General features: G+C 51.0%; 3 protein-coding genes across 3 annotated transcripts; 1 reads left to right on the forward strand and 2 right to left on the reverse strand.

The window, feature by feature from the left end:
• Window positions 1-9441: 9441 nt before the first annotated feature.
• On the reverse strand, window positions 9442-15575 carry YIPF6 (Yip1 domain family member 6). The gene is made up of 7 exons (XM_021548349.2): window positions 15511-15575; window positions 14106-14234; window positions 13493-13571; window positions 13101-13143; window positions 12293-12418; window positions 12033-12190; window positions 9442-11394 (listed from the first exon to the last, which is right to left on the reverse strand). Exons 1-7 carry the CDS (start codon window positions 15547-15549, stop codon window positions 11276-11278), a joined length of 693 nt encoding a protein of 230 aa, XP_021404024.1. The 5' UTR covers window positions 15550-15575; the 3' UTR covers window positions 9442-11275.
• Window positions 15576-15929: 354 nt separating this feature from the next.
• OPHN1 (oligophrenin 1) lies at window positions 15930-65496 on the forward strand. The gene is made up of 24 exons (XM_021548405.3): window positions 15930-16134; window positions 30268-30363; window positions 34540-34601; window positions 36008-36079; window positions 42336-42437; window positions 43295-43405; window positions 44027-44131; window positions 45100-45229; window positions 46510-46610; window positions 48169-48260; window positions 48372-48450; window positions 49080-49113; window positions 50418-50480; window positions 51462-51536; window positions 53151-53235; window positions 53563-53621; window positions 54484-54589; window positions 55310-55469; window positions 58981-59128; window positions 60093-60389; window positions 61004-61169; window positions 62094-62144; window positions 62958-63008; window positions 63161-65496. The coding sequence occupies exons 1-23, from the start codon at window positions 15981-15983 to the stop codon at window positions 62998-63000; spliced, it is 2391 nt and encodes a 796-aa protein (XP_021404080.1). The 5' UTR covers window positions 15930-15980; the 3' UTR covers window positions 63001-63008; window positions 63161-65496.
• Window positions 65497-69064: 3568 nt separating this feature from the next.
• On the reverse strand, window positions 69065-108551 carry AR (androgen receptor). The gene is made up of 8 exons (XM_021548423.2): window positions 107609-108551; window positions 90372-90523; window positions 83426-83542; window positions 79063-79350; window positions 76886-77030; window positions 75557-75687; window positions 75213-75370; window positions 69065-74943 (listed from the first exon to the last, which is right to left on the reverse strand). The coding sequence occupies exons 1-8, from the start codon at window positions 108514-108516 to the stop codon at window positions 74788-74790; spliced, it is 2055 nt and encodes a 684-aa protein (XP_021404098.1). The 5' UTR covers window positions 108517-108551; the 3' UTR covers window positions 69065-74787.
• Between the last annotated feature and the right edge of the window lie 32878 nt (window positions 108552-141429).

A 141429-nucleotide genomic window follows, 5' to 3' on the forward strand; every position in this document is an offset into this window, starting at 1 on the left:
CACCGCTCCCAGCCTTGGCACCAGCTGCAGCTCCTCACCCTGTCCCCTGCACTGCTGCTGGTACTGGGCCAGTGCAGGGGGGCTGGGGACAGCAAGGCAGCACAAGCTTCCTACAGCAATCCCTCTTCTCCTCCCTTAAAAACCCAGGGGAAGACACTCTCACCTTGATGGCATGTTGCCCACCAGGGTCATCTCTCCTAGCAAGGATTTTCCCCACGGGATTTAAAAGCCCAACACTGCTGCCCACTCTCTGTAACTCACTCACCACTACCTCAAGAGCTGCAGCTTTTACCCCAAGGGCTTGCAAATAGTCCCCTGCAGGGATGAAGGCAGCTGGGGCACTGCTGGGGCACTGCCAGACATCCCCATTCAGCTCACTTGGCACGGCTGTCCTGGGGCTGAGGCTGCCAGGGGACCACCACCATGGCCAGGACACGGAAGGGCACTGCCAGGGCAGGGTCCTGTGAAAGCTCTGCCATGGTCCTTCTGGGAGTGCAAGGAGACTCTTCAATGATTCTACAGGCTCTGGGAGATCTGGGCCTGGGCTGAGGCTGAAGGCAGCTCTCACAGGAGGGACTGTCCCTTCAGAGAGGCAGGCACTGCCAGGCTTGGTGGCACTGGGCTCCTCTTCCCATCAGAGGCCTACCCTTCAGCACCGTGCATTGTTCTGGAGCAGGACTGGCCCTGCTGCTTCAGCCATAACCCTGCCAGGACCCAGAGAATAGCTCCTGCTGGCTCCAGTGGCATCAGGTCCTTCTCCCACTTCCTCCAATAGCCAAAAAAGCCAAGCTAGCACAAATAGAAGCAGGCTGTCTCCTTCCCAGGCCTGGGAGACAAACCACAGCGGTTTCTGCATACTTGTGTAGCTTCTTCCTACCCAGTCATCCCAAAAGCATTCCAGTAATGCTACATCTTGGATCCTTCCTCAGCATGCCAGGACACTATCCTCGGCAGGAATAGCTCCTGGGGTCTGGATCCATGGGGAAGTGGCAGGAGCTATGCACACCAAATGGGTATTTCTGCTGAGTGGCACAGCGACACAGACCCCATTGCTGCATTTGGCTCTTCTCAAAATTCCTAATGTACCCACTCTGCAGACAAGCTTGCAGGGCAAGCAAAAGCAATATCCATTCATTCTATAAATAAATACGTGTGTGTGCAAGTGTGTGTGTCACTATCCTCCTCAGACACACATGAGAACCCATTTTAAAATTCAATTCATTTTAAGAAGCTGTTTCTAAGGAAAATGTCACCCTGTAGACATTCACTAAGAGCTTCCCACTGCTGCCCACAGTGCCTGGAGCCGGCAGGGACACCAGGATGTCACCACTCAGCCCCAGCACCGCCACACACATCCCGCCTTCCCTGAAAGTCACGGGACAGGGCCGGTATTTTGGAGGACAGGTACAGCCTCTTCCCACAACAGATCATTCCCTGAAAGGAGGCTGCCGAGTGGCCGGGGCCGGAGCTATTTCTGTGTGCCGATGAGCTATTGCTGTCCGGCTGTTGCCCAGGATCAGTGACAGCTCCGGCTGGTGGCGGTCCGGCCGTGTCCCCGCAGCCACAGAGGCACCGCTGGCACCGCTGGCACCGCTGGCAGCGCGGGCAGGGAGCGGGGCTCCCCCGGGCCGGTGGCACACGGGGATTTTCCACTTTCCGCCGTGCTCAGGCATTTCCCGAGGCTGGGAAGGGCGCAGCTCCCGCCGAGCTGGCGTTTCACCATTAGCATAGCGGGAACAGGGACCCTTTTCTTCTCCCGACGCCGGACGCGGGGCGGGTGCTGGCGGTGCTGGGCTGTGACACCACGGGGGCGGCGAGAACGTGGAAACTGCAGCCCCCGGGAGCAGCAGCGGGAGGAAGAGAAGGCAAGGACACGGCCGAACCCCCTGTGCCCCCGAGCGAGCTCTGCCAGGCTGTGCCCGGGAAGGGCCAGCACACAGGACCCCACGGAACCCCACAGCAACCCCGGGCTGCGGCTCCACTGTGGAGCCCCCCCTGCTCAGAGCTCGGTGCCCAGCTCCAGCCCGAGAGGCCAAATGTCTCTGCTCCACCAAGGAGGCACCACCCCGACCAGCTGAGAGATGCCCAAGGGCAGCAGAAGACACTCCCCAGCTACCCGCAGCCCATGCCACCAGTGAGCCCCCTGCCCACTTGCCACCACTGCTTCTCCATTAAAAAGTTCCTCATATAAAATAATCCCGATGTGCTCCGGTCTCCAGTGGCTCACGGGTGGGATGTGCCGGGCGTGGACACGCTGGGAGGGTTCAGGACACACGGGGCATTGCCAGACAAGCCACAGGCTGCACCGGAGCTCCAGCCCTGAGGGAAAGCTTCTCTCCGGGATGGACAATTAGGCAATTACTTAATCGCCACGTGCAGCTCCTGCGGCAGAAGGAAGCGCTCGGGTGAGCAGGGCTGTCCCCCAGAGAGCCTCCCGGGGCCAAAGGCATCGATGCCCCCATCCCACAGGGGTGGAGCAGCCAGCCAGCCCCATGGCATCCCTCAGAATGCCCCTTCCCCAGGGCTGAGGCAGCACAGTGGGATGTCCCCTCTCCCAGCACTGGTGGCCCTTGTGTCCTGCTGAAGTGTCACCTCCAAAGCCAGTGACACTTTTGCTTAGCCCAGATGTGCACTGGACTCCCAGAGACAAGCCAAGGGCCTGTGGCCTCAGCCAGGGCTGCAGGAAGCTCCCGGCATCCCTGTCCCCAGAGGGGTCCTGGCACAGACAGGTCTGTATTTCCCCACACAGGATGCTCCAGTTTGCAAACACCAGCGAGAGAATTCACAAACACCGACTGATTTAGCACACACACAAAACCAAACAAACTTTACAGCTGACTAATCCTCACAGACTGGCAAAACCTCCCCAGTTTCACTGAAAAAACCAGTCCATGATAGCTTTGGGGAATTTCTGCTGCACCAGCTGGGGGGTGCTCCTGCCCCAGTTCCCAGAGCCAGAAAGATTGGGGAGCTCAACAGGGGCCTGGGGCTTCGCTCAGCATGGGGTTATTTAAATGCACTTAAAAGAGCATAACTGAAATGGTGACATTTTTGAGATACTGTAGACAAGATCTGCAAATTACAAATAGGTACAAGTGATACAGAAGGAAGCATTTTTTGAGAGCCATATTCCCATTCAATTTTAACCCCATTTGTATTCAAGCACCCAAGATTTAGACTGGGGGTGTCTACAGAGACTCCCAAGCAGGACAGAATTCCAGCAAAACCCTGCTGCTACTGCTCTCTAGTTCTCTTCAAGATGCCTTTGTGCAAACAAGAACTATAAATCAGGCTGCATTTTTGAGTACAAAAGGGGACGTAAGCAAAATGCTCAGCAGGCAGTTTTTCCTACCCCTGGGAATAGCACTGAGCTGCTGGAGCCTGGCTGGGACATTAATCCTGGGACATTAATCCCCTGCCCACAAGGCAGGCACCAGAGCAGCCCAAGGAATTGCAGCAGCTCTTATTATTAGCTGGAGCAGGGAGGCTCCCGTGGTGAAACACCCGAGTGTGGCACGGGCTGGGCTGGCAGCACGTGTGTGTACTCACACTCACACTCACACTCAGTCCTGGTACTGCCACTGACAGCACACTCAGCAGCTAAAACACAACCACAGGTGACAGGGACGCCTCCTCCTCTGGCTGGCACGATGAAATTCCATTTAATAAACTGCATCTGAGCTACTTGGGTATTTTTGCACATAGTTCTGGTGACAGCTGCTGTCTGGGGAGGATCCCAGCCCTAATTCTGGCCAAGGGTTGGGATTAAGTCCCAGGACAGAGGAATCTTGTCAGGTGCAGTGCTGGCTCTCTGTGAGGGCAGGTGTCTGCAAGCTGAATGCCCAGCATGAATTCACATCTCCTCTCACTCGTGGAGGGTTGGGCCATTCATGTACCAACTTTCCCACACCCAAATCCAGAGGTAAAACATGTCCAGTGTAGGTTCTTGGGCAGAACTGGGGACATGGCATCAGGGCTGGGACAGAGGATGGGGGACTCGACAGCTCCTGGGTGTCAAGAATTAAATCCTCTGATAGCTCCAAGCATGCAGCCCCAGAGCAGGTGGGAGCATGGAGGTGACAGGACTCAGGGGTTTTTGCACCACCAGTGCAGAATTTGTCACACTCCAGCACTCTGGGGTCTCTGGAGGATTGCCACCACGACCCACTGTGGATCTACCACAGTGCAGAGAACAGTGGTAGGAGAGCCTCCCCAGTTGTCCTCAGGAGCCTGGGGTTGCTGTCAAGCCCCAGCAGAGCCAGGCTGGTCTTGTGGGCACTCTGACAGCAGAGCACTGCAAAGCTCAGGGGGCTGGCAGGGACACAGGCTCCTTCCTGTCAGGAGCATTAGAGCAGGATTTACAGCAAACAGCACTGGGCACATCTTCCCTTGACACCTGGTCAGCCAAAACCACTGCCCAAGGATGTGCTTTCCTTCAGGCATGGACAAGGAGAGGCATTCCATGCTCAGGGACATCAAGTGCCCATCCCGTGCCCATCCCGTGCTCCCGGGCACCACACCCCAGGATATTTCCAGGCTGGACAGGAGCCACGTGCCACTGCCAGCCTTCTTTGGGGACGCCAGGAAAGGCTCTGAGGCAGCTTCAGAAAACCCTTTATGCCAACCCCCCCACACACAAAGCCTCATTATGTGACAGTGAATTCCTTCCACCCCCCTGTGGCCGCGGGGGCTGCCAGGCTGGTCCTGGAGAGGGATCCTGCTCCCAGCCCCGTGTTTTCCCACCCCAAAGGGAGCCAAGAGGTAGAAGAGGCTTTTTGGGGACAGGTCCTGGCTGCAGAGTAGGCTGTCCCCACACCCTGTGCTGGGCTGTCTCGGGCTTCTGTTCCTGCTGCTGGGAAGGATTCCAAAGCCCTGAGAAAGAAGAGGCAGCAGCCCCAGCCCAGACCTCAGCCCCGTGGGTTTTGCAAAGGGAGGGCTGAGTTATGGGGAGAGGAAGGATTTAAATCAGTGCCCAGGATAAATAATTGCATGTTCTGTTTATGATCCTGAGACAGTGACACAAAACACCAGAAAAAGACTTGAAAAGAACCAGAAAACACAATCCTGGTGAATTCCAGCAGTTCTTGCAGAGCTCTGAAATTCACCCTTTGCCTTTCTCCTGCAGATATCAATGAGCTTATCAGGCTCCTGCCTTGCAGCAGCAGCTGTGGGAAGCACGAGAACAGAGGTAGGGATGGGGAAGGAGAACAGCCATGGGGACAAGGCTGCTCCAATGGCTCCACTGGCCCCCACAGCTACTCTGCTCCAGGGCTCTGGAGCCTGGAGCTCTCTGCAGCCCAAATAACCAGGACCAGATGTCTTGAGGGCCACTAGGCTCACATGAGTTTCTTGTAAGCACATGGACTCAAAAGGGTTCAGAGATGTCATTGGGACCTGACAGAGAAACAGGAGCACAAGGAGCACAGACACTGCAGTGAGGGAGCCCAGGCAGGAGCCTGTGGGCCCACAGGCATGGGAGGAGCTGAGAGAAAAGCCCCCAGTGCCCAGAACAAACATAGAGGAAAACAGCCAGAGCCAATTCCCCTGGCTAGGGAGGCTTCTCCTCCCTGCAGGGCTTTGGGGGAACACATTCTGCCCTCATCCCCTGACACACTCCCTGCTCTGCTTGGCCACCACCCCAGGATGAACAGAAATCCAGTTCCTATTTGGGTAGAAACCCCTCAGGGTAGTAAGACTAATTGTTAAAGGATGCAAAGGCAACTTAACACACTGGATTTTAACTGCACATCACCCAGCCTAATGCACGAGTTTAGAGGAAAAGAGAAGACAAAGCATCTGTGTCTGCCAGAGCATCCCAACCTCAGGACCAGCTGGGCACCTCTAGGGAGCAGGGAATGGGGCACAGGGAACAGGCACTCAGAGTCACCATGTGGAACACTTACCAAGTGTCTTCACTTCCCCAGGAGACACAGAGAAGACATTAACCTCATCTTCCTTGCAATCCAGGGTGTTGTGGGCTCTCCTTAGGTCTGCCCTGAGCAGCCCCACCTGCTCTGTTTTGTTGTGCCTGAGCACGTGCCCAGGCTTTGTCCGTGAATGTTCATCAAAGGCCAAAACTTCACTGCTGCTGAAAAATTTATTGTGGCCTGCAGCATCCCCACTGTGCCCTGCAGGTCCCTGCAGGGGGCTGATAAATCCTGATCGGTGCCTCCTGGTTCTCCTGGGAAAAGATCCCCAGAGGGACAGCAAGGATTTGTCATGGATCAGCTCATAAACAGGCTCATGCTCAGGACTGCACTTGCTGCTCCTTGGACAGAGGAAGCCATAGACACCTTCATCATCTTCAGCTGATGAGGGAGAGCCTGGGCTCAGGGGCTCATCCTGCCGGCCTGGAGACGCTGGTGGCTTTGCTTGGTGCTCAGCACTCCTTGGCTCCATCGTCCCTGGATGGAGCCCTCACTGCCACTGGCAAAGCTGGCAATGCAAAACCAAAACTCAGTAGCAAGAACCACACAGGAGACTGCATTTATTTTGCTTTTCCTCATTTTCCTTTCCATTCTATTTGATTAGAAAGGGGTGTTATGGCCCTCATTCTAGAAACCTCCATGCTCTCCTCACCAGAACATGCAGACCCACAGTTGGAGCTCGAAACAAAGAGCTGGGTTTGTATTCTTCATTTCTCTCTTAAAATACCACTCCTCCTATACTTCCAGAGGAGGGTGTGCTTCCCATCATGGCCTTTTCACTGTTGGCAAGGCAGCACTGGGGGAAGAGTGAGGATGTGGAGGGGCTCGTTGGGATGGATTTCAGGCTGCCTGAGGTGTGTTTCAGGCTTCTGGGAAGAGCTGGGGCCACGACTTCTGCGCAGGCAGGGGAAGTTTGACTGAGGCAGGGAATCACTCCACCTCTTCCCACCTGGGCATAGCTGGGAAGAACAGAGTTCCCAGGTGGCAGGACCCTGCCTGCCCGCTGTCCCCAGGGCTCTGATGATGCTCCCTTGTTTTCATCAGCAGCACGAGCAGCTGCTGCTCAGACACAGAGGGCTCAGAGCACAGCTATGATGAGGTGCCAGGCACAGGGAAGCCATGGCACTCCAGAAAACTTTCCCTGTTCCCTTCCCTGAGACGTGGGCAGAGAGGACAAGGTTCAGGTAACTGGGTAGAAACTGGGTAACTGGGGCAGAAACACCAAACCTGCCCTTCCCACATCAGGAAGTGCATTATTGGTTTTTATTCCAACTAGGATTCTGAATAAATAGAGCAAATCTACACTTTCCTCTCCCAGAGCCCTGAGCCCCCCAGCACAGGCATTGCCCCCTGACAAGGTGAGAGCAGAGCAATGCAGTGACCCTTGTCTCTGTCCCAGCAGCTGCCCCTGTGCTGGGCTGTCACATCTGCCCTCGGTGATGCTCCCCCAACATCTCCACTGAGGAACCCTCCATGCTGGACACAGCCTGTCCCATCCCACCTGCCACTGCCCTCGCATTCAGTACCTGCAGTGTGGAGATTCAGCAGCCTCCGGCCTGACTTCCAGCTCCTGCAGCCATGTCACACACTTGCCCTGCCAGGAAAGCCAAAGGTCAGGAATCAGGTTCAGTCCCAGCTGTCAACAGCTGCACTCTATGGGTTACTTCCTGATTTTACTGGCAAAGTCCATCCTTCCACTAGCACCTGCCCCATTTGTTTGCCCTAGGCTACAATTCAGCGTGCAGAATATTTGCCTTAAAAGATTTACTTAGGGGAGAAAGATGCTAAATTCGAGCTTTAGCTGAACAAAGTGTAACTACAAAGCCCAGAGCTGAACTTGGGGACACCTCTTTAGAGCGGAACAGGTACATTTCCAGGTCTGGTAAATTGTATTTAAAAGAAACAACAAACAAACAAACAAACAAACAAAACCAACCCCTTGTTGAATGAAAGTGACTTCTTGCCCATCACTGAGCAGGCAGAAACCCCGCAGCAGGGCCAGGTGAGGCAGCACCCGGCTGAGGCTGGCTGCTCACAGGTCACCTCCCCGAGCTGCCTGCGGGACGAGCAGCCCGGCCCCGCTCCCCGGAGCTGCCCGGGATGATGGAAACCACGCAGAGGGGACAACCAAGCCGCACAAGGCTGCCGGGGACAGCGCGGTCCTGCCGCCCTCTGGTGACCGCTGGCCCACGGTGGCCGTCCCCAGCCCCGCAGCCCATGCTCGGCACAGGGGCAGGGTGTCCCTGCTGCCACCAGCTCCTGGCCAGGGTCGTGCCATGGATGTCCTCATTGCCAGCGAGAGCATGGACAAAGCCCTGGCCACTGCCTCAAATCCCGCCGTGGCTCGGGGATGGGTTTAATTGCCGTTGGTTCATTAATGCCATTCACCCTTCCCAGCAGGTTTTGCTCCCCCCTCGCCCCCGGTGGTCCCTGGCCAGCACCGCTGAGGCACACACAGGTCCCCTGGGTGGCTCCTGAGACCTCCTGGCCCTGAAGCCACTGGAACCCCGATTTTGGGGTACACCAGCACCACTGCTCCTTTCCTGAGCAGCCTGTGAGCACCAGCAGGATCCCAGCCTGGCCAGGGCGATGTCCCTGCTCAGCCTCAGGGGCTCTGGCATGCGTGGCACACGTGTCCTGCTCTCCGTGTGTGGCATGGGGACACGAGGACAGAACTGGGGAGCTTCCCCCCTCCTGCCCCAGCCAGGCCAGGGGAGCTCCTGGCACTGCAGGAGCCACAGGTACACAGAGCTTCCACCCACACCTCACATTGCCCACGAGACTTTCAGCCTGTTTCATTTTTCAAGTTAAAACAAATAAATTATTTTCCTTTTTATTGGTATTAAATAGATCAAAATTAAACATATATAACAACTTCTGCTGATCAACATTATTAAAAAAATCCTACTAGGAAAGAAAGCCTGGTTTGTGCATTGGAAATCAGCCATTAGTCTGCAGAGCAGTTCAAACACTCCATTATAGGCAACACAGCTGCTTCTCCTTGTCGCCCATCCCCAGCAGCTTTAAACAAGAAGGAAAAGCCTTTCCCCTTGGAAAGCACCACAGTTCTTACCACAGACATTTCCAGCACAAATTAAACCTCTCTGCTGTGGTGACAGGGATCACTCCCCTGCAGGGCCCGTGGGAGGGATGTGCTGCACACCTGGCAGGATGGGATAAGGGACATTCAGGGAGCACTCAGCACCCAAGGGTGACACCAGCACTTTAAAGGACGATCAAGCAGTTGCATTAATTCCAGCATCTGCAAGTATTAAACAAGCTCGAGGCATTTTGTTTCCCTGAACCAAAATGGTTTGGTTGTGTTGAATGTGCCCATGTGGTTCTGTCACACCAGGGGCTCTGCAGGACCCACAGGGGTGAGTGAGGAACAAACCCCAGTTTGGGCTTTTTGACTTTCTGAAGTCATGTAAAAAAAATTTGAAAATATTACTGGATCAATTAAATGCCACTCCAATTATCCTTCAGATAAAAGAGCAGCTCAAGTCACAAGACCCAGAGAGAATCAAGGATTTATTTGAAAGTGTGGTTAAATTCTTGTAGGACAGGAAGATTTGGCTCAAAGAATCCCATCATAGCCATCAACAGCATGACCATCCATTTCCCTTGAATACTTCTTTTCAGCTTCAAAAAGCTGAACTAACATTTAATTGAATGAAAAACTGCAGACTTAAAAGAAAAAACAAATTCCATACCAGCAATAATTTAATGGAAGCTTAAAAATTCCCTTTTCCATGGTTCTCATGTCTGTGAACCACCATCCAGCCCCCTGGTGCCATAGCCAGGCCCTGCCACACACAGCAGCTCATTATCCACAAATGCAAAAATGCACTTTTAATCTGAAATTCAGCAATTTCCATCCCAACTCCCACCCAGCGCCAGTGTCTACAGCACAGACTATTCTTGCACATGTAACTAGAAATTAGGTATATTCACACCTCAGCAGAACCCACAGACCTCAGTTTTGATCTGTCTGCACAAATGTAGGAAAAAAGACATTTTACAGCAGCTTTTTAACCCCAGACATTTCATGGATTAATGACTGAGAACAACAGACAACAGGAATCGTTTCTGTAGTTTCCAAAAGCAAGTCCCAGCTCCCAATGTCTGTGCCAAAATACACCTGACTCTTGCATATCTGTACCCAGGAGAGGTACACAATGAACCTGCAGTGACTGGTGGAGCCCCCTCCCTTTTATTAAAGTATTAAGCAAAATTAAAACCCCACAAAACAACCCACAGAACAAGTGTCTGACATCTCATGGGAAGTACAAGGGAACAACATGTACATTTGCACACATTTCTTTGCTGTCCCCATGAACAACCAAAGGAACAGTCACACAGAGGCAGGTGAGAGCAGAATTCACATCCTGCTTCAGAGCAACCAACACTTCTAGTACCATTTACTTCTTTTCCTTCAAGCTGTTTTAACACTTTGGGGCCCAAGCCCTGGTATTTTTTCAGACCCAAACAGCCTGTGCAGCAAAACCTCAACTTTCTGCATAGAACCCATTGTTTTTTCATACATACACATTCATGCTACTTTCCAAGGAATTTTCACCTCCCAAACGCAGAGTGAGAGCCCAGTCTTTGCTACAAAGCAGTCTCAGCATTTCTGCAGGACTCTGAGCTTTGTTCCCTCTGGTCACAGGTCTGTAACTTGCAGTGAGTCCCAAGTCCCCTCACGGAGGCAGTGATGAAGGCACCAAGCTGGAACCTTTTTCCTGCCACACGAAGGGATGGACACACACAGCACATGGATATGGGCAAAAGCAACTCCCTGCCACCAGCTCCAATGCCCAGCTGAGTTTTGACTGAACTCTCCTTTCCTGGGAAAGCCCCAGTCCCATGATGCCCTGGGTGCGCATCCCACCAGTCCAGAATGGAATGACAAGGAGTCAGACACATCTCTTTCCTCTCCAGACATCATTGCAGTGAAGTTCTATGGTTTGATAAGGCATTTTTATCTTCAGTGAGGATCCAAGCACGGGCAGGAAATCTGCCAAGTCGTGCAAAAACTTCATGTCCCAGCAGCTTGAAAATCCAGGATTTCCCATTCTCTCCTCAGATGGAACAATCCCTGTCCCAGTGAGCACTGTTTATTTAACACCAGTACAGAACAGAGCTAAATAAACCCCTCAGCAGCTGGATCTCGGTATCTTTCACAAAGAGGGACACACAAATGAGCACTTTTTGCAGCTCTCTGGCTTTATCCCACAACCTGCCTTTTTACAATATCCCTATATATAAATTAGAAAGAGATAAAGCCAAGGATTCACTGCAGCGTCCATGAGAAAGTCCATCTGTGTAGCAGTCCCTCGGGATGGTGCTCACTGGGGGGTGAAGGTCAGGATCATCCAGCTGATGACGAAGTAGAAGAGGAAGATGGGGTACACGACGAGGGCCTTGCGGTTGGGGGGCTGGCTGTCCGCCAGGAACGCCGTGGATGCTGCAGAGACACAAAACTTGTGAAGCAGGAACCCTCACAGCCCCCTCACAGTGAGGATCTGCACTGCAGCTGTGTTGAAAATAAAACTACTGCTCAAACCAATGGGCTGTAATCACCAAACTTCCTCTATCATACAGAATGACAAATCACAGAATCATGGAATCACAGCATGGTTTGGCTTGGAAGGGATATTCCACCTCCTGCCACAGGCAGGAACACCTTCCACTAGCCCAGGTTGCTCCAAGCCCCAACCAGCCTGGCCATATATACTGATTATCACTGTACAATGAAAGCCAGACTGACAGATAAAGAGCAGGAGAAATCATGCAAATGTATCTCTATAAAATTGGCATTTTTAATAGTATTTGTAACTTAATCATAGAATAAACCACCAAACAGTTTCACAGAGTTTAATACTAAATCACTATCCTGCTGCCCAAGGCAATTTGCATATGACCATGGAAATCACCAGGAGCAGAGACAGAGGCTGAACCTCTGCCAGCTCAAGGACTGGAAGAACTATTTCTACAGCCCTTCAGCAGCCCAGGGCCACCCTAGACTAGAGCACCCCTAGGTTCTGCCTCGGGGAATGCACAGGGATGCAGCTCCCCAAGCACAGGCACACGTCAGGGACTCACCCAAGGTGGACCAGGCGAACATGGCCCCCACCACGATGAGGCGGATGATGAAGCTGATGGTGCCCGCGCCCGCCAGCAGCACCAGCCTGCACACCAGCATGGCCACGGTCAGCGGCATCACGCAGTACCCCAGCACACACAGGCTCTGGAAGAAGGAGCTGCACAGGGAGACAGCAACAGGGAAACAGCAGTCAGGCCAGGCAGGGCAGAGCTCAGTGCACAGGAGTGAGTGAGCCTCCATGGAACACACCCGCACTCACATGGTGCCTCCCAGGAGCTTCGAGTTGAGCGTGATGACAACGGCCCCAAACCAGATGATGACAAAGACCTCGGCAAACTGGGGCCCTCCGTCATCCTTGCTGTCTGCAGAGCCACCCTGCAGCATCCTGGAGTGGGGAACAGGGAGAAACAGCTGCAGTGGGGAACAGGCAGATGGAGGCATCAGCACTGGTGGAGTTTTCCCAGACCGAAGTAGGTGCCAGAGCAGGAGCCCCAACACTGATCCCCAGTTATGCTGCAGGCCCATAGTTCTTCACCCATTTTATATTTTCATTATATCCTCAGTTTTGCACAGGTAATGAAAATGGTTGTGGCTCAACTGAGGTGATTTCATTTTCCCTGTTTTGAGGGCTGTGAAAGCACTCAGAAGGAAATCAAGCCATGGACAACAGGCTGAGATGGAAATTAAAGTACCAAAGTTTTGGTACCTCTCAAAGCAGCAGAGTAGTGTGTGATTGAACAAACCAGCCTCAGAGAAACCCTGGAATAATTACGGGATGCAGGCACCACAGCTGAACCAGGACACCTAAGACACCTTCAGTAAAACCATTCCTGGGCCAAGGGACTGGGAAGAGTTCATCCTTAAGTGTAGGGACGGAAGGTGCTAGTGGGCTTGAAGTGTCACAAACACATTTTATCAGAGAACCCAACCAAGAGAACCCCAAAATCGGGGTTCCATCAGAGAGGGATGAGATGAAATTGATCTTAACACATTAATTAGTAATTTTTAACGTTTCATTTCCCTCATGCACTGGGCTACAAAACTCCAAATTGCCTTGGAATACTCACAGAGCCAGGGAGACACACAGCACCAATGGGCCCCAGAGATCCCCTGCAGGGAGAGGGAAAACACATCACAAAAGTCACAGAACCATCTCAGTTCCCCTCTCCTGGCAGTGACAGAGCCCCTTTCCCAACTCTCAAGGTGCCATTTGCCACATCTCACTGCTTTACAATTGCCTTATTCAGCATCTTACACCACAATTTTTAATAAAATTCATTCAAGACCCAGCAGCTGCTACAGCTCCCAGTCCCACCCATCCTGGCCCACACCACCCTGCCATAGAGCCCTGGGGACAGCCCAGCTGTCAGCTCTGCTGCTCAGGATGTTCAGCCCTCCTGAATCCCCATCCCCTGGATCCTGCCTCTCCCCTGGAGGTCAGCAAGGCCCCAGCACGTACAGTCCCTGAGGAGGGCACTGCTCTTCCTGGGATACATGACATGGACAAACTTCTTCCCAACAGCCTTCAGGTCCCTCATCTGAAACAAACACAAAACACTTTCATTTATCCCCTCACAAGAATTACAGCTCCCAGCTAAAGCAAAGAGACAGAAGGAACACGGATGGCAAATCAGAAGAGGATCCAACCCAACAAGCTCTGTAGCACCTTCTGCAACAAACAATGACTGCTTTTCCTACATTCCTTAACAACCACAGCATACCATCCTTTTCTTTAACAACCACAATACTGTATCTTTTAATAACACCAGAATATAACCAACAACTGTTTGCTCCTCTAGGAAAAGAGAATAAATGAAAAATACCTTCAGTCAGTAGTTTCTCACAAGCTCCCACTGAGGCTTCTGCCCTCACATTGATTTCAGGATCACAGAGAAACTTTGAGCCACAATTCAGACACTTTTTGACCCGTTTTGTTTAACATGATGAGTTCTAAATCAATCCCCGCTGAAGCACAGGTTGAGCAGAGCTGTGCAAAAACACAGGTTTTGCACAACAGCTGCCAAAACCACCAGAAAACCTGAGTTTTACCCCAGCCACAGGCTCAGACTCACAATTGTGTCCTTGACTGGCTCATCCAGTGTGGAGTAATCCTCATCAGGAGAATGAGATCCCACAGGGACAGTGATCTCCCCTTCCACTGGAATATCCTGGGATATCGACACATCTGCCAGACCTGGGAACTGAATGGGTACAAAGCTTTAGGAACAAACACAAACATGCTCGTGTGCACTTCAGATGGGCTGGGGCTGGACAGAGCTGCTGAGGATTCAGGGATACAACGGATAAATGTTCTGCAGCAGGGCCAGGCTGTGCTGCCCGATGTCAGCAGGTGTGTGTGAGCCTGTCCCCTGCCACCCCCAGAACCCACCCTCTGCGCTCTGCTCCGCCAGCACTAACTGGAATAAGTAAAAAAACGTGTTTTAAGGGAGGTGGTGCTTGAGGGCTGCACAGCCACACCACCCGCATTTAAAATTCACATTAACATTTAACATTAACAGCCCCGGGGAGCTGCAGGGACACCCCCAGGCACACGGCGAGGCTGCACAGATACCAGGTTTTCCTCGAGGAAAGCTCCCGGGTGCCCGGAGGCGAAGGCAAAGGCACAGCCCGACCGGTTCTACGGCAAACACTGCCAGGCGGGGCACGGCGGGCACGGTGGGAGGCTCCCCAGCAGGGTAGTCTGAGGACCTGCCAGTACCCCACACTTGATTTCTTTTCCCCAACATTCATTTTTTCTCTCCCCTTCACAGCAGCATTTCACAACATCCCATGATTGCCACCACAGCAGTAAGTTTTATTTTCAAATCAAAAAACTCCATCCACGTACGCCAAGTTCCTGTATACAACAATCATGGTGCTGGTTTGGCTAAGCAGTGGTGGCAGCTGGTTGCCCATAAGGGCTGTGCCATCACATCTTCCCCATTCTTTCATTTCTGAAAGTGCCATCTCTGTGCACCACCACAAAGGAGTCCACCTGGGACAGCCCATAGCTGGAGTCCCAAATTGGGGAAAGTAGCGATGCAAATCAGAGTCTACATTCCTTTGCTTTTCTTTTTGTCGCCTACATCCTACTCTCTGAGGTCAGGCAAGTGCAGTCTCTTTCTGTTAGGAAATCCTCAGGAATTGTTGTAGTTTTGCGCAGGATGATGTGGTCAATGCAGTGAGTGTGCTGGCCCTGGATCAGGCTCTGCAGTGGTGTCACTGTCACGCCCCAGGGCCCCTCTGCCCCCTGCCCTGTGCCCGGCCTTGTCCCCTTTCCTGTCACCTTCCTCACCCTGTCCTCGGCCCCCTTCGGACGAGCCGCCGCCCGCCCAGGCCTCCAGACCCCGCTGGACACCTGCCGGACTGCCCGGCCCTGCCCAGGGAGAGAGGGAGGCCCGCCCGCAGGCCGGCCTCCCCTCGGCTGTGTCTGTGGTTTATGGTTCTGGCTCCCGCGGCTGCCCCGGCCGCACTCACCAGGCTCCCGCCGGCCCCGCTCCCCTCCGCCGCCGCCATCTTGCCCGCCCGGCCGACGTGGCCGCGCCGTCACCGCCGCGCGCCGCGCGTCACGCGCCGCCGCGTCCATGGCAACGCGCGCGGCGCCGCCCCGCCGGCAGGGGGCGCGCTGGCAGCGCCCGGAGCGCGGCGGGCGGAGCGGGGCGCGCGTCCCGCACCGCGCGGGGCGGCCGGGCCGGGCCGGGCCGGGCCGGGCCGGGCCGGGCCGGGCCGAGCTGGGGGCGGCTCATCCCGGACTACACCTCCCGGCGGCAGCGGCGCGGCCGGAAGCGCGGCGGGCGGGCTGGCGGGGGTCGCTCGGGCGGGGAGCGGCGGGCGGGGCCGGGCGGGCGGGGCGGGCCCGCGGGATGCCGGCGGCGCGGGGCGCCCGGGGCGGCGGCGGCGGCGGCGGCGGCAGCGCTCCGTAGGCGCAGCGCGGCCGAGCCGCGGCCATGGGGCACCCGCCGCTGGAGTTCAGCGACTGCTACCTGGACAGCCCCGACTTCCGAGAGCGCCTCAAGTGCTACGAGCAGGAGCTGGAGCGCACCAACAAGTTCATCAAGGAGGTGATCAAGGACGGCAACGCGCTCATCGCCGCCATCCGCGGTGAGCGGGCCGGGGCGGGGGTCCGGGCAGGGCTCCCCGCGGTGTGTCCCGTTCCCTGGGCATCGCCCCGCGCCGGAGCCGCTCGGGGCCCGCATCCCGCAGCGCTCCGGGCAGGGCTGGCGTTCCCCGGGCGGCGCCCGCCACCCCCGGCTTGTCCCTGTCCCTGTCCCTGTCCCTGTCCCTGTCCCTGTCCCTGCGGTGCCACCCCCGGGGCCGCCCGCTGCTGTCCGCGGATCCCCGTCCCGCTGGGTTGACACCGGCGGCGGGACCGGCCGAGCCTTCCCAGCATCGATCGGCTCGTCTGGGGCCGGTGCCCCCCGCTCGGGGAAGGCGCTCCGTTATTCGGCATCCCCCGAGCCGCGGGGAGCGGGGCGGGTTCATCCGCGGTCCTCCCGTCACCCTGGGGCAGCACCGTGAGCGTGAGAGCGGCCCCGCAGCGCCCTGCTGGGAGTCCTTTTGTTGTCGGTGTTCTGTCATTCTTCAAATCACGGTGAGCGTTTTTCCCAATGAAACGTCGATTTCAGTGTTGACTTTGCGGGTGTCGCCGGCTGAGAAGTGCTGACAGATCACCAGAGCACCTGGGCCAGGTTGTGTCACCTGAAACCACCAAGTCCCACGTGTTTGACAGTGACCTTCTGACTGCTTAGATTTGTCTTCCCTCCCCACCTTTGTGGATACACCTCCATACACACCTTCCCTGTGTCATCTCCCATCCCTTCCTGGACTCTATGATCCTAAAGGTCTTTTCCAATCCAGATGATTCCATGATTCTCTGCTGCTGTCGATGCAGAAGAATCCAGGCCCAGGCCAGCAGAGCATCCATGGGGGCAGTGGAGGGACACAGACAATCCACACTGGTCACACACGGTTTTCCTGCCAGCTGGTTGGTTTCAGTTGGTGTTAATAGGTTTAGCTGCTGCCCTTTTGTTCAGAATAATTCAGAGCTTCCTTGTTATCGAGGCCGTGGCTGGAATAGCCCATGTTTGCCCATCTGGAAGCAGCAGAGACAAAAGCTGGTGTGACTGAAACTGCCAATGTCACAGGGCTGTGAGACCTAACGTGCCTACAAAAACCCACATCTCTGCACAGGCCAGGGCCAAAAAAAAAAAAAAACAAAAAAAACCAAACCAACAAAATGGAAATCAGAGGGATTAAAACAAACCCGCTTGCTAATGGAAATGCTTTTCTTCATCACTTTGTTCAAAACCATTTCCCTTTTCAGTGTTTGTAGTGCACAGGGATGTGATGGATTTTGCTGGGTCAGCAGACCCGGCCCAGGGAGACTGGCCAGGGAGGAAGGGCAGAAGCAGAAGAAAGCAGAGCACACCCAGACAACACTGAGAACCCCCAGGGCTGAGGATTTTTTGCCTGAAATGCTGTGGGGTGTTTTTGTATCTGATCCAGCGGGCTGCCAGGGAGGTGCTGGGGCTAGTCCTGCCTGAGCTTCCATCAGCTTCCTCTGTTTAGTTAACAGATAACTTAAAAACATAGATATATCTCTGAATCCTATCCATGTGGAGCTGTGAGTGGGAATCAGGGGCACTCACTGGCCATGGCCTCACCATGGGCAGCTGGCAGATCCCAATGTCCACTCGGACAGCCACACCTGGCAGTCCCTCTGTGCCCCTTGACAGGGTGGGATGGAGGTGCCCTCAGCTGCTGGGATGCAAAAGTGGTGGTGGTCCCATCAGGAGGGTGAGATCCAATGAGGATAGAGGGTGAAGTACCTGAAGGGGCTCACAAGAAAGGTGGAGACATTGGACGAGGGATGGAGTAACAGGATAATGGGAAATGGCTTCAAACTGAAAGAGAGCAGAGTTAGGTGGGATAATGTGGAGGAATTCTTCCCTGTGAGGGTGGTGAGGCCCTGGCAGAGAGTGCCCAGAGCAGCTGTGGCTGCCTCATCCCTGGGAGTGTTCAAGGCCAGGTTACCTGAATGAGGAGGGTGCTTTAGGGGGCTTTAAACTCCTTTAGCCTTTCATGGATTAAGGGAAACTAGTTCCATTCCCTCCACCCAACTATGTCACCAGCTGGAACAAATAAAATTCCAGGGGTGAAGCTCTTCCAGGGGCCTGCAGCCCACCATATCCTGGGGAGGGTCCTCCTGCAGCCACAGCCCTAGCAGTGCAGCCTTTGAGTGTGGCACTTTCTCTTGTGGACTGACACCCCCCAACAGCTGAGTAGCCACAGCTACGTGGGACACCACAAGGGGACAAAGTATTCGGAACTGCCAAGTGGGGAATTAAACTGACTAAAGCAGAGAATAATATTTCATTCATTTGTAACAGTCTTGGGTATGAAAGCCAATAATAGAAAATAATACTTTGAGTCGAAAATGGAAATTATTTTTGTTGTGAAGTTGACTGTGTCCCTTATTTCTCATGCCAGCAGTATGGAGAATCACTGGCAGTGCCAAGTGACCGTGCTGGTCCCACACATTCTAGTGGCAGTGCTGAGACCACCGTGGCCTGTCCCTGGTCAGGCAGGGAGAAGGACTGGGAGGTGTCTGTCCCTTCATGCCCATCCCCTTGGGCTGGCCAGGATCAGGATCTGATGTGGGCACTGGGGATTCAGCTCCAACAGCAGCTCAGCCATGCCCAGAGCTCGCCATGGCCAGCACTGGTGTGACAGAGGAGCCTTGCTCAGGGCACATGCTCTGGGCCACTGGGCTGTCAGAAGTTGTGACTCCATGGCATCACTGTGGCTGTAAGAATGGCTGCTTTACTGCAGTTTCTTTCTGTACTTCAGTGTGGGTTTCTTTAATCTCTCCTGCTCGCTATGCTTTGCTGTGTATATGATAATGCAAAATCACCTATTTCCCCTGGTCTTTGATCTTCTCTCCCAATTAAATATCAAATGGAGTTGGAGAAATGTCAGAGGGAGGCTTTTCTCATTAGTACCTGTGAGTGCTGTGATGGTGAAAATTGTGCTTTGAAGCTCAAAGAGCTGTGAGTTCCCATGCAAATGTTGTGTTTGTGGTTTGCACTTGATTTCTGTCCAGCATGGAGCTCTGCAGAGTGCCTGGGACTCTGCTGGCAGTTCCCAGCCTCCCCAGGTACTGCGAGCACTTCATCCTGAGGGATGATGTGACAAAGGAATGTGTAAGGACTGTGTGAGCTTTTCTCCATGAATGGGGTTCCTTGGACATCCAGGAAAGGTCCCACCATCATCATCACCATCATCCCCCACTCAGGTCCCGCAGCACTGTGTGTGGGAATTGGTGTGTCTCCTCAGGGAACTCTTGTGTCCCCCAGCCTGGCAGACCTGTTCTGGACAGGTTTCTTTGCTGTCGTTGGATGTGGTGCCTGGGGGTTTAATGCTGTGGTGTGTGGGAAGAAGTGTGGCATTGGAACAGGTTATTTTAATGGGATTGAAGCCACCCAGAGTGGCCTGTCTGCCCAGTTCCCCAGAACCCCATGTCCTGGTTCATGGGAGGGCTGTGGGGACAATGGAGTCTGTTCCTGCAGTATGTTACACCCAGATTCTGGGGACTGTGTCCAAACAACTCTAAAGCTCCTGTAGAAAATGTGGAAGAAGAAAAAGTCTATCCCACACCAGGAGAGGCTGCAGGTCTCTAGAAAGGATGAGCTTTGCTGGGAGGCAAAGCTCCAGTGACAATGTCCTGTCCCACAAAGACAGCTTAGCCATGAGACAGTATGGAGTAGAGGGAGAATGACCTGCTGGAAAATACATCTCTCTTCTCAGATCTCTTGTACTTGTTGGCTCCTTGCTGGTCTTCCCCATCCTTGCTGTGGATGTCAGCCAGTAAGGGCACCAGTTACTGCTGGTAGCTTGTAGAATTGTCTCCTGACTTCTCAGCTCTGTCTCAAAAGACATCACAGGCATAGCCAGAGCCCCGCTCTCCCTGGGAGCATCTGTGCCCTGCAGGCATCCTCAGCACAGCTGGGCACAGGGGTCTCTGCAGCAACAGCTGCTGATGAAGCAGCTCCCGCTCCTGGGCTTTGAGCTCTGAGCACAGGACTAGGGCCCCAGTTGGTGCAAATCTAAACCAGACATGCTTTAACCAGACATTAAAACACAATAGCAGAAAAAAAACCAAAAGCCAGCTCACTCCCAGCGCCAGAGCCGTATCCTCAGTGCAGGCAGGAGAGAGAGGGGCCGGCACAGGATCTACCAGATCCAGCTGCAAGGCAGATCCCACCCCCTGCTCTGGGGCTCAGGGATGTGTTTTCTGGCTTTTGATGCCCCTGGAGCAGCTCTCTGGCTGGGCAGTTGTCGCTGTTGGATTTGCTTTGCTGGTGGCTGAGGTGCCAGGCTGGGCAGAGGAGGGTTTGGCCGTGCCATGATGTCCCCAGGCCTGGCTCCTTGTCCCTTGCTCCCTCCCTGCTGAGGTCCTGAGCTCCCCAGCCTCCCCCCTGGGAGCCACAGGCTCCTGCTGGTTACAGCTGCTCCATCCATGCCCAGGTGTGCCCAGGCCTTGGTTTGTTTTAGGAAGCCCAGGGCAGGAATGTGGGCAGGGGTGGCTGGAACAGCAGGAAGCCAGCCCTGTCCCTGCCAGCTCAGGGACTGGTGGGAGGGCTCTGGACCAGCCTTGGCACAGCTTAAACAAACCAGTGAGCAATATTCTGTGATGGCTTTTTCCAGCTCAGATATGCTTCCCGAGGACTCGCCTGCATACAGCAGCACAAGGGGCCAGGAGAAGAGGCAAAATCGTTTTCATGTGTTTAAGGATATTTTTTCTTGTGCTGCACATGAGGCATTCAGGGAGCTTTTCATCCATCTTCTACTGTGTTTTCTGGCTCCTTCCCTGGGAGGATGTGGGTGTTATCCATGTTCTGTGTGTCTCACAGCCCACGGCTCACAGCAGCACTGCTGCTGACCTAAGAGTTTCCTCTTGAGTCACTGTATGAAGACTCAGCTTTTCTGGCTTTTTACTTGAGGTACTGTTGGAATATTTTATTCTCAATGCTGTTGGTGGCACACTGGAAACTACAGATGTGGCATCCCATGCTTGCCCCCAGACTTTTCTGTCCTGCTGGGTGCCAGCCTGGCTCTGTGGAGTGACAGTGCTGTGCTCGCTCTGTTCTGCTGCAGCGTGCAGCCTGACACCTGTGGCACATCCTGGCCATACTGCATCCTCCTGCCCACACAGCGTGGCTCTGGCACTGATCCCTGGCTGCCCAGCCATGGATCTGGGCTGCAGGGAGGGCCTGCAGTGCCAGGTCAGGCCATTCTCCAGGGCCAAAGGGGCAGGTGCTGCTGTGGGGGCTGCGTGGCACTGCCTGGCAGGAACACAGAGGTTTGGAGAACTGTGGGTTCATAGAAAAAAACTCTGGTGAACAATCAGCACTATTTACAGGTATTGAGCACCAAAATGCAGCAGCTTTGGAACTGCTGGAGAAGTTCAGGAGGCAGCAGTTATTTTTTCTTACTCAGCATTAAATGAATCTTCAAACACATAAAGCTTCTGTCTGAGGATCTGACACGTGTGAATGAGAAAGCTTCTGGAACCCTGTTGTTTCTGTTCTGGGGATGGTGCATTGTCCACACTGGCCTGTGTTGTGTCTCTTAGCCTCTTCAGTGCCACTGGCTGAGCTGCTGCACTGGGAGCAGTGATCCCAGGCCGTGCTGGCTGCTTTCTCCTGGGGAACATTCAAACATGGGCCCTGTGTCTTTTCTTGTCACTGAATTCTCTGTGCAGGTGAACGTGGGGTCATGAGTTGTTCAAATGATGATAAGAGCAGCAGAATGGCCTGAGATAAAGTCTATAAATATAAATACAGCCCAGAAGTCAGTTGCTCTGTCAGTCTGATCTCACTCCTTTTTAGCCTTTTCCTCCAGCCAAGTCTGATTTTGAAGATCCTGGGGATGTTTAAAACAGGAATAGATTTATTTATGTTACTGAACCTTGTAGCTGTGAGAATGGAGAACAAGGGACACAATCTGTTCCTGTTCCACCACAGGATGAACTGGAGACTTGCAGAGCATCGGGGACCCTTTGATGTGGAAGCACAGACCCCAGGTCCTTGCAGAGGTGCCCAGAGGTGGGATATCTCTTGGCAAAGCCCCCTGAGTGTGCTCTGCAGTCAGGCTGCCCCAGTGCCAGGCAGGTTGACGGTGCCAAGGAGTCTGCCAGTGTGCCATGTCCACAGTGGCATCATCTCCCAGCCTGGATCCGGAGGGATGCACGTTCCTCCCCGCACCAAGGCAATTCAGATCGCTGGAGAGCGATCCCTCCCTGGCGTGCTGTGTGACTCAGCTGGCCCCTGCCCAGCCCTTATCGAAGGCAAAAACTCAGAAATCATCGGTGCTCCCTGGCCCGTCGGAGCCTGCCCTGCCTGGGAAGGGCGGCTGCAGGGAGACGCGTGTGAGGGCTCTGCAGATCATGAGACGTCTCCGTGGGGATTGCTCGTGCTCTGCCCGGATAAGAGTCCGTTGTTTTCGTGTTTGTTTTCCCTGTGTCCGTCCTGCCTGTGCAGCGGGATCTTGGAGCACACCCTCTCCTGCCGCTCACGCCAGAGCACCGTGCCAGGAGCCTGCTCGGCTGCTCCCAGAGGCCTGCAGCACTGCAGGCATTTCTGCAGCTCTGCCCTCGCTCTCCTGATGCCCCTGGGAAAGCTGCCCCTCCCTGACAGCTCCCTCCTCCCAAGGGAGGGCAAAATACATTTGTTTTCCATGGCTCAGCTCTGTGTATTTTTCTTTTTCAAAGAGCCTGTCCTTCATTCCCCAGCCCGAGGACCTGTCCCCAGGCTGATATTCCGAAGGTGGTGACTGCCTTCTGTGGGACAGTGATGCAGACAGGTGTATACATAGGTGCAGCAGCCAGAGCCACCTGCCAGCCTCACCCTGCTTCCAGCCCCAAAGTATCACCCGGCTGCCACAGCCACAGCTCACCGGGTGCTGCCATCCCCAGGGATCACCTGGCAGCACCATCACCAGGACTCACCTGGCCATCCCTGCTGCAGGGGCAGGCATCCAGCACCTCTGTGCTGGGAGTTCTCAGGAAAGCAGCTGAGTGCTGCTGCCCTCGGAGCCTCCCGTGCGGGGTTTGGGAGCTGCTGGCTGCCCAGCCCAGGAGCTGCCCACCACTTCCAGCAGCAGCACGGTGCCCACAGGGCTGGGCACTGTCCCCCAGCTATGGCTGTCCCTCCTATGCTCGGGTTCATTGCACTCCAGAGCAGTGCTGAGCAATTCCCTGCTGTGCTGCCAGTCGGATTGGGACACCAGCTGCTCTGAAATTCCTGCAGGTGTGGCAGCACCAGCCCCATGGTTGGGCTTGATCTGTGGTGAACCAAAGAACTGTGATGGCGTTTCATCCTTTGTGACTCTTCTCTGCCTCTGCGACCCCAGGAGCATTTGTTTAAAAAACAGTTGCATTATTTCTTACTGCGCATTTCACCATTTTTGCTGATTTCTAAGGCAGCTCATCTTTTCTTAACTTCCATTTCAGTTGGCCACGTGTTCTGGGCTGGCTGCCCTGTGTCTCTTTCCAGTTTTGTTGAAGCAACTCCTCCAGCTTTGCAGGGCTGCAAGGTTGATTTGAAAGGCCAGCAAAATGGCAAAGGGGAAAAAAACTAATCTCTGAGAAGTTCAGGCTTCCAAAGTGCAGTTTTACCCATGGCTCATCCTGAGGAGCTCTAAGGGAAATGCTGATGCCAGCATGAATTTTGCTGCTGTGGGGAGAGCAGGGGTGTCCTGGCTGAGCTGGGCCAGGCAGGAGGCTGTGCTGCAGCATCCTGTGCTACCCTTGTCTTGCAGAAGCAAAAATCATTTAAAAAAATTAATCCAACACACTGTCCATTATAAAAATATTAAACATACAGTCTGGAGTGCTGCTTGCTAGGAAATCAGTGCAAGCCAGTGAGTGTCACTGGGAGAATGGTGTGCTCCATGTCCTTGCTTTGAAGTGTGGCTCTGCTGCACGATTCTCTTCCTGAGCAATGGATCTGTCACTGTGGAGGTCTTGGGAAGAAGATGCTGGATAACTTAATCCAAGGGAGGGTGAGAATGCATCCTTCTCCCAGAAGCTGTATCCCACATCACTCACTCCCAGTTTCCTCCAAAACAGACCAATATACCCCAAAACTTTGTTGTTCTTCCAGTGTTGCTTGGTTGCTTTGTTTCAGTTGGGGTTTTGCGCTGATATGTTGCCAAACTTCCAAGCTGTTGATGAGGAGACCCATGATCTCCTTGTGCTCCAGGCACCCAGGAAAGAGCCCCTCTGTGTGTTTAATGCCTTGAGCTTCAGGGTGCAGCCTCGTAACCTTTGCCAGCTCATCTGGAGCACGGCAGGTTTGGCAGAGCCGGATTCCTTCAGGCAATGAGGGAGATTAAGCAGGTGTGAGAATTATATGATGAGTGTAAACCCTTGCTGTCTGGTCCTTGGGTATTTAATTTAATAGTAAATAAGAAAATAAGCCTGTCAAGCTCGTTTGGGCACTTCCCACGAGGCTGGCTGGGCAAGGAGAAGAATTAATGAGAATAAAAGATTGAAGTTTAGGACAGAAAACAGAAACTGTGGAGGATGGGGGGAGAGTGGGAGGGGGATGTGTGAGTGGAAGTGATGGTCCAGAGGGCAGATAACCAGCTTGCAGAGCAAGAAGTCACTGGTTGGGGAGAGTTACTGAGAAATGTCTTTTTACTGGGAGCACAGCCCTCCTGCCTGGAGCCTGGGCTGGACTGGCTGTGAAAGAGAAGCAGCAGCTTATGAACAGCTCAGTCAATGAAGGGCTGATTAGGAGAGGTAAATGTGTGACAGTGTGAGACATCCAGTAAATTCCTTCACAGGAGATTTGTAAAGCACAGCTAAATATAGCAAGCTATTTTTAGCAGTTCATGCTAGCCACTTACTCCTGGCAAGTGGAAAACCCGTGTCAGTGTGGGAAAAATGGCCTTTGTCCAATGTGTCAGGATTTCTGAGTCCCCACAGAGCCTTCAGGGGCACTTGCGGACGGCTCGCCCTGGGTCAATGCCAGGCACTGCCTGTCCTGGGCTCTGTAATTCCCTCCTGGTGAGCATCTCTCCTCTGTGCAGCACCAACAGGGCTGCATTCCTTGCAGGATCCTGTGTGGATTTGGGACTACCTAGAAGGCTAACTGGAAGGTTACATTTTTATCCTCATCTGAGAAAATTAATATGTTTCTGTGTTTGAGGATCTGTAGAGTATCTGGGAGTGTTCCATGAGTCAGGGCTCGTTACTCCTGACCCTGATGGCACATCTGGGCTCATCAGAGGGAGCTCATGGCTTTCCAGGCTGAGGTATTTTTGTGGGACAGAGACTGGGGACTTCATGCAGGTAGTACACACAGTGTAAAAACAACACCTTGGAGCACAGTCTGGCCCCTTGGCCACTTACTTTGTGTGCTGGCTCCTAAAACTCTGCTGCAAGGACGGAAAATTCCCAGGAAGCAGTGGGTGGGGTACTGTGTCCAGAACCTCCTCCTCAGGGTGGTGATGGTGATCAGCTCCATGTCCTTAGTGATGCAACTCCATGGGGAATTCTTTGGCCGGAGTTGGTAACAATGGGGACATTATTTTCCCCCTAGGAATCACGGCTCTCTCTCTGCATGCTGGGAAAAGTGGAATTTCTCATGCTGAATGTTGTGCACAGCTCTCCATCAGGGAGGAGAAAATCATCCATAGGGACCATTGGTAGGAAGTGTAGGTGTGTCCTCAGCTGCTGTGGGTCAGGGTCTTGCAACGTTTTCCCGACAAAAGTGGATTTCCAGGGTTAAGATCCCAACCTGACAATCTCTGTCTTAAAATGCCTTGTTTAAGGGTAGAATGAACTTTTGTTGTCTTTTGTTTGCTTATTTGAAAGGAAAGTGTGTGGCCAGCTTTGATAGTTCTGTTTTCAATCTGGAGAAGAAGAAAGCAAAATGCAAAGATGGAGCTCCTGCTTAGCTTTGCTCTGGTTATTTGCATTGCCACAATCAAACCTGGGCCTTGTTTTCCCTGTTGATTCCTTATGGGTTTTATTCATGGGTTGCTGAAGCTGTGACTGAGTTGCTCTGGCACTGCAATCTGTGGGTCGGGCGGATGCAGAACCTCAGGAATTGCTTTTCCCCCATGGAAATCTCTGCTGGCTGCACTTCCCCGAGCTGCCCATGCGTAGATGCAGACAGGGAGACCAGTGAAAATCACTTCCCACCTTCCGTGGTGGGCTGGGACATCCTGTCCCTTCCCAGGAACAGGGCAGGGATGCTGCAGCCCCATCACTGCTCAGCTATTCATGCCTTCAGCTGGATCAGATTAAACTCAGGGTTGGCTTTGCACTGAAAGTGTCACTGGCCAATGATTGCAAAGATGATGAGGTCGAGGGGCGGTATTTTTATTTTGTTTTTTCCTTTTTAATTTGCTCCCTGGGAGCAGCGTGTGATGGGGATTAGCCAAAGGGCTGCTGAACCCACTGCTTGCTCTGCCCCTTAGCTTCTGGAGGAGCAGCAATTCCCACCTGGCTGTTTCCTAGGAAGAAGCAGGGTGGTGCTGTGTATACCAGCTGCTGCAGAGCCAATGAATGTCATGTAAACAAGGCCTGTTTGGGTGTGGATAACGGGGCTGAGGGTGCTGGCAGCCTGACTCTGGCCAGTGTGATGTGTACCTTCCACACCTACTCTCCTGCACAGCTGGGGATGTTCTGTTGGTTTTCAAAGTGTTTATTTCTAAAAATCAGGCTGCTTTTTGTACCTGTGTAACACCCAATGTCCCATTGTGTCCCCTGTGGTGTTAAATGAGGCAGCCCAGGCAGGGCCCTCCTGTCCTGGCTCAGAGATCCTGCTGGTCCCCATAGCTGTCACTGCTTGGTTGTCACAGCCACTTCTATTTCCATGTGCTCAGGGGCACCGTTTCCTCTCTTGGGAACAGAGGACCATTGCAGTCACACAGACTGTGACCTCTGGGTTGCAATTAGTGAAGCTAATTAAGGATATGCACCTGTGACACCTGGAGCATTGCAGACCCTCAGGCAGCACCTCTGTGCCCCATTCTCTGGCTGTGTCTGCTCACCCTGTTCCCCCATGGTTCTCTTCTGTGGTGATGGTTTCCTTCTGGTTTAAATTCTAAGCACTGGAGGAAAAAGCAGCATCACAGCCTGGTTTGAGTTTTGTCAGAGACCTGTGGCTTTTGCAGCGGTAGCAGCACTTTTATGTTTGTGGTTTTTGGTTACCTGTGGTTGCTGTCAAAGGTTAAAATAAGAATCATAGGTCCTCACTGAGCAAGCTGTGAGGCACATCCTTCCAGAGCTGCTGGTTCTGAAGGTGTGTTTATCTACACATAAAACCAGCCCTGAGTTCCCTGTGTGCCTCCTGAGGCTGGCACGACTGGCACTGGTGCTCCCCACTCCTGCCCTGCAGCCTGGCTGGGGCAGCTCTGGGCAGGGATGGAGCTTCATTTTGACTGCTAAATTATTGTAACCACAAATGGTGAAATTTGGCATTGCTTCCTGATGCTGGAAGGGAGAGGAGCCCTTCAGGACTCCTCATCAAATTCATTTTGGTGTGTTTCCATGGAAACAGGCTGAGCAGGCAGGGTCCTTGGGGTGGTGCTGAGCCTTGGTGTGCTGTTCGCAGGGATATTCCAGCTTGGAGCATGACACTATTCCTTGATCCTTGGGTCCTGGTTCTGGGGGAGCAGGACAGGCCCTGCAGCTGCCTCTCCCTCCTGCCAGGCTCTGGGGGTGCAGAGCAGCAGCCTTTGGCAACGGAGTGTTTGTATGGGGGGAAAACATTTCCGACAGTTAAAACAAGGGAGAATACAGACTTATCTCTCCCAGCGTGGGATGGAGCCTCATTTTTCCACAGCACATCTTTTCCTGCTGGCTCCTTCCTGTGGTCAAGCCTCTTTCCTGTGGCCATGGCTTATCCCTTTCTCCCCAGCCCCCCTGCCCTGCCTGATGGGGTGTCCCTGTCACACCCAGGGCTGTGGCAGCACCGCAGCAGCAGCAGCAGTGATGCTGTCCTGTGCATGCACACAGGAGCTCTGTCAGGAGCTGATGTTCAGCCAAGGCTCGCTCTGTGTGGGAGTCGAGCTGTGTTGGTCTGGAGAAGCCTGGTTTCCATCAAGAGCTCCTCCAGAGCCCGCCAAGCACGTGTGGTGCAGGCTCTCACTCCCCTCCCTCTCTCCCTCCTTCTCCCCTGGGCTGACTGGGACACATGGCACACAGAGACCCTCTGTCCCTGCCAGGTACCACCCATGGGACCTGCGTATGCTGCTGTGCTCCCAGCTCACGGGTACACTGGAGCTGTGGTGCCTTGTCACCTGCCCCCAGCCAGCTCCCATGGTGGGGACAGACAGACAGACGGAGAGAGGATGCTGGCTAGGGGTGCTGCTGCTTTCAGAGGGGCTCAAGGACTGGGCTGGGAGAGGTGTTTGCAGGGAGGGATTGAAAATCACCTGCGACCAGCAGCAGGGGAGGGGCTGGAGGGGGCCACAGCAGCGTCAGGGACGGTGATGGTGACGAGGATTTGCAGGGGAGGAACAAAGATTCCCCTGAGCGAGGGCTGAATGAGCCTCCGGCCTGGCCTGAGCGAGCACTGGGGGACTGAGGGGGAATTATTTGCCGAGGTTTTCCATCAAGTCAATGACATCTGTGTGAGAGTTCACCCATTTACGTGCTCCAGCCCCTGGCAGCTGGGGCTAAATAGCGACATTCAGGCCTGAATCTGCCCATTCAGGAGCAAAGGTTTGACCCATCGGAGGGAGCTGCTGAACGAGGCTTTTCAGGGAGGAGCAGGGACTGCACTCTGAGCCTGCAGTGGGACCCAGCAGTGCCCCCACGCCTGCCTGCCCAGAGACCTCAGGGAGGGTCAGGAGCTCCTGACCTGGGGACAGGAAAAACAGGGTAGTACGAGGACCTGCCAGTACCCCACACTTGATTTTTTTTCCCCAACATTCAATTTTTCTCTCCCTTCACAGCAGCGTTTCAGAGCATCCCATGATTGCCACCACAGCAGTAAGTTTTATTTTCAAATCAAAAAACTCCATCCACGTACGCCAAGTTCCCGTATACAACAATCATGGTGCTGGTTTGGCTAAGCAGTGGTGGCAGCTGGTTGCCCATAAGGGCTGTGCCATCACATCTTCCCCACTCATTCACTTCTGAAAGTGCCGTCTCTGTGCACCACCACAAAGGAGTCCACCTGGGACAGCCCATAGCTGGAGTCCCAAACTGGGGAAAGTAGCAATGCAAATCAGAGTCTACATTCCTTTGCTTTTCTTTTTGTCGCCTACATCCTACTCTCTGAGGTCAGGCAAGTGCAGCCTCCTTCTGTTTGTATCTCAGGAATTGTTGTAGTTTTGTGCAGGTCAATGCAGTGAGTGTGCTGGCCCTGCTGGCCCTGGATCAGGCTCTGCAGTGGTGTCACTGTCATGTCCCAGGGCCTCTCTGCCAATGCCAGCAGACGGCATCCAGACACGTCCTGCAGCCACACAGGGTGCAAAGACACAAAGCATCCTTTGGGCCAGAAACGTCTCTGGAAGGTCCAAAAATAATTTGGACTGAGCCACAGGAAACATCAGGCAATTTCTTTGCTTCCAGCCCAGATTGTTCCCCACCAGCGGGAGCAGCAGGTCCCAGGGCCATCTGTGGGTGCCCAGGCAAGCCCAGCTGAGCCCCTGGCTCAGCTGTGTGCTCTGTGACACTGTCCTTCCCTCAGGGCCTGTCTGTGCCCATGACCCCACACAGGGACAGTTATTTTTAGTCCTGCCTTTTCCCTCACATTTATTTTCTGACTCTACAGATTTTTCTCCCATATTATGAAACAATTCCTGTGAACAGTGGCCAGCCTGTCTGACAGCCCCTGAGCTCCAAGGAGCTGTGCTGGTGCACACAGAGCCCTGAGTATCTCCTGAATGTTTTCCTGCAGGGAAGTGTGTCAGTGTCCCTTCCTGTCTGTGGCTGGACACAAGGCCATCGATCAGTTGTACTGTGTGGTGCATCCATTAGTGCTGTAGAAGCTTTTTCAGAGAGAGAAAAAACCCAAATCCTGTACTTTCTGCAGCTTCTGAGGGTTATTATTGCTGCAGCATTTTCTGCAGCACTGAAATTCCCATTGCCTATGGATTTTCGTAACTACATTACTATGGTCTTTTTCCATTCAGGATAAATTCCTAGGACATGCAGCCTCTGTAGAATAATTGCAGAAACCCACAACTGATTGCTCTGTCCTTTTCCAGGATATTCCTCAGCAGTGCAGAAGTTCTCCCAGACTCTGCAGTCCTTCCAGTTCGACTTCATTGGTGACACACTAACGGATGATGAGATCAATATTGGTGAGTTCTCTGCTTTTTGAAGCTGACTTCACTTCCAGTAATTGGAAAAGTCTCCCTCTCTAGGAATTAGCCTGCCTGATGGTTTTTAAGCAGCCTCAGGAGCCAGGTTCCAGGCAGCTCTTCCACAGCTTATTTTATGAAGTTGAACAGTCACGGGTCAAGTTTCACATTCCCAATTCAGCGGATAATTTGCAGAGGTTTTCCATGGCTCTGGGCCTGCTCCATGCTGCCAGGTGCTGGGGAGGAGGCAGCGTGGTGACCTCCCAGCCAGCCCCTCTTCCCAGAGCTGCAGTGGAGCCCAGCTCTGGGTGCTGCTCCCAGAGCTGCCTTCGCTGTGCTGGAAAGATTGGATACTAGGAAAAAAATTTCACTGAAAGAATAATAAAGTACTGGAATTGTCTTCCCAGGGAGGTGGTAGAATCACCATCTCTGGATGTGTTTAAAAAAAGCCTGGACATGGCACTTGGTGCTATAGTCTAGTTGAGGTGTTAGGGCATAGGTTGGACTTAATGATCTTAGAGGTCTCTTCCAACCTCATTATTCTGTGATTCTGTGGTTCTGTGAAAGGCCTTGCAGGAACAAACTGCCCCACGCTGCCCTGCAAAGGCACAGACTGCAAACTGCTGGGAAAAAGTGTTGCTGGATGTGTCTCAAATGGAAAACAATGGCCATCTGTGCCCTGGGCAGCCTTGCAGGGCTGCTCCCTGCACATCTGCTTGGGGATTAGTGATCCTGGAGCCGTGTTACATCCCTGCCCTCCCCCAGCACAGCTCTGGGAGTCACTCAGCATCCACAGCCCAGGAGGGCTTAATTCCCCAAACCCTGCACATTTCACATGAATCACATGAATCTGCTCTTGGCTTAGCGAGGTGAGTGGACCCTGTGGGGGTGACAGGGGACTGCAAGAGGGACGACAGGGCATCCTTAGCCCTCGAGGTTCTGACCTGCCCCATCAGACAAAACACTTGAGCCACGTGCCTGGGCTGAGGAGCTGCCCATAGGCTCACAGGGCATGCTCCAGGCAGGAGCACAGGGCATTCATGGGCTGGGACACAAGGCATGGGATCTTTTCCAAGCTGTTCCCGAGGGCTGCACATAGGGGGAAAAAAGAAAACCAGCTTTTGTCAGGCAGCTGTTGGAGAGTGGCAGCAGTGTGACATTGCTGGTGTCAGGTCTCAGCCACTGTCAGAAGGGGAAGGAAGTAGAGCCTGTTCCTTGGGCTGTTGTATTTAAAGCCACGTGAAGCAGACTGCAGGCTGCCCCTCCAAAGCTTGCTTCCTTTATGGAAAGTCTCTGGGTGAAACCCTCTGGAAATGAGCCAGCCTCCAAATCTAATGGCAGCAGAGGTGCTGAGCTTCCAGACACACGTGGGTCAGGGAGGGGAGAACTCTGCCATGTAAATGCCCCTCCTGGGAGCTGAGGAGTCTGAGGCAAACAGCCATGCAAGGAAAGGAGTGTCCCTCCTCTTGGCTGGAAGAAACAAAGCTCCAACAACCAAGAAAGGCTGCTGGGAATGACAGAGATTGAATAAAGGGAGTGTGGGATGAAGGAGAGCAAGAGAGCAGATGTAAAACCCGTCGTGGGGAAAGGAGTGTGTTTCCCTTCAGTTTTGCTGGGGAGTATTTGTTTTGCTTTTTGAAGAAGAGGTCCCCAGCTTCCCTGTGAAGAAGCCTGGGTTGTGTTCCTCCTCCCACCCAGGCCCTGGTGTGCCTGAAGGGGTTGAGGCTTCCTTATTCCTGACACAGCAGTGGGGCGTTGACATCTCCGTAGCAGCTTCCATCTGCCAGGGTGCCAGGGATCTGCGTGGGAGTGCAGAGCTCATTTGATGTGCAGGATATGGGAGTGAAGCAGAACACTTACAGGCACTTCTTATGCGCTGCAAGAGAACGTGTTTGGGTTGTAAATAGAGCTTAAGTCACACTGCTCTCTCGTTGTGTGGGCACAGAGCAGCCTGGCACCCGAGCGGGTGGCAGCGGGGACACTGCAGGTGGCAGTCAGGACACTGGGTGGATGTTGTCTGTCGTGAGCAGCACTTTCCCCTGGGGAGGTGAAGGTCATGGATGCACCCGTGTTACCCCACAGCTGCAGCCCCTCCTGTGCTCCCTCCTGCAGCTCCTCCACTGTCACCTCACGGGACCCAAATCAGCAGCTCCTGCAGAGATGAAGGGGCAGTGAAATGGGGTGGCATTCTCTCCCAGGCATGGGAACCTGGAATCCTCTGGCTGTAAGGACCTTCCTGGAATGCTTCTGGCTGCCCAGCAGAGTCGCTCTGGCATTTCCAGGTGTCAGTTCCCAGGTGTGGCTGGGCAGGCTGTGACTGCTGGTGGCCCTGCATGGGCTGGCAAACTCTGACCCAGGCCAGTAGCACAGATCCGAGATCCCCAGGCACTGCTGGGCTGGCAGCAGGATGTGAGCCTTGTGTGTGGTGCAGGGTCAAACTCAGTTCTGTGACTGGAGCCTGGAAACATGTTCCTGGGCTCTTCCTGTAGAGCAAAGGGAAAAAACTAGGGAACATTTTATGCACTGACATATTCCCTGTAAGCTTGGGACTGGATTCTTTCTCCCTGTGATAATTCTTTTCCTGGCTCAGGCCCCTGGTGTCCATGTACTCCATCATCCTGGGGAGCCACAGTGACAGCCACGTGTGGCTCTGGGTGTGAGCACCATGGGCAGTAGGGCCATGGCATTGCTGGGTGCTGGAGCCCTCACTGGAGGAGAGCTCAGAAGCCCCTGACTCATCAGGAAGGTCTGTTGTGCCACTGCCAGCTGAGGGCTCATGTCACGAGGCTGCAGTTGTTCCCTTCTGTGTGTCTCAGCAGCTGCAGAATGAATCCTTACACTGGATTTTAGGACAGGTACCTCTCCCAAGGTACTGCTGTGTATGAGGGGAGAGGACTCTCTGCTTGCACAGGGAGCACAAGAGCTCCCTGTCTCTGACCTGTAGGACAAGCTAATCCTGTGCCTGCACTGCTGTACACCTGCTGTGCCTCCTCGTGTGCAGCCCTGCTCTGTCCAGCCCAGCAGCCTGAACTGCAGAGTTCTGGGGTCTGACAGAGCCACTCTGGGATGTTTCACCAGGGCAAGAGGGAGCCTGAGACCCACCAGAGCTGTCCCATGCTGTGCTGAGCAGGCTGGAGCTGTGGGAAGCTTTCCCAGGTAACTCCCAGGTAGTTCCCAGGCACACTGGGGTGATCAGGTTGTTCCCCCAGGCATCCAGCACACAGCCACGCTACCTGCATGGGCAGGTGTTTGCCCAGCCTTGCCTTGCAGCCCAGAGGGATGGGAGTTTGGCTTGGCACTGTCAATGCTCTGCTGCTGAGAGTTTTCCTCCCCTGGGACAAACTCAGCCCCTTCCCAAGTTCTCCTTCAATGGGCAGAGAGAGGAGCTGTATGTTCCCCCTTGGTGTGGGGTCAGCTGCTCCCACCTAGTCTTTTATTTCCCCAGGCTAAATTATTCTTAGTTCAGTTTGTTAAAGGAAAGGTTTTGTGCTATTTGTGTTGTAGCTGGACTCCAACTGCTTATCAATGAAATCTTTATGTTTCACATATTTTGGGGAGTGGTGTCGGTGTCTGTGACCATGTCTACACCTGCTGCCTTTCCTCCTGCACTGGACTTTGTGCCTCCTGGTGCTGCGTGTGATCTTTGTCATTCCAGGCCGTTTTCATTTGACCCACTTGTCCTGGTCCTGGCAAACACCTGCAGCTTTTCCTGGGACAGAGGTGCCAGGCCCATCCCCTTGCTGCTGGCAGCTGTCTAGGCAGGCCAGGCACCCCTGTCCTGCCCAAAGTGGCAGGGCCTGGGGATGGCAGCTCCCCTTCCCCCTCTCTGGCCTTTCCCTGCATTTGCTCCTTCTCTGCCACCTGTATTGCCATCTCTATAACACAATTCCTGATAAAAGCTAATTAACATCCCCTTACTTTCCCAGGGCCTTCACTCCTTCATTGCCTGGGTAGGAGATCCTCCTCTCCCTTGCATAAGTAAATACCCCTTAAGGCCAGCCTGCACCTGGCGTTGCCTCATGCAGTTTCTGCCAAAAGGAGCCAACTCTTCTCTGTTTTTTGTCAGCCTTTAGACAGCCATGCTGGGGGTGCAGCCTCACTGGGGTGTCCTGACACGTGTCACATGCTCCAGTGCCACATCCCAGCTCCACTGACCAGCCTCTTCTTTACTTACAGCCGAGTCCTTCAAGGAGTTTGCAGAGCTGCTGCATGAAGTGGAGCTGGAGAGGTCCATGATGGTAAGGAGAAGGGAACTGGGCTCTGTCATTCCTGACATGGTTAAATGCCAAATCACAGCCACAGCACCATGTGCCTCGGTGTGAGGCTTCTCAGCAGAGGGAAGCTGGGAGCACCAGGAATGTGCTCTGCACTCATCTGCTCCATGGTCCCATGGCCGTGGGCCCTGAGCATGGGGCAGGCACAGCAATAGGTGTGGGGGGCTGTGACTCTCCCAGGCACAGAGCCCCAAGCCCTGCAGCTGGAAGGGCTGCTCACCAGCTGCTTCTGTGGTGAAACCGAGGGTTAAAGAATAAGAAGTGTTTTCACACAGTTTTTGCTGGGGGCAGGAAGGCAGAGCCCATCTGTGCTGCCCCAGCTCCTGCAGTACAATGCACTGCCATCAGCTTCCTGCTGCCATGTGCCCTCAGCTCTCCAGGGCTCCTCCAGAGCCAGTGCTGGCTTTCCATTTCACTCCTAATTCCAGGAAAAACATGAAGGTTAGGCTCAGTGGAGAGCTTGCAGCATGCCAGGAATGTGCTGCTTGGCTCTGCCTTCCCCTGCCTCGTGCAGCAGCAGAGGCTCCTGCCAGGCTGGGCCAGAGGGTCCATGGGCAGGCAAGGAACAGCAGGAAACCAGGAAAGCACTGAGATACTTCTTTATTATGAATTACATCCCAGGTATAGTAGCTCCTTTGGCAGTGGGGGAGCAGTGGAAGGTGTTGTTTTAGGAGTTATGGCACTGTCCAATTTTCAAAGTTGGGGTTTTTTGCCCTCTACTTGTAGGACCAGTTCTGTTTTACAGCAGCTCCCTCAGGAGGTTTTCCACTCACCGTGTTCATCAGCCCTAAATTCCCTGAGGGGCTGTGCTGTGTGGTGTCCTGTCCCCTTCTCTTCCCCTCTCCCTTCTCTGGAGCATGGGGCAGAGCCTGTCAGGGAAGTGGGGATGGGAGGAGGCAGCAGGTTGGTCCCAGGGCCAGGCTGGAGCTGCTGATACAAGCTGGGATGAGCTTTCCTGTGGATTCATGGTAAAGGTGTGCAGAGCACCATCCAGGAAAGCATCTCTCAGACATGAGAAGGAGTGGAAGAGACACAGGCAGGCTTTCCCTTTTCCCTAGCTGTTCCTGACACAGATTACCTTCTGGCTGAATCTCGAGACATGGGAAGTCCATCCTTTATTTGAGAGCAGCCTTGTTAGATGGGGATGGGGGGACTCCCTGTCACCCACAGGATGTGGTTGGGGTTTATTGTGTGTCACCCATGGGGAAGAGCAGGTACAGATGGTTTAAGTGAATTCACCTACAGACAGAGAAGTTTCCAGTCAAAACCATTAAAATCACAAGTTCTTGGCTTCTAGCCCTTTTCAGCCTCTGTTTAAGAGAAAATTGATCAGCATCCTGCAATTAAAATGTTTTTTTTTTGCACTGTAGGTGCAGAATGCAAGTGATTTGCTGATCAAACCTTTGGAAAACTTCCGGAAGGAGCAGATAGGGTTCACCAAGGTAAGGCTTCTTTGTTTTCAGTGTAAACAGATTTGTTTTCTGTTAGTGTGTTAGAATTCAGATTTTTCTCCTGTTGTTTTTAACAAGCTGACAGTTGCTCTACTTCATTCTGACTTCAGGCACTCAGAAACTCCCTGTTCAATGCTGGCTTTCAGCTGCTGGCATGAGGGTTCGTGCTGTGACTTTTAGTCTGAATTTTCAATCTTAAGAGTCTCCAAAATCTTTTCCTGAATTCTTTGGGTTCTCTTCTGGCCTGATTTCAGCACTGCCACTGCTCTGAGCAAGGAGTGCTTGTTCCAACCAGGAGATCCTCCTTGCTGCTTTATCTCCTCTCCCCTTTGTTCAGAGAATAAAACACTTTCTGCAGAGAAGTGTGTGGTGGAGTGGGAGGGAGGAAGGGAAGGAGGGAAAGCAGGAGAAGCCAGCAGGCAGAACCTGATTATAGTCATAGGGCTTTTGTTATGAAATATTTACATAAAGCGTCTAATGAGTCTTTCAGATGGACCAAACTTTTAAAGAAACAAGCTATAAAAAGCAAATTCTGCACATGTGGAGCACAAAAGATCATTTTTCCCTTGTCTACTATCAAGAAGTCCAGGTTCCATGTTACTCAGCAGCAGCTTAAAATGGGGCTGGCTCTGACCCAGCTCTGAAATGGAGATGTTTTGGAGAACACTTGAGGCTTGGATTCAGCCCAGCCCATCTGGAGGCTTTGACGTTTAATAAATACAGAGTTTGAGAAGAGATACTCGATGGCCCTCCTGCCCTTTGCCATGCCCTGAGGGCTGGTGTGTGGAACCCTCTGAGGAGCTGCAGCCACGAGCATGGCACAGGTGCTGCCCACAGCCCCTGCTCTCAGCCCTTCAGGCTGTTTTAGTCCCAGAGAGCCCTTAAGGTGTGTAAGGGCCACTTTGCACACAGCCCAGAGCACACACAGCGTGCTGTGCCCCGAGAGCTGAGCTGCCTGTACCCACAGGCTGTGTGCCCGTGCCCTGCTCCCTTCCTTGACGGGCAGGCACGGGTCTCAGCAGGGCTGGTGCCACAGCCCCAGCACTGGCATGGATTCACCTGGCAGCCTGCAGCCCTTCCACAGTCCCTGTGGATGAGCAGGGCGCTCCAGGGTGGTGACAGTGGCAGGACACAGCTCAGAGCAGCTGGAGAGGTGGCAGAGGGCAGGGGGTTGTTGCAGGTGGCTCAGCCATTGTAGTTTGGTTTGGGATTTTGTTTCTCATGAGGAACATGAGCTGCAAAGGTGCCAGGGCACTGTGGTGGTCAGAGAGCTGTGCTGTGGCTCAGCACAAGTGCTCCATGCAGGAGCTCACAAGGCAGCACCTTGCAGGGCTGCACAGGGAGGTAGCACTGTCCCCAGTGCCACCCCAAAACCTTGAGAGGGTGTGAGTTTGGGAGTGAGCCCCAGCCACCCCACACTGACAGGGCTGCACAGGGAGGTACCACTGTCCCCAGTGCCACCCCACAGTGACAGGGCTGCACAGGGAGGTACCACTGTCCCCAGTGCCACCCCACAGTGACAGGGCTGCACAGGGAGGTACCACTGTCCCCAGTGCCACCCCAAAACCTTGAGAGGGTGTGAGTTTGGGAGTGAGCCCCAGCCACTCCAGCCCCTTGTCCTCAGCTCAGATGCTTCCCTCACAGGAGCCTATGCCACCCTGCTGGTGGGCTGCACCCTCAGGTGTCACCTCGGGCACAGAGCCTTCCTTCCTTCACCTGCCAGCTTCCAGAGCATCTCGGGGCATCCCCAGCCGGCAGCAGGAGGTGTGAAGTACAAATAGGGCTCCTCACAGCAGTGCTCTGTCAGTGTGGGTTCCTCCCATCTGCCCCATGGACCCTTTCTGGTCTGCAGCAGGGCAGAGGCCAGCCTGGGGAACAGCCTGGAGACATGACACAGGGAATTTGTGCCCTCTGCTTGGTTTCCGTATTTTGGCAGCGTCGCCTTCTGTGAGATGTTTTCTGTTCCCTGTGCGAGCTGCCAGAGCCAAATAGGAAGAGCCCTGAATCGGGGCTTTGTGATGCCTCTAGCTGGAGCACAGCCAGTCTGACCAGCACATCTGAGTGTGCATTCAGCCCTTCTCCCGGGGGGAATGGAGTCTCCTGGGGAGGGTGTTCTGCCACCCGGGCAGCCCTGGCTGTCACTGGGACCACTCCAGCCACCCCCTCCCCGTGGGGTCACTGCTCTTCCTGTCACTTGCTCTCAGGGTGAGTGGCTCGCCACTGTTATCACAGATAAAAGGGAGGATCTGGGACCCCCTGAGCTGACCCATTTCCCAGCTCTGGCACCATGGCAGGGGGTGGGTGTGGATAGGAGCTGGTGCATATGGAGGCCCCATCCCTCCCTCCCCACGCTGTGGGGCTGGGACCCTTTGGGAAGAAGCTGGCCACACTTACTGAGCTGAGCAGGATTTGAATAGAAAAGTTTAATTCCAGTTTCACTTGGAAGGAGACAGCTTTTTAAAAAAAAACCACAAAGCCAACCAAAAAAATCAGAGGGAAAAGCTTGTTGGGATGTAGTGTAAGGGCAAAAGGAGTGCTGAATAGCTGCAGTGTTTGTAAAAATTTTTTCCATAGGAGATAACATATTCCTAAATGGTTTTAGTTAATTCTGTTATTAATTTCAATAATTATAATTTTAAAAGAAAGGGAGGTTAATAACTTCTACTTGCTTTCACCTCTGGGGGAGCAGGGCCTAAGGATCTTTTGAGAGAAAGCAGTGGGCAAGGAAAAACGCCAGGATGAACTGAATGTGCTTTAATAGAACTGCTTTTTCTACACCCCTTGACATTTTAGAAATCTGTTTTTGAATTAACTGCTGATGCCTCATAAAAATGAGCTATGATGATCCTGCATCCACTGCTCTTGCACCCAGAGCCCTCAAGTGTGCATGGAGGTGGGGGCTCCCAGCAGGAAAAGTGTGTTTAATTCCTTGTGGAGAGGAGAAGTGGCCCGTGAGCTGGGCTTCTCACTTGCCACTCACTCCACCTCCCCGAAAATGGGAATTTCAGAGGATCCTAGTGAGCTCCCAGCACGGGGTGTTTGCAGAGCACCCTCCTGCCCAGTGGGATCTGCTCGGCTGCTCCCAGTCAGCAATAAGTGGAAAGTGGGCGGTGGCTCTTGGACTTGGCAAACCTTAATGGAAATGTGGTGCTGCCCTTTGCTGAATATTCATGAGGAGCTAATTCATGCTCATGTTTCCAGATTGTGCTTCAGTCTGGGTGATTTTTTTGTGGGTTTTATTTTTTTTGTCTTGGCTTGCTGTGGTCAGCAGCCAACTCAGAAGGATTTGTAGGTCATCCTTCTGCTGTTCAGTTATATGCTAATTAGCCAGAGTGGGAATGATTGGCAAACTCCCTCTTAGTGGCCCAAAATGCCACACTGCACTGTGGTCCTGTCACACGTGGGTCCATCATTCCCAGTCCCTTCAGTCCCCAGAAAGAGCTCAGTGCTCCCTGCCCCCAGTGCAGCCGTGTGCCCTGCCTGCCTGGGGTGCTGGCAGAGGAGGGGGCACTCCCCAAAGCAGTTACTGTCTGGCTTCACAGCTCCTGCTGCAGGAGCTCCACTGCTCTCCCAGGCTCTTCCTTTCTCTTCACCAGTCTTTCCTTGAGCAGAGGTGACCCCTCTTCCTCAGAACCCACCATGTCTTCCCACAGGGAGCTTCCCACGAGCTGGTGACAAAGCTGCTGCCTGGTGGTTTGTGGTCTCCCTGTGGCTGCAGGCTGTTGCCTCCTGTGGCCATTTGTGTGGGCACCACAGCCACACACGGCTCATGGCCTCCTCCACGGGTTCTTGTTCTTGTGGCCACGTGCACGGGCACCACAGCCTCCCACAGCAATGTCCCCTCTCCTGGGGACAAGCCAGGAGCCATGTGCTCCCAGGCTGCTGCATCCAGAGGCAGATCCCCCTGTCCATCCTGTCCTGCTCCCTGCCCGTGGGCTCTGCCATGCCCGGCCATGGGAGCACCAAGCTCTGATGGGCAGCTCTTCCTTGTCCTGTGCATTCCCACAGCTCCTGGTGCAGGTGAGCAGCCTCCCAGCTGGAGAGCAGCTGGTCCCAGCTCTGGCCTGCAGTGTGGCTCTCTTCCCTGGTGGCTTCTCCACAGGGTGGGGACAGCTGAGTCACCTACAAGTGCTGCTTGCTGGTGGTGAGAGGCGGGGGAGAACTCCTGGAGTGGGCTTCAGCCCCATTCCTGCTGCTCACCCACAGCTCTGCACACCACCTTGGTTGAGACAGTGGAGCTCTTGGTTGGGTTTGGAGCTAGCTTTCCATGGCAGCACCTGCTTTTCTATCTCAGGACCTGCTGCTGGCACAGCCATCTCCTCTGAGATGTGAGGAGGTGGCCACAGGAGCTCTGTGCCTGCAGCCCCACAGCTCTGCTTCCCTGCACTTCTGTGTCCTTGGGGCTTGGAGGCTCCTCATTGAGGAAATGGAAATTAGGCAAGTTCCTGGCTTCGTTAGAAGGGCACTAATGGCACAGACAGCCCAGGAGTTTGACCTTACAGACACAGGAACTGCTGCTCCACAAACGCTTTCACTGCACTGGGTTTGGGTTTGCTGATCAGCGCCTTAGTCACGAGGGTGGTGGTTTATTTTCATCGTCCTTCCTGGCCTCAGCCCCGCAGTTGCTGCACTGCTTAAATTAGGATTCACCCTTGGAGGAGTCTCTCTTCCTCTGGATTTGATGTAGATCTCTCTGTTCTGATGTGTGAGGCTGCTAACAGGGAGTCACAGTACCTGATACTGCAGGGCGTGATTCCAGAGGATGCAATTCCCTTCGTGTGTCCTGTAATTCCAGGGTCTGCACAGCAGAATATGCAATTGCTGAGGTGAAAAGGTTTGCTGGGCTAAGCTTGCCCTGCTCCAACACTTACACATAAGCAGGGGTAGTCAGGTTGGTGCCACTTCCTCATGGTAATTGTGCTTTCACTACAGCCATGTCAGGACTCTTGTGGGGAGAGAATCCTCTTCCCTGGAAGGCAGCTGGTAGGAAGGCTTGTTACTATTATTGGGAGCCACCTGTGCTGAGCCCAGGGGTTTGGGGAGCCCCCAAGCATCCTGCTGCAGGGCATCCTGACAGACAGATGGAATAGTCTGTGCAACTGGAACAGGGAAGCAAAACTTCAGCCAGGGGAAGCTGTGGTCACTACTGAATTCATGAGGAAAGTTCCTAACACCCAGCAGTCTGGCAGAGTCCATCTGCTCTGGCTTGTGGTGGCACTGGTGTGTGCTTGTTTATCCATGCATTTCTGAGTGGGAGCAAGAGAACAGGATTTCAGGGCTTTCAGGAGATAGATGTTGAAAGATGCCAGTAATTTCCCAGGAAGCTGGAACTGTTTTCCACTTTCTTGACCTTTCAAAAGCCAGACAGAAGATCTGGGTATCCTATACATACTTGCACTGTGTGTACACCAGCTCTCAATTGCTTGGACCTGGCACTGAGGCTGCTGCCAGGCTGGAATTTCCTCATTTCAGTAATTTAGTTGCCTCCCAGGAATCCCTGATATATCAGATACCATCTGAAGTGGGTATTTGTCAACCTGGCCCCTTACTGTGGTTGTTTTGTGATTGCCAATGTCACAGTCAGTGCAAGGCAGGAACCAACAGCCTGGTGCTCACTTCTGCTGCTCCCTGCATGCTCTTGGGAGTTCCTTCTTGAGTGTCTCTGTTTGCTGCTCTTGTTCATTCGTGCTCTCTTTGCACCACTGCTGATGGGCAGATGAGGATTTCCTGCCTGCCTGTCGACCTGCCAGGCTTCTGCTTTCCTTCTGGTACTCTTCAGAAAGAAATTATAAACTCTTTAGAACAGAAAGTTGCCAAAATCTAACGAAGCTTTTCTTGACCTTGACGTGTCTGTGACATTGCAGTGTTTGCCCAGTTGTTTCTGGGCTGTGTGAACAGCATGGCAGGAGATGGTGAACAGGTTTTTGATGTATGAGCATGTCTTCAGTTTACTGGATATTGAAGAGATTGAGAGGGGAAACAGCACCTCATGGGTGGGGCTTTTGCCATGATGTTGGTGTGAAAGAATACTTCTTGTGCCACAGAGTATTGCTGGACTGGGTCTTGAGGTGTAATTCATCCAAGGGGCTGTGAAAGCAGAGCAAGTGAGAAGTGGCCTTCTGTTCTCTGGATTGACCAAAATTTGTCCACGGGAATACTGAATTGCACAAAGAATCTTGTTGTTGGTGCATGTTCTTATCTGGAAATTGCCAATAATTGGTTCTGCTTCAACCTCTTGCATCTACAGGAAAGAAAGAAAAAGTTTGAGAAGGATGGTGAGAAGTTTTACTCCATGCTGGATCGCCACTTGCATTTGTCTTCCAAAAAGAAGGAATCTCAGTTACAGGAGGTGTGTATGAAATTTTTCTCAGAGTTAGGTCCAGAAGCAACAGCACCAGCTGTTCTAGGTCTTAAAAAGGGGGAGAGGAATCATCCCTTCCAGTAACCAGTTGAAACTGATAATCAGTTAAATCTACCCAAAGCCTGGATTCTCTGTGAGACCAGGGAGATCAAGCTCATAGTTCTCCTGTGTCTGTTGGATGCTGGTAATGGCTTCAGACATTGTCATTGCTTGTTGTCACCTTGATGGTGAAGGGCAGTGACCAGTGGCACTAATACAGATGGGGACTGGCCACCCTTTCACCTGGGGAAGTGCTCTGGCTGAAAAGTAACCAGTTACTATTCCTTTTGCTGGCCTGGTGTCCTGCCTTGCTGCTGGTGCTGCTGCAGGCATGTTGCAGCAAACCCAGCTGTTCCCACACCAGGGCAGCTGGATCCAGTAACATCTGTCAGACAAGTTGTCTGATCAACCTATGAGCATCTCTGCAAGTCAGACTGTGTGAGCTCTGGGAGCATTGTATGCTCCTGCCACTGCTGCAGCTCCAGAATTGCCAGTTCTGGGACACAGATGGAGTCAGGCAAGAGGGTGGTGAGGGTGGCCTTGTCAGTAGAAGAGGTTTGTGTTAAAGTAATAAATGAGCTATTCCTTACAGAGTGAGAAGAGGTTTTGGATCCTTGAATGAAGTGGATCCAGAAATGGGGAGACTTAAAAGAATATCCAATGTTCCAGCTCACAGCTGGGCTGGACACCAGGCAGATTTTCAGTGAGGACAGAACTATGTGTGGGCTGACAGACAAAAGTGAGTCAAATATTTTCAGACCACATGTGATGTATTTTCTTTTTCCACTTTTCCCTCTTTCTTCTAGGCTGACCTTCAGGTGGACAAAGAGAGACACAATTTCTTTGAGTCCTCCCTCGAGTATGTGTACCAGATCCAGGAAGTACAGGAAAGCAAGAAATTCAGTATTGTGGAGCCGGTAGGAGCTTCCTTTTCTCTCAGTCTCAGTGGCTGATGCTCAGATGTGCTGGCAGTGGCAGGAAGGGATGAGATGCCAGGCTGGATTAGGTCCTCTGGGGCAGGAGCACTGTGAAGCCCCAGCCCTGTTTCTTCTGGCTGTCTGTGTGTCCTGAGGAACAGCTTGGACACTGTACAGAGCTACAGGTCTTGTTATGGCTTATCCTGGCCTGGGTTTGGTGAGTGCAGAGGGAAAGAGGTGTTACCTGCCCTGCTCACCTGTCCCAGCCTGGCCTGCAGGGTCCCAGACTGTGGCTGAGTGCAGAGACCCTGCCCTGGTGGTGTCTGTGCCCCAGTGCCAGCTGCAGTGGAGTGTGGGATCCTGTGGATATTGTGGATGGTTTCTGCAGATCTGCTCTGGGTCTCCCTGCAGGGTCTTTCATTCTAGGTGTTTTATTCAGACAGATGTGTGGGTGGTAGCTTGGGGTTTAGGGACACTGTGGTGGATAAGCCATACCAAGGCTGGCATGCCAAAGTTGTGAGGAAAAATAATTGCATATGTAATTTCTGAAACCCCATACTCTGTCCATCTTTCCTTCCATTCTAAACACAGAAGTTCAGTGTGTCCCTTCCTCCTCTGCAGGTGCTGGCATTTCTCCACAGCCTCTTCACTTACAACAACCTGACAGTGGAGCTGACACAGGATTTCCTCCCATACAAGCAGCAGCTCCAGCTCAGCTTACAGAACGTGAGTCCCTGCCCAGCTGAAGGACTTTTCTGTGTGATTTCTGTTCTCATTTGTATTTACACACCTCTGATGGCAAAGTCTTTCCACACAAGCAGTCTGGCCATGTTTGTACTGTTGCAGATACAGTTATTTCCTTCTCAGTTCACATGGGTTTTCCCCTCTCCTGCATGGGACAGTTTACAGGTCTATGAAATTGTTTTCTCTGCAAGGGGCTACTGCAGTTGCATCATTTAACGTGGTACATAAACAAGCCTGAGATTTTATTTCAGTTTCACAAGATTTAAATTGTACTCTAAGAAGGCCTCTAACCTTGATCTTAATGGCACTGGCTTCCTGTAGGCTTGCTACATGCTTTAGTAAGCTCCTCTGTTGGCCAAGTGTGTACATGGGGTAGAATATCTGAGTCCTGTTTTCTTTATCCTCAGTCTTTCCTGACTGGCCTCCATTTCTGTGGAACGACAGCCATAAATCTGAGCCAAGATGGTTTTGCTGCTGGCTCATTAATTGGCCCAAGTAGTATTCCATCAAAATGCTTAGATTTTGTACCCCCTGTTGATGTGATTTTTTTTTCATGCTAAGCACTGTAGCATGATCCTTTGGGAATCAAGACCTTTGGGAGGAGAATGCACCTGTTACCCAAGCAACAGTGTGAACAGGAGCTCAGGTGCTGCCTCTGCTCCAGCCAGCCTTGAAATGTGCTGAAGTTCCTTAATTAAGGGAATAAGTGGCCTCCCAGCTGTGGCACTCCAGCACCATCTCTGCATATGATGTGTGTCTTCAATCATCCCTTAGAGCTCAGTGGTTCTTATAGCCAGGTTCCACGTGGATTTGTAGAGCGGTTTCCATGTTTTGTACCTTGGGAGCCAATTCCTTTCTGCTACAGCACCTCAGATTTATCTAGGAATAAATAACCTGCAGCTCACTTTTTGCTCATGTTCAAATATGCTTCTTTTGTTTTCTGTTACCAGACGAGGAATCACTTTTCCAGCACACGGGAGGAGCTGGAAGATCTGAAGAAGAGGATGAAGGAAGCACCCCTAACCTGCAAGCTGCCTGGGCAGCCAACCATCGAGGGCTACCTGTACACTCAGGAGAAATGTAATGGCTTTGGGATGCAGCTGGATGCACTAGGGCCCAGGGCTGCCCTGACATAACCCAGCTGTGGGCTGTGCTCAGTGCTGTGCCCAGGCCAGCCCTGCTGCACTCGGTGTCACTGCTGCCAGGGCACGGCATGCCCAGGGTGTCACCTTCTGCCAGTGCCCGAGGTGCCCGGGGTGGCAGTGCCTGGGGAAGCAGCAGCAGCCTCAGCTGGCAGCGTTGTCAGCAGTGGCACAGAGCTCTGCCCAAGTGGCAGATCTGTGACAGCACAGGGCTAATTGCCCTCGCTCCAACGAGATGGGATTTACGACTCCAGAGCCTGCAGCTCTGGCAGGCTCTGCCTTGGCTGTGTTTTACCAGGATGAATCTGGTGTCTTGTCCAGCCTCCCTCTGGCAGCCTCTGCGAGCAGCTGAGCACAGCCAAGGTGGAACCAGTGCTGAGTTAAGCTGCTGAGAGCAAAATTTGTAATTCTGAGCAGAACCAAATACAGCCTTTTCCAAAACCTGGCTGCAGCTCTCCATGGCTGTGCAGTAGGAATGCTCAGAGGACAAAAGTCTGTGCAAAACTGTGACCTCTGAGTCTGTTTATATTGCTTTTAAAAGAAAGCACACTCAGTAATTTTAGACCCTAAATGTGGCATGTTCCTGCAGGCCAGTGGCTATTTTCTGCCTCTATTTATGCTTCCCTATAAATCAAGTATGAAAAGTTGTTCTTCCTGACAACTGCAACTTAAAAACAAATTAGAGAAAATATACCAGTTGAATTATTTCCTGTAAAGGGGTTCAGGTAAGAAAACAGAAAAGTTACAATGAATCCAGAAGTAGGAACTTTGGAGTATTTTAAAGCTGCTGAATATCTCAAACTATTGAGCTTTCACTCACAGGAAAAAATAGTGGAGTTTGTGAACATTCAGGACATGTAGAATCCTGCCAGTGTAGCTCTTGGCTGGGCTTGGCCAAACCAGCCTGGCTTGTGGTCAGAGTCCCACAAATGCCCTTTCACCAGCTGTGAGTTGGAGGCAGCTGCTGCCCTGTGCTCCTGTCCTCTCCCTCTCTCCTCCTCCTCTCCTTCTGCTTCTCTTTTCATCTCCTCCCCTTTCTCTCTTCCTCCTCCTCTTCTCCTCCTGACTCTTGCCATTATCTACAAGGGTGATGTCCCCCAGGGCTGTCAGTGTCCATCCCCAGAGAAGGGAGGACATGTGGGCAGCACTGACCCTGCCTTGCTGGCTGCACCCAGCTACAGCCCTGTCCCTGATTCCAGCCTCTCCTGTGTTCTGCAGGGGCACTGGGCATCTCCTGGGTGAAATATTACTGCCAGTATGAAAAAGAGGCAAAAACCTTGCGGATGACACCCACAGACCAGAAGCCTGGAGCTAAGCAGGTGAGTTGGATGTCTGCAAACATTGGCCCAGCTAGTGGCCTCACCTTGCACCCACGTATGGCCTCCCTTCCCGTGACAGCTGACCCTGCAGGTGCCACAGGGGGTGGGCTCTGTCCCCTCCCTGCCTGCACAGGGCAGTTTGGTGTCACCTGGAAGAGGCACACCTGTGAGGAGAGGTCTCACTCCACTGTGTCCCTGGGAGCCCAGGCCCTGCAGGGTTTGGCAGCAGACATGGGTCGTGTGACATGAGAGATAGCAGACAGTGCTGGCCCATGAGTTCAGTCTAGGGTGAAACTTGTGCTTCTCTGGACCAGCTGATGTTGAACCTTCCCCGTGCACAGGGGCTGGAAGCCACAAGAACTGTGGCAGCCACTGAAGTGCCTGAATGACTCAAGTTATTACAGGAGTTACTGCTTCCAAATGCAGCATTTCCTCACAGCACTACGTGCTCACAGCACTCGTTTGTGGTTTGATTTCTGCTCCCAGCACTGGATTTGGGACAGTGTGGGGAGAGGAGAGGGCAACAGCACAGCTCCAAACTGCACTAAGGCACCAATTTGCGTAATTACTTCTTTCACAAAGTGCTTTGGTTTACCAAAGTCTGGGAGTTCCCTGAGTCCCTCCGCGTGACAGGGGAGGGGTGGGAGGATGGAGCACAGCCAGTGCCTCCAGCTGAGTCCCCCGCCCTCCTCTGCCATGGAGCGGGTCCCCAGGGCCTTCCCAGCCAGGCGGGTGTGCTCCAGCGTGTGAGCTCATGGTCTGCTTTTGGCAGGGCTCTGCACGCTGCAGCAGGAAAATAAAATGGATGTTTTGCAACCCCTTGGCAGAGAGCTGGACAAAGAAATAGCCAAACTATTGTATGGAGAGATTTGTTGTCATTTATGCCACAAGCATCTCTAGTAAGGCCTATTACTGCAGGCAGGGGCTTGGAAAACTTAATGCCTTTCCCAAACACTGGCAGTCTGGTAGCCTGCACCATCAGGTCACAGCTGGCCACAAACCCACAATCAAATTATGAATTAACTCCGCTGCAGAGCGCAGGGACACAAACACCCAGGGCCAGAGCTGAACCTCTCCAGAGCATGACTGCTCTGTCTGGGGTGAGGAAATGTACATCCCTCTGCCACACAGTGTTGGTGTAAAGCCATTTGGTTCACTGGTGGTGTGGGTAATTGGTGCTGATGACCAGCCCTGATAAAAATCAGAACCCAGCTATGTCTGAGCACGGGTGAGCGTGGTCCTGGCCTCAGAGACAGGGAGTGTCTCTCTGGCTTGGTTGGAGCAGTGTTCCAGCGCTGTAGGGGCAGAGTGCTGCTGTGTGGGGTAGTGCTGTTGAGTCCAGAACATTCTCTGGCTGAGGGCAAGCCTGGAACTCAGAGCCTCTTGTGTCTCCTGTGATGAAGGTGGGAGGACCACCTGTGCTCCTGGTACCGATGCCATTGAAAGCCAGGGCAGGCAGCATGGGCAGTGCTGTGCTGGGCTGCAGCTGAGGGGCCTGAGGAGCCCAAAATCTCCCATGCTTCTGTCCTCTCACCTTGGATTTCATGTTCTCTCCTAGGGCACCTTGGACCTGACCCTGAAATCGTGTGTAAGGAGAAAGACTGACTCCATAGACAAAAGGTTTTGTTTTGACATTGAAACTAATGAAAGGTGAGAGGCTTTGTGTCTGGTGGCCCCAAACCCCATGGGCCTGCAGGAGATCCCTCTTTGCTATCTATTAAAAACAACTTTTCTTCCTTTCCCTGGGGGAATTCCGCACAGGTCCGGGACCATCACGCTGCAGGCACTCTCAGAAGCCAACCGAAGGCTGTGGATGGAGGCCATGGACGGGAAGGAGCCGGTGAGTGTTCCTGGAGCTGTTCCCGGCTGGAATGTGCTGCCCAGCAGTGTCCTCTGCCGGCGGCTGCTGCTCGGGATCAGTGCTGCACGATCACCATGGGCTCCCTGCCGTTCCCTCAGCTCCTACTGCGCATTTTGGGTTTCCCCCCTAAATCTCGGGATGTTCCCTGCTGTGCCAGACCGCAGCCTTTCCACAGGTTCACTCCTGCTCCTCACTGCCTGCAGGAGATGATGTTTGGTCTGTCCCTGCTCTTAGCCACCTTCTGAAAAGTGTCACTGCCCACCCTGCACCTGTGTTCTCCCTCCTTTCTGTGCCTGCTGGTGTTCCCTTCCTTGAGTGTGAGCAAAGCTCAGAGCCCTGTGGTTTGCCTACAGAACAGAAAATTTCCCTAGCAATAGGTGCCACACTGAAATACAAGGAGGCAGCAGAAACTCCTTGATTGTGCAGATAATGGGTTACTGCCTAATTATAAAATGAGATTTCTATGGGACACTGTCTTTTTGGCTGTGATTGCCTCTGGATAATCTGAGGGTGATTTATGGGATGCTTCATTTTCTTTTAGAAATAAATACCAAATCATGCTGATGATATTTTTGCTTCTCCCTCCCCCATTCCTGCCTTTTTTTCAGATCTATCACAGTCCCATCACGAAGCAGGAAGAAAGTGAGTCACTTCTGTTGCTGTTCTTTGGGCTCTCACAGCCTCGAGGCCAGGCAGGATTTTCCTTGCAGATACGCTCATCCTCAATTCCTGCTGAGTAGCACTGTCCCCGCTCTGTGACAGCAGTGTCACTTCTGTTCTTACACCACAGTAGCTGGCACTGAGCCAGATAAGAACGAGTTGCATAGAACTGCAGTGAGCAGTTTTTATTTAGCCAGGAGTAGCGGGATGTGAGGCTCAGTTTGCACCTCCAAACCCAAAGATTCTGAGGACGTGTCCCTTAACAAAGGTTGTAACAGGGCAATAAAGGTGGCGCTGAGTTCCCTGGATCTCCCACGCACCACCATGTCCCGTGTACCCTGGTTCAGCAGTGGGGTGTACCCTGCAGAGCCCTGGAGCACTGAGACACACTGCAGAGCCCTGGAACCCGTTCTCTGGGGCTCTGTTAGCTGGGTGGAACCTGCATTCTGTCCCAGAGCTCACTTCATCAGCACTGTAACTAGCTGGCTCTAAGGAGCACGGGGGAGCATTCCCAGAAGCATGAGCACAAACCTGCTCTGTGGCCGTGTTCACATCACACGCTGGGAGGAATGTGAATTAGGGTTTCATTGAACAAACATTCTCTATTTGACATAGATTAAAGCTGGTAAGAATTCCAGTGGTATCATAGCCCTCAGTATCAAGCGCCAGGTGGGTCTGTGCTTATTCCTGGGGCAGGGCTAAGAGATGTCTGAGCTTGATGTTGCTGTTGCTGAGAGCAGACAGAATCAGTATGAACAACCTGCTGAAAATGCAGGGATCCCATAGGATTCCTCAGCTCAATGGAGCAAGCCCTGTGCTCAGCTTTCCTCAGCACATCAAGCTGGATTGGTTTTGGTTTTTAATCCTAGTGATGTAGATAAGAAGAAATTACACAGTCCCATGATGAGGAATAGCTTTAACTATAGCTTTTGCTCTGGAAATTATTATTTAAGTCTTTATCAGACACAATCCAAATAATTTACACTATTATTATTATTATTAAATACCTTATTATTAAAGACAGGGAGGGCATAGGGAACAGTGCTGAAACTCAAAATAAATTTGAGGAAAAATGGGAGAACATGTGGAACTAACAACTCCTTGTCAGGATGTCCAGATGTTTCCTGAGGAGGTAGGGGATGTGGGTGCAGGTGTGGACACTGTGCTGGGGCACTGTGGCTCTGGGTGCCAAGAAAGGCCGGGGCTGGGGTTGGAGGTGGGGCTGGGGGGTCCCAGGGGTCTCCAGGAGTGCTCAGGCAGCTAACACAGCTTCCTTTCCAAAACAGTGGAGCTGAACGAGGTGGGCTTCAAGTTTGTTCGGAAGTGCATCAACGCAGTGGAGACCAAAGGTGAGGAGCTCAGCCAGCCTGGCCGTGCTGCCCATGGCCTGGAGTTTCACTGTGCTGCCTGCAGGACAGGGTTACCCACTGACACTGGACTTCAGCTTTTAGCTGAGGAACATGTGCTCTTCAGTTAAATGCATGTTCTTCGGGAGCAGAAATCCCACCTGGTTGGGAATGTTGTGCCAAGGTGGTTGGGGTTGAACTTCCACCTTTATGCTGTTTTCACTCAGGGTTTTCTCAGTTTTGGCCCTGAGCACACCCACTGCTGGACAGGATAACATCTCTGGCAGCAGGGGTGGCTACAGGCTGCTTCAGCCCCAGTCTGTGAAGCAGCAAAAGCAGGTGGAAGGGTGGCAGCTCATCCTCTGGGCTGTCACATATCATCCAGCCTGCACCAGTGAACATCACCAGTGTAGGACAGAGGCCTGGATTCATCTCCAGGTGTGGGGTTGGGGCTGCTGGGGCTGTGGCAGCCAAGGCCCACTGGAGTAGGGAGCAGCAAGGGCACGAAGACCTTGCTGGCAGAGCTAGGAGAGACAGTGATTCTGCCTGTCCCAGCACTGGCCAGTGTTTTCAGATTCTACTTCAGTGTGTTTGTCTTCTGTGGGGCTTTGAGCAAATGTGTGATAAAGCAGCACCCCACAGAAACGGGATGTGAGGGTTGGTGTGTCCCACACCCTGGCTGTGCTCACCTGGCCGTGACATGGTGACCGCGGTGGTGCTGGTGGCTTCAAATGCTGGGGTGAGTGGAGCCCCTACCTGAAGAGCCTGGAGAGTGGGATAGGGTTTGAGATATGGGACAGAACCCAGATATGGGACAGAACCCAGAAATGGGGCAGAACCCGGGATATGGGACAGAACTCGGGATATGGGGCAGAACCCGGGGTGTGGGACAGAGCCCAGCAGCAGGAGAACAACTCCACTAGATGGGGCTTGTGGACTACCAGCAGGAAACCTCGGCTAGTGCTCTTGGCTTTGTCCTCTTAGGAATCACTACGGAGGGCGTGTACCGGACTGTTGGCAGCAATATCCAGGTGCAGAAGTTACTGAATGCCTTTTTTGGTAAGAATTGATTATTCTGTGCAATTCTGTTCTTGAATTGTTTGTGAGGGACAGAGAGGTTCGGGTTCCACAGTGAGAAATGTCCCGCATGGGTTTTGGTCCCTGTGACTCCTCTGAGGCTCATCTTCCCCTTCTTTCCTGGGATAACACACTGAGCTGGACTGGGAAGGTGGACTTTGCAGGGAGCCCTCCACCCTCGTGTGAGGTTTTTCTCTGTAAGGATGGGGGCACCTCGCTGTGTGCAGTGTGTACCATAAGGAGCCAATGTACATGTTAAGAAGTCAATGGATGCATTCCTGCTGTGAGCCTTCCTGTGGCTGGATCTTCCTTGGCAACTGGGGAAGTGTTTACAGTCTTGTCAGGTTGAGGGCTTCAGCAGCACTGCTTTGTGCCAGGACAGGCCCTTCGGGGCTGGGCCCTGGCTGAGGCCATCCTAGCCTCACCTCCTGCTCACCTGTGAGCCTCTCGGGGAACTTCTGGGGTTGATCCCCACCTACCAAGGCCAAGCTTTTCTCCCCAGCCCTGCCTGGGGCTGAGCACAGGGCAGAGATTGTGTTCACCTCTCTGCCTGCGTGCCTCAGGCTCATGCCAGCTCAGACATCTGATATTAATGCAGCATTCGGAGGCTTTGGCTGTTTCCTATTGCTTCTACTCTGGATGTTGTTTATTAAAACCCTGGTTTGTACCAGTGTCTGGCTATGCCCAGTTCTCACAGAGCCATGACCTCGGGCATCTGCCCAGCTCTGCTGGCCAATGACTCATTGCTAAGCCTCAGGTTCTATTGCTGCTTGATTCTCACCCTCCCTGTGAGCAGCTCTGTGGTTTTCTCCTCTGAATCCCACCAGTGAGTGGCTTTTTGTTTTGTTTATCTGCATGGGTCTGGGTAACCACTTGCCACCTCACTGCATATGAAAGCATAATGGAAAGTCCAACACCACAGAAATAACTGCTGCAGCAGGATTTCATCTATAACCACTCAAAGGAGATAATTTAATATTTTTTTTAGTCTCTAGTCCTATTTATTTTCAAAAATAAATCCTGCTGTTTATTTCTGCAGTCCAGTTTCCCCCGTCCTACAGCTACATCCTTCACTTAGTGGCGCCATGGATATGATGCGGTTTGTTGAGGGGGTAGGCAGGAGCAAATTGTATTTCCATGCTGCTGAGCCTCCCCTGAGTTCCCTCCTCTCTGTGAAGCAAGAGGGAATGCTTCCATAACAGCCTTCAGGGGAGTAGCTGCAAATAAGAGATTTGAGCTGACATCCAGATTACTTTGGATGTCAGAAAGTTTGTCTTGGACCTGTTGAAATCCGTTGTTTCTGCCAGCCTTGTGAAAAAATAAACTATAGAGAATATGTTCTCAATGACTTGTCAGCACTGCCTAAATTTCACCTTGTGTTTCCCTCTTTGTCCCTCATTAGCACCACTCCCCAGCCTCTCCAAAACCCTGACACTGGTGCTGTTTTTCTGCTTTTTCCAGCCATGGGAATTAGGAGCTCTTGTTGTGTGCTGATGTGGCTTTGTTTATCTCAAGGGGAATCCCCATCCCAAGCAGTCTGTTTATTAGCAACCTCTGAATGAACTTTATTCTAAAACCTTTTCATTCTTCTTCCAGATCCAAAATGCCCTGGGGATGTGGATCTCCAGAGTGGGGACTGGGACATCAAGACCATTACCAGCTCACTGAAGTTCTATCTCAGGTAGCACTGCAGGTCACACCTGCCCCAAGGAGGCAAAGGGGACTGGGGCTGATCCAGATGAAAGGTGACATGAGCTGCCAGATATTCATAACTGGCTGTTGAAAAAGGCAAAGTGACAAAGGCTTTGGGAAGAAGAATGATAAATACAGGTGTTGCAGAATCCCTCAGTCCCATGAGGAGGGCTCTTTCACAGATACTGATTGCAAAGGGAAATGCCACTGGGCCTTGGTGGCACTGAGGGATGAGGCAGTTTGCCCATTGGTCCAACGTGTCACAAGTGGGTCACAATTGCCCTGCAGAGCTGAGTTTTCTTTCTGGTTGTTGCAGGAACCTGTCTGAACCCGTCATGACGTACAAGCTCCACAAAGAGCTGGTCCTGGCTGCCAGTAAGTCCCACAGCTTCTCCACTGATGGTCCCTGGCCCTGCTCTCCCCAGCCAGGGTCCATCAGAATCACTTGGCAGAGCTCTGCCAGCCCAGCTCTGTGGTGTCCAGCTGCTTCACCTGTAGAGAGAGCTGAGGCTCCTTTCTCCAAGTGCAGGAGATGTGGTGCTGGATGTTCCCTTCCCTCCTTTGCTCCTGCAGTGCCATTCCCTCAGACAGGGCCTTGTGGTCTCAGGGGAGAGAATGAATAACACCTATTCTTTCTTGAAAAGGGAAGTGTTCCACCTCTTTTTGAAGGTGGTCAAGCCCAGGATTTTTCATTTCAGAGCTGGTTAAGCCCATGATGGCTGGGTGTGGGCAGGACATTTACCCCTTCCCTACTCTGCCTCAGAAACTTGAACCCTTGAGCTTCCCAGCCACCCAGACCCCACACTATTTTTTCACACAGAGTGTTTTATTGTTTCCTGATTATTTATTCTTCTAATGGTGACCTCTTTGGGTCAGGGACTCAGGTTTTTTCCCTGCAGGATATTTTTAGGTGTTGTTCAGTGTCAGAGCTCTCTGGGCTTATAGACTCCCAGGTGTGTGGAACAAGGGTGTGAAGGGGAGGACCTGCCCATGCCCAGCCTCTTTTGGAGGGTTTCCTTGGGCTCCCTTTCAAGCTCCATTTCTTCCTCTTTCCACTTCATGTTGTTTCTCACAGTGTTCACCCTGTTGCTGTGAAATCTCACTTCCCTCTGCTCCCTTTTGCTCCCATGCTGCACAGGGAATAGCTTCCACAGGTTTCCTTTGACTTTATATTTCCCTGGTGTGTTTAATTTGAAAGTGTGGGGTATAAATTCTTCTTTGTGTTGCTGTTTTCCAGAGTCTGAGAACCTGGATTACAGGCTGGGAGCCATTCATGCACTGGTGTATAAACTGCCTGACAAGAACAGGGAGATGTTAGAACTCCTCATCCAGCACCTTGTCAAGTAAGCAGATGTTTTCCTCTAAAACCAAAGAAAGGGGAATAATAGAATCAGCAGGCCAAGCCTTTTTGGGAGGTCAGGTTTGCAAAATTTTACATGGGAATTTCCATGTGGATTGCACAAATGGGGTGACTATCCTTGCTGCCCTCTGCATGAACTGATGCTTCTCTTTCTGGTGGTTCCTTCCATCTCATTTCAGATATGCACAGAGCAGGAAATAATTTAAAAATGAAAATAGTCATTGAGAGCAGGGGCTGTAAATTGTCACTCCTCAGAAATGTATTGGAAACTTCCATAGTGTGCTCCCTATATTCAGTTCTCTTCCTTCAGAGGGAAAGAAAATTAAAGCCAGAAGTCAGTGCTGCGGAAATAGGATATAGGATTTAAATTATTCCTTTTGTGCATATGTTGTGCAGATAATTTTTGATTGCAGAGTTAAAGAGGAGCTGGGAGTGGGAAGAGATCAAATAAAGATGCTGTCAGCACGTTGCTCTCTCCAGCATCTGTTCGAGCCAAATGTGTGTGTCAGAGCTAGAGCTATGTTTGTCACTGCTGGGAAACAAATTCTGAAACACAATGAAGAAAATTGAATTACTGATTCTTAATGTATCCTGGGTTTTGTTTGGGTTTTTTGTTTGTTTTTTTTTTTTTTCCCTTGGAATAAGATCTGTTTGGGAAAATAAACCAAACCAAACTCTGTCCCTCCTTCCCCTGCCTCTGCAGCGTCTGTGAGCACAGCCGGGAGAACCTGATGTCGCCGTCCAACATGGGGGTGATCTTCGGGCCCACCCTCATGCGAGCTCAGGAGGACACTGTGGCAGCCATGATGAACATCAAGTTCCAAAACATCGTGGTGGAGATCCTGATAGAGCACTTTGGGAAGGTACGGGGCAGCTCCAGCCTGCTCCTGCAGACTGTTGCTGTGGTAACACGGCAGCGCTCGGGCTCCTTCTGGAGCCTCCTTGGGCTGCCTTTATGTAACACTCTGCTCTGAAAGGCTTCAGGAGGAAGCAAAGGGTAGCAGGTGTGCTCCTCAGTGTTGCTGTTATCTGATCCCAGAAGAAACAGTGAGTCTGGGCATTTTTATCTGTTCTTTTTAAACAAGGGGAAGCTTTATTGGAAAAAACCCTGTTGTATTGACCAGGCATTACAGGGCTTCACTCTTTCCTTTGCTAGACAGGAGCTAGGCCAGAGGAGGATTGGTTTTAATGGGCACAGTTCAAGATGAGACACTGCACATCTGTTAAATCAGTGGAAAAAACCTAGAGCAGACAAGTGTTGAATGGTTGATGAAAGTAATTCAGCTGTGGTTGCGTTCAGATACAGACACAGGGATGGCGTGGAAATGGTATGGAGAGCCTGTGGGAGGTGCTCCCTGGACTTAGGGGGAGTCTGAGGGAGCTGCTGCCTGGGGTGGGGCCTTCAGAGGAGCTGAGGCTGGTGCCCATGTCCCTGGGCCATGCTCTTATAGGACTGAGAGCCCTGGAGAGCCTCCAGTCTCATCTGTCTTCCATGCATCTATGCTGGGTATTCATATTTCAGCCTCAGCATCGCCCATGTGCCCAGCCAGGGTCTGGTTGCTGGGGTGGTGCAGAAAATGCATGTGCAGACAGCAGCTTTGTCATGTGGAGCTGTGCCTTTGGAGAGCAGAATGTTCCACTGTGTCTGTGCTCACTCTTGCTCTGATACCCGACACCTCAGGGGTGTCTGGTGGCTGGGAGATGACAAGAGCTGGGTGTTAATATTGAAAGCTGGAGCAGCCTTTGCATCCAGAGCAGCAGATCCCGAGCAGGGAGCAGATTACTGCCCTGGTAACAGCCCTGGGTTCCAAGGAGCAGGTTGGGTCCTCCAGCTTTTCACAGCAGAGTACACAGTGTACACATTTTGTTCAGGGATGCTGTTTGCTATGAGGGGGCAGCACATGGGCAGGGGCAAAGCTCCCTTTGGAAAGGGAAGAGGCAGCCAAAGCTGGAACAGCAAGGTTCTTGTCAACAGGGATGTGGAGCCAGAGCAACCAGGTGGGGACAACATAGGGGTATGGGACCAGATAAGGGGGTGGAATTCTGCTGTGATGCCAAGGCATTGAAACGGAATGAAAGAGCTCAGAGAGGCTTCTGAGTACCCAGAGCAGAAGCTCATGGAAACACCAGCCAATTCCTTTATAGGTCTCTATGAACACTTGTAATAAATTCCCACAGAAAAACAAGGGCTGGTTTGTGTCTGGGATCTCACACTCTCGTTCCAGAGATGAGACTCTGTGCTCCTCTCCTTACAGCCTGCAGCACAGTCTGAATCAACATACCCTGCCACCTCTGAGAGCTTTAATTAAGCCAGATGTCTTTTTACTTGCTTTTAATTTCTCCAGCAATAAGGTTAAGTTAGTCACATTTATTGGATTGAGTTTTTAAGTTCAGCGTTGGAGCTGAGAGTCTGCAGCTTACACATGAGCAAACAACTCAGATGAGACTTGGAGGAAGAGGGGATGTGAGTTATATGGTGCAATCTGAAGATTCTGAGGACAGAGTAACTATTCATGAAGTGTTTGTGGATAATTGCTGTTTCCACAGCTCATGTTTCACTCCCATGGTTAAATTAAATAGGTTGATTGTTCTGGAAACACCTTCCCTCACCTTCCTCCTCAAGGTGAGGGTCTGTCAATATCTTTGTACCTTTATGTTATTTGACTTGATTTTCAATTAGAAGAAAATCAGAGCCTGAACCCACCTCTTAAACACAGTCACTTGTGGTTGGTTTAGCTTGGGTTTCAGGTGTTGAAAGCAGTATTCTTTGGTACCTGTGTAAGTGTCCATGGGGAGCTTAATGTTTCTTTTAAAAGCAGGATTGGATTCTGCTCAGGATAAAGGGGTGAGGTTGATATTTCCAAAGAATTTCCCTCCTACAGGCAACTCTTTACTGTTTTATTAATACATGAGCTGCTGCTTTTAATTCATGTGCTGCTATGTCACAGCAAAGAGTACTCCAGTACTCAGGCCTTGTGTTTTGGACTGGGGAACATGTCTTGCCCCTGCCCAGAGCCCAGCAGGCAGTGAGCCAGCACCTGCCCTGTGTCACCAAACCCTGAGTGTGGGGTTTTTGTTTTCCAGAGTGGGTGTGTAATCTTCCCTCACTGGAGATATTCCAGAACTGTCTGGACACAATCCTGGGCCATTTGCTCCTTAGGGAAACCCTGCTTGAGCAGGGAGGATGGACCAGGTGACCCACTGTGGGCCCTTTCAGACTGAACAGTTCTGTGTTGTTTCTCCTCTCCTCATGCATATTGGCACAGGCTGTTGGGAGCAAAGCCTGGTCCTGACACATGGATTTATCCAAAGCAGCCCAGGCTGGGCCAGAGCAGCCTGACCGTGGGATGTGAGGAGCCGTCTGCTGCTGCCCTCCCTCCCCAGGCACACACTTGGGACCAAGGAGTTTAAACTAGGGACATATTTTCCTCTCCCATCCCCCATCTGGGTCTCCTAGCCCTTCTTTTTGGCCCAGACAAGAAGGAATATACTTTTGGTTTGAATTACCAAAATGAGACGCTTAAATCAGAATGTTACATTTCTTCATGGTAAGATTTTTCTGGGTGATGCAATTAAGCTGTTTTTACATATTGAAGTGTAGTCCAAGGGTGTGGTGACCCAGCATGCCAGTGAGGCTGGCACAGCTCTCCTCCCCTGGGCTGGAGCCAGGAAGGGTCCAGCTCCACATCACCCAGGACAAGCAGTGCAGCCTCTGGGCTCAGCAGCTCAGGCCACCTCTCCATAGTAACTTAGGCTTTAAAACCTGATAAAACTTCAATTAACATCCCTGTGAAGAACACAGGAGCAGCTGCTTTGGGCCTTAATATGGTGTTTCAGCTCTTCAGATATATTTCGTTTTCAGCTCTTAAAAAAAGCCTTGATATAAATGAGGACATCTCAAATAATCCCAACTAAATAGGTGCTACATGACCAGTGAGAAAAGGAGATAAAACTTCTCAGTAGCACTGCTTTTATGCCAGTATTTTATCCCAGGTAATTTCCTGGTGCCAAATGTGTCATTGTAAACCAAGAGCTGAAGGCTTTTAGTGTTTGATCTGGAACAATGCAGGGTTGGTTTGGGTGCTGTGACAATGAGAATCTTGATGTTGGTCAGGAGCTGTCAGCTCCAAAGTCTTCCTCATCTGCTCCAGGGGAATTTGCTTCTACAAATTGTTTGTGTTTATGATCTTCCTGCTGAGCTGCAGGGACAGTGTCGGTGGTGGGGACAGTGTCAGTGATGGGGAGAGTGTCAGTGGTGGGGACAGTGTCAGTGGTGGCCACCATCACCCTCTGTGCTGGACAGGGGCACCTGCAGCAGGAGGTGAGGCAGCAGCCCCTTTGTGTCGGGTCACCTGAACGTGTCTCCCTTTGCAGATCTACTCTGGCCCCCCTGAAGACACCACAGCCCCCCCAGTGCCCCCACCCAGGGTGGCTGCTCGGCGGCACAAACCCATCACCATCTCCAAGCGTCCCCTGAGGGAGAGACCTGTCTTCTTTGGTGCCTCTGTGGAGGAGAGTGGAGGTCAGTCTGGCTGTTCTCTGATGCCTTACCTGCTTCTCACCCCTCCTGTAACACCTTCCCAGGAGCAATGGAGGTAACAGCAGCAGGGCTGCACTTTCCAGGTCCTGGACATGGCTGGCAGTGAGGGCTGCTCAGAGAGAAAGGAAAGCCAAAAACACTCATACATTGATTTCATCATGTCACAAGTCAGACTTTCTGGGTTTTTCTGCTACCTGCTGCATTCTCCAGTAGCTAAACTAAGGCTGGTTCTTAGCACAGGAGAGGCACAGAGGAGAGGTTTTGTGGCATCAGAGGCAAAAAAACTGCATGGAGTGTTGGTGGGGTGGTAGCCAGGCAGGGCTGTGCTGTACGAGGCCCAAGAGGTCTCAAGCTGGCTCAGCTGCTGGCAGTTCCACACCCAGAGCAAGAACTCCAAAGAACTTTTTTAGGAAGCAGTAAAGGCATTTTCTAGATTAAGTTCTACTTTGATATTATTCGTAACGGCTTCACCATTTCTTTACAGTCAGCTGGATTAACAGTAAAGGGCACATCACCTTAAAATCATGTTTCTGCACCTGATTTGCTTTAGTTGTCCCTGCAGGCTGTGCCCTGATTCCACAGTCACCAAAAAGATGGAAAGTCTCTTTCTCCATTAGTTTTTAGAGCTCTGATGATGTTTAGGTATAAAGTGCACCTTGTAACACAGGCAAAACATGATGGATTCACCTTGCTCTCTAAAACTGCAGACTGCTAATGGAGTTGTGGCTGGCCTTGCATTTCAATGCTTCCTTGACCTGGGAGCAGAAGCATTTGTTCACTTTGGTCCGCCCTGAGGCTGCACAGGGAGCAGCAGTGTTCATAGCAGAGCTCCTGCTTGCTCCTAGGTCTGCAGCACAGCAAGAGGGGTGGGATGGGTGGCTTTTGGAGGCACACCAAGAGCGGCACACACCTAACCCCACGGCTCTCTGCCCTCTTGTCTGCACAGCAGAGAGGCTCGGCCAGACCCCCAATGGCGGCGGCGTGGAGGCCCCCAGGCCCCTGCTCCGCAGCCGCCTGCCCGCGCCCCGGCCAGGGGGGGACGAGCCGGGGCGTCCCCCCGCCGAGAGCCGGCCCCAGCCGCGCGCTGAGCCCGAGCTGGGGAAGATGGGGAGCAGGCTGCAGGATGGAGGGGCGAAGGCAGCTGCCAGGGCGGCCAACGGGGTGGTGACCAGCCCTGCCCTGAGGACCGCCACGCTGCAGGCCAGGAGACCGGCGCCACGGCCGGGCATCTGTGGCAGAGAGGGTGAGTGTGTGCAAGGGGCAAGCCCGAGGTGCCCGAATCAGCCCTCCCTGGGCCTCTCCCCTTGAGTCCTCTCCCAGCAGGAGTGGCTGGGAGACCAGACAGCCTAAGGTGTGGGCACGGATAAAGTCTGACACTCATTCCTTGTTGACTTGACTCTTAAAGACTTTGCAGGGTTAAGTGAATAGTAAGGTTGCCTAATCTTGGGGAAGAAAAGAAGCCGTAGTGTCACTGTCCCGGATGAAAGCTCAGCTGCAGGAATCACCAGTTTGTGCTGTTCCTCTCCCTTTCATAGAGCAGCAGCGCACAGGGTTGGGTTAAGAACACTTGTCATTCCCAGGAAGTATCAGCTTCAGCGTCAGCAACTGCATTGAGTTTGTCCTTACAGGTCCAGCTCCAGCCCCTGTTCCCAGTGCCAGGAAAGCTTTTCTGAGACAGGTAGCGTGGCAACTTTTCCTGGACTCTGTCCCTCTATTCTGTCTATTGGCCACTGTCAGTGAGAGAGTGTTGAGGCAGAGGGACAGAACTAAACCCACGGACCTGTTTAGTGCCCCTTCACAAATATCTGGCCTCTGCCAGAGCTCTCTGCTCAGTGTTTGTTATCTCCATCCCTGCAGGTGACTGTGACGGTGTTCCTAAGCCACGTTCCCATGGTGATAAACCTGTGATAACGCGTCCCCCTGTGAGACCTCCGGATCCACCGTGCCGCACACCCGTCCCTCCAAAGCTGGAGCAGAGGCCAGATCTGATAGCAGGCACTGCAGAGGAGATGCCCTCATCTGTGTAAGCCAGCAGCCTGTGGCAAATGCTTGGTGCTGGCAGGGACACTTAGGGGCTCAGTGGCTGGAGCCTGTGGATGTCCCCTTGGCACTGGTGCAAGTGCAGGTTTGAGTGTCACTCGCAAAGCTGAGAAGATGGCATGGCCAGGGAGAGGAGTGGGGCCACAGCAAAGACAAACACGAAGCTTTGGGGCTGCTGAAGCACAGCCTGAGGGCTGAGCCTTGCCCCATCCCCTTCCCTTTTGTTCCTGGGTCAGTGGAGCTGAGCCCCTTCCTGCCTGCCCTCAGCAAACCCCTCAAACGAGACACTTCCTGGTGCAGGACAAGATCCAGCTTGGATCTTCTTAAGGAAACTGGATGGAGTTCAGCTTCATCTCATCCTCAGTTTTCTTTCAGATTTTAAGAGAGTCAGAAACCCTGCTGGCTTTAGTGGGAATTCACCTAAAGAAAACAAAAGGTGCCATGAGGGTCAGCTCTGTGCCAGAACTGCCTTAATTCCTTCTCTGGGATAATTTAATTTCTCTTTCTTGAGCACATGAGAAGGAAAGACCATAAAGGGGATGGATGCACACAGGATTATAGGCAAGAGCATGGAAATAATGACTGGATGTGGCACTTGGTGCTATGTTTTATTTGGTGTGGTGGTGTTTGGTCAAAAGTTAGACTCGATGATGTTGGAGATCTTTCCCAGCCTGAATGATTCCATGATTCCATGGTTCTATAGACAGCCCAGCCAAAGTGCTGGTGGGGGATGTGGGGGTGGAGCGAGCACAGAAGGAGCCCGGCTATGCCTTGGCACAAGAACTGTCAGTTGAAGGTGATCTCTGCAGTTCTGCCAATGCTGCAGCTCATTCCCCTGGCACAGAGCAGATCTCATTAGCAAATTGCCAGGTCAAGTCAGAAGAGACTTCTCCTGTTTTCTTTGCAGGGTGGCCTCTAGGACCAAGTTCTTTGAGACAGCATCCCGAAGAACAGGCAGGTAAGGCTGGCACGGGGAAGGCTGCATGTGGGCAGCAGCAGCCCTGCAGCACAGGATGCTCCCTCTGAGGCAGAGCCAGCACACACAGCCCCAGCCCCAGGCCTGCCTTGTCTTGTAGTCACAAACAGCAGATGGGGCTCAGCTAAAATGCTGAAACTAAATAAAGAGCACAAAGCTAAGAATGTGAGTCCAGATACAGACTTGATAAGTTAAATGTGCCAAGCAAGAAACATCCCTGTGGATCCCTGTTACCATGAGTGTGGGTCTGTGTGATGTAGTGCCTGTTGTACTCGGTGCTATAGTCTAGTTGAGGTGTTAGGGCATAGGTTGGACTTGATGATCTTAGAGGTCTCTTCCAACCTCATTATGCTGTGATTCTGTGATACTCAGGCTTTCTGGGAAGATCAGGTCATGGGTGAGGTGATGAGGGCTGGTTAGGTCCCAGCAGCTGCCGAGAGAGCATGGCTGGGTCCAGCACAGGGGGTGTGCAGACAGGATGCTAGGGGCTTATGGGGACACAGCATGGGCAAAGCCTTTGGCTCTGAGTGGCAGCAGGTGCCATTTGTGACAATATTTGCCCAAATAAATCTCAGCTTCCTGCTCTGAAAAGCTGCCAATCTCTGCCCAAGAGAGAGCAGGTTTGTGTGTAAGTCTGAGAACTGCTGCTACTGGTAGTGAGAGAGAAAACATTTGTGCTATTGCAAACCAGACTCCTCCCTGCCCATTACCCAGCCTCAAGGAGCTTGTGGAGCTGAGCTGGAACTTGCTCCTTGCACTCATTTTTTATCTATTCTTCTATGTCCTTTTATCCAGTTCTTCATCACCACAAGGCAGGATTCCAAGTGATGACAGCTGAGGCTAAAGGTACGTATTTATGACAACAAATGGAATGATAAACTGAAAGCAGACGTGTAAGACAAAACAGCATTTATGGGGCTGTGGGGTTCCAGTGGTTCTGCCATTATGGGTGGATGTGCACTGCTGCACAGAACATGGAGCTTGTTTTCTTCTTCCAGGCTTTGTAAGCACACCTCAGCCCAGCTGGACCCAGGAGACTTTCTGTGCTTGTGACCCAGGAGTCAGAGCTGAGCCTTGCCAGCCCCAGTGCCCTGGAGAGCAGCTATCTTACGGACGATGATTTCTGAGCCACAAGTGGGCTCGGAGACCCACGAAGAAATTAAGAGAGGGAGACCACAATGGAGAGCAGGTCCTGCCCACACATCTGTGTTGAACTGTTCCCTGCCCTCCAAGCTCTCCTCTCTCCTGTGTATGCCCGTGCAGGTGGCAGCAGCATGGGCAGGGCTGGGGGACACAGACTGCCTGTGGAAGGGACAGTGTTCACCTGCTCACTTTCAGGAAACATGCCTTGAAAAGTGTGTATGGACAGCACAAGGGCTGAGTCCCTGTGTTTGGATGCAAGGGCAAAACAGCTGCAGTCCCCGCTTGCCCTCAGAAGCCCCTTCCTTTGTGCTTGTGTCCCTCGCTTGGTGCTTGTCAGTGTGTGGGACAGCTGTGCCTGGTAACGCTGCCCATGGTGGCACAAGTGGGGCAGGGATGGGGGAATCACTGTGCTCAGCTCTGTGGGATGTCTCCTCATCTCTTGGACATCCCTGGTCTGGGACATTACACTGACAGACAGGCTTGGCCGGGGGCTTGCCCTGAGCCATGGCCGCAGCCTTGCCTGGGACCAGCTGTCAGGCAGCACCCTCGGGTCAGCAGCCTCCAAGGGTGCTGCTGGCGGAAGGGAGCAGCAGGTGCTCCTCCTCTTCCTCCACTGCCTCCTCTTCCATGTGAGCCACACTCCCACCAGATCCTCTTCTCACAGGCCCACCAAGAATTCTCCATCCTGGGTGATTGCGGTGGCCAGCACAGAGGTGCTGAGGATCTGAAACTCACTGTTTGTGGGTCAAACCCATTGTTTTGTTTTGTTTTGTTTTTTCAGAACTGCCCAGTTTCTTGTTTGCTTGTTTATTCATTTCCAGTACAAGATGCCCAGCCTGTCCCTCAGCCATGGCCCTGTGGATGATGCCATTGGCCCGGGAAGTGTCCCTGGCCAGCACCTCTGTAGCAGTAGAGGCTTTTCTGTTGCTCCAGCTGCCACCAGGGCCCAGCTCCAGGCCTGAGCATGGCAGAGAGCTGCTTCCTCGCTTCTTCCACCCTCCCAAAGACGACTCCCTCCTTTTGAATGGTTTTCTTTAGGTGCTGAGAACATTTGCAAACCAGTGGCCAAACATTCCCAGGTGCTCCGTTCCCCTGAGCATGGTGTCCTGCCCGGCGCAGGCCCTTCCCATCTCCTGGCACTCTGCCCCTGTGTGACCTCGTGTCTCATATTGCTGAATGGCACACACTGGAGCTCACGTGTGTCATGTCCATGGTGCTCTCACTCCCTTGGCTTCAGCAGTGCCCCAGCTGCTCCCTCCTTTAGGCCTGGCACGTGAAAGTGGCTTTCAAACCAAACCAGCCCTGTGCTGTGGCACTTGAGGCTGTGCCACATGCACTGGCAGTACCTGGGCTGTGCTGGCCCCTCCTGCTGCAGCCCCTCACCAGGGGTTCAAGGACAATGCACAGTGGTTCTGATCAGGGATCTGTGAACAGGCAGGATGGAGCTGAAGCTGGAGCCAGCTGCTCTGACCAGCCTGGCATTGGGGCCCTGTGCCTGCAGCACATCACCCCCTGGCCCTGTTAGGGTGTTGGGCTTGTGTCTCCTGCACAAAAAGCCAGCATTTCCCTACTGTCCTTCCTGCTTTGGGCTGCTGTTTGGGGACCCCTCGAGCCTTTCAGTTTGGGAAGCTCCCTGGGTTGTGCAGATGTGCGTGGCACTGGAGGTGACATTCTGTGGGAGCAGTGGCTTGTCACATCCTCTCCTGCTCATGCCCACTGCCCAGCACAGACCCCCAGGACAGAGCCTGGCTCCATGTGTAGGGAGAATCCAAGGGTGGTCGGTTTTCCATCAGGTAGTGCGAGCAGTGGGGAGAGGCAGCTTCTTGCAGATTATTTCATGGTGTCCTTTTAAAGTTCTTTGTCACTTGTATGTCTGTGTTGATTTTTCCTGCACCTCTGGGTGCAGCTGAACACTGGGGACCAGCAGCTGGAGCAGTGGGGGATGCTGGTTGTGCTGGCAGGGGGCTGTGGTGTCCAATTCCTGCTGCCATGAGGCACAGTCCCTGCTGCTGTGGGGCCCAATCCCTGCTGCTGTGAGCACAGTCCTTGCTGCCAGTGGCCCAGGAGTGACAGCTGGGAATGTGAGATCGCCCTGTGCAGCATGGCAGCCCCCAGCATCAGCCCTGGAGCCACTGTGATGTGTACCAGCTTAGGTTACTGCGAGTGTTTATAAAGTTTCCATGAAGTGAAACAGCCATCTCGGTGTGTTTTGTTCCCTTCACCCTGGGCCCAAGCGCTGCCCCCACTGCAGGCAGCCCTGCTGTGGGGCCCAGCTGTGTGCCCCAGGGAGGTCACACAGGGCTGTGTCCATGGGATTTGGAGTGCCCTGGGCTCTGCCATAGCCCCACTCTGGGTTTGCAGTCCCCAAAGCTGGTTTTTTACATTTTTCTAACTGGAGAAGCTGCCCTGCCAAGGCTGAATAATGCCTGGACAGTGTCATGTGCCGTGGGTCGCTGAGACTCCAGTTTTCCTGTGACCACCAAGGGCTTCTTTCCATCTATCCAGCACTCTTTTCCCCTCCTCACAGCTGTTCCTCCCCATTTTGACTCTGACATTGTGTACCAGTATTTGCTTTTCTTCAACAGCTAGCCCTCTCCCAGGAGAGAACAGCTTCTCTCTCTGACACAGGAATCTTGCAGACAGCTTTGGAGCCTGGGTTTCTGGAGAAGCTTGATGGAGGTGACCTCTCCAGAAGGTGTTCCTGGGGGCCCAGGGACAGCCAAGCTGCCTCCACAGCCACAAGGGTTCCCAGCTGGAGAAGGGGTGCGTTCCCACCCACACCCTGCTCAGGGCTGGTCGGTGTTTTTGGGATCCCCCTGCAATTATTTCATGCGAGCCCGGCCGCTGCCCGCAGTCCCTTGGTGCAGCCCCGGCCAGGTTTGCCAGCTCTGAGAGGTCTGAGCCGTGCTCTGGCTCTGGGCCCGAGCAGCCGGAGCGCTCCCGGGGCAGGCATGGACACAAAGCACCAGGAGCAGCAGCTGGAGGGTTTTCTGCTTGTTTTTTTCTTTCTTGTTTCTCTCAAAAGTTTCCTTGTGGAGCTGTAACTTTTCCAGCGTTGGATGTGTTCAAAACAGCAGCATTTGGGGAACTAAACTGTTTCCCTTTCCTCACTAGGCCTTGTATGAAATGATTGTGAACTGCCCCAAGAATCCTTGTCTCCCAACCCACAGGTGCCTGGCTTGCTTTCTTACAGAAAACATTTGGATTCAATACAAGCAAGAAAATTATTTTCCAGCACAAGTAAAACCTTTCAGTTTTTTATAGAGAGAAGATAACAAAACAAGCAGTTCCAAAGCTTGAGCCCAAGCCTCAGTGAGTTCTTCCCAGAGGAAGAATTTGAAGAGGCCAAAGACTCCACAGCAGACACATCTGTGTGATAAATTTAGAATTGAAATATACTTAGTGGAGCACTGACATCTGAAATTTATGTGCTACAGGAAGACCCACAAAGGCGCCAGAATCCACCCACGTGGTACTCCTTGGAGGATCAGAGCCGTAGTTTTCAGCTCTGTCATTCTTCCTGACCCATCCCACTACACCATTGCCCATGTGGATGCTCCGAGCTGGGAGCTCCCTGCCCTGGGCAGGTTCCTGGCAGCCCTTAGCAGGTTTCTTGGCCTGTACATATGGCTGTAAATCAGGTCGGGCCTCCAAAAAATCCTGTGATTGGTTTAAACAATCAGGAGACGCTTTGAACCACTAAAGGCCATAATGTTTTCCATTTTCTGTGTTTTCAGAAGTTCAAGAAGTGATTTCATAGCTTCTGCCAGTGTCTCTAAGAGCTCCTGCAAGGCAGGACTTCTGACAATTCTTAAAATCCTGCATAAAATGGGCCATGCCCATGAAGGCTCAGAGAGGCAAGTGCCCATGGGTTCCATCCTCCCAGAGCTCCACCCTTCCTCACTCTGTATCCTGCACACCCCAGCTTCCTTCAGTGCCTTGGCCCCACAGGCTCTCCTGGTGGCCACTATCCCCATTGAGGCAGGGCAGGAACAAAAGAACTCCAGTTCAGAAGGCTAGATGATGTGAACACTAACTCAGTTTATTTCAAATACATCACTCTTTTGTAGAGAGCATCGTGCAGACTCATTTCATTGGTCTTAAAGTAAAAACATCTTCCACCATTGGTGTGCAGTGAATGACACACGGTGGCAGACCATATCTATAAACAATGTGAACAACAAGAGAGATGGAGAATTATTTACATTCCTTTGCAACTCTTTCCCAGCCTCTAGCCTGGTTAGAAACTCTTCTTTCTCTCTGACTGAACTGAGAATGCCCATAGGCCACCACACCATGTCACTGTGGCCACCCTGCTCCTATGGGGTGGGCCATAGGGCATGCCAGGCAGGCCCTGTTTGCCCTCCCCTTGGCACCTGCCCACCACTGGCAGAGGGAGCAGCAGTAGTTTGGGGTAAGGAGCAAACGCCAGCGTTGGCTGATGTCCCTGGTGCCCGGGCACTGGAGTCAGCAGGACCCCACTGGGGTCTGTGGTTGCCACTGGCTCGTCCTGGGGGCACAGGCACAGCCCTGCACCATGGCAGGCACACAGGGCTGGCACTCCCAGGCCCCCAGGGAGGGAAACCACTGCTGAAAGGGCTATTTGACACAACTCATCAGTATTTTAGGAAAAAGAACTTCTGTCTATTGTAAAAATCTCCCACTTTCTGCTATGAGGACAAGAAAAAATAAATGACCTTAAAGCATGGGGTCATTTGGGGGTTTTCAAGATGTTTTTGTGTTTTCAGTTGGCTTCTTCATGGTAACTGGACATTTTCCTGTGAGCTCGGTGTGCCATTCTGCTGGGGAGCTAAGGCATCTTAAAGGCCAGCTCTGGAGCCTGCTGGCATGTGGCTCATCCCCAGTGCTGGCATGGGGGCTGTCACCCTGCTGCCAGACCCCACAGCTACAGCAGTTAGGAATGGCCAGGGGGGTCAGCAGCTTCCCTGTGACCTGTAGGTCCTGGTGAGCTGTGCAGGGTGTAGGATGTGGGATGCAGGATGTGCAGCAGAGGTGGCTGGAGCACAGCAAGGCAGAAGGAGTTGAGTGAGGTGAATTTGTCCTTCAGCCTCACAAATTTGTCCTGAATTTGTTCAAGCCACACGAGTTTGGGGCCATCAGAGACTGAGGCCAGTGCAAGCCCAGGATGTGCAGCCACTGAGGGACCAAGTCCAGGATCCCATGAGGCACTGGACCAGTGGCTCCTGAACATCCCTGGGGACACTGGTGACCAAGTGGCCATTTGGCAGGTGACACTGGGGCTGACATGCTGGCAGGTACCCAATCTGCCACACCAGCCCCGAGGAGCTGAGGCCTGCTCAGTGTCCATTAAGGGTGAATTTTCAAATAACACAATAATTTTTCACTGTGACTCAGACCTAGGGATAGGATCAGGGTCCTTGCTGACAAACCCAAGGGTTTTTGTTCTCTCGGCACTTCAGATCACAGGGCATGGTGTGTTGACTGCTGCTGTGTAATTACACACCAGGCATTGCCTGCTATTTGTGGCCCAATGAGTTTTTTGTTGTGGGTTTTTTTTGTTTTTTGTTTTTTGTTTTTGTTTTTTTTTCCCAAGCTCTTTCTTTGTCTCAGTCAATCAAATCTTGGCCCTGGGCAGGATTCACATTTGTGACTTGAATTAACAAGTGGCTGGTAAGCGTCTTCTTTATTGCTTGGAGAGCATAGGTCAATTTTATAAAGACGTTGCGGAAGAATGGATTTACAACTGTTCATAAAGATACCAAAAACAATGACAAGAGCAGGAGGACACTGGCCTTTATTAGCTCCTTGCTTTAAGAAATACATTAATCAACTGAAATTCAATTTTAAAGACCCAAAGAGGAATATATGGAAGGATTAGCCAATTGATATGTAATTGAATTACGAGTTCAGATGTGATTAATAGTGAAATCTGAGTGTGAAAGAAAGCCTGCAATGATCCAATGTACAGCCTCATCTACTGGCAAATGACCCACTGATTCCCAGTGCTTGCTGGCAGCCATCACACCCACAGCCATTTTCATGCACAAAATCGACACAAAAGCCAAATGCAGGCAGAGGGTAGAGCTCCAGCAAACCAGATTCTGCATTTATTGGACTCAGAACAACAGCGGATTTTCAGGTTACAAAAGGAACTGAACACCAAGCACGAGGGGCCACCCTGTGGCACGGCTGGGCGCTCAGGTGGGCCCCAGGCATGGCTGAAAGAGAAAGGAGAATTTTCATTTACCCCCAGCACGGTGTCATCGGTTTCTTTACCTGGGTGCCAGGCAGGCCTCTCTCTTTGGTTATGCAGATTAACATCCCACATGGGGACTTGAGAGTTGCAGTTGTCCCCAGGGCATCCTGCACTGCACCACATTGGCCCCAGAGCATCTGTCATCACAGTCCAGCCCATGGTACCAAAACACTCTGGGGCTCTCTCTTCTTTAGCCAATGCATTCAGTTCCAATTAAAAAAACCAAACAAACAAACAAACCAAAACAAAACAAAACAACCAAAACAAAACAAAGAGGAAAAAAAAAAAAGAAAAATAAAAACCAGCTGTGTCAACAATCCATCTAATTCCTTCTCTGGGATAATTTACCCCCAGGCAATGCTATAATTTGGGCAAAGCACTGTGATTCCAAACCGGGCCAGACCAGGCTGTGTGTGCTGCACCTGCAGCACGTGGTTTGTGGGGTCTCCAGGGTCACAGTCCCACTGAAATGGGGCCAAGGCCTGCCCAGTATCATGCTCAGCCCTCCCCTTGGAGCCAGGCCCCTGGAAAGAACCAGCATCATCCCAAAGTCTCTCTGCCATTCCAAGGCTGCTGGCTCTTTTTCTTCTGGCAGTGCTGTGGCATTGGCTTCTCTCTCCCTCAGCTGTGGTGGAAGGAGCAGTTGCAGACTGGCCTTTGTTACTCCTAGGAGCACAGCTGTGGGCTGGGAGCCCCCCCAGGCAAAAAGGCACCAGCAATGAGCTTTTTGGCATATTACAAAGAAAGTAAAATATATCAAACAGAGAACTCTTATTATTACAGAGACATGTTAACAAAGAGAAACAGCATAAAATTGCCACAGAACACCAAATATCTGGCACAGAGAGCAGCTTTTATCCACTTGCTAAGGGTTAATGTGGGCGCAGAGATTGACTCTGTGAGTCACAAGCACAGCGTCCCTCAGCTGCTGGAAGGAAGGAGCGCAGGGAGGCTCTGACCCACCCCAAGGGGCTGGGACACCCTGCCTGCCCACGGCCACCCCAGTGCCCACAGCCAGCCCTGGGCGGTGGGACACAGCCACTCTGTAAGCCCAGCATTCTGCCCAAACGTGCAAGTCAGAAAGGGAAGAAACGAGGGATACTCCGTTGTTCCCCAAATGCAAAATGTCCCTGTCTAACCCCAAGAAGACACAGGAAGGCTGGAGAAGCTGATGCCAACCCCAGCCTGTGCCAGCGTGTGCTCTGTGCGTGCCACAGAAGGGGGCACCTTTGCGAACTGGGCAGCACGAGCCAGAAAAATAATTAAAAGTCTTCATTAAATTGGCACGTTCTGACTCATCTCCTGCAGAGCATCCAGCACCTCAGTGTGCAACCAGAGAGGACTCTTAGAGCACGTCACTAAATAGATATCTTTAGCGATAGAAAATGGGCCATGCCTTTATTTTATACAGAGATAGATAATTTTAGCATACATTATGTTATTGAAACATCCAGGGCAAGAGCTCAGCAAGGGGAGGGACACCACAGGGACTGCAGGGCTGGCCAGTGGTGACTGAGGGCAGCAGCTCTCGGGCTGGCAGGGAGGCAGGTGACACCTTGGGTGCCCCTCAGCATTCCCTACAGAGCACAGGGACAGCCCCACGGCACAGAGCAGGGAGGGTCCTGCCCCAGCTTCACCTCCCTCACCGAGCACCCTGAGCCAAGCACAAAGGGCCTCTTGGACATTATGGCAGTGGCACGTGGATGCTGCTGGTTCTCCAGACTCAGCCACAGCCTCTCCAAGCAGAGAGCTGCTGTCTTGGCTCTTGTTCCTGCTGAGCTGAGCTCCCTGCTGAGGCAGGGGGTGCTGGCAGGAGCCTGACAGGCTCAGGTGGGCACAGGTCGGTGATACCTGCCCTGGGAGTGCTGCATGCCATTGCAGCATTTGATCTGTCTCACTGCTTCTGGCATGCCACAGGGCTGAGGAAGGGTCCCTCTTGCCCTCAACTAAAAGCAGCATCCTTTATCCCACACCCTCTGTTATGGAATGGTGCCCATTCATGCACAAACACTGCCCCCAGGGAGATGCCAACGTCTGTATCCCTTGTCCTCCACCTGCTGCCTTGGGCAGGAGCTGATGGGCTGAGCCATGACCCAGACTGAGCCAGCTCAGAGCCCCCCACACCTCTGAGATGAGCCAGAGCAGAGTCAGGGAATCCACAGGGGAACAGCTCTCAGCTCTCAGCTGTGACACCCAGGGGTGCCCAACTGCAGGCTCAGCCAGCCCGAGGAGAGCCTCAGGGACAGCTTCTTTGGGACTGTGAACACGGTGAAATTCTCCTTGCTTTATTAAAGCAAAAATAGACAAAAAAGCATAAAAATAAATGGCAGGAGTTAGACTTTGGTATTTCATAAAGACTCTTCTTCCCCAGTTCCTGCAGCAGCCCATGAAAATCCACATGGAAACAGCATTAATTGTCCCAGCAAATACACACACAGGTGCTGCGAGTCCTAGATCCCACATTTCCTGGTAATTACATTGCAAAAACCCAACTTTTGAATTAACAAGTTGCAGAAGTTACTGTGATACTGAAGAGACAGAGAGCATGACCTCAATGCCCCTGACTGCCCCTCTGTCCTGGGCTGGGGGTGCTCCCCGTGAGCTCCTGAGCAGCTTCACACAAGGTGACACACACGGGGCAGGTGATACACAGGCAGAATCCTTCCCCTGCTCCCCCATTTCTCATCCACATGGTGCTCCCACCAGGAAAGCAGGGTGGGCAAATCCCTGTTAGGCTTGGCCTCTTTCCAGTCTCCCAGCAGATGAACACCCAGCAGGACACAGCCACACTCATTAACCAACCAAACCTTCACTGACATGAGCCTGTGTGAAGCACAAAGCTCTCCCAAATTGATGTTCCAACGGCTTGGAGCCATCCTGAGCTCATATCAGGACTGGGAATCAGCACTCGTCTGCTCACTGAGCTCTGCTGTGAAGAGCCAGGGAAATTTCCAGAAGACAGTGATGCACCAGCTGGAATTTTTTACTGGTTCATTTGCAGATATCTGTAGCTCACATCAGCACTGAAGATGCCAGCAGCCCTCTGGCATGGGGGAGCCTCTGAGAGCAGCAACCTGCTGGCTGCCAGCCAGAAAGTTCACCTATGGATTCTGTCACTGCCTGCACGAGAGGATTTCAAGAGGAGCAGGATCAGAGCCATATCTAGCAGAGGAAGGAAAACCATTGCAAAGAAAGATTCCTCCCCTTCCATAGGGGCTTTTCCCCCACTCCTTCTAATAATGCAAATCCCATCAAAAAGTTGGAAAGTAGCAGGGAAATTGTTTGTTTTACTCCAAGTGTGTAAAGGAGCAGCTGCACCATGATGGCATTTCCTGGAGAGCTGAGCTGGGCTCTGGGCGGGCACAGGGCTCTGGGTGTGCTCACTGCCCTGGGAGGGTGCAGAGTTTGCTGTTTGTCTGTGCCAGCACAAGAATCCCTTGTAGATATCTGGTTTGGTAATGCCAGGCCATGTCACAGCCCATGATGGCATGTGTGACCCTGGCACCAGCCTGTGTGTGTGCAGTCATTGACAGCCTGTCTGGGTCTGGGCACGAGGTTTTGATGTACTCAGGATGTGCAGGAGGAGGGGAACTAAAACACCACAGGGCACGTAGGTTGGGCCTCAGTGTGTGTGCTGGGGACAGGCTGGGTGTGCGGGATGGTGCACGTGGGATAGAGTGTGTGGGGTGATGTGTAAGGGGTGGTGTGTAAGGGATGGTGTGTGTGATGTGTTAGGGATGGTGTGTGTGGTGTGTAAGGGATGGTGTGAGTGGTGTGTGTGGTGTGTCAGAGATGGTGTTTGTGGTGTGTAAGGGATGGTGTGTGTGGTGTGTTAGGGATGGTGTGAGTGGTGTGTAAGGGATGATGTGTGTGGTGTGTTAGGGATGGGGTGTGTGTGATGTGTAAGGGATGGTGTGTGTGATGTGTTAGGGATGATGTGTGTGGTGTGTAAGGGATGGGGTGTTTGTGGTGTGTAAGGGATGGTGTATAGTGTGTAAGGGATGGTGTGTGTGGGTGGTGTGGTGCATACAAGACCATGTACATGGGACAGTGAGTGCACAAGGGCGTCCTCCTGGGCTGCAATCAGCCACTGCCATCAGCAGCAGCTGTGTGTGCTGCTTCCAAGAGCAGGGGGTCTCTTGGTGCTTCCCTTGCAGCCCCCCAAAGCACCGTGGTGGCAGCAGCCAGTTCCCACAGCCACCTCCCCATGGACAGGATTCAGAGAGGAGTCCCATGGTCCCACAAGTCCCGCAGACCCTGGCCTTGGTCTTGGCTCCAGAACGCTCATCCGCTGGCGCTGGAAAAAATAGTTGGGACAAAATATTTGGGACAAATGAAGGGAAAGAGCATAGCTGGAATCCCATGTCTGCAGAGCAGGTGTGGGGGCAGGGGCTGCAGGTGCCCAGGGGAGCCAGGCAGGTGTGAGGTCCGAGGGCATCAGGCACTTTCAGAGGTGGGTTCAGCTGGCAAGGACAGGAATGTGACTGCTGAGCACCCGGGGACTGTGGGGCAGACCAAGACCCAGCTGGACAGGCCATAGGAAGAACATCCCAGGTGGAAATCAGGAGCCAGCCGTTGTTGGGGGAATTCCAAGGTGACCTTCCTTGGCAGGCTTCCACTGCAGCCTGTCCTCTCCATCGCTCGTGTCTCAGCAGTGCAGGCAGGTCCCAGGGCTGAGCTGACAGGAGCAGATCCCACAGCGGCTGCAGCGCCCGTGAACTCCTCAGCCACAAACGTGCCTTGTCCCCCAGCTCTGCTCTGCTTCTCTTCTGCAGTGTTTGAATTCATCTGCTTCCCAGCACCACAACGCAAACAAAACATCTGGAAGGAGGCTGGCAACATAACCCACACCCAAACACGGAGCTGCGACCTGCTTAGTGTTGTGTTCTTTTTATAAAAATCACCCCAAACCCACCAACCACTGGCACTTCTGCTGTCCCGTGGCCTTGGGCTGCTGGAGTCACAGTGACAAACAGAGGAGAACACTCAGACACTGCCACTGCCCCACCAGTCCCTGCCAGCACCGTGAGCAGCTGGAGCCAGGTAGAGGCCGGCACCAGGGGTTCAGTTCAGAGGTACCTCAGGAAAATAGTAATTTCAGGAATCCCAGCAGGTCTGCCTCTGCCTGTCCCCTTGGCCACCACCGCAGAGGGATTCCCCAAGGCACTGCAGGACAGTAGTGCAGAAGTAACAGGCAGGAGATGGCTGGAATGGGGGTGGCAGCACGGGGGTCCCTCTGAAAGATCACTGTGCGTGGAAGTAGATTGGTTTGACTTTTCCAGACAGGATCTTGGGAACCTGCACAGAGATGATCTCAGCCATCATTTCTGGGTAGTCCACGCTCACCATGTGTGCCTTGATTAGGAGATCGAATGTAAACTGATGCAGGTCCTTGGCAATCTGGGAAAGGAAGAGAGCTAGTTAAACAAGTCCCTGGGCAATGCTTTCTTTGGGAAGATAAATGACAGAGGTCCCACCTACCCTGGGAAAGGGAAATGGGATGAGACTATCCAGTGCTCTCTTCAATTGCATCTGAACTCCTCCCATGATGGGGAGGTTGTTCCAGGGAATGATCATTCTCACTTTGAAAAGTTCCTTTTTTATATTGTTTCTTATGCATTTAGATGGACATTATGTGTACAGACGGACATTTCCCTGTCCTCTCTTACCGGATGCACGGAGTCCAGGACCTTGGTGAGCTGGTAAAACCTCCGGGAGCAGGAGGTGGGGTTCTTCCTCTTGCAGGCAATGATCCGGTCAAGTTCCTTAATGTAATTCATGCGGAGCTCATCAAAGAGCTTCTGGTTCTTCAGGCCATCCACTGGAACTGGGTGGGATGGGAAGGAAACAGTGAGAGGAACCCAGAGAGTGACAACAACAGGAGAGCAAGAGGAAGGCTGAAGCAGGGGGCATCCCCAGCCTCCTCCTGGGAAGTGAGAGTCCAGGCACAGGGAAAGCACCAGACACCTCAAGGGTGCTGAAGCTCTGTGGAGGGAGGGGTGTGGACACTTACTAATACTGAAGAAGAGGAGAGCCTTCATACAGAGGAACTCCTGGGGTGTGATCTGAAGCCACCCAAACTCCTGGGAGAGGTGCCGCATCCTGATGCACTGGCTGTACATCCTGGATTTGTGCATGCGGTACCTGGCAGGGTGACAGGGCACAGATGGCACGGAGCCCTCAGTGCACGAGTGTGGTGGGGAGGACATTCCCTGACCCAGCAAACCCCCCTTGCCTGGCACACCCCTCTGCCCAGGGCCCGAGCTCTGTCCCGGAGTGCCACATGCAGGAATGGAGCATTTTCCAGAACTCCTGGGTGAGGTCCTTGCAGGAATGTGCTTTTTGCTGATGGAGTAAACAAGTTACCTTTTGTCTCCTTAAAAAGGACAAAAGCTTAGAAGTTTCTCTTTTTAATTTGGTTAAAAGACACATCATAAGACTTTAGAGACTTTAAACTTAAGGACGGCTAATTGGATAGGAGCTAAAAAGTCTTGCCTAAGCAATTTACTAGAAAGAGAATAGAACAAAAGAAGTTAATCACTCTTGTGAAGTGTTTTAGTAAAAGCAAGACCCTCTTGCCTTGACTTAGTTTTTCTTTGTAAAGAGCTTTTTTATTCTGCCTTTTATTAAAACTTTTTTTGTTTCTAACACTGTTACAGAAGCTATCCTGGTATTTTATGTCACCTAAAGTAGCTAAGCTATCAAAGGTACAATGTTTGTCTATGACAGCTTACAAGACCTAACTCAAATAGACCATACATTAGATCCTCACTGGACACACATGGCTACAAGGGACTTGCAGCATTTGTCTGAAGAGCGACTGCAATGATTTCCCAAACATTTCTGTCTGTAAGGGATGTGAGGCCGAGTTGGAGCTCCCAGGCAGGTGGGGCTTTGCCTGCTGCTGTGCTTGGTTATTGGGTTCACACTCTTCTGCATGCCAGCAAACCCTCCCTGGCTCTAAGGTGATGGTACATCAGGGAGAGCCCACCAGGACCTTACAGTACATTTTGTCTCCATCTCTGCTCACCCCAGCTGCCCAACAGAGATGGAATTCAAACCCCATAGCAGAAAGACAGAATTGGAGCAGCCCCTCACCCCACACCAGCTTCTCCTGCTGCCCCAGTGGGTGTTAGCCCACAGCAAGGCTGAAGGAGTGGCTGAAGGACCTGGAGAGGCATCACAGTGCCCTCACTGCTCCTGGAGGTCACCATGGGTGGTGGCAGTGGGGAGCAGGCTGGGCTGGGCTGGGCTGGGCAGCTCAGTGTAACTGCTCCAAGCGCAGCTTGTCACCTGGGCTGACCCAAAGCCCAGCTTTAGGCTGTTGTTGTTTCACACTTACTCATTGAAGACCAGGTCTGGAGCGAAGTAAAGCATCCTGGAATTGACATTGGTGAAGGATCTCCACCCCATAGCAAACACCATCAGGCCCATCCAAGAGTACTGGATTATTGACATCTGGTCATCCACATGCAGGTTGCGAAATCCTAATAAACAATGAGGGAGGAATGTTACAAATTACTGCTGGGTTCCTGCAGTTTCCAGGGCTGTTTCCAGGCAGACTCCTGCTGTGCTCCTCTTCGGACAATGTGGTCAGTCCACAGCCCAAGCTTAGCATGTCCCAGGACACGAGTCATGACATGGAGCTCCCAGCTTGACTGGGAATCAAGGATAGACAAACACAAACCTGCCCCTGGAAGGGAAGAAAGGGGACTTCAGACACAAAGAGGGGAGAAAGTCCCATTAGGACTTCACCAAATTTAAGTAACTGGAATTTAATGTGATGCTCAGAGCCAGCAGGCAGCCCCTAGGCCTCCCACCATGGTTGCAGTTGCTCTGGTTTCTGCCCCATACACACCGCATGGATTTACTGACTGTGGGAATGAGCATGGAAGCCTCAGCTATATTGCAAGAGAAACAAAAATAGCAGCTAAATTCAAATTACCATTCCCAGATGGCAGCCCAGAGTTAAACCCCAGGCATGCTTACACCACTTCCAACACTGGTTTTTTCAATGTACTTGTAAATAGGAAAATATAACTGAGTGTCAAGGCAATCATGCATTATTTCAATCAAATATTAAAGTAATTTAACAGCTCCAGTATATAATTACAACCCATTGAGGCAAGAATCTCTGTGCTTTGGAGAGCTCTTCAAGGCAAACAAGCTGAAGAATGAACCTTGCCAAAATGCCACCCTGGCAGAGTCGGCGCTGGCCCTGGGGGGCAGCAGGGCATCAGCTGACAGTGCTACACACTGAGGGGTTGGGCATCAGTGAGGAGAGTAAAGCCCTCTGATAAGTGGTGGTTATGACAGAAAGCATTTTCCAAATCCCTCTCCCTTTCCACTGCTGCAGTGGTAGAGCCTCAGCCCTGGTGGCTTTGGTGGTGTCTCTGTGGATCTTGATGTCTGGTGTAGACAGGCCAAAGAGGAAGCAGGATTTATCCCTGGTTTTACAAGCCAAGTGACTCAAAATAGTAAAAACAGAATGGGCTACTCTGCATTTAAGGGTATGCAGAGCAATATCCCATAGGGATCACCAGTCTAGGGGGCTGCTAAACTCCTGGGCACTTCAGACACCTGACCATGGTTCATCACCAGGGTTTGGCAGAGAGTGGCAAACTTACTGTGCCTCAGTCTCCTCCTCCAGCTGTATCACCCTACACATATGAGGAGTGGGGCTCCTCTTTTCTCTGGTGTCCCCTGAGGAGTGGGGCCAGAATGCAGAAGGCAGCAGGACCTGGCCCCATGCCCCAGTCTCCAGGATGCTGGGAGGTGAGCTGGGTGCTGCTGTGCCCAGACTGAGCTCAGCCCTCTGCAATCCCACTCACTCAGGTCCAGGATTACAGCGTGGAACAGGCAGCATGTCACCAACCTGGCAGAGACACCTCACCAATCCAGCTCAGTGAGCACATCATTCACCAGGATGCTCCATTTACTGCACCTGCTGACCAGCATCTGGAAAATTCCTGACCCCTGTTACCACTCTGAAGGCATCACAAGTATACCACACCAGGCTATCACATGGGCAACCTGAGTGACTGCCAGAAGAGCCCTTTGGGATTCTGCATTGCTCTTCTGCCATGTTGCTATTTACCCTTTTCATCACTTCAGGTGGGTCCTGGAACAGGGCTGATCCTTCTCTAGAGGCCAGTTCTGCAGGGTTCACAGACAAACCCTGGAAGTAGGGCAAAACCTCCATGGAAAGAGGGGGAGAAGAGCAGGACCCTGAGCCCAGAGCAGCTGCAGCCCTGCCGTGGGGGGAAGTGCCCTGTGCCCACGTGGTATCACTGACCAGGGGCTATCTGAACCCAAAGTTCCAGCACATTCCATCACCCCTCAGTTCCTTCTCCCATCACCAGTCTGCTCCCCAGCAAGAGACACACACACAGCCCATGGAGATGGTCCCCCAGGAGCTGTGTGATGGGACACAGGCTGCAGACCACCCCCCGTGCACCTGCCCCCAGCAGTGCAGATGGGCTTTGAACTGAGAGGGGACCTGTTCACTTTCCTTCTCACCTGGCAGGGCCTTTGCCCATTTGACCACATAGACCAGCTGCCGCTCCCCAAGCTCATTGAGGCTGCTCAGCAGGTTGGAGAAGGAGTCAGGCTGGCTGTTGTCGTGGCCAGCACACACCACCCCAGGCTCGATGGCCTCCAGGACGTTGAGGAAGATGGGCTGGCACTCGTAGCCATCAATGCGTGTCATCACCAGCTTGGGAGCTTGCTCCTCCGTTGGGCTGGACGAGCTGGCTCCCTCCATGTCATCCTGTGCCTTCAGGTTACCCAGTTTCTTCAGCTTGCGGGCTGTGGGAAAGAGACACTTCAGTGTGATACTTAAAAATATATTTAAAAAAAAAAAAAAAGTCGGGGCTTCTTGGCTCCATCATTGTGGTTACGAGGAAGGGAAAAGTGCACTGCCCAAGGAGTGCCCTGGCATTGTGGCATTGCAGTTCTCACCTGAGGGCAAGAGGAGAACACACGGTGTGACAAAACCCATTTTATTGTTAATCTGACATGGAAAAGAACCAACATCATTTACATCCTCAGCAATAACCGGTCTCTAACTCCCACTCAAAACCAGAGAGGAAGATCCAGGGAAGAGAGAAAAGAGGTTTTAACTTGACTCAAACTACTGCTTCTATGCAATCAAAAAGAGGAGCAACACAGGATGATAAACTCAATACACAGTCATGTTCCAGGGAGAAAAAACACTGCACTTGGATGCCCAAGTGGGATTGTTCCATCCCGGGCCAGGGTAGAAGCAGGATGCATCCGAGATAAAAGCCTGCTGCCTGCAATGCCTGCTGCCCCAGGCAGAACAGCCAGTCTCTCCCAAACACACTGCACACATATTACAGGATGAGCTAAGCCGGGTAGAAGTCTACACTTCACTTCTCCAAATCAAGGTGGGAGGAACCTTAGGACACATGACCAATATTGGGATGTTCCTGCTTGGCTGTCAGAAGGGACAAGGAGCCCAGGGATCCTCGAGGTACAGCTGAAGCACAGCACTGCCCCAAGCCCTGCAAGCTGACCTGGGGGTCTCTGGGGAACTACTGGATAGATTTGGAAAAAAGCTTAAAGGACACAATTATATATCACAGTAAAGTATTCACCAGTGCACCCCCAGGAGCACACAGAGCGATGGCCAAAGTGATGCACATTTTAAGCATCTCCCCTACAGGCACTTCTAAAGCTCTGAGGAAGGAGCACTCTGGGCTTCAGCACCAATTTTCATGATGCCAGGACTTAGGGAAGTTATGGAGACCTGGGAAAAGCTGTTCTCACACTGGATATGATGGAGAGATCCTGCAGCATACGTCAAGCTCAGTGCCAGTGGGACACTGAGGAGCTGAACAGGACTTGATTTATATCCTGCTGCCCTTTGCAGTTTTTATGAACTTCATACCAAGCTTGTCAAAACCTGAACCTGTCAAGCTATCAATTTTGTCTGGCTCAACAATTTCAGTTGATAATAATAACATTACTGGTTATAGTAGACACATTTAAGAAAGCTGAGTCAGTCAGGTCCACATTAATGAAAAGAACTTGAAGAATGTAATAGTAGATAGCGTTGCTGAATGATTGCAAGCCCCCTAGTGATACATCTCAAAGGCAATTTTAAGTGTTGAAACACCACCAGGCAGGTTTGTTTCTTACAAGGTTGGCTCATTGCTACATTCACCCCAAAACCAAACTTAACCATTTTTACTCAACCAGCCCATGTGGCAATGTATGGATGGGAAAATAGGGATGAACATTAAGAATGATCACTGAATAGAAGAGCTGAGGTCAGCAGACAGGGGCTGATAGGTGCTGGCAAACTGCAGAAGCCACGAGGACACTGAAGATTTGACACGTCTTGGAGCAAGGAGGAAAGGAATGTCACTTGGGTGGCTGTGTAGGAGGCAAAAGGGTTATTGAGTCACAGGTGATAAATACACTGTGGGGACAGAAAATCAATACAATTAGAGCTTTTAATCAAGAAAACCAAGTTGTAATATAGATCCAATTGCTCTAAGTCAAGGGCAGACCAAATGAAAAATCAGGTACATCCAACATAACATTACTGATTGTAAATACTGTAATGGCTCTGCAAAAATTCTGTCAGATTCCCCCTGGCTGGAATCAATCCCCACTGTGTTGGTGAGACATGGGCTCTGCTCTGCCCCCAGCAGCTGAATCTGAATTAGGACTAAACACACCCAGCCTCAAGCCTGGGCTTCCACAAGCTTTTGGCTGTTACTACAGGAGATTTCTAGCTCTACTATAAACAAAATGAAAGGAATTACATGTGTTTTGAGATTTTGCTCCAGCCAGGACCCACATGGTTGCAGCTCGAGTGCTGCCAGCTCTGGCTGTGGGCACAGGAGCTTGGAGTTCCCCACAGGAATAGCCCCTGCACCACTCATGCTCCCTGGGTTCAGGGCTGGCAGAATCCCTGCAGCTGAGCCCATACCAGGACATTTCCTGGGCTCAGGGCTGGCAGGATCCGTGCAGCATCTTCCCAGCACCAGGCACAAGTGCAGTGGGATAGTGGGCACAGGCCAGCACACCAGTAGGACCCAACACACTAAATCAGCATTATCACTGTTTTTTTGATCCTTTTTTTTTCCTTTTCCCTCTCTACAGTGTCTTTTCCCTCTCCATAGAGAGAAAATCCTGCTCAGTGGATACCAGCTTTCAGGTCACTGTGATCTCAATCAATAATGAAGTGCTTCAACACATTGCCATCCTGTTCCAGAGCAGAGCCTGCAGAAGGCATTCAGTGTGTCACCTCCCCCTTCTCCTTCTCCTCCTCCTCCTCTTTCCCCATGAGAGCTGCAGGGTTGCCAGGGATGTACCCCATCAGTGACTGTAATTAACCACCAGTTAAAAACAACTGGTTGGAGCTTGGGAGTGATTTCAAACGCCCTGCCTCCGCTGTGGGAGAGGTTACTGTGGGCAACCACAAGCTTGCCTGTTTGTAACAATTGCCTTTACACCGTCATCCAAACCAAATGTAAAATAGACCAGGCAGAACAGGTCAGGGTGACCCAAAGAGCTGAAGAAAAAAGAAGGGAGCGGGGTATCCGTATTAGCATTAATTTTGTCAGTGTGTCCTGCAGAAGAGGGTTACACTGATGTATGTCTTTTCCTACTTATGGAAACTTCACTAGAAAAAAAGCACTTAAAAATAAGCTAAGAAAGGGGAGTGAGGACTGCACTGCATTTGGGACCTTTGGGGAGAAATCAAACGAAACCCTTTGCTCCTTGGTGAATCACAAATCAGAGACCCTTCAGTAACAAGTCCTTCTAGACAGTGTTCTTGCAGCCCAGCAGCTCTGGAGGCTCAGTCCATCCCAGCAATGGGGTCAGGATTTAACCCAAAATGCTGACACACCCCAGCAGCCTGGGCTGCCTCTGTCCCCCTGTGCTGTGCCTGGCATTGCTGGGGCTCCTCTCTGCAGCCCCTCAATCCAGGGCTGCCCAGCAGGGGCCTGTCAGCCCCCTTTTCCAGGATATTTTCCTCCTCACTGTAACCTCACAGAATCACAGGGTGGTTTGGGTTGGAAGGAACCTTAAAGATCACCCAGTTCCACCCCCTGCCATGGGCAGGGACACCTTCCACAGGTTGCTCCAGACCCTTTCCTAGTTTCCAAAGCCTTGGAAACTTCCAGGGATGGGGCAGCCACAGACCCTGTGCCAGAGCCTCACCACACAGGGAAGAATTTCATCAAATGAACTCAACAAGGAGACACCCAGCAACCAACACTACCTGATAGACTATGAGCAGAAGACCTCAGATTTTGGATATCAGCACCCTGACAGTTTTGGAGGGCTACAAATTTGGGAACAGAGACAAATTGTAACAAGAACCCTCACCAGGGACACAGGAGCAGCTTCCATCCCACAAAAGAAAACACTGAGGTTGTGACTTCACCAAGAAATTGCTATTTTCTGCTGTGGAATAATCCCATCAAAAGAGGGGAGTGCTCTGCTCCGAGGCTCCAGGAGCCAGAACCAAATTCACGCTGGTGTGAATTTTTGGTTCTATATTTTTGGTATATTTTATATAGATATATTTGGTATATAGATATATATATTTTTTTTATTATTATTATTATTCCCAAGGTTTAAAATCAGGGAAAAGTCTGTTTCCTGAAACACAAGCAAAAGCTATTGAAATTCACCATTTTGGTATCAGAGCCCTGAAAACGTTTCCTGAGAGTTTGATCACCCTCCATCAGCCTCATTTTCCAGCCACTTACTGACAGCTCCTGCAGCAAGGGACACGCAGGGACCCCAGAGGGGACCCAGGAGGGGACCCAGGAGGGGACCCAGGAGGGGACCCAGGGGGGGACCCAGGAGGGGACCCAGGAGGGGACCCTGGCCATACCTCCGAGCGTCATCCCAGCCTCGTAGCATTTCCGCAGGCGGCACGAGGGGCAGTTTTTCCGTCTGAACTTGTCGATGGTGCAGTCATTCCTGCTGGCACACAGGTACTTCTGCTTACCTAAAACACCAGAGAAACAGAGCATGGGTGCTGGTTACCAACAGAGGCACGGGCTGGGCTCTTTTGGGATCGCCAAGGGCAGCCTGGAGGGTTTGGTTCTTGCTTTTTAAGTGTTTATTGCATGGCTCTTGGTGGTTTTCTTCCAGACCACCAAACCCCACAGTTTGATCCTGCTGTACAATATTCACCATGTTGCTGTACAGACCTTTTTGGGACTGAATTATTTTTTGTGCAAACCATTGATACCACTTGGGTCTGTTGTCTCCAGGTTACAGATATGGGAGTTGGGGAGCTGCTGCTCCACAGGTGAGTCTGATGCCACCCTGTCCCCTGGGCCGTATCTGCAGTCAGCCAGGAGGACACTGGGACCAGCAACTCCCTGTACAGGGGACCTTGTGCAGCCGTGGGTTTTGGGCAGTGCAGAAAATTCAGAAGTTACTTATGGTCAGAGACACTCATACCTCAGACTCAGCCTGCACTCGCTCAAAGAGCAGCTCGTGCAGCTCCAGGCCACAGCTTTTTTTCACTGCCCCATTTGCCAGACAAGCCAAGAATCATCACCTTTCTTGTCAAGTTTGAACACATTTGCTGGATCAGGATTTACCTGATGTTCTTTAGGCTGCTCCAAACCAAACTGGACTCAGCACACAACAGAGAGCTGCAGCTTGCAGACCCACATGGAAACCAGCCCATGGCCTTTATTTATCATCCTGCAAGGGGTTACCTTCTGCATTCCTATAGGAATAACCATTTGGAGTCATCAGATATCTGTGAACAGCCCCTTAATGTGCCAGTTTTGACATGAGGTGCCCCAATTTTGGTGCACAGATTTTACAACCCCCACACCTCCCCCATTGCTGCCCTCACTGCCACTGCCTGAGGCTTTCACAGTTCCCTCCTGGGTCCCACCAGCTCGTGCCTGGTCACAGTTTTGGCAGGACCAGCTGCCACTGTGACCCCGAGAGATCCCCTGGCAGGGCTCAGCACCCAGCCCACTCCTCCCACGGTGCCCAGGGGCTGCACAAACACCCCATGTTTGACCTTCTCAGAACTGTCCCCTTCAAAGTGGATTATCACCCACCCCTGTGCCTCAGTCATCACCTGCATTACTCACCACATCACACACCTGTTAAATCATCTTCACCCTGCCCTCAGAACAGCTCTTCTCACCTTCTCCCTGGCTCATTTCCCATGAGAAGGATACTCATGCAAGCCTTGATGACACCCAAATCCCTAAGGACCCTAAAGGGAGTACAAATACCATCCTTCCTTTCAGCAGCTCATTGAGGAGGAGGATGAGCAACCAGAACTTCATCTGAAGTTACTTGGAGTTATTTTTGCACCAGGGGCACTGAGTGCTGAGGCCACACTCCCTCCACTCAGCCTTCTCAGGTAGTCACAAATGGGTGCCCTACTTTCTGGGGAAGGGAGAGCTGGAGGGAGATTTCCCTGCCTGAGCCCCCCAGGGGTGTTCCAGGATCAGCTGTGTCAGGAGCAGCACCCCACAGCCCCAGTCCCCTGCTCATCCCCAGGATCTGGACAGATCCCAACACATGGGCTCATCCCCACCCTGCTCTGTCCCCGTTAGGCACCCACAGGAGGGAGCATGGATGAGTCCAAGCCTTGCTCAGTGAGGCTGTGCTGGCTCCCACCTGCTCCTCAGCAGCACCTCCCCGCTCCAGAGCTGGAGAGAAGGGACATGGAGAAGGAGTCAGGAGCAGGTGGAGGGGCCTAGAGACAAACAGGGCAGGAGGAGGCTGCAGGATGGGCACAGCACAGGCTGTGAGCTGCAGCCAGCTGCTCTCCCCACGGTCACGGTACAGTGGCATTGCTGAGATGGCCAGGCCAGCTTCATGGTTCATGGACAGGCTCTTTGGGGCAGGAACCTGTTCTGTGTTGCCTTGGCCTGCACAAGTGAGCCCTGTTTGCTTTATGCTGTTCACCAGTAGCAAAAGTAAACCAAACAGCCACAGCTGGGCATGGTGCTGCTGCTGCTGGGTGTGAGAATGAGCCAAGCTCACCTCACCCTAATTCCTGGGTATGCAGAGATTTCCCCTTAACCACCAGGAAAGGAACCACCTGCTCTAAAAGGCAGGAGAACAGGGAAGGGTGGCTGGAACACGCATGAGTTCCTTCCCTCTGAAGTGGAGGCAAGTTCCTTCCTTTCTCACACACAAGAGACCTGTTTCTAATTTCAGGGTAATTCACTCTCTTCATTTCAGAGCAAGGTGAGACATTTGCAATCAGCTGTTCTTTATTTAAAGGTAAGTGTGCTGTTTTTTCCTGCTCTGGAGTTCAACACTGAGACTACTTCTTTGTTTTCCTTTTCTCCCCTGCAAACAACAGAGGTGTTTTCTTGTGTCACTCCAAGGCAGAGGCTCTTGCTTTGCAAACCTGTACGCACAGGTCCAAACCTCACACCCACCCTCAGGTGTTCCCCAGTGGTCCTGCTCTGTGCAGGGCCCATCACCAGCCTGTCCTTCCCCCACAGACCACTGCCCAGCTGAGGACACTGCAGATGTCACCCAGAGAAGCCCCAGCTCCTGCCCTGCCACCCAGGTCCTGTTTGACACGGGCACAGCTGAGAGGGAAGTCACACCCAGCACCTTCTGCTTTCCAGAGCAGCACAGGCAGCCCAAGAGAGCATCTTTGCAGCAGCCCCCAGCATGGACACGCTGCTGGGAACGTCCCCCCACCTTGGGCCCCTCCTGGGCCCCTCACACCAGGCAGAAAGACTCTTCCACCACCCCCGAGCCCTCCCACTCATCTCCTGGGACCACAGCACACACTGGGAGCCAAGGGGAAGAGCTGCTCTCCAGTTCTGCTTGACTGAAAATAATGATTTATGGAGGTGAGTTGCTCAATCCAGAGGAATCATCTAACAGCCTGTTGCCACATGAGCTGCTGTGCCCAGACCAACTTTCTCCTCCAGACAACAAAGTAATCTCTGCAACATCTGGAGCAAGATAGAAGACTGTAAATGTGAAAAAACAGTAAATGCTTTTTGGAAGACAGAGATCCTCGTATTTCAGGGCATAAACTGAATTTTAACAGCTGGAGGATAAGGCCAAGCTTTCTGCGAAAGCAGCTCCCCTGGGTCTCATATAACCATGCAGGCTCCAGAGCTCCCCTGGGCAGCCTCTGGTCCTTGGGGTGTCACCAGCAGGGCCATGCCCTGAGCTGAGCCCGTGGGTTTGCTGCTGGCCCCCTTCCCTTGTGATGCTCCTCCTAACACCTCAAGAGGGCTCAGCCTCAAGGCTCTCAGGAGCCAGGACTGAGCCTCTGAGTTTTCTGAACAGCCCTCTGTATTTACCAGATGGTTGCAGTCAACACTCAGAGCTTTCCCTGTACTCTGGTTGTCCCACCTTTTGCTCTCCCCATGATATTTTAAGGCAAGAAACACTCAAAGAGTTGTGAGAAACCCACTACTGGGGCATCGTGGTGCTGCAGCACCACTGAATCTTCTGCAGACTCAATTTCTTTGTGTGTCACATCAGCCTGGGAAGGAGGAGAGAGATTTTGACAAGATGGCAAGGATCTTTGCTGACGTTCACTTTAACTTTAACTTGGTGTCATCTTAAAATCTGGCAAGAAACTGTTGAGTTGGCCCAGAGACATCTCTCTGGTGTAAGGCTAATCCTCAGCAGGTCAGAACATAGAACACTAATCCATATGGAGAATGATGGAGGCACTCAGAGCAGCCTGCACAGCAGCCTGGCTGGGTGCCTGCTAGGAAAATTGCCAAACACTGTGGTTGTTTTTTTCTTTTTTTCATTTAGCTCTCTGCTATTTAAAGACAGCCCCATCAGGAGCACAGCCCAAAGCATCCCAGTCCTACACTGCCAGGAATGCTGTGTGGAGACAGCTCTGGGCTGGCTGAGGTCGCCACCAGATCTCAGAAACCTCAGAGGGACAAGGAAGGTCTTCTTCTCTCCAGGGATATATGCAGAGACACAATGATCTCCCTCCTGGACAGAATGGGAGAGCAGGAACCCCTGGGTTGCAAACTGACACAGGAGTTGCCTTGTTTGAAGCATTTTTCTTTTTCAGGGACAAGGGTGGCATCACAAGGAGTGAACTCCCATGCCTTCAACCCACCCCAGCCATGCTCACCACAGCCAGAGGTGTCCTGCCTGCTCATGTTGGGAAGAACAACATCTGTGCTGAGCTGGAGGAGCTTTTTGCTCACCAGATGAAGAGGGGAACCCTCCTCTGTGGGCAGCAGGGGAGCAGCAGCCCTGGTGACAGAGCAGCCACCCAGCCCTCTGGACCCTGGGCAGGTGACTGCCAGGGAGGGCTGGGCTGGGTCTCCAGAGGAGGGTGGTGACCCTGCAGGCCAGGCAGGTGTGGGGCTGCTTCAGGGCTGGCCTGGACACAGCCCGGACATCTTGAGAGTCTGAAGCATGAGAGCTGGCTGAACGAGACAGGACAACATTCCTGTCTTTTCTATTAACTCTTCTAGCAGCTGGACCTGAACTTGTGAAACCCCTCAAATCTGTCAAATATTTCATCAAAGCAGGGGTGGCCTGCTCCTGCCCATAAACCCCTCAGTTTGTACAGAGGGAAGAAGAATCAGTGTCACAACTTTTTTTTTTTTAATCTCTTCTCTTTCTCACCCCTTAGAAGCCAGTGCATGCCTATAAAACCTCCTTAAATATCCCTGAACCCCTGCCAGATAAGTTCACTATTATCTCAGAAGAATACAATAAAAAGGAAATGATGTGCCCAGCTATTTCCCTACCCTCCAAGATGCTGTTTGTGCTGTTCTAGTCACAGCCCTCTGCTGCTGAAGGCTGTGGCTTGACACCAGCACCAGGAAGGTAACAGGCTTCTTTTCTCATGGGGAAGCATTTTGATCTACTGCTGTAAAGTCTCCAACGGCGACCTAAGGTTTTCTGAGAGGCATTTTATGGACCTTAAAACATGAGAACACGCTGAAATATCAGCTTTCAGTAAGGCTCCTCAGCTTTAAGAAGGAAGAGATGTGTCTGGAAACTCACCAAAAGTTAGAACAGAAATCACCACCTGCCATCTCTGCATTCAGTACCTATAAAGGAGCACAATTTATTGTCACTTCCCCAAAATAAAGACTTAGCCATGTGCCTCAGGGTAGCATAAGATGAAAGCTCACAGTTTGGCAGCCCCCCTGCCTCTCCCTGCACACACATATGCCTCCTCAGGAAAGACAAAGGGCTGCTGCCCAATCCCAACACAACCAAAGGCTCCCAACCCTCTGCCACACTGCGAGGCTGAAGAAGCAGGAAGAGACATAAATGCCATTTAAATTAGTGATACAGCACAATCAGGAGAGGGAACAACTCTGGGCTGTCCCTGTGCCCATGGGCACCTCCAGTCCTGGTCAGGCACAGGCCAGAGCCCACCCTGGTGCCAGGGGAGCAGCTCCACACCCAACAGACTCAGGCGCTCCAGCAGCCGTGCATCTGACTGAGAGCCAAGACTCCACTTACTATAAATCAACAATAACTTGCTGACTTAAACAAGCATCTGTTATTTACTCTGGCTGCACAAGCTAACCCACTTGGCTTGACATAGATCTGGTGCTCAGCAGAGACAGATCTGCAAATGATTTATTTGGGAGAAATATGCAAAATTTGTTAACTATTATTTGACTGCCGTTTTTGGCAACACTGATGTCCCCTGTGGCATAGTCCCTATTCTTCCCTGAACCAGCACTGACAAGTTGGCTCCTGGCACAGAGGAATGAGGGAAGCATGACTCCAAAAAGAGGCAGGATAATGATAATTGATCTAATTGGTGTAGAAGCAGCATTCTGACAACAGCAGGTGAGCACCCCTAGCCTGAGACCTCTGCTCATAGATGGGAGAAGCTGAGCACAGGGGAAGGCCATGGTGAGACAGAAGCTCCATCCCCTCTTTGCTGCCAGCCCTCCCTCGAGGGCACCACGGCCAGTGACAGCAGCTGCCAACGGTGTGCCCACATCAACTGTGTTAGCAAGGAAAAAGGATGGCTTGTACTGGTTCATCTCTCCTGACAGCGAGCCTGATCAGCGACTACACGCACGTTACCCTGCTGGACAGTTCATCTTCCACACCAGAGGCTCTCACTGCTGCCCAGAGCCACGACTCTGAAGTGCAGGTAGAAACCAGCCACTGCTGAGGCACAGCCTAAGGAAACAGCTGGGCTGGGTCCCTCTGCTTGCTCATTCCCCAGGAAAGGTGGTACAAAGACTTGCTGTTGAGAGGGAACATTTGGGCTCACACTAATCCCTGACACTATGGAGCTGGGCATGAAGGAGAAGTTGCTTTCTCATGGGCTGGGAAGAAGGATCACAGATTCCAAGGTCAGAGCATGGTTCCTGATGGACAGAGGGCTGTGCTGTTTCATGGGCAGTCACAGAAGGGACCCTCTGGAAGGGATGCAGGAGAGGAAAGCCTCCCCTTAACACCAGCTGTGCACCTGAGACTGCCGGTGGGCTGATGGGAGCTTAAAGCACTCTGGAGAGTCAAGAAGAGAAGCAGGAACTGACTGCTCCAGGTCTCACCAGGTCACTAAACTAATCATGGAATCACAGAAACATTTGGCTTGGAAGGGACCTTAAAGACCATCTTGGTCCATACCCTTGCCACGGCAGGGACACCTTCTAAGAGACGAGGTTGCTTAATGCCACTGGAAAGAATTGTATTTTGGCAAACTGGTTTGGCTACTTTTTGAGAGCAATCTGTAAAATGAAATGACAAACGCAGGAGAGAAAAAACCCAATTTCTCCTTGATTTTTCTCCCTGTTTAAGAAATCTTAGAATGCCACCACAGTGGGGCAGTGACCTTCTCTCTCCCCTGTCCCCATTACCTTCAGCTGCCCGTTTGAAGAACACTTTGCAGCTCCCACACGTGAGGGCTCCGTAGTGGCACCCCGACGCTTCATCTCCACAGATCAGACAGGTCTTCTGAGGTGGGAAGTAATAGTCAATGGGCAGGACATGGTCACGGCCAGGCTCCAGCCTGCAGCACAAAACAGAGAGCAGGAGAGGGGTCAGCACATGTGGTCAGGCCAAGCTGGGAGCACGGTCATGGCAATCCCAGACCTGCAGTGATGGATCAGCCAAGCACTGAGCAGCAAGGGGGGTGAGCAACAACGGAGCCAAGCCTGGCCCTGGCCATGCACAGACCCTGCTGGGTGCCTCTCCTGACACTGCCCACTGCGTGCAGTGTGTGACAAAGTGTGACAAAGTACAGTGACAGTGACACGCAGTGACAGCACAGCCCAGGGACAGAAGGCGACTGAGACTGGCTGCTGCAGTGCTCATGGAATTTTGGCTTCAATAATGAAGCTCGTGCACCAAACAAGGCAGAGCATGGCACTGACAGCCACTTGATGCCACGTTAGCCACTATGCCAAGATGTCCCAGCACCTGACTCCCCCTCTCCAACACCTCACTATTCCACACACCCACATTCTCTTCTCTCCAACCTGATGTGGTTCATCAGATCCATGGAGAAACTGCTTTTCCAGAGGGGACGGCAGGACAAGAGGGGCTTATCCAAATCAGGAGCAAACATGTCCAGGCAGTTTGGGAAGCACGAGCACTTAACTGAGTGAGTTAATTACCAGAACTCATTTACCTGCAACCACTGGATCAGGCAATTAGCTTTTAACAGTCTGCATGTCACTGCAACTTTTGGGTAAAATTAGATCCCCTTTCATTTTTGGCATTGTAAGGTGAGCTCTGAGAAATCAGGTTACATCAACAGCAAGTGTGAAAAAGATGGGACTTATTGAAAAAACCTTTATATGCAGAAAAGCCCCACTGCCCTTGCCTGTCCCTCACCTGGGAGCTCTGCAGATCCCACCTCAGTTTCAGGTCAGTAACTGGAGCAGCAATTTCATCCTCAGTTCTTATGGTGGAAACCTTCTGAGCAATTTCTCATTTCTTTAACAGGAACAATCAGTGACTGATCTGTAGATGCAGCTCAACCACCCTTCCCCACCCATCTCCATTTCCAAGGCTTTTCTGGAATTACTGATTAAATGGAGGAGACACAGCTGGCTGCACCGTTCCTGCCATAGTCAAGTCCTGTTGCTACCAATGTGTTCCTTTCTTGGCTTACATGGCATCCCACCTGTCCTCCTGGTGTGACCCCACACCCATCTCAGGGTGCTGCCACATCCCCCCATGTGCTCCAGAGCCCTGGCACTGGGTGAGAGGGGCTGCTGGAGAGCAGACCCTGCTGAGGAATACCAGCAGCACACAGAAAAGCCTGGTTCAAAATGCCTTTTTAATCCAGTGTGTTTTAGATGCACACAGAGCAGACCTTTCTGCTAGTGACCCAACACCTCTTTCTCCTCTCTGTGCAGTCAGAAATCCAAGAGTGCTCATTCCCCTGCTTCCATAAGGCTTCCCCTCTGGAGAGGGATCTCCCAGATGCTCAGCACTGTGCCGTGAGCAGCAGGGCCTCTCACAGCAGGTGTCGTGACAACAGACACGGGACTCCCAAAGGACCCTGGGCTGTTTTTGAAGATCAATTATCTGAAACTGCAAAGCACGTTTGCAATTGAGTGGCTGCTGAAACGGCTTTTAAAGAGCTGTTCATGTATGGAGAGATTTGTGCAAGTACAGAAACACCTTCCAGCAGGTGTGCATCAGGAGTACCCCATACACGTGTCCCTGCCACGGGCTGGGCAGGGCTCCCCAAACACATGCTCAGCCACCCTTGTCCCCACTGCCACCAACAGATGGAGACTGGAGGACACTGGCTGACATGGAAGGTGATTCCTGGCCATGGGACAGGCTCCTCCTGGGGTAAGGCTTGGCAGGGTGTGCACAGCCCCAGCACCCCAAGAGGCAGGAGATGGTGATGGAAGATGAGGAGTGGTTCTACCACAGGCCCTGCAGCACCAGTGTGGTTCCCTGCCAGCACCCACTGCCCAGAGCTGAAGCATCTGCCCAGGAATACCCTTGACTTTAAAACAACGCCAGTTTGCCTTTTTTATTTTTAGAGGGAGAATTGCAAGGAAAACAAAATGTAAAAATGTTCCAGCAACTCAGAAAGAGCTATGCTAATGGTTCCCTTAATGATCCATTTTCCAGCTTCCAAGGGACATTTTACAGGGTGTTCTCAAAACGTGCAGGTAATACACAACACAGGCCAATGAGCCAGAGAGGCGCCTGGAGAAGCTGCAGGGCTGGGGGCTGGCAGAGCTCTGGGCAGAGCCCCACGTGCCCCCTGCCCCAAGGTGCCACTGCCCAGCAGTGCCACAGCCCCTGATGAGGGCACAGCAGGGACACGATGGGTGGCACAGCGGGCAGCTCAGCCCCGGCGGCTCCCAAGCTTTCCTCTGGTTGGGAATTTGTTCTCCGTGGGGCTGTGCTGGCCCACAGAGCTGCAGGAGCACAGGCTAAAACAACCACGGGGGGCTCGCAGTCGGTGCAATGTGTGGCAAGTGTCAGCCCCACGGCAGAGCCCGCAGCAGGGCGATAGCGCCGGGCAGACACAACTGGGGCCCGGCCACGGCGGCGCCGATGCCAGCCCCAAGGCCAAGGTCGTGGCTGCCACAAAGGAGCTCGGTGGCTTCTGGGGGCAGGGCAAAAACAACCTCAGTATCTCTTCTACAGCTCCAGGATGAGTTTTAGTCTCGTTGCAGGAGGGTTCTGTAAGGAAATTGAGGGTTTACCAAGCTCCCCTCACACAAAAATATTTCTGGGGATAGAAAGTGTCATGTGATGAAGCATTTGTTTGTCATTAGTTAAATTTCACCAAATATCCACATTTCACAATGCCCCCAGAAAGCCAAGAGCAAGCACTGGTAAAAGAGGAGCCAACCACTTCTCCCTACCCACAAAGCTTCTATCTCAGCAACAGCTGGCACAGGATGCTCAAAAGGAGCCATGGCACAACTGCCACCCTAAGCCAGACCAGGACAAAATGATGGCAGCTGCCACACACCCCCAGCTCATCCCACACAGGAACCCCAGAGCAGAGAGCCCTGGTCCCATACTCCCTGAGGAAAGGGGGTTTGCACCGTCACCATGCCAAAACCTGCACATCTGTGATGCTCAGGAGGGTGTTGAGACCAGAACTGAACCAGCACTCACTCGTTCAGGTGCTCAGAAGGGTGCTGAGCTCAGATCTGAGCAAGCACTCACACATGAACTCGGCTGACACAGAATCCTTTCCAGTCATTTCAAGCACTGCCATTTCTGTGACACTCTGATGTTATCAGGGGGAATCTCTGCCTTTAAAACAGCATCACCTGTGCATGACATTCTCAAATGAAATATTAAATTTAATTGTCTTTCCCTCAGTGCAGCTGTGGTGCTCCTGCCTGGATGAAGTTCTGTGACTCTCACCAAGAGGCCAGACCCGTGCTCAGCAAAGGGCATGACTGCTCACTTTGGGCACATCCTCGTGTCCCCTTGCACTGTCATTTGGCTGCTGCTGGCTCCAGCCAGAGCTGAGCCAAGCCTGCATGCACAGCCACCACATCACGCTCGTCCAGATAAAAAGGCCTGCACGGAAACTTTGAAGCATTCATCTGTTAAAATGCTTTCAGCCATTTCATCTATAAACATGCAGCTTTGTACACTGAATTCATGCCCTTTCTGCTAAATAGCCTTGAGTAAGTTTCCAGTTTGCTTATGCCTTGTTTTTGTGTGTGATGGCAGCAGAGGCACGACAGCATCTGAGAGCAGAGCAGGGTGCAGCATGAGCCCCAGGCCTGGTAAACACACATAGGAAAAGGATCCTCACCGGATTTAAATAAATATTAGCAGATGACAATGAGTTTTCCAAGCATCCCAGCAGTGCAGGCTGCCAGGAGGAGCGCACTTCAGAAAAAGCAAATGCCCCCCACCAGCAACTCACAGGAGTAGGCTTGTCTCTCCAGCCCTGGCACTGCCACCCAGCCCAAGGAGCACAAATAGCTTCCACAGGCCCAGCTGCACAAATTCCTTCTCAAATACCCAAATTAAACTCTATTTTTTTTGTTTTCAAACACACTCCTAGTTTTGACAGTTTATTTTTCACACAGCGCGTCCCCACTGCAGCCAAAGCCCCACCACTCCCAGCCCCTTTCTCTCCCGTGCTCCTCTGTGGTGGATGAAGGCTGCTCCAGACCTGGAGCTGCATGGACCCAGCCACTGTTTGTCCCTGCACTCAGGGGACAGCCCCAGTGTGCCACCTGACTGGCTGAGGCAGTGCACAAAACCAGCCTGCCAGGGAGTCCCCTCATTTAATGGCCATCCTGGGCTCCCACCTTCCAATCTTCCTAAGGAAGAAGCAGAAAATGAGCTTACAAAGGTGAAAGGTGGCAGGTTTGCTACACCTGGGATGCAAAGCCTGGGAGAAGCCACCCTGCATCCTCTGCACCTCAACAGTGGCCACAGCAGAGGCTGCTGCCTGCATTTGGTACAGCTCACACCAAAATTCCTGCCTCAGAGCCTGATGTCCACCCAGAGGCTCAGGGAGCAGCTTAAATAAATCAGCTCACAGAAGGTGGAACAGGTACCCACAAAAAGAGATGGCACAAGCACATTGCAAGGCCCCTTCAGATGGGAACTCACCTGATTATGAACCACAAAGGAGACAAAAAAGCAAACAAGGAGCAGCAAGGCTGCAGCCCTGAGGAGCACTCAGGGCCCTACACTGTGTCCTCCTGGTGACTGCAGAGTCACCTGGAGTCACCAAGGACAGGACCTTGGCATCCTTGTTGCACAGAGAACCCTACTTATTTTCCAAGGAAACACTCTGTCCTCACTGATATTTATGCAGTTAGTTTAAGCCACACCATAATCTTCCATTTTCAAATCCACCTCCTCTGCTCACCAAAAGAAAATGTGCCTGTAAAGAAAATCACAAATAATGAGACACTTGATACATGTATTTCATGCTCCAAGAGACACTGCCAGATGCAGGTACAGGCTTACAGCTGCCAGGAAAATATCCAGGGTACAGGCTTGTGGTGCCACATACCAACATCTTCACCTGCAGGAGAGCTTTTACCTTTCCCTCTTCCAAAATCAAGTGAAGTGATGCTTACAAAATGCTCTGGAAGAGGGGATGCGTGTTCTCAGTGCCTTTTGTCACAGCTGCTGTGCCAGGAGGATCTCCAGAGGAACAAAACACTGTGCCAAGTGTTCAGCATGGTCCCCAGCACCCCCAGCTAACCACAGCATCTGGTACAGGGCTACCAAGAGAAACCAAAGGCAGAATGATTCCAATCAGTGTCTCATGGAACTCCAAGTGTATTTGGAATTTAATTTGGCAACAAGGATCAAGCTGTGCTGATAGCCAGAGGTCAGTGGTCAGCTCCCAGCTGGGCTGCCGAGGGAGATGCCAGGATTCATTCCCAGACTCAGATATTTAAAACACAAAATATTTCCCCCTCTTCCTTTGGCAGTGGAATTATTGCTAAGGAAACCAATGCTGCAAATTCTGCATTTTTATTTCTCCACTGGAGGATGCACAAAGCAAAAATGGTCAGCAACAAGGCTGGAAACATGAGACCACAAATACCACGAATTTGGCACCCAGCTGGGGCAGCACCTTCCCCCTGGCACAGCACGGAGCCCTGGGGATGGATGGGCAGGGAGCAAGGAGCAGAAGCTCCATCTCTGCCACCCCTCTCGCAGTGGGGGTCACTGCTGGCCCTGCAGCACTGCTCCCACAGCTTGCCAGCACAACTGCGTTATTTTTAGGCACGTTTCTATCAAGACCAAACCTTTGCAGAGACCAGCTGCAGGGGCATAAAAATCCTTTGCCTTATTATGTCTGGGAGCGGATACAGGCTCTATCTGCAGAACTTCCTTCCAGCTCTGCTGGCAAAGCACTGAGTTTCTAGAGGAGACTTCACGACTCGTACAACACTATCATCTTCCCGCCGCGTCCTCCAAGCGGATCATGCTGTGACTCATCCCCGACATAAACACACTAATTATAACGAAGGTTTCACATATTTAGTGCCAGGTCTCCCTGCAACTCTTAGCCCCAGTCTCAGCAGAACAGGCAACATAGAAACAAATTACCCAGCAACTCACAGGCATTGGCTGACACCCACCAATCCCTCCTGCGCCCCGGCCCAGCCTTCCTGGCATGCCTGAGGCTCACAGCTGCCCACAGCTGCCAGCTGCACACGGATTGGGGCAGGAGCAGGGCAGGAGCAGGATAGGAGCAGCGCTTGGATGGGGAGGATGGATGGATGGATGGATGGATGGATGGATGGATGGATGGATGGATGATGGATGGATGGATGGATGGATGGATGGATGGATGGATGGATGGATGATGCATGGATGGATGGATGGATGGATGGATGGATGGATGGATGGATGATGGATGGATGGATGGATGGATGGATGGATGGATGGATGGATGGCAGCTGCACCAGTACCAGCTCCAGTGGCACAACCAGGGTATCCCAGACAGACATGAGCTGGGAAACAGTGCCTTCATGCCAGTTTGCATTTTCAGTGACATATGGCAGGGACAGCCAGACCTGCTGTTTTGGGGGCTGAGAGCATTCCCAGGAAAACACAGAGAGCAGAGCCCCACAGTCCTGCCCCCAGGGACCTGTGGGCATGGGTGATCCTCCAGTTATCACAGACCCACGCTGGAGCTTTTACTGGCCCTGCTGAGCAGCCGTGTCCAGAGAGAGCCGTGGCACACCAGGGATCAAAGCCCTGCCCACTACCCCTTGCCCATGCTCTTCCAAGCAGGCGAGGAATGAAAGCAGCCAAGAATAATTTTCTTTTAAGCCCGCCTGCAAACCAAAACACAGATGCTACATCTAATTTTAGGCCTCCCAGCCTTGAGAGTGTTCTCCCGAGTCTCTGTGAGCGAGCAGTGAGATAGTCATCTCAGGATACGCCGCAGCCGCGCTGGCTGCGCACCCGCCTTGACCCCAGCTCTGGATAGGAGGGCAAGGGCACAGCAGGAGGGCACAGCATGGCCAGGAGTTAACAGATCCCTGATGATTCCAGGGGATCCTGCAGGACTCACTGAGCCCCCTCCACTACTGTAATCGAGGGCAGAGGGACTGGCCAGCCACCCTGCTAGCCCAAGGCTGCCACCTTCTTCCTGTTACTCAGGCCATAACCCAAGGTTTTATCACCCACAGGGGAAAAGGGAAGTTAAACTGAACAAGAAGAGAACAGGTGTCCCCCAGAACCTTAGCTCCCATCTCAGCTCAGCTCTGCCCAGCTCTCAGCACAGCCCCTGTGAGATGTTCTGTCCTGCAGGCTTCCCAGCACTGTGATCTGCTCCCTCCTCAAACAACCCCCAACACAGCCCAAAATCAAGGACCTGGCACTTGGCACAGGCTGTGCTGTAAACAAGAAAGGGGAAAAGTCCCTGTCCTGCTATTGTTTTTCTAACCATTTAAAGATGCTCCAGGGCACTGGAGAGCAGACTGGGAAGTAATAGATTTCTTTGTAAGGGGAAGATCCTATTACCGGGGAAAAGACTTTTTGACTACAGGGAACACGTGAAAACAAAGCCAATTATGGAGAGCCAGAAAAACTAAATTCATGTGAACAGGCTGAGTTCATTGGGGCAATGTCACACGTTCTGCAACACAGGAGCATGCACAGGGACAAAGCCCAGAGCCAGCCCACGGGGATTACAGCCCACACTGGACCCATGGCTCCAGACGCGTGTCCCACAATCCTGCCCTGCCCACAGAGCACTGCCAGACAGCAGGACAGGGTGAGTTTGGGGCTGGTTCTCGGTGTCTGAGCAGGGAGAAGCAGCAATGCTGATCCCACACCAGCCCTGTGCTGCTTGCAGAGGCTCTCGGAGTTGCAGCCACATCTCCTCCATGGCACAGTGCCTGCCCTCCAGGGACGTGTGTGCAAAGGCAACGCTGCAGACCCCAGGGTGAGGGGTGGGATGTTCCCCATACAGCAGAGAACACACACATAATCTGTGTGTGGTGCTGATGGGAAGATGATGAACGTCCACAGTGTGCACAGGCACACACACGATTCAATGGAAACAGTACATCACCCGTGCTCTCTTTGCAGGGGGATTTCATTTTCCAGTTGACACACCCCATTGCTTCCCAGATGTAAGCTATCAACCCCATCAGCACTTGAACTCCTTCCCCGTATTTCTCTTTCAAGAGGAAAGTGGAGCTGCTGAGCTATCCCGTCCCAGCCCTCCCAAGAGCAGGCCGGGAGATGTGCGGACGCTGCTCTGCTGATCGGCACGAGGGGGAGGAGGCAGGAGCCTTCACGAGGAAATTTGTGATACAGAAACTTGTGCTCGGGCTCTGTTCTCAGCACACAGGCCAAGGTCAAAGTGGTTTTTTGGTTTTTTTTTTTTTTTTTTCTGCCATTTCTAACCGGCAAAGAAGCAAACACAGCTAAAATCTGTAACAGCAGCCAAAATGCTGAGGGCTGGTAAAAACATCAGAGAAAGAAATGTCGTGTGATTTTGGGAGAGACAAGAAGCCCCCTTTATCCACCCCCAGGCAGAGAAAACCTGCAAGGAAGGAGGAGGAAGCAAAACCCAGGGTTTTCCCACCTCATCCCAGGGACTGAATACATCCTCTGTAAAATGTATTCTGGAGATCTGCAGCCTCCCCTCTGGCATTAGTAGGGATTGCTCCTGCTGGCAGCAATTCCAGGAGCACTCAGCAGGATGGGGGTCTGGAAGGTGAAGATGCTGCTGTGACACAGAAGGAATTGCCCCGAGGTTCTTCCCAAAGCCGAGGGCTACAGCCAGCCCATGTCTCGTCCCTGCTGAGCATATTGGTGCAGAGGGAGAGGACACCCACCAGAATGCACCACCCACCCTTAGGTGACAAAGCCAGGCAGGACACGGCTCAGAGCACACGGTTAGTGGGAGGTGTCCCTGCCCACAGAGGGGAGCGCAGTGAAATGGGCTTTAATGCCCCTTCCAAAAAAAAACATTCCCTGAGTCTATGACTAGACTCCCCAGGCTCCAGCAAGAGCTGGATCAGGCAGTCAGCACCCAGGACATCCCCCTGGCAATGCCTGTCACAGACACCTGGCTACAGACATGAAAGGTAAATCCTCATGACTGCTGCCATGCCCAATGCATGAGGGCTGGCTGGGACTCTGCATGGAGCTCTCAAACAGCTCTCCTGCTCTGCACAGCCCAAGCAGGGCTCTGACAGCCCAGACACACCCCAAAAGTGTCCTAGGGCACCCAGATCCCAGGGCAGACACAGCAAATGTTAAACGTGCCTGTGCCTGGCTGCTTGCCCCGGCTAAGGCTGCCCACAGTGCTCCCTCCCCATGCCAAGGGTGTCCAGGGCCAGCACTGTCAGTGTCCCAGCATTGGTGGCTCTGCACTGACTCTCCCACCCATCTCTTTTGCCCCTAGAGCTATTTGGGAAGTGACAACTGCCTCGCCTGTCAGGAGGCATTCAGCATGGTCCATGCAGCCCCCAGCCAGGCAACAGACAGGCTGGCCTCCTCAGCAGAAACAGGGGCTCATCCCAGGAATCATTATTTGCTTATGAGGATAGGCTCTCTTCTCCTTCGGATGGCACAGGGAAGCCACCAGGACACCAGTGGAAAGCACGGGTGTAACCCAGCCCTGTGGACACCCGAGCTGCCTGGGGCCGGCTGGCCTGGGAAAAGGGCAGAAGCTATAAATACCTGGGGAACTGGAACTGGAACTGGCATATACCTTTAAGATTATTTCTATTAGCGCAAATCACTCAATCTGAGGTCCGTGTCCCTACAGACCAATGCCACCCCTCCTGAGGACGTGTCAGCACCTGACTTCGCTGTCCCTGCTTGCAGAGGCGTCCCCGGGCGGGGGCTGGAGAGCTCCGAGCCGGGGCGCAGCGGGTGACCTTGCTCCTGCTGGCCTCTGCTCACACTGCGCTGAGCGGGGAGCGAGCAGCACCACGAGAGCAGCAGAGCCGAACCGAGCCCAGGCAGAGCGAGCCTGCCCTGCCCTCCCGTCCCGCACAGCTCCCCGGGCAGGCCGGCTCCTGCGATGCCGAGGAGCGATGCTGCACTCCCGGAACCCCTGGCAAACGCTGTCCCGGCGGCTGGACAGGGCTCTGGGGCCAGTGGAGGCGAACGGGGTAGTGGATGGGCTGCAAAGTCCGGCACGCTGCTGCAGCGCGGTCCCCAGCAGCCGGCACAAAGCCGGGCTCCCCGGGCTGAGCGCTGAGCCGCTCGCACACCGAGGAGCTGCTGTCAGACCTCAGCCTGCAGAAAAGAGACAATTCCTTTTCCCACAGCTGCCTGGAGGCTGAATGAACCGCTGCTCCTGAGCGCTTCAGCAGTAAAGTGCCACTTCTGGTAGTGTCTTTATTACTGTTAGAGGATACTTTGAATCTCACCGGAAAACGCTGGCAAGAAGAATCCGGGTGGCAATGGCTGGGTTTAGAGCAGAACAAAGGACAAGCACAAGCCGCAGAGCTCACGAGCACTGCCCACTGCAGCTACCTGGCCAGGGTGAGCTGGGCTCCCCTCCCAAGGAGGAATCCCCAGGGAGGCTCAGCCCTCCCTCTGCCCCTCACCGGAGCAGGCAGGGGGATTACGTGTGGCTGGACACGGATGAGTGGCACGGCAGAGCAGCGAAGGCAGGCAGCAGTGCACACAGCGAGCGAATATGGATGGAGAACCTCCGTCACCAGTCTTTGCCATGACAACTGGGCCAGTTCCTTTTCATTTCCATGAGCTCCCTCAGACCGCTGCTAACAAACAGGGCTGGCTCTGGTCCCCACCGTGTGCAGCAGCAGCCGACACCAGGGGCACCCGCCACTGCCAAGGCCACCGCTGGGCAAGCCTGCACTGTCCCCCACTAAGGGCTGATGTGGCTGTATCTGCCTCTTAATTGTTTACCAGGCACAAAAGCTCAGCTACAACAGGAGATGGGACATCCGCCTCCTGTGCGTGCTGTGTGCTGGATCTCTGGAGCAAAAGAAAGAGCTGGAAAGGATCCAGTACCCCCGCAGGAAGTGTTGCCATTGCTGTTTTCCTATGAACGTGGTGTAGAGCTGGGCTCATCCCAGGTGAGAGCAGATCACTCTGGTCAATGCTCAATTCTTACCCCAACAGGAGGTGCCTGTGCCCCCTGTGCCATGTCACCACATGCATGTGGTGGCACCAAGCTGCCCTCCCAGCTGGCCCAGGCTGTCCATGACGGCTTTGTAGCACTTGCTTTGCATCAGTCGGAGGTGCAGACGTGCCTTCTGCAGAAAATCTTCCAAAAAGAAAATTAATTTGCACAAAGTAACGAGGCTGAGGAGCTGTGCAAGGAGGAATCTTCACTTTTCCTATATATTTCCAGAGCCATCCACAGCTGCACAGATCTCCAGAATCTACCAGGGCAGCTCTCAGAAACAAACAGTTTTTACTAGAAGTCATAGGAAGTCTCCCACTGAATAGTTTTCTTTCAGTAAACACTAATTTGATAAATTCTAAATGTTCCACAGGATGATAAAATAAATACAATTTCTTTCTTTTGTAATTTTAGTCCACAATCACTAGCAGAAAGTATCCACTGGAAACACCAACCCAGCAGGCTCCAGTGAGTGCTCCAAGTCTAGACAGCAACTGGCAATGGAGAACTGGCAAACTGGGACAGACACCTTCAAGCAAGCAATTTATAAAATATGAATGAAGGTCCGTGCCAAGAGTGGAATTCATGACAATGACAGAAAAACACAAAGAACTGAGCTACTGCTCTCTATTAAAAATTGTTCTTACCCCCGTGTAATGAAACTGTTTTCATCACACCAAAACACGACTACAAGATTTCCAATATTTTGGGCAATTTTGCGATTTCTTCCCGCAATGCGTGGCAGCGTTTCCAGCTTTCCTCCCAGCTCGAGCACGCTCCCCTCGCCATGCAGAGACTGATTCTGACCTGCTGCAGTTTCCTCTGCGCCTGTTCCTCCCGCTGCCCACGCGCAATCCGCTCCCCTGGGGACCCGGAGGTGCCCCTGGCACGGACACAGAGCGGGCTCTTGTCTCTGCTGGCGCCCAGCGTGGCCTTGGAGGGTCCCGGTGCGGGGGCGCGGGGAGCTGGCATCGCCCTGGGACCGGGGCCTCGCTACACTGTTTCTGCTTTCATTCTTCCCATGCCTGTCCCACTCCTTCCTCGCTCTGAGAAACGGGACAGAGGCAGCGACTTCCAGGAACTGTGAGCTCTGTGCCTCAGGGACACAATCCCAGCTCCAGCACCCACTGATGCCCGTCCCCAGGGGCCGGTAGGGATCTTGTCCCAAGGGAAAAACCCATCTGTGCAGTGGGAATCCTGACCTGGGAGTGACTCCTGTCCCCTGGGCTACAAAACACACTCTTTTGTTCCAAATCAATCTTTTGACACGCTCTTCTGTCTTCAGAAGCAGCACCAAAGCACTTCCCATTGTTAACTGGCTCTCAGGCTGGAATAAAGTTCTCCTAGAAGGAAAACCAGTGGTTATGCCAGACTGGCTGCAGGGAGTGGTGCTCATCTGTTCCATGGATAAACACCTGTGCAATAGGGAATCTGTAAACAGCAGGAAGAATGTAAAAACTGCATGAGCAGGAGAAGAGCTGCCAAGACCAGATCCTGTGCAGCTTCCATTCCTGAAGCCTCAGGAAAATGCACAAAATAGCTGTGTGACTCCGACCCACCAACACTCTGAAAGCTTTCTGTGGATTGCTTATTTGGCAAAACTTTCTTATTTGCAGCTGCTGCTTCCAATACCAAGTGCTACATAAAGCCTGTCTTCCACTGCAGCCAGCACTTGAGAGGAGCCAGAGTGGAATACTCACTGCCAATACCAAGCACAAGACTGTGGAAGCAGCTTCCAGAGGGTGTAAGAGCTCAAAAATTCAAGACATTTGGAAAAGAGGATGGGAAACCTAGAGGAGGATGGGGCAAAGCCTGCTTTTGAGTAGGGAAGAGGCAACGAGATGCTGTGTACCCTCAGAGCAGCTGGGTAGGTCCCACAGGAACACCCCACATTTCTGCCCTCCAACCCCTGACAGGTGATCCATCACCTCTTCCCAGCAGTAAGGGAGAGCCGGGGCACAGGAGAGCAGGTAAAAGAGGAAGCGACAGACAGAGGAGGGAGGGGAAAATGAGGAGACCATTTTATGAGATTTGATATATGCTCAGGAGTGAGGAAAGGAGACAGCAGTGCCGTGCTCAGGAAAGCTCTGGAGTGAGGAAAGGAGACAGCAGTGCTGTGCTCAGGAAAGCTCTGGAGTGAGGAAAGGAGACAGCAGTGCCGTGCTCCAGCACAGCACCCACTTGGCTGCTCCCCCAGTCCTGACGGGTTCTCCTTGCTGAGCACAGCTCCAACATCCCTGCAGCTCCAGTTACCCAGCCTCAGTTGTTCCACAACCTCAGCTCCAGCCATGACAGACATGCACCCAGCCACCACCTGCTATCATGCCAGCTCACATTCAGCCGAGCCCTGAGCTCTCTATTCCAGCCGGATTATCATAATCGTCCTGTGTCTCTGAGCAAGGAAAGGGTGAGAGGTGCTGAGGAAGAAGTTTGTTTATCTTTTCTCCATTTATCAGGAACTGACAACAAGCTTTAGCACATCCCCAACTCCCCTGGCCACCAGAGACTCCCTGTCCCTGTGTCTGTAGGGGCCGAAGGGACCGGCTGCCTACATGACGTTCTGCCATGCTCCTCTTGTCTTCAAAGAAATGTTTACATCCCATGGCCAATTGCCAGAACAGAAAGGTCACACTGACAGCAGCAGACAGGAGGGTCAGCCCCTTCCCAAGGGCTTTGGAGTTCTGCCAGTGCAGCGCTGGGGGTCCCCAGAGCCCTCCTGGGACTGGGATGCCAGAGCAGCTGCTGCTGGGCACAGACTGGGAGTGAGAGCAACCCTGAGAACGACCTCCTGCCTCATTCCATCTCTCGGTGTAACCAGCTGCCCTTCACTCCTTCATCTCTTTGTCAGCCTTATCTCCTCTCTCCATAAGAAGGAATTGCAGCAGGTTTTATCTGTAAGCCTATCACAATTACAGAGCAGAAACGATTACAGAGCCATCGAGCCAGGTGATGAATGAACACGTGGCGCTGGCCCAGACTGACCACAGCCAGACTAGGGAAGGGAACCAAAGGCAGATGTAACCAGCAAACACCAGGATTCCAACCAGTATCAGCACCAGGTAATAGCAGTGATAGCAAATGCCACTTAAAAACGTCTGAAGCTACATGGACAGCAGATTTTCCTGAACCAAAAGTCCCTTAAATCCTTTTCTCCCCTTTGACTCCATTGCTTCAGTGACAGCTCCTTCTCTGATTCCATTTCATTCTAAACCAGAGGCCACCCCCTGCCATCCCGCCACTGTAATTTGTCTTCTGATAGCAGAAGCTTGGATTTATTTTGACAATGCTCCATCTTGCTCCTGAAACAGGTTATTTTGTTACCTCAAACAGTGCTGGTAGTAATGATGCAACAGAGCACAAAGATAAACAGCTCCAAGTCCAGAGTAACAAAACATCCAATTAATTTGCTAATGACATGCAAGTCTGACTGGTGCAGTTAGGGACACTCTACCAAAAGCTTTAAATTCAACCAAATTGTGTTAATGATCACAGTGTTTCTGAGATATGCCAGCATTTCTTAACTATGACACTTCCCCAAATATTAAAAACTGTTCATGCTTTAGTGTCATATGAAGGGTGTATTTAACTCAAAAATATGAAGGGTATTTAACTCAAAAAATACCTACTCATACTCAGTCCCAACTGCAGCAGGGCTGGGGCTTGGGAGAACTCCATCTATGAGGGAAGAGCCATGATCCTGCTGGCAGACAGGAGGACCATGCAGAGAGGAAAGAAAGTAGGGGCAGCACACCTTGAAATGCTCCTTATTCTCCAAAGCAAGGGGGACTGTGTGTGCCTCTGCTCCCAGCAGCACCTAAGGGACAGGGCTCTGAGGTGCCCACTGTCCTGGGCTTATACAGCCCCAGAAGTGCCCCTCACTGTCCTCACAGAACACTGAGGATGCATCTTCTGAGGCTATGAGGGGAAAGGTTTATATGCAAGGTCAAGTAGGGCAGGAGATCAGATCAAGCACCAGACAGCACAGGGGTGCAGGTCCTCAAGCCAGTCATCCTTCCATCAGGGAATTTTACTACAGAGCCTCTCAGCTCCCACAAACCTTTCTTCTGGGATGCTGGTACACAATCCACCGCTCCAGGAGCAGCAGAGGCTGTCCCTGTGCTGGCACCCACAGATCCAGGAGAAAATGCAAAGCTCCAGGAACGGGCCAGCAGCATGCTGTAAAGCAAATGGGGACTTTGCTAGGATGAAATATAAACCTGGCAGCGATTAACACATGTGGTTTGAGCCAGACCACGATGAGTGTTCCGCTTTCCTTACGGTGTTTGGAAATTACATCTGAACACAGAGAGACGACGTCCCTCCGTTACACCTTTGCAGAGGCAGGGTAGTGCTGTACAAGCCTTGGAGTTCAAAGGACAAGACACTGGTGGTGTGAAGGTTGCTGTGTCAGCTCCAACCCTGCTGGTCCCACAGAAGTCTCCTAGGGGAATTAGGCACAGCACACACAACAGAGCTGCAAGGAAGAGGAGTATACAGAGCTTCCCACAGGAATGAGGGAGATGTCGCTCATCTCTAAAGTAAGACCTGGGCAAAATGTACCTGCTGCTGCCTAGTCCAGCCTCCAAGACCACCTGCAGACCTCCATGGGAGCCCACACCTGCTGTCCTCAGTGTGGCATTCCCTGTCTGCGTGGGACCCCAGTGCACAGCTCCGCAGGCAGAACGGCAGCACGGAACAAACCTGCGCCACCACCAGCGGCATCCGAACGCTGAACTTTTCCAACTTGATTCCTCCCTGCCCTGATCTCTGCGCTGATCCCAGCAGAGATTTATCCAGACTCCAGAGACACACCCAGAGCTTGCATAGCTCCTGCCACGTACGAAGCTCACAGCTGGATGATGCTCACAGCTGCACTCTTTCTGACCTGTCATTACTTTTATTCTTTTTTCTTTTGCCAAGCCCTTGACATCTCTGTACAGTCCCCTAATAAATCACTGTGTGAATGGAAATTGCCCCAGTACCCAAATAAAGCTCTGAGCGTTTAAAACAGAAACCAGCCCAGAGGTAGTGCACTTGCCTGGTGCTAATTTAAAGGTAAAATCTAATTGCTCATTTCAGCCTTTGCTCCCAGCATCCCAAGCATCATGGGGTGAGTGTGTGGATGCAGGACTCCCACAATGCAAACCCCAACTGAAGCCTCACATACTCCTGGATGGGGCTGCCTCTGAGCCAGAAGAAAATCCCTTGGGCAGCCCTTTCTCCCTCCTATTTCCATCAGCTCGGCCACATTCTGCTGTGCTACAGGTGAGAATGTAGGTGCACGCTGCTTTAAATGCTGTACAGGTATTTCACAGAGATGGCTCATCTCTTTTTTTTTTAAATTAATCCACCAGGAAAAATTATTCTTGATTGAATTCTACTTCTCAAAAAAAAAAAAAAATCTCCCGTCTCCTGGTTCATTCCCAAACCTGTTCTAGCTCTACTTTAAAACACATTTTCTACCTGTACTTAAAACAGCCCCAAAGCACAGGTGATGTTTCTGTCACTACATTCGGGGTTTCCTGCTCTGCACAGTGCATTCCCGTCAGGCAGCTCTCGGCGGAATAAGTTGCTGGGAGGATTTTAACTCGATGTCAGCATCCGTCCGTGCTTCGGGGCTCAGCGTCCCGATCGCGCCCGCTCCCAGCGGCCGGGATAGCAGATGCGTGAGGAAACGAGATAAACGCAAGGACCTCACAGGACGGCGGGGACACCAGGCGTGCACCGCGGTATTCCTGGCAGGATCTCGCCTAGTCAGTCCCAAATGAGAGCATCGCGGCAAAAGGGAAGATTCGGCAGCGGAGAGGTGCATCAAAGCGGGAACAGCCAGGACATAGCGGGGCTGGACGCGCGGTGAGCGCGGGGCACCTGCGGCAGGCGGCGGGGAGCTGGGGATGGTGCGGGGTGCCGGTGGGGTGCGGGGTGCAGAAGGCGGCATGAGGGGTGCGGGCACAGGGTGCCGGTACTGGCGGGATGCAGGATGCCGGCGGGAAGCACAGTGCAGGGCACGGTTGCCGTGGGCTGCGGGACGCGGGTACTCACCGGAGGTCGCCGTAAGCGCCGGCGTAGCCCTCGACCCAGGGCTCCAGCTCGCTCTTGATGCCGGGAGCGGGGGCGCCGAACGGCGCCCGGCCCGGTGGGTACCAGGCATCGGCAGGGCAGTCGGCGGGCCCGGCGGGCGGCTCGGGGCACGGCCCGTAGAGCTGCCCCTCCTCGGCAAAGAAGGTGGGCCAGGGGGGCGCGGGGCCCGGCGGGACCAGCTCGGCCCCGAAGCGACACGGGCCGCCCCAGCCGCCGCCCGCGGCCGGCCCCGCCGCGCTCTCCAGCTTGACGCGGCCGAAGCCGCGGGGCAGCCCCGGCCCGGCGGGCGGCTCGGCGGCCAGGACGGCCTCGAAGGCGGGCGAGGGGTCGCGGGCGGGCGGGCGCGGGGCGCGGGGCGGCCCGGCGGGCACGGCGAACATGCAGTCCTCGCGGGGCAGCTGCTCGGCCGGAGTCTCCAGCGCCTCCAGCGCCAGCCCCATGGAGGCGGACACGGCGCGGCACAGCTGCCGGGCACTGTCGCCCAGCGGATCTTCCTTGTCCGCCGGCTCGGTCTCGGGCGGCGGCAGCATGGGAATCGCAGCCGCCTCGCCCAGCAGCTCCCTCAGCTCTCCGGCGCAGGGGAAGGACGAGCCCATGGCGGGGCCGGCGGCCGGCAGCGCCTTACCGGCGGCGCGGGGCTCGGGGGGCGGCAGGCAGCCCGGCGGGGGCAGCAGGCAGGCGGGGGAGTCCGGCGGCGCTCGGGGACTCGGCGGGCAGGGCGCGCTTGGCGGTGGCTGCCCGGCGCCCGGCTCCTCTCGCGGCGGCTGGAAAGCGTCGCAGACGCTCTGGAAGAAGCTCTGAAAAGCCCCGCGGAAGGTCCTGCCCGCCGGTCGCGGGTAGACGCGACCGACCCCCAGCTGCACCTCCATGCTCGCCGAGCGCGGGGCAGCGAACGCTGCGGCGGCGGAGCGAGGCGAGGGCGGAGAGCCTTGGCAGCGCTCCCGGCCCGACCCCCGCGGGCCGCCTACCCGCGGCGCTGCTCCGCGGCGCCCATGGCAGTGCCCGCCGGGCACGGAGCTCGGAGCGCGCAACAGGCGGGGAAAGTTGTCGGCGGGGGCGCGGGCAGGTGCGGCGGCGGAGCGAGGGGCGGGCGGGGGCGGCCGCGGGGCGGGGAGACCGCCCCGCGCCGGGGCTCCGCCGCGGTTAACTCTGTGACGGCCGCGGCGGCAGCGGCGCCCGGCTGGCCCCGGGCTCGGCGCGGCCCCAGCGGCGACCCTGGAGCAGCGCGGACGCGGAGCCGCAGCCCCGCCGCAGTGTCCGGGCTTGGCGCCCCAGGGCGCGTCGGAGCGGGATGAGGCTGCCCGGCCCGGCTCGCCGGGACATCGCCCGGCACCGCGGCCCTTGGGTGAGCGGCCCCCGCGGCCCGGCGGGGCGGGACGGGGCGGGGATGGGGGCGCGGCGGCGGCTGCCCGGGTTCCCAGCTGGGCCCTGATGGAGCGGGTGCGTGCGGGCCACCCGCCCCGGGCCGGCTCGGCTGCTCCCCCGCTCTCCCCCCGGCTGACAGCTGGCGCAGCTGGGCGGACTTGGTCGGGAGGATGCTCCTTTTCGCGCTGGCGTGTCGGCGCTCAGCAGCTCTCCGCCCCCGGCTGGGTCCGAGGCGACCCCTGCAGCTCTTGGTTCGCCTCCGGTCTGAAGACCGGCCGCCCGCTTTCACCTCCCACTGCCCCGCGTCGTGCCACAGCCCCCGCCTGCCAAAGCACGAACCATCCCGTGGGCATCCCCGCCTGGGTCACGCACTGGGATGAAAAGCACCTCGCTAGCAGAGGGAATTAGTGCGGGACCTACCGTGAACAAGGTTTGAGCTCCCCTTGCTGGTCCTAGAATAATAATCCTAAAGCAACTTCTGGGAGACACCATCCCCAGGCAACCTGGGAATAGAATCATTTTCATTCGAGGCAGTTTAAAACAAGCCCATTACTTTGAGCCTCTTTGAAGACAAAGGGAAAAAAAGTCGTAAATAAGCAGAGTCTGTGGGGAAAACAGAGAGACATAGCCCATCTTTTAAAAGCCTTTTTACAAGCTGTAGAAGATAAAAATAAAAATCGAAGTCCAGCCAAGCAAAATTTGGCAATGTCCTCCATCCTGCCTGCGGGATCAGAGCAGCTGCGGGAGGGGAGGAGGGCTGGTGCTCCGGTGGGGACGGGGTCACTGCCGCTGGCTGCTGCAGCCCAGCACGGCTGCGGGCAGGGACTGCCACCCCCCGGGCCATGGACTGTGCCCAGTTCTCCCTGGCCACCAGTGAGGAAGAGAATTTGCAGAGAAACCTCATCAGCCCTCGCGTGCGGGTGAAACACCAAGTTGGGCTCGAATGCCAAGTCCCACAGCCCCTAAAGCACCGAAGGCAGCTCAGCTAACGCCTGAGATGGTGAAAACCAGGGGAGATGCTGTAAGATAGCTGCTGGCCTGTGGATGTGGGTTCCAGTGTGTTTGCTGCTCCTGCCTCTTCAAGCTGACAGGATTCTGGAGTGAAATATATGGACTGTGGAAAACATCTAGGGGAGGATTCTCACTGTCAGCCTCAGGAATAGCTTTGAGAAGGGCTGGGGCTGGGGCTGCAGCATGGTGTTGCTGCAGGAGCAAGGGTCTCTATGCCTCAAACGAGACACAGGTTGTGACCAGAGAGTTTTGCTTGACCCCACTGTTCCCACAAGGAGGAAACAACCTCAGCTTGTACACCTTGAAACACCACAACCTGCAAAGACCTCAGAACAGTTCAGACTTTGGATGTTCAAACAACCATCCCATCTGGGATGGGACCTGTTGCGGTCTCAGCTCCTAGATCGGGAGCTTTGGCTTTGGTGCTGTTCGTGTTGCTTTGCCCTTTCCCCTCTCTGCAGCATCAACAGGGCCCTGGATTTTCCCGTTTCTGAATGTTGCTGTTTTTGGAATGTTGATCACTGCAGAGGTGCAGAAAACGAGACTGCAAAATGGTTTGTCTACTTCAGCCTGCAGAGCCAACACTTCTGACTGTGGTAAAGATGTTTTTATTTCTTGAACAGGCATCTTCCAAGGGTGTTTTTTTTTTAACTTGGTCCTCACGTTTAATTTAAAATTGATGAAATGTTAGTGGATTTTCTGGCTGTATATGTGCACGACTGCATATGCTAGGCTTAAAGGCTCTGTGAATTTTAATCCTTATACTTGGTTGCTGAAGTCATCACACAGTGTTCTAGAGATGTCCTTTTCTCAGCTTGCATTTGAAATGGATTTCAATTATATTTTCCAATTTTCCCAGCAACACATATTCAGGTAATTTATATCTGTAAATGGTTATTAAAGTGTGAATTTAACATCCCATACAGGTATTTATAAGACTTTCTCCACAGGCTGAGGTCTGAGCTGTGTACGTCAACAAAAGTTTGGTCTTTCAGTTCCAAGTCAATTTAAATGCATGAGGAGTTAAAAAAATTGAAGATGGTGGACTCGACTGTGCATCATAGAACAGGCACATTGCCTGGCCTCATAAAAGCAGAGTGAGCTCCAGTTTGGGCAGGGGGAGGTGTTGAAGAAACCTAATCCAGCAAAACACTTTAAAACATCTCCATCTTGAAGTACATAAATAGGTCCACTGAAATCTAGGAAATACTCCTGTGCTTAAGGTTAAGGATTCCCTTAAGTGCTTTGCTGGATCAGCACCAAGGTGATTATTTACCAAGCGCTGTCAAGAACATTGGACACCAAGAAAAATCTTTTTCTTATAAAATCCTTTGGCTCAAAATGTCCTGTGTGACTGCTCAGAACTGCAACAAACAACATTTTTCAGAGATAGGGGCCATTCCATGAAAAAATTTCCCTTTAGACCCAAGGGTAACAGGTGGTCCTTTGTTTTGTTGCTTGGAAAAAAAAAAACATTTAAAACCAGGTGATCTCTAAGAGCTCAAATCTACAGCCACAGAGAGCTGAAATGTTATCAGGACAGTCCCACAGAACTTGCCAGGAATAGAATCAATCATTTTTCACCATTAATCTTTAGTAAAATGAGGCCAGTAACACAGAGTCTGACAGTTTTGCATCCATTCCTGGAAGCCAGTTGCAGGCATAACCCTTTAGCCATCGCCTACTGAATTACTTGATTACACTCCTCCTTTTGTCCCATCCCAGCTGTCAGGAGATGTCACCAGCTGGGAACCTGCCTCTGAGCCTGCCCTGCCAACGTCCCCTACATGGGGAACTCGTGGAGTTTTTTCCAGCTGCATGACAAAAAGAGGAATCGTTTCTGTGGGGCAATGAAAATGATGGCAGAGATTCAGAAAGAACCATAAGCATAAGTTCTAGATCCCACTCCACACCAGGGCAGAGGCAGCTGGATGAGCCAGAGGCACTCTGAGCCTCAGTGGTGCCTGTGCAGGTAGGGATGTGCCTCTGCTCTTGCCTAATTGTCACTCAGCAAGGAGGACAAGGTAATTTAGGGGAAAGCAGCACACACATAGGCAAGGGAGACTGGTTTGTGCCCTCCTGGATGCTGTGGCCAGGCTGAGAGCCCATTAGGGCTGGAGGAGCAGCCAGCCCAGCCTTTACACCACCCACACCTGTGGACAGCAAGCAGGTAGAACACAAGGCTCATTTATGCTGCCTCCCACAGTTTTTCCTCACTATTCCGTGCACTCTGTTATTCTTAGGCTGACTAGAGCTACACAACAATACAGTTTTCCTAAGATTTTAAATATTTTAGCCATTTGTGTCAATCCTGGACTGCTGCCTTGTCTCATCAGACAGGTATGTCAGTACACATGGGTGGGTTAAGAGTCTTTAAAATTTGCCCTTGCAGGAAGGTGCAGACAATGTTTTCACTTTCATCTATTTTAATTCTGAACATTAATAATGTTTCACATCTCTCATAGCTTGTACCTTTCTGATTTAGGGCACAGGTTGCTTAACTCTTCCTTGCACCTCTCCTTAGTGGCCAACACTGATGGTGCTTTTACCCAAGAAATCCCAAAGCTCAGTTGTCCCTGGAGCAGGAATCATCTCACCTCACTGCTGCCCTCAGCGAGTTTTGATCAAGCATTTGGGACAGATCAGTGAGAGGATCCTGCTGTGCTGTGCTCATGTCACCCTGCAAACCTTCTCCCAGCAAGGTGGGATTGATTGAGCATTGTTACCTCTCAAAAAAAAAAACAAAACAGAAGAAGAGTTTGACAAAGACCTGGCTCACAGCAGGACCCCCTGGCTGGACCCTGCCCAAGGGTGGCATCAGCCCAGCAGCATCAGAGGGAGGCAGATCTGCACACTGCCTCTCAAATGCCTTTATTCACATCTTGGAACAAATCCTGCTTTGAATACAGGGCTAAATGATGTCTTAGGTAATACTTCTGGAACAGTTACAATCACCTGAAGTGTTATTCTTCTCTTTGCCCAAATTCATCCTTGTCACCTCCACGAAATCACTAGCATGTTTTCCTTCTCTGACAACTTGGAGGTCAATTTTCAGAACTGTGAGATCTCACCTTAGTGAGATGACTGAAGTGCTTGGTCCAGTTGATCAATCATTGCAGTGCTGAGAACAACACAAATCTGATGAAACAGACATTTGAACCATTTCCCATATCTTACACAATTGCCTTTTGGGCAGAGTTTGGAGTTCCTCAGGAGCCAGGGAGGTGATACACAAGTTTGTGACAAGTTCCAGTATGAAATCTGGTCCAAGGCAACAACACTGGAAGATCCATTTTCCCAGCCTGCAGCTGGGAGAAGACTGGGATAAGCCCTCTTCCATTGCTCAGCAGGGATGCCCACCTAAAGTGAGATGCCAGAGGTTGATGAAGGTTCAGTGGCTTCACTGAAGCCTGTGGGCACTTCAGGCTGCCTTCAGCAGGCCAGGACTAACCCAAGCTTCAATGTGGAGTTGTGTTTGATTATTCCTGTGTGTTTGAATACCCTGAGGACTTCAAGTAGTGCCAGAATGTTTTCCTTTATCTACAGTTTCTAATGCTGCTGTGCTCAGCAGGCACAGCTCTTCCCCAGCACACCTCAGAGGTCACTGTACACCTCAATTTCCAACACTGCTGTTTAAAGACCCTGTAACACATCTAAAGAATATCAGAGAGGAAAGGCATGTGTCCGGGCTCAGCTGGGAGTGACTGAGAAGATGAGGTTTTGTTGATCAAATGTGAGAGCTGCTGTGGGAAGAAAATTGCCCATTGGAAACTTCAATAGAACACACCTCTTTCCTGTTGTTACAGCACAGCTCACAAAAACTCTGATGCAATGTCCCAAGAGGTGAAAGACTGCATCATTTAATTCACAGACATATTTTTACTGGTACTTGGATACTGAGGTGTCCATTCTTCCATCAGGAAAACCCTCCATGCCTTTTTAAGTCATTCCTCTTGTACTTTGACTTCTGTCTCCCCACCTGCTGACTCTAAACTCCGTGCCTCCCTTCACTGAGCATGGAGCTCTCCCTGCTTAGGTGGGTGTGACAAGCACTTTTTGTTGCCTTTAGAGCCAAGCTTTTGAAGGGGAGAGTTTTCATCTCTCCTGTTCCCCTCTCTGTGTGGTTCCTTTGCTGCTTAACACACTCTGGGCACTCACTTGGAGGCAGGTCCTGAGATGCTGCCCCTGCATTTCACACTGCACAGCATCCCAGGATAAAGGCAAGGAGGATCAGGGGTGTCCTTGGGCTCACCCCTGCAGAGGTAAAGCCAGGCCTGGCTGGTGTTCACTGCTTCTTGCATTTCTGATGCACTTCCCTGCCCCTCTGGTATAAGGAGGAAGTGTGCTTGGTAGTAAATTAAAGGAAAAACTAGAATAGTGCATCCCCAAGGGAGACAGTAGAGATGAAAACTATTCATCACGACATGCCTCACTTAGATGACCTGGAAAAAAGTCACAAATATAGGTAGTGTAGTGTCTCCAAGGTGCCTCCAGTGAATCAAAATAAATAAACCTTTAAGCACAGGAGTCTGAAGTCACCAGGACAGCTACAACACAGAGGTGAGAATAATTTACAGAGAACCCAAAGAGGCCAAATGGGTTTGTGTTCCCCACGTGTTCTCCTGCAGCACAAAAGTAACCTGCTGGTAGAACAGATTTTCAGTGATTAATCTCCTGCTGCCTTTCAATTAGTATTGAAAATTTTTGACTTACAGTGTAAAAACCTATTAGTGACATAATTCCAGGGCAGTAAATCCTGGCATAAGGAGGCCCAGCCCTCTGCAGCTTGGGCAGAGGCGTAATTTCTGTAATGCTGCTGCTGTGGGCAGTGATTTGGGGTGTTCATTCTTTAGGCTTTGTCTCTGCTGCTCCAATTCTAGCCTCAGCAGCACACACAAGGGTGTGCACACACAGACACAGACACCTCAGAATGGTCCCACACTGGGAACACAGGTTACACCAGTGGTGGCAGCCCTTCTCTGACACTTCAGGGCACTGGCCAGAGACCAGACTGAGTGCTGGTCTGGGCCTTGCTCAACCAATAACTGACATTTATTGACTTTAGAAATTTAATTTGCATCTAGAACCATATTGCCTAAAATCTCCTTTGTAGAGCTCATTATTATTTCTGATGTGATGCTCTCTGGGTACTTCCATAAGCTGTTGTTGCACGTTTGGGAAGTCTCCATGGTTGTAAACCATCAGCAGATGTCTCATTTTTCTGAAACATCAAGAAACTGGCAGCTTTACTAACAGAAAAATAAGGGAGAACATTTTTCTTGTTACGTAGCTGCAGTTTCCATGTGTATTTGTATTTTTTGTTGTTGAGTCTTGCCCCCAAGGCATCCATCCCTCTGATATCCAGCCCTATTTTGAAAGAGAGACTAGAAATGCCATTTCTGTGCTGTCAGGTGTTGCAGTTCTGACAGATCCCCAGGGTGGCCTGGTGTCCACTGTGCCCAGAAAGCTGAGCTCATTAGCAGGGTCACTAATTGCCCCCGCTGTGATCCCTGGCTGCTTTGCTGTGCCTCTCCTGCAGATGCAGAGAGCTGCTGGCTCCTTCCTGCCCGAGGGAGGCCTGAGGGATGGCTGCGTGTGCCTCTGCAGCTGGAAGCCAAGCACCACATCTCATTCCTGGTCTCCCCTCCTGCTAAGCCTGAGACCACATCAGCCACAGCTGGCAGGAAGAGGTGGGGAGTTAAGCCATACCTCAGTTAGTTCCTGCAGAGTTTTACTTTGCTTGTTTTGATGATTTTTGTTGCTTCTTTTTTTTTTTTTTAATTCCATTTAGACACAGTTGTAACCCTGGAAAACCAGTCTGGTGCAGCATCACGTTCTAACCCAGAGCCAGCCCAAAGCACCAATTTTCTGGGCTTGTTGGCACCAAACAGGCACTGAGAATACAAACCACTGGTGGATGGTGCTCCTTGCTGCAGCACAGCCCAAGTGTAACAGAGCTGGTCCAACATATCAACACACACACAGCATTTCTGGCACATTCTGTGATCCCTTAAGGACACGCTCTGCAGTGCCCATCACTTCTGCAAAGAGAAGGGGCTTTTGGCTGTGTTAAAATGTGAGCCATTTCCCTGAATTTAGAAAGGGGAGGAGGGCTTCTCCCCTGTCTGCTGGGGGATGAACCTTGTGTTTGTAAATCTTCAGCAAAACATGGGCAAACATCTGCATTAGAGAGAACATGGCCCAAAAGGAAAATGGCATTTCCTTGCATCACAGTTTCTGTGAGGTGGCTGCCAACCCTGTTTATCCTATTTTCTGGCAAGCCAAGAGTTTCAACCAATTATTTAGTGCTTCCTTCCTCTTTACTGGTGCTGCTCACACCAACTCATATCAGCTCATCATTTCTGTGCTGTTAGACAAAGTCTTGTTTCGTGTTACCAAAGCAAAGGGAAACAAAGCATGAGCATTAAAAATCCACTGCCACTGCTCAGGTCCTGCCTCTCTTTGAGCACTTAAATCCGTTCTGTCTGCTGAACAGGATCTGGACTGAACTGCTTTTCACCTGAAAAACCACCACCACAACACTAACAATAACAACAACAACCACCCAGCCAAAATGTTTTTAGCATTTGCAGCCCAAGAAAAACAAGTTTAGAAAAAATGCAAAATGTGCACGTCCCAAACACCACAGTACAGCCAAGAAATAATTTGCCCATTGATATCCATGAATTTACCACAGGACAAGGGAAAGACAAAGGCTGTACAATTTTTGGCAGCTAAAGAACAGTGAGTTAGACCAACAGGAGAGGCTTCTCTGCCTCTTTCTTTTAGGGGCAGTTGGTCCTTCCTTTCCCTTTTTGATCTTCCTACAGCACTGCAATAGGACAGGAACCCCCCAATGCCTTTGTGGGTTTTTTAAGCCCAGTGAGCCCTGCAGAGCTCTCCTGGGGCCAGCAGCCCAGCTGCTGTCCCTGTGCTCACACCTGGCAGATGCCTTTGTCCCCAGCCATGCATCATCCTGTGCCGTGTCCAGTGGGGCTTGGAAGATCCTCCAGTCCTGGAGCTGAGTTGTCATAGAACAACAATGCAATGAGAAAACTGATTTGAACAAACAAGAATGGGCCTGGTTTATGTAGAAATAATTCTGTTAGACTTGGAACACACACACGTTGAGCACTGGGTCAATAAGCCACCAGACAAAGAGCCAGGAAATGTGAATTTGATGTTTCACACCCCAGTGTAACCAATACTCAGAAAGGCCACAGAGGCCAGGGAGGGGATCTGAGAATGGGATTTCTGCATGTCCTTGAGCATCCACAATCTTCTGGGTGCTGATGTTAATGTAGAATCCAAACTATCTGCAGTTTTCGGTGGACTCTAAGAAAGCATGAGGAATTCCAGAAGAATCAGGGCCCTGATTCAAAGAAGGAGAGATCAGACTGTGTTACAGAGCTGCAGAAAAGGTCGGAGTCTTATTTGTAATCTTATTGGAAAAAATATTTAAGAATTTAGAAACAACAGTAACATGAAAGGAATCTGTCATTTTTACCAGTGCAAGAGCAAATATTTAAAGTTCCATTGAAAAGCCCCAGAGTGTGGAGCGGGCCAATTGATTGTATTTCCAATTTGTCCTTTTCTCTGCAGAGAAAGCTGCCCCTTGGGTAACTGGGATGTGCTGCCTCTGTGCTACCTAATCTCCCTGTCCATCTGCAAGAGGGTGCCAGGTCCTGCCTTGTGTTTACTGAGTCATTGTTGCCTCCATTGTGTTGACTAATTTGGCAAAGTGAACTACAATTCATTATCCAGCTCTATCTTCTTCTCAGCTGTGAAAGAAGGTTTTGCATGCAATCAGTTTCATGGAATGCTTCCAGTCACTTTAAGGGTGGGACTTTACTGCTTTTGGAAGAAATGGTAAATTTTGAAGGGAAAATGGAGGACAAACAGCTGCACAGGCTACTATATAATGGTAAATAAAGTAAAAAGATGTTGAGGAAAGAATCACCTTTCATGTAAACTCTCCCTTTCCTTAGGATGGTTACTGGGCAGCTATATTGGAAAAGCTGTTTTTCAAGGAGAAAGAAAACTCCATTTCCTCTGTGTAAGGCTACTGGCATGAAAGAGAGATTTCCATCTGTGAATTTGTCCCTCTGAGTGGGCCAACCAGTTTGCTTTCTTCTCACCCAAACATCTATTCAGTGACTATTTCCGAGGATCACTAGAGGCTGATGTCAGTCTCATTTCCATCTTTCACTCCTCCCTGAGGCATAATTAACGTCATTCCCTACTGTTCAGTTCAATCCAGATTCCAGTATTGGGCAGTGGCTGCTCAGTGTCCTTGAGAGTCCATTTGGTAATTGCCTGTCACCTTTAGGAATTCTTGCTCTCTGTGGTGAAAGTGGGTCAAGGATGTCACTCCTCAACAGCCACATGGCCTGAGAGATGGCATTTTGTTGTTTTTTTACACCATTCCCATTCCTTTCTTTATCTGAACCATTCCTGTTGCTCCCACTGAATTTGTAACAATTTTTTAAAGCATTCTGTTCATCTGTGGCCGTTTGTAAATGTTATCAGGTGTATGTCCTGGCACCTTTCACATGCAGAGCACTAGAAAATACACCCTAATTAACCTGCCAAACCTCCTGGTAAGGTGGGAGAGCTTTCTGATCCTCCATCTATCCATGCTGAAGTTCTCTGGTTTCTCCAAGCTCATAAAGCAATGTCAGAACCGAGGTTAAACTCAGAAATCCTCAGCTCCTGTTGCTGGGATCTGACCTTGCTGCTCCCACGGAAACCTCCCCACTCGGTTTGGAACTGGCACGTTTCGATCCATCCCTGCCCACATCAGCACTTCCAGGAGCCTTTAACCCCTTCCTGCCCCCACCACGTCGGGAAAGGCTGCAGGTATGTGCAGGGATGGGTATAGACAGGTTCTCCTGCCTGAGAACAGTTCAGGGAGTTTTCCCCAAAGGACAGAGGGAGCCTTTCAGCTTAGTGTGAGATGTCCATGTTCCATTTTACATGCCCTGGATTGGGCATCTCTTTTTTGCACTAAAAGTCACGGTAATTACTCTCCCTGTAAACAAAGATTTTAATATGCTATGGGGAATTCACTTAACTGAAGCCATGACAGATTTATAGCTATTAAATGGAACGCCAGGAGGTTGTTAGCACTTTGGGAATCCTGCTTTGTTATTTCATAATCACATATTTATGGTTCCCACAGCACATTGTTTTTGTCTTGCCATTCATTTATGGCAGGTCTATTAAACTGCCACAGGTCCTTGGGCTGTAACTCTCTCCAGCACTGCTGTGATTCCACTTTCATTCTTCTGGGGCTGGTTTGATGGAGATCAATGCCAGAACCCTGGAAAATACAGAGAGAGCATGTTCTGCCTTAGGAAGCAGGCATGAAATGAAGCCTGTGAACTATCCATCATCTGAGGAACATGCTCCTTACAGGGAGGATTTGTCATCTGCAAGCCCAGGTGTTGGCTCTTGGAGCGAGCGTGGATAAACGGAGCCCACAGCCTCCAGACTGGTGAGCTGAGCACTGGCTGTGCTGCTGGGCCCTGCCACAGCTGCCCCTCACACAGAAACCCCACGGGCTCCACACCCGTGCTTCTACTTTCTCCAGCCCATTGTAGGTTTTTCAGTAAACTTGAAAGCCTCAGTTGCCCTCATTTTTTCTGCTGTTAATTTATCTCTGTCTGATCTGCTCTTCTCCTCCCTCTCCATTTCCATCAAGGCCTGGGGTGTTTGTGAAGCTTTGCCAGAACACCCAAGCCCATGACAATTGCCACATTTATAGAGGAGAAGGACTAGAGCCCAACAGTGCTACTCAAAAGTTAGGAAATCAGGTCAATATCAGCAAGAACCTTTTCACAGAAAGGGCTGGAAAGTATTGGAAAGGACTTTCCCAGGGAGCTGGTTCCCATCCCTGGAGGTGTCCAGGGAATGCCTGGGCATAGCACTCAGTGCTCTGAGCTGGTGACAAGGTGGGGATGGGTCACAGGTTGGACTGGATGATCTTGGAGGTCTTTACCAGCCTTGGTGATTCTGTGATTCTGTGAAATGAGATGCATTTGTAAAGAGCTGGTATTTTAAGGGGCCTTAGAGACTACAAAGGTCATTCTAGTTCTGGAATTTTCTCAAATTCAGGCCACCAATGTGCCTATCAGTAAGGACAGTGTTTAGGGCAGAGCTTGAATCCACTGCAACACAAAGAATTCATCCTCCCAACAGGTTTTTTTTTCTTCACTTTTCTTTTGTAGTAAACAATCCAGATGATGCACTGAAAATCCTTGTCCAAATATCAATTTATTTAGTTGGCTCATTCTCACACAGGGAATAATCTGGAGAGTGCTCTTTTGTTTCCCTCCATCATACCTCTGCCTCTTCTTCAGAAAAACATAAATTTAAATTAATGGATAATCTAGAATGCTACAGCTTTCCAGTCAAGTTTAAAAAGCACATATCAAAATAAACCAAAGTTTCCACTTTGTACCCAAAACAGTGAAAAAAAAAAAAAAAAAGTCAAAGCAGTGCATGAGGGTTTTAATTCAGCAGCCAAATCACTGACTGCCTGTTCCCAAGGACAAACAGGCATCGCTGAGCCTGTGGGAGCTGTGGGAGAAGCTCCCAGGGACCCCCAGGCTCAGGGAATCTGCAGCAATAAAAGAACACAGCTGTGGCAAAGTAAAATACCAAAAGGCGTGTAATGAAACTTGGGAGTCATTTGGATCATTTAGAAATGGAGAATTAGCCAAAGCAGCAGAAAATAGAGCAAGGAGGAGTCAGAGGTTTGTTCAATTGTTACTAAAGAGAATTCCTGAAGAGCAGTGGAACCAGGGCCAGAATCCTGGGCCCTGTGAACTCAGCTATGCTCCTGTCCTTGAGACTATCAACAGAGTTTGTTTTCTCTCCAAATCTTGCATTCATTTCTAGGCAAAGAAGCCAGCAGGAACAGTGGGAGCTGTTCCCTTTTGCGTATAACCAGCAAGGTTTATACCTAAGCACTGCTGTGGCTCTCTCTTCCAGTCTTGATGCCCCCAGGTTGGGAAATAATTAAAGTACATTAGTCATAAGGGCAGTAATAGTGGAGCAAGTGCCATCAGTGTCCTGGGTGCCCGGGGTGAGGTGCCAGGCAGCAGGAGCAGCAGCACTGGCACATCTCCCACATCAGCACCAGCACTGGTTGGTGCCAGCTCTGCAGTGCCTCAGCTCCTCGGGCTGGGTCACCTAATCCTGCCCAGAACCAAACTCACAGACTTCCAAAGGAGCTCTCAGGTCAAATGAGGATTTGTCTTAGTTAGAAGGACTGAGCGAGGTGGAACTTTCCCCTGGTTAGGCTGCAGGATGTGCACAAAGCAGCTGCTGCCTGCCGTGTTTTGGCTGGGGCTGGGCTGGGTGACCCTGCTGGACAGACAGACCCTGCAGGGCAGGGGGAGCTGGGGCAGCTCAGCCTCCCCTGTGCTGCTGCAGCACAGCATTCTCATACCTCACACCCTGTGCTGGGTGGCTTTGGCTTTTTGGCTGGCATCCAGCAGACAGCAAGGATATCAGCTCTTGTAATTCCAGCTTGTTTCCCTGTCTGCCTTCTGGTTTCTTTGTGGTGGGAATGCTGAAACTGCTGTGCATGTGTGCAAAACACAGCAGTCCATTCAGACACTTACAAAAAGGTTTAAAACTATTTTTTTTTTTTTTTGTGCTTAAAAATCTAGCAGATGCGACTGAAATTCTGAGGAAGCAATGAGTATTGCATTTGTATGGAAGGAAGGTAACAAATAACAGAGTGGTTAGCAATTATTTCTTTCCATTTTCAATATTTTTAGGCTTTATCCACTCTGGAAGTTTCTCTGTCAGACCTGGATATTCTAAAGAGACTTTTCTGTGCAGCAAATCAGCATTGCCAGTGCTGCCCACTGCACCTGTCCCTTACCATGCTGTGATTGGGATCTTTTCTGTCTGACAGCACCAGATGGGAAGTTTTTCATAGGTGTTCTAGCATCAAGCAAAGCATTTCCTACTGATGCTGGTCAGTTCTGGGCTTTCATTAGACTGGCTTGGCTTTGTCCCAGCTCTCTGTAGTGCCTAGACCAGCCCCAGGCTGTGCCAGTGTGTGCTGGGATGGCTGCAGCATTCCTGACTCACCCTGGCCAGCCCCATCTCAGACTGAATGTGCTTCAGCTCCTTCCTATCCCCAAAAACCACCCTTGCCAAGGCCTTTCACAAAGCTGCCCCTCACCAAACCCAAAGGGAGCTCCCACAACCCCTGCTCACCTCTGCATTCTTGGCAGCCAGCTCAAGCTGCTTGGTGCCGAGGGCAGGGCTGTGTTGGAACGTGATGGATTTGTTACTCCAACCAGCTCTCACACTGCTGGCACCCAGGCAGCTCATCCCTGTCCTCTGCAGTCTCACCTGCCCCAGGGATGTGCCCAGGGTGATCCAGTCAGCCCTGAAGATCAGAGTGAGGAAAGCAGCTGGAATGCAGAGGTAAAGGGGCACCTTGGACAGAGTGCTTCCCATAGCAGGAGATGTCCTCCAACCCTCCTGCCAGGGCACGGGGCTCCTTCTCTCCCTCCCTGCACACTGACAGGCTCACAGCTCTGCAGGCTCTTTGTACTGAATCCAGCTGCATGGAATCTGCTGGACTGAGCTGCTAACAAACTCATTAGGAATCATTTTGTGCACAGCTATCACCAAATGTAGTTCTAGATTTAGAGCAGCATTTTTGAGTCCAGTAACCACAGTGTGTTTGGAAACAGTGCACACACACTGAAATCAGTGTTGTTGGAACACAGAATTGACAATTTCACACAAAATCACAAAATCATGGAGTCATTCAGGCTGGAAAAGACCTTTAAGACCTCAACCCAGCATCACCACCATGTTCTCCAGTAAATCCTCAAGTGCCACATCCACAGGGATGAATCCGGATGCTGAATGCAAACTTCATCTTTCAGCAGAGCTTACAGTTGAGTCCATGCTATAGGATAAAATATAAATGTGAAGTGTTCCAATTATTTAGACATTCAAATATTTCAAGATTTTGAACTGGTCCACAGGTTCACACTGAGTGGGGTCAGTTCTGAAGTAGAATAAGAGATAAGGAGACACTGAGTCATATGCCAGAGTGTAGTCAGCCCTCAGTAAATAACCACCCAGCACGTCACATGCCTCAGTTTAGGAGCATTTAAAAGCAAAAAATCATGTGCATAATCAGTCCAAACCACTAAGTCACAGCAAAGCTAATGGTAAAAACAGTTCTTGTACTTTGACTTCTGCATGCAGCTGAGAAAATTGTCTATTCAGGGGAGTCCCAACTCTGTGATGTGTTGTGAATGTACAACTGCAACTTTGTCCCTCGCTGTTGTGTGCATTCATGTTTATGGATTACCTGGGATGGATTTGTGTCTCATCAGTCACACCAGCACAGCAGGAAGGCTGATTTTGCCAGGGGTATTTACAAATTCCAGCTCAAGCAAGGTGCAGACATTTCACCAGGGAGGCTGGAAGTGGTGATGCAACAATTCTACCCCATTATTCAGAGGTAGGAATTACTTGTCTACCGCAAAATATCTCTCTTGAGCACATAAAAATCTGAAATAGGCAGCATCATCAGCAACATTAGCTGGCTGATTTCAATCCTTTTCTGACCAAATCCATCTCTTCTCTCTGAGGCTGCCATTTCCCACCTCCCTGACAGGGAAAGGTTTGGTGAACCACAGAGGACTGTCACAGCACCCAAACAAGAGCAATGCCTGACTTTATCTGGTTGAAAGCCCATGAAATCTACTTTACTCTAAGTAGATGTTGACCTCTTTTACAATAACTGGTGTTTTTAACCATCCATATTTGTCAAGACCTTTCTGAACTGATGAAATATTCATCCAAATCCCTCTGCATGGAGAAATGAACTTGATACCTCTGCTCAGACCCTTCTCCTACCCTGGCTTATCAGTTTGCATAGCCCACACTGAGGGGCAGGATCACAGTTCTAAATTCTATTTCCAGTTAAAATAAATTTGTGTTCTGTTATGTACACTGCAGTTCATATCTCAACTCCTTGTGTTAGGCTTGACACCCAGCATGAAAATGTTACCAATATGTGCAGAATTTGCTTACATTAAACCCAGGTCAATATATTATGCCTGATTAATATAAATCTAGGAAAGGTTGTTAGTTTGACAGAAGTCAGAGCTCTGTTCCAGGCTTTGTCACTGGCTTGGGAAAAGAAAATCTGCTTTTTGTTGCTCTCTAATCTCCAGCTCATGCCCTTTCCTGTGCTTGGGTGCCAGCTCTTTTGGATAAATGCTGTCTGCAGGTACAGTGCCTGGGGGGCTGACCTGGGTGAGGCTCTCCTGGAGCACTGACACTGCTCAGGGCCTCTCTACCTGTGCTGCAGCCTCCTGTGTTCTGGTGAAGGGAGGAAAATCCCTGCCCACAGTTTCTTTGCAACTGCTCAGGGAAGGAGTGACCTGGGATTTCTATGACAGCCACTGCCCTGACTACCTTGATAGCAGGAATTGTCCCCAGTGGCTGACATGCTTCTATTCAAAGCAGAAAAATCCTTTTTGTCTACTACACAGCTAAATTATTCACAAGTTCCTGTTTTCCCTGTAAAAAGCTGCGAGAAGACGCTGAGCAAGGTACAAATATCAAAGGTCCTTTCCCCTGAACATCCTCTGTGGGGTGCAGCAGTTGTTTTATGATCCCTCCATTCCCACAAGAGAATTCAGAAAGCAGAAACCTTGTCTAAATAAAGACAACCTTGGCAAAGCACATAATTCCAGCCAGAGATTTCTGTCAAGGCAGCGCGCGGTCACCGCAAGGCCACGAGGCAGGAGCGGGGAGCGGAGGAACAGGAGAGACATTTGTGTGGAAATAAGAGAAGGAGCTGATGGGGAGAGATGCGTGTGAGGGCAGGGGCTGCCTCGCCGCTGCCCAAGGGAGCACCCCAAGAATGGTTATTTCCTGACAGATTCCCTCCAGAGCAGGGAGCTCAGCCTTTGCACCCTTCCTAAATCCCCACAGCCCGTGGAAGCAGGAGCAAAGCAGCACCAGTGCTTGTAAACACACTACACACATCACAGAGCTTAATATGGTACATGTGTGTGCTAACCCTAACCCTACCTATACGGTAATGTATTAGAGGATCTGAATTTCCCTTGAAAAGATGGAATTCCTTCAGGAACTCACAAGAAGTGGGATTGCAGCCTCATGGAGCTCAGGGAGAACAGAGAGTGAGCACAGACAGGGATTACCTCCAGGGGTGGTCTGCTCCAGCAGCAGCTTCTCACAATGTCACTTCTGCCAGTGATGACAGACTCAGGCACAGGAGCCTTCTCCCTGATCCAGCCAGGTGGCTGCACACAGACCTGGGACTAATTTAATTCTCTGAGTCAGGGCCTAGGAATGTAGAACCCCTATGCAGAAATGTCCCTGCTGTTTAATACAGTCTCTATTTAATACAGTAAATATAGTCTTAGATCAACTATAACTGCCATTCAATCAGCTGTGGAACTCATGATAGTTGGGATGAAAATGAGATTGACAAGGAAATGTTCTGAGATACCCTCAGCAGAAACTGGAAATAAAAGAGTGAAGAGCTGAGCAGCTCCTTTCACACTTTGGCAGGAGCTGACAGGAGTAGGCACCAGGAGTAGGCAGAAAAGTTTATCAGATATTTGGATGTTCATTCTTCTCCTGACACGTGGTTTTTCCTGCCTACATCAAGGGAACTGAAGTGTAAGTGAGGTGGTCCCAGCTGACCCCACCAGTCCCTGCAGGAGACAGAACCCTGTGAAATCTCCTGTCCTGTCTTTCATGCTACACAAAAATGTGATTATGGAATTCTTTTTCTCCTTCCTCTGTTTTTTTTTTTTGCTTAAGAAATTAGGTTAAATGCAACTTTAAAATTAATTAATACAACCTTTTTTGCTGAGGTTGTTATGTTGCAAAGTCCTCTTGACTTTGGAGCATTTCTAAAACTCTCTGCTGTCCAGCAGTTTTTCCTAATCTCGGAGCTGGTGACACACTCATGAATTCTAGAAGCCACACGTGACAAACCAACAATACAGTGTGGATCAAACAGGTCTTCTGCTCCCTCCACCAGTGCAGCATCATTACTTCTGTATCACACAGATTCTCTGAAGAAAAAAACATCAGGATTTTGATTCTCAGATGCCTGACCCAGCACTGGAATTAAAATGCTGACCATAAAAGCAAGGTACCAAGGTCATGTACTCCATGCTTTCCTGTCAGGAGTCAGAACACAGTTCCCCAGGGCCCTGTGAGGTACATGCAATTACAGAGGCAAACAGAAGCCCTTTCTGCTCAGACAGGGTTTGTGGTTGTTGTCCTTAAATGAAAAATACCAGTGTGGTGAGGAAAATGATGTACACGGAATCCAGTTTCTAATTTTGTAGTGGATTCCCACTTAAACTTCTGAAAGAAACAGCAGAAATTATCCATCCCAAGATCAGGAATGAAGACAAATAAATAAATATGTAAATACTGACATTTGTCTGGGTTGCAGTCACTGCAAAATGGCCACTAAATTCAACAGGGTGAGTAAAACTTTACAGTTCGGTTGTTATGTTGGAACACTGACAGTTGATATCATCTTGCAAAGAAGAGTGATTTATCCAAGTGCTTAGAGGATGGGAGCCCAGGACAGGTTCTGAGGCTGATGACCAACATAAACAGGCTGTAAATTCAGGAGGTAATAGTGCAAGTCAAAGGAAAAGAGGGAGAAAAAGGAAAACATATGGCCAGAGTCAGAGAAGTAGATCAAAGTTTGAACAGTGAAAACAAATCCAGAAATTCAGACAAGGAAATATTTGCTCCTGCCTAAGCACATACAGCAAATCCTGCTGAGGAGATTGCGTGGGACATGGTTCACAGAGCCTCAAATGGAAACTGAGCTCAGACACCTCTGAACTAATGGAATCTGCAAACCCTCAAGAAGGCCCTTGACTTGAACTCTGGAGGAGTCCCATTACAAGTCCTGTGCCTCTGACCCTCTCCAACAAACACCTCCTCCAGGCTGCTCTGCAGCAGCTCCACTGCCTGGTGATGGCTGACACAGCTCAGCCATTGCACACAGATTTCAAAATGGGAACTGAAGGGCTTGGTTTAAGAGCTTGACCAACACTGAGGCATAAAAGATGTTTAAAGCAATGTAGAGACGTGAGTGGTGTTCCCCTAGAGCTGAGAGTGGCTGCTGCTGTGTGCAGGTGGCTCCATGGCTCCACCTCTGCCAGGTAGGCAGCAGGTTACTGAAACCATTTTATTGTTTGCGTGCTGCATGGTGAGCTGCGACTTCCCTGCAGAGGAGTTTGCACATCGACATAATTTATTTCTGGCCTTGACAACTCCTAACTTCTGTAGTGAGTGAGAGCACTTGTCAAAACCCACTCAGATGTAAGTAAAGATATCATTCTTAATGGCTGAACATATCTGGCACTGGTAACTAATCTCAGTTATCTTTGAGATCTCACGACAAAAATAATTATGTACAGGAGTGGATTATTGCCACAGACCTCAAGAACACAGGGCAGGTTTTGCACAGTGACACAGGTTTCTCTGTGCAAAATGACACAGCATTATGAACTGTTTCCTCTCAGGGAAGGAGTTTGTGAGGAAATTGAAGTGGACTGAGGTGGAGCATCGATCCTGCACAGCAAGGATGGATCTTGTGCATCATCACACCTCCAGTTTGTGTCCCTTGCCTTTCAGGAGTGATACTGGAGACTCTCCAGCCAGACCCTGCCCAGCACTCATTGCAAACAAGGAGGGGCTGGGGCTGCTGTGACCAGGAGCAAGAGGCGTGCTGCATTCCTGCACATGCTGTCCCAGCTCTGGCTCCTCAGGCACAGTGAAACCTCCCAGTGATGCTGAAAGGAAGGAACCACTCTGGGTCTGCAAACCCAGCCTGGACTTGGAGGTAAAGAAGGGTTGAATGCACCACAGGGATGTACAAACAGCTAAACCCCAGGTGGGCAGAGGTGCAGAAGAGCTTGGAATTTGAGAGAGAAGTGATGCTGGCAGAAGATAAGAGGTATCAGAGTAGTGAATTCAGCTTGGAGTAAGTTTTTCTTGGGAAGAACTATGTGTGTTTGTCAGCACAGTGTGTATTGACAGTGTGCAGCTGTGGACAACAGCTGAGCGTGGATCTACCTCCTGCCTGAGCAGAAATCATGGCTTGGAAAGTACTTGTTCTGGCAAGCAAGTGTAGAGTGCTTACATTGGAGAGCTGGGTGACAACAGGCACAAATACAACCCAGAACCACAGTTAATTGTTGGTGAAGATTTACCCTTTGTCCTTATTAGCTTGCCTTTAAACAGACATGATAAATGCTGTTCATTACTCAAATGTATTCTGGAGGAGGCTAAATTTCCCCAGCTCACCCTTTAATCATCCCCTGGCTTACACATTTGTCTTTCCTTCCAGTACACTGGTAATAAATAAATGCTGTTTAAATGGTCACAGTGCTGTGGCAAGCCTGCAAGTCCATACATCTTGTCTTTGGGTTGTTGGTGTTTTTTAACTGCCTCTATATTTCTTAATTCAAACCCTTGAGAAGTTCAGCACTTGTTTCCTGCCTCAAGATGTCTGGTGAAATGTCTGCTGACATCTTGTCTCTAGTGTTAGTGCCAATGGCAGGTGAATAAGCAAAACCAGAGAGCAGCTGCCTGGAGCCTGGGCACAGGGATAAGGGAGAAGTGCTGCTCATTTGTCTCCTTCTTGTCCTCCATGACTGGACAGGAAGACAAGGTGTGAGCTTCTATCTGATGTACATTTATACCTAAGTAAAAGCTTTTTTACTCTAAGGATGATCAAACACTGGGACAACTTGACAAGAGAGGCTGTGGAGGCTCCATCCTTGGAGATATTATAGCCTTTATAATATAAAGAGAATCAACAAGACTGAATATTCTCTCTGCTGCAAAGCAAGAAACTGTGCTGGCACCAAAACCACCTCAGTGCTGGAGTGAAAGAGGAGCTGATGTCTCAGCAGCAACAGAAGAAAACAACACTCATCTATCTCCAAGTTTGGAAAACTGTAGGCTGGAAACATGGCCAGAATCCTCTAGAATAATCTCAAGCAAAGTACAGAACAAATTAATTAATAACCTGCTTCTGAAACATCTGGAACGATGGATCAGTGGCTGATTAATTGTGGTGGTGTGTTCCCCAGAGTCTGATCATGTCAGCTGTAGTGCTTTCCATGGAGGGAGCTCAATCACTGCCTTGGGAAAGTGTTGGTAGAGAAGTTCTATGATGAAAGGGAATTTGAGCTTTTAAGATATTTGGATCATTAAGAAAGAGTTATTATGTGTAGCATTGATTCATCAACTTGTGCTTTTAAGTTAACAAGCTCTGTTTGGCAATTGCAATCTCTCCTTTTTCTGGACTAGAAGCAGTAATCAATCAAAGCCCAGCTCTGAAGTGACTGGAGAAGTACCAACAGCAAACTGTGCCCTTGGCAAGGATCTGGGTATTCACTGGAACCTGTAGAGAGCTCTGGCTGTCTAAAGGACCTTCCCACCTTACACGCTGCTGAATCACCAGCCTGGGGTTGTTCTGGGACAGACAAGAAGAATGGGGAGAACATTACCTGTCAAGCACTGAAGAGGCTTGACAGGAATTCCTTTGCTGGGGTTTTTCTGGTAAAAATCTCAAAGCTCAAGGTGCTCACCAAGTATTGGACAAGTCTCCACATGAATTGCAAATCCAAAAGCCAGAGGACTGCAAGGTCCCAGTACATTAATTATTTTCCAAATACTCACCAGAGTTAAAACTTTCTATGCAGTTTTTCCAGACTCCTTGGTCAAGGTGTAAATCGGGGATAAAATTTACTCAATGACTCCTTAACAAATGAATGGAAGTATCACAGGTATTCCACATGACTGAAGTTCTCCAGGTCCTGGAGCTGAGTTTTAGTGGTCTGTTCCTGCCTGGCAGTATGTTTCCATGAGCACTCAAAGCTGCACTCAGACATCATTTATATATCAAGTCAGAAAATATTTCAATTTTTGAAAAAAAATACCAGAACTAGCACTACCTCAAGGTCTCATAGGAGAACTTCCTGAATTCCTTACAAATAGAAAGAAGCCTAAACAAATAACATTTGTTGATTTCTTCTTAAGGCTGGGAAAAGAGAATATTAAATGGAGGAAAATGTTAGCTTGACTGAAAACAAAAGCAAAACTTGTTCTAAAGCCAGGACTGAGCTGGAATTTATTTCTAGTGTTTGCAAAGGATAATAAAATGAAGCACCAGGAAAACATCACATTTCACAAAGATGAATGTGATTACATTAGACTTTCTAAATACAACTTGATGAATATGTGCAATAAATACAGAAAAAAAAAAACCACAGGAAAAAAATTCAGAAGTCATTTGACTTATTTGACTTTAGGTAGTAGAACTCTAAAGACCATCTGTGTTGTGCACCAACTCTTCTGCAAGGTTTTTCCAACCAAAATTACAAAGTACTTCACAAACTTGGACCAGTTCTTTATCCTTTAAATGATTTGGGGAAATATTTCCCTTTGAATGTGGGAGGTAATTGAGTCATGGAAATGAGCAGAGGTGAAGGAGTGATCCAGTGGCACGGGTAGGGAAAGCCTCCTCTCCTTCCCTCTCAGGATGAAGGTGCTTTGTCATCAAACAACAGCACAGGATCCATGAGCCAGTGCTTGGATCTGCTGCAGGCACCAGCAGCCACTGAGCAACCTGATAAACCAATTTTGCCTTAGTAAAAAGGTAAAGCATTAGTAATAGTCTAATAAATTTAGCATTAGTAAAATGCTTTATTCAGGTCAGCAACATTGCTTAGGAAAGATACACAGCACAGGTGTGAGAACCTGTGAATGTGAACCTCAGGTTCACTGGCAGGTTTTAGGATGCTGTGAACACTCTGCCTCCTGTGGAAGGGATGCTGGGTCTTCCCCCACAAAGCAGTAAGGGCTGAAATCCTCAGTCTGGAAAGGAATTCCTGGAAGCATCCCCAGTTTGACTCACCTGGACTCCTGCAAACATTCCTCATTTTCTGGGAAGGACACAGAAATAATGTACACATTTAGAGCTCATGCTGAATTCACTCTGTCTTTACCCCCGTCGTCTGGTTTGAAAACAAAACCAGTGAGAGACTCCAAGTCAGAAATACAGTTTATTAGGAATAGTGGAGGGGGAAAAAAAATACATGCAATAGTACAAAAAAAAAAACCACTGACAGAGTCAGAATACAACCTGACACCTCTTTTGGTCAGGGTGTTGGTAGCCATCCAAATTGGAATGGCTGCAGTCCTCCTGGAAATCCAGCAGAAAAGCCTGAGTCTGGTGTCCCAAAATCCCAGATTATATCCAGTTAGGAATGCTTGGCTCCTCCCTCTGGGCAGAGCATCTCACAGTGGGATTCTGTAACTTTTATCAGTCATGCAGTGACATTCAATATCCCGTTATCAGCAGACGTCTCCCCAGAGGGAGAATTGGTTGTGGAAGAGATGAGGAAAACTGCCCACTTAACAGAAGACAACTGCCACACAGATGGTAAATAGAATAAATCTTGTCTTGCAATCTGGGACACCCTGTCATGGCTGAGGAAATGCTTTTTAACACATTTTCCAGAGGATAATGTTGTTAGCAACAATATGGCATTATTTAATTTGATTTTACTCTGCTAATAAGCCACAAAACAACATCAAGGACCCCCTGACACTACTCATAGCTGATCTCCTTTCTGTGGGATGTGCAAATATCCATCCACATCATCCCAAAACAACAAAGCCTGCTGCTCAGCTGCAATACCTGTCCAGGTTATCTGGCTTCTGCTGCTTTTGGCTCTGCCTTCCTCTCCCTGTTGATCTCTGCAGCTATTCTGGAGCATTTGTAGTTATCAAAAGACAGCTCAAGTTCCAAGAACACAACGTAAATAAACCATTAATGGTGCCTGTACCAAATTAAAACCTCTCTAATCTTTGTACTTCTATCTTTATTTATTCTACTAATTTCATGGCTGGAACAAGTCTAAATATAAACAAAACGTTCTCCACTATCCATCCCCACAGCCCAGAGTGTGCTGACACGGTGAAAGGAAACCCACAGTAGCAAAATCCAGCAGTTTTCAACCTTTCCTAAATGACCACCCAAATTCTGTGAACTTGGATGAAATCAGAAATCTTCAGCCCATTAAATAACATGGAAAATTGAGCGTGTTCATCATTTTCTTACAAGTCTTCCCACCTCTGAGGGCTCTCAGAGGGCTTCTCCAGAGCCTCTCTCAGGGCAGGAATGCAGGCAATCAGATTTGTTTCCTGGCCACTGTGCACTGAAATTACCCAGTGGATGGAAAATGAAATTCTTCTTTTCTAGACAAGACTGCAAGATGGAATATCTCAAAACTCCTCATAGTAATGTGTTTTTAAGGCAGTGGAGTTATCTCTTGTTGAAAGTGATTGACAAATCCATCCAGCAACCTTTCAGAAGTGAACACTGTCTGCATACACAATAATGTGTGCAAGACATTATTGTGTATGCACAGGCAGATGGAGGAATGGCTTATTTCACGGGTTCTTTTTATTTCCAGACTCTGTGACTCTGCTGCCTTCCCTTCCCCTGTCCAACATCAGCCAGCCCACACTCCAAACACAACCACAGGAGTTCTTAACAGGTGCTAAAAAATGAGTTCTAAAAATGGATAAATGCTTGCAGTGATCTAGACAGTAATACACTGTGAAATATTTCTTTTTCTGCTTGTACCAAACAGTATTTGAGAATGACTAATACACAATTTCCACTGGCTCCAAAACATGCAGGTACAAATTATTGCTTGAGAAAAGGGAAATATCTGCTCTTCCCCAGCCTATTGCCTTAGGACTGTGAGGTTTGAAATCCCCAGTTTCTAAATGTCAAAGACCCATGTTTGGGATTGGCTGACCAACCATGCGAGGCCACAGAGAGGAGAGTTTCTGTTGAGAAGTTTCTTTCTTCTAACACAGCATGAAGAAATTAAAGTCACCTGGGTCATCATGGTCCTCTGAGGCTCCTCTGAGAGTCATCAAATTCAGTCTCCTTAGCAAACAGTAAAACACAAGGTAAGTGTCATTAAAATTATGGAGCTTGTACAAAAAGCATTGTGGGAAGGAATATTTCAATATCCTGCCATTGTAATTTTCTGTGTCTGTGACACTGTAAGCTGCTTCCACACTGCCTAATTAACACACTCATTAATATTCTGTTACAGGAACCAGAATGTGTTGAAGTGTTCCATGGGGTTTCACTGACTGGCTTTATTTATTCACACAGCTATGGTGAATTCATTATCACATTCCCTGAATATGCCCCATGATGGTGGTGAAAATCTGTTTGTGGCAAGAGGATGGTTCCTGACTAAACAAGCAGCCCTTTGCACCTTGCCTCTCCCACACCCCTCCTGTATCCTTCAAGGCTCAGGGAGGCCACTGCCAGGTTCTAGTTTGATCCCTGAAACACAAGCCATGGCAATTTTGCCTGGTAACACCTGCACTGAATGATATTAGGATACAGGCTGCCCTGCTGTGCAAAGAAACTCTCTTCAAGTTTGACAACTGCTCATGGAAGTAGAAATCTTTCATAAAATCATCCAGTCCTAATTAACTTATCCGAAGTGCTGAAAAATTTACAGCCTTTCTCTTGAGAGCCCATCGCATTGGCTGCCCACCCCACCTTTAAAAACCTGTGTAATGTGCCTTGATTGCAGTTTTGTAACTCGAGGCTTCAGCCCTGGCATTTCATTATGCCTCCTCTGGGCATCAGGGATGGAACAGGCTGTCCTCCCAGGATTCTCTCCAGCAATGTAGCTCTGAGATAGGAGTTTTGGTTGCTTCAAGCCAAGCTGCAGCTCAGTCCCCCTTTGCCCGCCATGGCCAATTCATCAGAAGAATTCAGTAGTCCCTCATCGCCACCTCCTTGTGCCATTGCAAAAATGTTTATCTTTTACAGCTGCAGTCCCAAACTTGCAGTGCCTCTCTGCCCCTCCTCTGCCTGTGCTGTCATACCCATCTCTGGGGCAGAGCTGACAGCCTTGGTGACTCAGTACTTCCACTTCTTTTGCATCACATTAGCTGGGCTTTGACTGTCTGACCTCACCAGGGATCAGGTGCTGCTCCCTAAATTCCTTGTGCTGCAGAAAGCATTCCCTGTTGTCAGCCAGCAAATCTCCCCTTTCATCAGGGTAGTGCATGTCCCTGCCACACACACACACAGGTTCATACCTCCACCTGCACAGTATTCCATATTTATTCTTTCCCTCTGTTTTCTCTCCCCATATTAGAAGACAAAAATACATCATCTCACTTCTGGGTGTGAATACACTCAGACACTAAAGCCAAAATGTCAGAGAGCTCTGTTTCCTGACATGCTCAGAGGGTCACAAGGTTTCCTGAGAGCAAGAACTATTGTTTTCCCTGCCACATTCACTCAGATATTCCCTTTCCCTACACAGTTCCTGCTAGTTTTTGCAGCTGTACAATGTAAAAATTTTTGCAATGGAACAAGGAGGTGACAATGAGGGACTACTGAATTATTCTGGCAAGTTGGCCATAGTGATCTTATGGGGAGTCCCACTGGCAAGTTTTTATTATTAAAAAGCAAAAATACAAATGAAAACTCCCAGCACACCAGCATCAGACTCAGATATTTCTGTTTCTCTTCCTGCAGAGCCCCCACTCCTGCCCACCAGGTACATACTAGAACAGAAAGTCCAGCATTATCATAGTTCTGTGGGACTGGCCCAATTAATTTATGCCTTTTAAAAGTGAACAGTCCTTGCTCCAAGGCTTTCCAGTCTAGAATAAAAGCACAGACTGCTTCCCCAAATTCTCAGGAAGAGAAAATGCGAGAGATATCACAAGTCATTAGGAACAGTTCTTTGCAATTTCCACCACCATTTCATACAAACCCAATCAAAACCATTACAGAAAAGATTTGGGTTGTTTTCTTCCTTCCTTTCTATTCCTACTGGAAGAGGCACAGGGGACATTTCTAAAAAAAGAGGGGTTTTTTCTTTCAGTCCTCAAGCCACTGAGTTTAAAGACAACTCGGATCCCTCTGGCCCATGTGGCAGCCTGTAATTTGGGTATAGCTCTGTTGTCTACCTCCCTGACGTCCCAAGATTTTTTCTCAACACCTGCTCCAGTTCGAATTTAATTCCTGAATCTACTTTGAAGATGAACATGTTGGAACCATGGCCTGAGACAGAGCTGTGACACCATTTAATGCCATTTCTAATCTTGCATCTTATACAAGTCAGTATTGCTTAACACCCACTGAGTTCTCATATGGGACATACAAAAGTCAAATCTCCCCATTACAAGAAAGAACCACTGTGGGGAAAATTCCCAAAAGCAGAACCCAGATAAGCCATCTACCTTTTCCTTTTTGGCCTCTAGGGCTGCAAAATTATCAGCTCCCATCAGACCTCACCAAACAAACCCATCCAGTCTGAGGCTGTAACATTGCTTTCTGCTGAGACCACAGGGACAAGCATAAGCTTTGATCAACTAACCACTGCAAACTTTTATTTCTTTTTAATTTCCTTTTTACGTAGCAGACATGGTTTGCAACAAAAGGTCATTCAAAAAGCGATTTGGCCAGTGCACAGAGCAGCAATGTTTTCCAGAGCACACTCAGCTTGGCTGTGTCGGGGCTAGGAGGGCCTGTCCTAGGGCTACCAGGGGGTTATGGTCATTACTGTCATCCAGATTTTGGGCTATGCTGATTTTTATTCAGCTGTTGGAATGGATGGGATGTGTTGACACGGAATAAACCTCTGCCTGGGAAGTCTGGTAGATGCCTTTGAGATGTTTTCTTGGTGCCTCTTTCACTGGCCACACAACTGCAGGGTTTGTTCTGTCCCATTTCTTACATAACTGGTAAATTTTCAATTTCAAATCCATGAGTAACCAAGTGATACAAATTCCTAGGGACAGTGGAAGGCAACAGACCCAGTGGTGCAGCTGTGATTGGAGGCAGGCCTGGCACAGGTTTCTATCCAAGCCTGTACCATAGCACCTGGATTAATCCTGTGGCCTGACAGAAGAACAGAGTTTCTTTTCCTCTTTTCTTTTTCTTTTGCTCTTCCACCTTTCAACAGTGCTCTCTTATGCGCCTCCATTCTTGTGCTCTGCCTCACTGGCTCCTTTGAAGGGAAATAAGGATGTGACTTTCCTCTGTGCTGGTCAGCAAACCCAAGGGATCAGAGATTAAGGTGAGCTGTCCCTGGGTGTGCACATCACTCAGTACTGCAACCAAGAGACTGAGGCAAAACCAGCTAGTTATTTCCCCAAAAGCAGCTCTCATCTGTTGAGAATGAACATCGCATCATCAGGAAGAAACCTGTACAGGGTGCAGCCAGTCTGACTGCATCACACAACAGCCCCTGACAAAGTTAATCAGAGTGACCCTAAGAAATGGGCAACGACCAGGAAATGCTCTGCCAGCACTGCTGCACAGAGGGAGTGGGATTTAGGACACACAGGATTTCAAAGGAGATGAAAACCCTGACAAGACCATTCAAGAAAATGAATAATGACTTTTGCCAGCAATTGCAGATAAAGGAAAAATCATGCACGATTTTGAGGTTCATAGAAATATCAATGGTATCCTATTCCTGTTGGGTCTGGAACACCTTACACATGACACCCTTGATGACTTCATTGGAAATTCCTCAGACTCTATTCTCACAGAGTTTGAAAGCAATGAAAATTCACCCTTGGCAGCATTTTCTACACCACAGTGATTTGAAGAGTGAGTTCACACTCTTTGCTGAGCCTCCTGCAGCACACCAAGAGCACAGGACACAGGACTGCAGTGCTGGAAGATAAACAACAGCTCCACAGAAACCAGAAGGGACCTCAGAGAACAGGTAATCCATCTTTTTACCACAAACCAAGGCTAATCAAAACCAAGCACTCCTGACCTGCTCTTAAACACCTTCAGGAACAGACCTCACCACGTCCCCAGACAATCTATTCCAAGGCTTTCATTGTCCTTTGCCAATACTTCTTTTTATTTTATGTCTCCCTTTAATCATTCTCGCTGCAGTTTACACACACTAGTACTTGTCTTACCCAGCATGAGCTCACAGAGCAGATTATTCCCTTCTGTGCAGCAGCGTTGCATGGATTTGCCACAGTTCTCTGTCTCTGTAGGTTATGAAGGCAACTTAAAGGATCTCTGATGATTTCTGTTATTCTGCCTTCAGGCTCTCCAGCCAGTTTGTATTTCCCTTGAAGAGCAGCCCCTCTAAGCAATGGGATTTGAGGCTTTACCCAAACTTAGCTGAACTATAAGGACATCACTGACAAGACTCTCCATCCTGGGCTACAGAGGCAAACAAAATACAGGAATCCACGCAAGATGAAAATGATCAGCAAGTGGCTCAAGCCACTCAGTGACTCACTGGAAGACTAAAATGTGATGGAGCTCTTATTGATCTCATCCAGGTATGTGCTAGGACCAAGCTGTTCAGATTTTTGAATGTGAAATGGAATCTACGTCCTAATTCATTTTGGCAAGAAAAAAATATACCTGAACTCTCTAGGAATCAGCAAATGAACTCCTGAATTTAATTTCATGACTACTCCATGCCATCTTTCACATGATGAAACAAATGTATCATGATTGCATTGTCCTAAACCAAAATAATGTTCTTTTTCTCTCATGTGGTTTTTTTTTTTTTAAGTCTGAATTGATACTTAGCTTGGGATCACATGCTGCTCATATTGAACAGACAAAAGTTGTCAGAAAGTTCAAAGACTTATTTGGAATTCCTGCTACTGAACTATCCAAAGTGAGTTGGGGAAACTTTTCCCTTAGTGTGTTATTGGGATCTCAGTTTCCAAGAAGACTTCCAGACTTGTTTAGCTTCAGCCAAGCTAATAATCTCCCCCTGTGACATTTGGTTCTTTTCCTTCTATTCCTTATCAGGAATTTTAAGATGCATGTGAGAATAGAGAAAGCAGAAAGTGACTAAATATAGTCACTAAACATACTAAATATAGCAGCAGGCTGGACATCTCTAAAATCTTCAGCAAACAGCTAATTTTGACTGGAGGATAATTTTTTGGTTGGGGACTTGTCTTTGGTCAGTGGTTGACTCAGAAAGATTCCATCAAAAAAAAAGAAAAAAAATCTGTTCTTTTATTTGGGATTTAACTCAAAGAAGGGATAAACCTGCCTTGTCCAAACTGGTCAGGGAGCATCAGTACCACTGAGTCTAATGCTGCTGTGGCTGAGCTGTAACTGTGCCTCTCACTGAGCTGTGCTGACCACCTAACTTACAAATCCTGTACATTGAGAGTTCTTCTGTAATGCCTAAATCACTGACTCTGCCTGGGAAACAGGGGCATGCTCCTTCTAGCCTAACCAACTGGTGAATTTCTTTTGGGAAAGGTTAAAAGCAAAATAATAAGGAAAAAATAAAAAAGAAGTCACAGAATGCAGCACTGCTTTCTTACTTGCTGAACTATGGTGGACACCTTTGAGTACTGCTTAAAAAAGAAATGGAAAAATAAATGTCAAAAAACCACAACAATTTCCACTGTTAGGAATGCTTTTAGCAACTCTTCAGTGGTCCTAATTTTAGACCATTTTTCAGTTAAACTTAGCAATTTCTAAAGTTTAATTACAGAGTTATTTCGTTCAGCCTGACAGCAAACTATTTCTTTGAAATTTCATTTTTGATGTACACTGGAACATCTTTCTGGAAATGCTGCCCTTGATTTGAACATCCCTCCAAGGGAGATCTGAATAGATTGCTGCAGTAGGAAAAAAATCCACATCCAGCAGTCACATAAGTAGTGTGTGCCTAATTAGTACGGCTAAAACTAAAGATCAGAAATGTTGCAGATGAACATTATGGCCACACACTGTCTTGTCTTTTCCTTTTGGGAGCAATGAAGGAAGCATTTAGCTAAAGCATTTGCATAGGTAATGTTGCCATCTTGCTTTCATTCTGAGTTGACAACTGTCTGCAATTTTTGCATGAAATATGGAACATAAATACTGCTTCGCCAAGGGAAAACAGGTTATGGTGAGGTAGAATTCAAAAAAGAAGTGGGGACTAAAGGGCCATTAAGTTTTTTGCTTAGCACTACCTCACAAATATTCCTGCATGCTGATGGAGTTCTCTCACCACAAACTCTCAGTGCAGACTCTAGGGCTGCCCGAGGGGGATAGAGCAGGATGCCAACATTTGGAAAGACTAGAGAAAATTAGACAGAAATGGAAAAAAAAAAACAAAAACAAAGAGTTAAACTTTAGGACTGTTTGTTCCACTCTCAACAAAAGGAGGCATCTCAGAGGAGGGCTCAAGCCTAACTTCAAACTGTCATGAAGGACTTGAGAATTAGTGAAGATCTGGCATATGAGAAGTTCTGGTCACTTTGCTCACTGCTTCCTCTTTCTTCCATTTATTCCACACAGATCACACAGGATTAAAATAAAGCACTGGGTGATCACCTTAACTTGTCTCAACATCCACCCTCCCAATCTGTCACCCTACTATTCCCACACCTGTGTGCATGACAGCAAACTCTTACAATGGTTAAATGAGTTCCAGTGTGCCTGAGCTGGGATGAAGGGGGAGGCTGGGGTGAACTTGTGGATCTGAGAACAGTTCAGCACTTCTCATCTCAAAATACCTTGCAAAAGTGCTAAAATATCTTCAATTCTCCTTGAATTTAATCCTTCTTCAATTTTTTCTTTCTTTTGTTGTTGTTTTTCCTACCTTTGCCATTTCTGCAACAAAGCAAAGAGTAGTAGAACCCTCCAAATTTCTTTGCTTCTACTTTTTGAGAACCTTCTCACAAAGCCACATCACTGATCCCATTTCTTGCATTCCCTTCACCATGGAAGTGCTGTGCTTTCATTATTGTGACATTCTATTTCCCTGCTTTAAATCCTCTGCAACTCTGTGAAAGCTGAAGTGACAATTAAAGCTAGACACTACTTGAGGAAATGATGGTTTGTTTTGTGGTGCTGTCACAAGGTCATGGCTCTGGGGACTGGAAGTTCCACAGGATTTCATAATCCTACACAGCATCTTTGTCACCAGTGTCTCCCTGCCCATCCTGTGTTGGAACAATTCCTTACCTTCTGTTCAATTCACATACCCTCATCCTTCCAAGCTCCTTAGGCAGTCCTACATCCCCCCCATCATTTTTTCATTGCACAGATGCCTTTCCAGAACAAAAAGATGCCTTTTCCCAAAGAAGCCAGGATGCCTTTTCTGTGACACCAGCATCTGTCTGCCACTTTGCACATTCAGCCCTCCACGCTTCCAAACTCTCTCAAATAGGATATCTATTATCTATGACTTGTGTGCATGTTCCAACATGTAATTCACCTACAGGGCAAGGTAAAGATCTTTTTTTGGAAAATAAGTCCTTTTCTCACTGCATGTTTCTCCAGCTGTGTAACTGTGATGAGTGTCTCCCACTGGACAAAGAAACCCTTTCATGCAACTCCTTAGGAATGGTGGAAATCACAATATAAGTCTGGAAAAGGAGGCATGTGATCAAACAGTAGTAATGATGAACACCCATGAGGTGCTGGGAACCAAAAATCCTGCTCAGGCTTATGGGAGAGGTGGTACCTGACCAACCAAAGGCACCTCTGAAGTCTTCTGTGCCATCAGTACAAACAGAAAAGACTGTTTCCTGAGGTGAAATGTTGTTTTACAAGAACTAAACAAGAAATAAGTGCCAAACCCAGATATTTTCCTAAGAAACTGGCTGCCAGTTCTTGTGGGGCATTGCGGTTTTATCTGAGTTCATGGAAGAAGGCAGCTGGACAGCCTCAAAACTCACTGGAGGAGAGAACAAAAAGGGCTTCAGGGCACAGAACTAGCTAGGAAATGTGTTTGAAAACTGCCAGCATAGAAACTGCTAGCTATTGCTGACCTTTCCCATGTTTACAGAAGCAGAACTTTCAACACCTGTAACTGGGAGGGAATGAGCTGAAGAAAGATCTGACTCACAACGTCATTTTCACCTCCTAAGAGAAACAACTCTGTAAGGTTTCAAGCACTCACCATGCAAGCCACAAGGCAGTGTCCCTGGAGAACGAGCTGCCTCTGAGCTCTGCCACCCGATTTCATTACTGGAGCTCATTCCACATCCTTTCTCATGCTCCCAGCAGCATCCTCACACCACAATCGTTGTCTGTTCACTGCTGCTGCTCCATCCCCCTGCCTCCCTCCCGTGCTCCTGCCTGCCAGGCTGGCTGCAGCCAGGATAGATCCTCCTGACCTCCCACTGGAGCTGTGTAACCAGGATAGATCCTCCTGACCTCCCACTGGAGCTGTGTAACCAGGATAGATCCTCCTGACCTCACAATGAAGCTGTGCAGCCAGGATAGATCCTCCTGACCTCACAATGAAGCTGTGCAGCCAGGATAG

The sequence above is a fragment of the Lonchura striata genome, chromosome 14, assembly GCF_046129695.1.
Source record: "Lonchura striata isolate bLonStr1 chromosome 14, bLonStr1.mat, whole genome shotgun sequence".
Taxonomy (NCBI): Eukaryota; Metazoa; Chordata; class Aves; order Passeriformes; family Estrildidae; genus Lonchura; species Lonchura striata.

Excerpts from the sequence above, each read along its gene's own strand:
- YIPF6 (XM_021548349.2), bottom strand. The coding sequence starts at position 15,549 with ATGGCGGCGGCGGAGGGGAGCGGGGCCGGCGGGAGCCTG. Across the intron at positions 13,572-14,105 it reads AGCCAGTCAAGGACACAATT|ATGAGGGACCTGAAGGCTGT; the intron begins GTGAGTCTGAGC and ends TGTTTGTTTCAG. Across the intron at positions 12,191-12,292 it reads AAGCTCCTGGGAGGCACCAT|CTCCTTCTTCCAGAGCCTGT; the intron begins GTGAGTGCGGGT and ends CTCCCTGTGCAG.
- OPHN1 (XM_021548405.3), top strand. The coding sequence starts at position 15,981 with ATGGGGCACCCGCCGCTGGAGTTCAGCGACTGCTACCTGGACAGCCCC. Across the intron at positions 53,622-54,483 it reads AGAGCTGGTCCTGGCTGCCA|AGTCTGAGAACCTGGATTAC; the intron begins GTAAGTCCCACA and ends GCTGTTTTCCAG. Across the intron at positions 62,145-62,957 it reads GCATCCCGAAGAACAGGCAG|TTCTTCATCACCACAAGGCA; the intron begins GTAAGGCTGGCA and ends CCTTTTATCCAG.
- AR (XM_021548423.2), bottom strand. The coding sequence starts at position 108,516 with ATGGAGGTGCAGCTGGGGGTCGGTCGCGTCTACCCGCGACCGGCGGGC. Across the intron at positions 90,524-107,608 it reads GGCGCTTACGGCGACCTCCG|GCTGGAGCCTGGCCGTGACC; the intron begins GTGAGTACCCGC and ends TTTGTGCTGCAG. Across the intron at positions 77,031-79,062 it reads ATGGGCAAAGGCCCTGCCAG|GATTTCGCAACCTGCATGTG; the intron begins GTGAGAAGGAAA and ends ATTGTTTATTAG.